General features: G+C 49.9%; 2 protein-coding genes across 7 annotated transcripts; one reads left to right on the top strand and one right to left on the bottom strand.

The window, feature by feature from the left end:
- Positions 1-17,005: 17,005 nt before the first annotated feature.
- TDP1 (tyrosyl-DNA phosphodiesterase 1) lies at positions 17,006-57,428 on the bottom strand. Of its 2 annotated transcripts, XR_011359625.1 has the most exons (17): positions 56,964-57,428; positions 50,269-50,771; positions 49,472-49,515; positions 49,099-49,154; positions 48,842-48,938; positions 45,147-45,181; positions 42,544-42,636; positions 39,071-39,241; positions 38,899-38,977; positions 38,631-38,816; positions 38,153-38,201; positions 37,939-38,005; positions 37,610-37,717; positions 30,942-31,044; positions 20,419-20,533; positions 17,273-17,435; positions 17,006-17,023 (listed from the first exon to the last, which is right to left on the bottom strand). XR_011359625.1 is itself a non-coding variant. In XM_069951214.1 (16 exons), exons 1-16 carry the CDS (start codon positions 56,969-56,971, stop codon positions 17,362-17,364), a joined length of 1,788 nt encoding a protein of 595 aa, XP_069807315.1. In that variant the 5' UTR covers positions 56,972-57,428; the 3' UTR covers positions 17,213-17,361. The 2 variants fall into 2 exon arrangements, 1 of the variants encoding a protein (XP_069807315.1); XM_069951214.1 differs by lacking the exon at positions 17,006-17,023 and having other exon boundaries at positions 17,213-17,435.
- Positions 57,429-57,616: 188 nt separating this feature from the next.
- Positions 57,617-103,070, top strand: EFCAB11 (EF-hand calcium binding domain 11). Of its 5 annotated transcripts, none has more exons than XM_069951224.1 (7): positions 57,617-57,749; positions 63,380-63,475; positions 65,396-65,438; positions 66,435-66,536; positions 67,750-67,840; positions 83,444-83,566; positions 102,982-103,070. In XM_069951224.1, exons 1-6 carry the CDS (start codon positions 57,621-57,623, stop codon positions 83,532-83,534), a joined length of 552 nt encoding a protein of 183 aa, XP_069807325.1. In that variant the 5' UTR covers positions 57,617-57,620; the 3' UTR covers positions 83,535-83,566; positions 102,982-103,070. The 5 variants fall into 5 exon arrangements, with proteins under 5 accessions (XP_069807325.1, XP_069807326.1, XP_069807324.1 ...); XM_069951225.1 differs by lacking the exon at positions 102,982-103,070 and adding an exon at positions 98,863-99,062; XM_069951223.1 differs by lacking the exon at positions 102,982-103,070 and adding an exon at positions 94,586-94,689.
- Positions 103,071-103,601: the final 531 nt, after the last annotated feature.

Below are 103,601 nucleotides of genomic sequence, written 5' to 3'. Positions count from 1 at the left end.
TGCAGATGCTGGATAGGCTATGCTGGGTGGCAGGCTAGCCTCTTTGCAGTTGTCCTCTGTGATAGCCTATTCCCTGTGCAGGCTTTTGTTTGTGTTGCTGTGTTATGTGTAGGATAAACTCAGTGGCAGGCTAACCTCTGTGCTGGCTATCCTCAGTGGCAGGCTAACCTCTGTGCTGGCTATCCTCAGTGCTGGCTATCCTCAGTGGCAGGCTAACCTCTGTGCAGCCTATCCCCTGTCTGTCTGGTTATCCTCAATGTGGCTATCTTTAGTGGCAGGCTATTCTCTGTGCTGGATATACTTAGTGGCAGGTTGTGCTCTGTGCTGACTAACCTCTGTGTGGCTGGCTATGTTCTGTGCTGGCTATCCTCACTCACAGGTTATTCTCAGTGGTAGGCTATCATCAGTGGCAGGCTATTATATGTGCTGGCTGTTATCAATGGCAGGCTATCCTCTGTGCTGGCTGTCAGTGACAGGCTATCCTCTGTGCTGGCTGTCAGTGGTAGGCATCCTTAGTGGCAGGGTATGCTCTATGCTGCTTATCAGTGTCAGGCTATCCTCTGGGCCGGCTGTCAGTGGCAGGCATCCTTAATGGTAGACTATGCTCTGTGCTGGCCATCAGTGTCAGGCTATCTTCTGGGCTAGCTGTCAGTGGCAGGCTATCCTCTGTTCCGGCTGTCAGTGGCAGGCTATCCTCTGTGCTGGCTGTCAGTGGCAGGCTATCCTCTGTGCCGGCTGTCAGTGGCAGGCTATCCTCTGTGTCGGCTGTCAGTGGCAGGCATCCTTAGTGGCAGGCTATCATCTGTGCCGGCTGTCAGTGGCAGGCATCCCTAGTGGCAGGCTATCCTCTGTGCCGGCTGTCAGTGACAGGCTATCCTCTGTGCTGGCTGTCAGTGGCAGGCTATGCTCTGTGACGGCTGTCAGTGACAGGCTATCCTCTGTGCCGGCTGTCAGTGGCAGGCTATCCTCTGTGCCGGCATTGTCAGTGGCAGGATATCCTCTGTGCCGGCTGTCAGTGGCAGGCTATCCTCTGTGCCGGCTGTCAGTGGCAGGCATCCCTAGTGGCAGGCTATCCTCTGTGCCGGCTGTCAGTGACAGGCTATCCTCTGTGCTGGCTGTCAGTGGCAGGCTATGCTCTGTGACGGCTGTCAGTGACAGGCTATTCTCTGTGCCGGCTGTCAGTGGCAGGCATCCCTAGTGGCAGGCTATCCTCTGTGCCGGCTGTCAGTGGCAGGCTATCCTCTGTGCCGGCTGTCAGTGGCAGGCTATCCTCTGTGCCGGCTGTCAGCGACAGGCTATCCTCTGTGCCGGCTGTCAGTGACAGGATATCCTCTGTGCCGGCTATCAGTGGCAGGCATCCCTAGTGGCAGGCTATCCTCTGTGCCGGCTGTCAGTGGCAGGATATCCTTTGTGCCGGCTATCAGTGGCAGGCTATGCTCTGTGCCGGCTGTCAGTGGCAGGCTTCCCTAGTGGCAGGCTATCCTAGGTCCGTCTATCCTCTCCAGGACCCGTTCACACCTTTGAGTCAGAACTTTGAGCGGTGAAACTTGCCGGCTGCGTCTTGTATGCGGCTGTGCAGACTTTCCGCTCGGTGACCGTCTCTCTAGGCGGTTACGGATGTGCTGAGGAGACGGGCAGAAGACGGAGCGCTTTCCTGAGGGTTGTGCCCGTGGTGTCCCGGTGTGTGTGGGCTGCAGCTCCGGTGCAGTGATCGGTAGTGTCCCCTCCAGCCCCCGGTGCAGCCCCCCGCTCCCCCGGGCTCCCCGCCTGATGCTCGGCAGCTGCTCCTCTCCCTAGAAATGCCGTCTGCTTCCCGAGCCTGATGCCGGCGCCCCGTGCGGTGATCGGGGGAAGTGCAGCCCGCCAGCCGCTGTGTATGGAGCTGGGAGTGCCAGCCTGGCATGGGGGATGCCCCCTGCGCTTAGAGCCCGGTGTGAACACGGACACAAGGGGTAGAGCTGCTCTCCGGGGCTCAAGGGGTTAAATCTACCGGGAAAAGTCCCCTCCTCGCGTGCCGAGTCCTCCCCGCCCACAATCCCGGTTATTTATAGCACCGGAGACTTCAAAGGAGTCAAAAGGTTTGATGTGTCCTGTCCCTGCACCAGGAGGGAGGGATGCCCGGGGGCTCCCACCCAAAGGAGGAGGGGTGCAACCAGTACAGGACCTGCCTATAGTGCTGGAACCATTACAGGACCTGCCCACCCTACTGGGACCAGTACAAGACCTGCCTATAGTGCTGGAACCAGTACAGGACCTGCCCATAGTGCCGGAACCAGTACAGGACCTGCCCATAGTGCCGGAACCAGTACAGGACCTGCCCATAGTGCCGGAACCAGTACAGGACCTGCCTATAGTGCTGGAACCAGTACATGACCTGCCTATAGTGCTGGAACCAGTACAGGACCTGCCCACCCTACTGGGACCAGTACAGGACCTGCCTATAGTGCTGGAACCAGTACATGACCTGCCTATAGTGCTGGGACCAGTACAGGACCTGCCCACCCTACTGGAACCAGTACATGACCTGCCTATAGTGCTGGGACCAGTATAGGACCTGCCCACCTTACTGGGACCAGTACATGACCTGCCTACAGTGCTGGAACCAGTACAGGACCTGCCTATAGTGCTGGAACCAGTACAGGACCTGCCCATAGTGCTGGAACCAGTACATGACCTGCCCACCCTACTGGAACCAGTACATGACCTGCCTACAGTGCTGGAACCAGTACAGGACCTGCCTATAGTGCTGGAACCAGTACAGGACCTGCCTATAGTGCTGGAACCAGTACAGGACCTGCCCATAGTGCTGGAACCAGTACATGACCTGCCCACCCTACTGGGACCAGTACAGGACCTGCCTACAGTGCTGGAACCAGTACATGACCTGCCTACAGTGCTGGAACCAGTACAGGACCTGCCTATAGTGCTGGAACCAGTACAGGACCTGCCCATAGTGCTGGAACCAGTACATGACCTGCCCACCCTACTGGGACCAGTACAGGACCTGCCTATAGTGCTGGAACCATTACAGGACCTGCCCACCCTACTGGGACCAGTACAAGACCTGCCTATAGTGCTGGAACCAGTACAGGACCTGCCCATAGTGCCGGAACCAGTACAGGACCTGCCCATAGTGCCGGAACCAGTACAGGACCTGCCTATAGTGCTGGAACCAGTACATGACCTGCCTATAGTGCTGGAACCAGTACAGGACCTGCCCACCCTACTGGGACCAGTACAGGACCTGCCTATAGTGCTGGAACCAGTACATGACCTGCCTATAGTGCTGGGACCAGTACAGGACCTGCCCACCCTACTGGAACCAGTACATGACCTGCCTATAGTGCTGGGACCAGTATAGGACCTGCCCACCTTACTGGGACCAGTACATGACCTGCCTACAGTGCTGGAACCAGTACAGGACCTGCCTATAGTGCTGGAACCAGTACAGGACCTGCCCATAGTGCTGGAACCAGTACATGACCTGCCCACCCTACTGGAACCAGTACATGACCTGCCTACAGTGCTGGAACCAGTACAGGACCTGCCTATAGTGCTGGAACCAGTACAGGACCTGCCTATAGTGCTGGAACCAGTACAGGACCTGCCCATAGTGCTGGAACCAGTACATGACCTGCCCACCCTACTGGGACCAGTACAGGACCTGCCTACAGTGCTGGAACCAGTACATGACCTGCCTACAGTGCTGGAACCAGTACAGGACCTGCCTATAGTGCTGGAACCAGTACAGGACCTGCCCATAGTGCTGGAACCAGTACATGACCTGCCCACCCTACTGGGACCAGTACAGGACCTGCCTATAGTGCTGGAACCAGTACATGACCTGCCTATAGTGCTGGAACCAGTACAGGACCTGCCCATAGTGCTGGAACCAGTACATGACCTGCCCACCCTACTGGGACCAGTACATGACCTGCCTATAGTGCCGGAACCAGTACATGACCTGCCTATAGTGCTGGAACCAGTACAGGACCTGCCTATAGTGCTGGGACCAGTACAGGACCTGCCCACCTTACTGGGACCAGTACATGACCTGCCTATAGTGCTGGAACCAGTACAGGAACTGCCCATAGTGCTGGGACCAGTACAGGACCTGCCCACCTTACTGGGACCAGTACATGACCTGCCTATAGTGCTGGAACCAGTACATGACCTGCCTATAGTGCTGGAACCAGTACATGACCTGCCTATAGTGCTGGGACCAGTACAGGACCTGCCCACCTTACTGGGACCAGTACATGACCTGCCTATAGTGCTGGAACCAGTACAGGACCTGCCCACCCTACTGGAACCAGTACAGGACCTGCCTATAGTGCTGGAACCAGTACAGGACCTGCCCACCCTACTGGGACCAGTACAGGACCTGCCTATAGTGCTGGAACCAGTACAGGACCTGCCCATAGTGCTGGAACCAGTACAGGACCTGCCCACCCTACTGGAACCAGTACATGACCTGCCTATAGTGCTGGAACCAGTACATGACCTGCCCACCCTACTGGGACCAGTACATGACCTGCCTATAGTGCCGGAACCAGTACAGGACCTGCCCATAGTGCTGGAACCAGTACAGGACCTGCCCACCCTACTGGAACCAGTACATGACCTGCCTATAGGGCTGGAACCAGTACAGGACCTGCCCACCCTACTGGGACCAGTACAGAACCTGCCTATAGTGCTGGAACCAGTACAGGACCTGCCTATAGTGCTGGAACCAGTACAGGACCTGCCCACCCTACTGGGACCAGTACAGGACCTGCCTATAGTGCTGGAACCAGTACAGGACCTGCCCATAGTGCCGGAACCAGAACAGGACCTGCCTATAGTGCTGAAACCAGTACAGGACCTGCCTAAAGTGCTGGAACCAGTACAGGACCTGCCTATAGTGCCGGAACCAGTACAGGACCTGCCTATAGTGCTGGAACCAGTACAGGACCTGCCTATAGTGCTGGCCTGCCCACCATACTGGGACCAGTACATGACCTGCCTATAGTACTGGAACCAGTACAGGACCTGCCCACCCTACTGGAACCAGTACATGACCTGCCTATAGTGCTGGGACCAGTACATGTCCTGCCCACCCTACTGGGACCAGTACATGACCTGCCTATAGTGCTGGAACAAGTACAGGACCTGCCTATAGTGCTGGGACCAGTACAGGACCTGCCCACCTTACTGGGACCAGTACATGACCTGCCTATAGTGCTGGAACCAGTACAGGACCTGCCCACCCTACTGGAACCAGTACATGACCTGCCTATAGTGCTGGGACCAGTACATGACCTGCCCACCCTACTGGGACCAGTACATGACCTGCCTATAGTGCTGGAACCAGTACAGGACCTGCCCATAGTGCTGGAACCAGTACATGACCTGCCTATAGTGCTGGAACCAGTATGGGACCTGCCCATAGTGCTGGAACCAGTACAGGAAACACCCACCCTACTGGAACCAGTACAGGACCTGCTCATAGTGCTGGAACCAGTACAAGACCTGCTCATAGTACTGGAACCAGTACAGGACCTGCCAACCCTACTGGAACCAGTACAGGACCTGTCCTTGCTGCGGCTGGAACCAGTATAAGACCGATCTATGATACTGGAACCAATATGGAATATGACTATTGTGCTGGAACCAGGATCGGATTCTAGAACTGGTATAGGATATGCCAATCAGGCGGGAACTAAATATAAGACCCAGCAATGGTGATGGAACCAGTATAAGAACTATCCATAGTGCTGAAGCCAGTATAAGACCTATCCATAGTGCTGGAACCAGTATAAGACCAATCCATGGTGCTGGAACCAGTATAAGACCCATCCATAGTGCTGGAACCAGTATAAAACCCATCCATAGTGCTGGAACCAGTTTAAGACCCATCCATAGTGCTAAAACCAGTATAAGACCCATCCATAGTGCTGGAACCAGTTTAAGACCAATCCATGGTGCTGGAACCAGTATAAGACCCAGCCATGGTGCTGGAACTAGTATAAGACCCAGCCATGGTGCTGGAACAAGTAAAGGACTTAACTATGATGATGGAACCAGTATATTCTTTACCAATAATTCTGGAACCAGTACAGGACCTATTTCTTGTGCTGGAACCAGTAAAATAGCTGTCCTTGGTGCTGGCACCAGTATAGGCTATGCCATTGATTCTTGAAACAGTATTAGACCTATATATTGTACTGAGACCAATATAGGATATGCTGATTGTTCTAGAACCAGTATAGGATGTCTCATATTCTAGAACCAGTACAGGACCTGCCCATAGTGCTGGAACCAGTATAAAACCCGTCTATGCTGCTGGAACCAGTATTAGACCCATATATGGTGCTGGAACCAGTACAGGACCTGCCTATAGTGCTGGGACCAGTACAGGACCTGCCCACCTTACTGGGACCAGTACATGACCTGCCTATAGTGCTGGAACCAGTACAGGACCTGCCCATCCTACTGGAACCAGTACATGACCTGCCTATAGTGCTGGGACCAGTACATGACCTGCCTATAGTGCCGGAACCAGTACAGGACCTGCCTATAGTGCCGGAACCAGTACAGGACCTGCCCATAGTGCTGGAACCAGTACAGGACCTGCCTATAGTGCCGGAACCAGTACAGGACCTGCCTATAGTGCTGGAACCGGTACAGGACCTGCTCATAGTGCTGGAACCAGTACATGACCTGCCTATAGTGCTGGAACCAGTATGGGACCTGCCTATAGTGCTGGAACCAGTACAGGACCCACCCACCCTACTGGAACCAGTACAGGCCCTATCCTACATAGACCAACTATATAAATAGGGCTATCTCAAACAGTAAAAAATTCCTACAAAACTGATAGCTCACAGCAAAATGTAATGAACAATATATACTTTATTGATGATTCAAATGAAGTTCATAAAAACACATATAAAAATTACAAAATAACAATACAAACAGATTTGAACAGATGACATAGGTGAGCCACAGAGATCACCCGGACAGAGTTAAACAGTAAGGGGAAGCATGGTACATTTAATCAAGGGCCCAACCAACAGAAAGAATTTTTACAAAGTGCACAGTGCAAGGGACCTAGTATCCAATGAATATGTATAGCAGCAATGAGAGCATATATTAAAGTGCAAAATGCTGTAAGAATATTGTATAGGAAATCTCTCACATATGAGCGACTAGTGACTACATAAACACACCGTTGGAGCAACAATGCCTAACCAGCTTCCAAAGTAAATCACAAACTAGTGCAAGATATACCTCAAGTCCGGGGACTGCGTGGTCCTCCTCCTCCCCCAACGCACGTTTCGCGTTCGCTTGATCACGGGGCGTGGCTAAACTCTCTACCCTCCCGGTTTATATACCCCTCGCCTCCTCCTTCCATCTACGGGCGCTTCCGTCATGCGTCCCGCGTCATCACGCCACTGACGTAGCGCCGCTCCGTCCGTCCGCCCACCCCCCAGTGACGTAGTCACCGAGGGCGGAACAGACCGACATCAAGGCGACGCGTTGCCATGGTGCGACGCACGCTAGACGCATTGAGTTCAGCGTCCAATGCAAGGACGGCTCAATAATCCTATCCAGGTACATAGCTCATAGTAAATAAGAAAGCTGGCTGCCATTGTCAAACCATATGCGGTACTCAGTATATCATACATATTATGGGGTTAGGAAATGGGCATAAACATCACAAATACATATTATAATCCACTGTAAAGTGCAAAACAGACCAATATTCAATATTAAATATGCAATATAACTATATGTATAGATTTAATCCTAGTGAAAAAACCAAAAACATAGAAATATATGTAAAAAAATACAAAGAATATATAAATACAATGTAAAAAAAATATATAATAAAAATGTATAAATATAATATAAAAAAATATATATATAAATATATGTATACACCTCTAAATTCATTTCTATAGCCAACCAAAAGTGTAAACGTGTAAAAACACCTGTGTGTATAAGTGAAGAGCTAATATCCAAATCTAATAACAATAAACGACAAATAATTACTTCCATGTGCCAAATGTGACTACAAATATGTTGAAAAAGTGTTATTCATGTAAAAAAAGTGGGACAAATGCCCCTGTGACTTAATTTATGTGGGACTTACTTCACGACAATTGAAGATCCGTGTGAGAGAACATGTTCACGATATTGTGAGAGCCAGAGAAGAGGATGACCTGACTACATTGAAACCTATACCGAGGCACTTTAAGATAGCACATCAATGTGATCCAAGTGGACTGAAGATCCGTGGAATTGATAAGATATACATAGGAAACCGAGGAGGAGATTGGAAGAAGCGATTGGCCCAACTGGAAACCCGATGGATTACAAAGATTGACTGTATACGCCCAAAAGGCCTAAATGAAGTCCTGAGTTTTGCTCCCTTCCTGTAGATCATAGGTAGTCCATATGAAGTTGGTACTACTCTTGTAGTTGTTTTTATATTCATGATTTTAATATATTATTTTTTCATTTTTTTTAGATTGTCGATGCTCTCTCTGCCCTTACCTGTCTTTTGCCCGCTCTAGTGAATGAGAAGCAGACGTCCTGAATACAGAAGAAAATTAAATCATATAGTATTGGGTTGCCCGATTATGTGGCTTTATGTGTAAGATTTTGAGTAGTGCAGATATTTGAGTTACTTATAGTTAGGGTAGGAATTCTATAAGGGATCACTGAACATGGGTTTTTGCTTTTGAATAGAGGGTGATATAGTGCAGGTGTGTGTGTTGTGGGGGGGTGGGGGGGGGATTTGGGGTGGGGGGTGTGTGTGTGTGGGGGGGGGTTATATTTTCAAATATTTGAGTTTTTAGCACTTGACATAGGTAGGGGGTCACTTTCTCTTTGTTCACTTTTTTTACATGAATAACACTTTTTCAACATATTTGTAGTCACATTTGGCACATGGAAGTAATTATTTGTCGTTTATTGTTATTAGATTTGGATATTAGCTCTTCACTTATACACACAGGTGTTTTTACACGTTTACACTTTTGGTTGGCTATAGAAATGAATTTAGAGGTGTATACATATATTTATATATATATTTTTTATATTATATTTATACATTTTTATTATATATTTTTTTTACATTGTATTTATATATTCTTTGTATTTTTTTACATATATTTCTATGTTTTTGGTTTTTTCACTAGGATTAAATCTATACATATAGTTATATTGCATATTTAATATTGAATATTGGTCTGTTTTGCACTTTACAGTGGATTATAATATGTATTTGTGATGTTTATGCCCATTTCCTAACCCCATAATATGTATGATATACTGAGTACCGCATATGGTTTGACAATGGCAGCCAGCTTTCTTATTTACTATGAGCTATGTACCTGGATAGGATTATTGAGCCGTCCTTGCATTGGACGCTGAACTCAATGCATCTAGCGTGCGTCGCACCATGGCAACGCGTCGCCTTGATGTCGGTCTGTTCCGCCCTCGGTGACTACGTCACTGGGGGGTGGGCGGACGGACGGAGCGGCGCTACGTCAGTGGCGTGATGACGCGGGACGCATGACGGAAGCGCCCGTAGATGGAAGGAGGAGGCGAGGGGTATATAAACCGGGAGGGTAGAGAGTTTAGCCACGCCCCGTGATCAAGCGAACGCGAAACGTGCGTTGGGGGAGGAGGAGGACCACGCAGTCCCCGGACTTGAGGTATATCTTGCACTAGTTTGTGATTTACTTTGGAAGCTGGTTAGGCATTGTTGCTCCAACGGTGTGTTTATGTAGTCACTAGTCGCTCATATGTGAGAGATTTCCTATACAATATTCTTACAGCATTTTGCACTTTAATATATGCTCTCATTGCTGCTATACATATTCATTGGATACTAGGTCCCTTGCACTGTGCACTTTGTAAAAATTCTTTCTGTTGGTTGGGCCCTTGATTAAATGTACCATGCTTCCCCTTACTGTTTAACTCTGTCTGGGTGATCTCTGTGGCTCACCTATGTCATCTGTTCAAATCTGTTTGTATTGTTATTTTGTAATTTTTATATGTGTTTTTATGAACTTCATTTGAATCATCAATAAAGTATATATTGTTCATTACATTTTGCTGTGAGCTATCAGTTTTGTAGGAATTTTTTTTTTTTTTTTTTGGAACCAGTACAGGACCTGCTCATAGTGCTGGAACCAGTACAAGACCTGCTCATAGTGCTGGAACCAGTACAGGACCTGCCCACCCTACTGGAACCAGTACAGGACCTGTCCTTGCTGCGGCTGGAACCAGTATAAGACCGATCTATGATACTGGAACCAATATGGAATATGACTATTGTGCTGGAACCAGGATCGGATTCTAGAACTGGTATAGGATATGCCAATCAGGCGGGAACTAAGTATAAGACCCAGCAATGGTGATGGAACCAGTATAAGAACTATCCATAGTGCTGAAGCCAGTATAAGACCTATCCATAGTGCTGGAACCAGTATAAGACCAATCCATGGTGCTGGAACCAGTATAAGACCCATCCATAGTGCTGGAACCAGTATAAGACCCATCCATAGTGCTGGAACCAGTTTAAGACCAATCCATGGTGCTGGAACCAGTATAAGACCCAGCCATGGTGCTGGAACCAGTATAAGACCCAGCCATGGTGCTGGAACCAGTATAAGACCCAGCCATGGTGCTGGAACCAGTATAAGACCCAGCCATGGTGCTGGAACAAGTAATGGACTTAACTATGATGATGGAACCAGTATATTCTTTACCAATAATTCTGGAACCAGTACAGGACCTATTTCTTATGCTGGAACCAGTAAAATAGCTGTCCATGGTGCTGGCACCAGTATAGGCTATGCCATTGATTCTTGAAACAGTATTAGACCTATATATTGTACTGAGACCATTATAGGATATGCTGATTGTGCTAGAACCAGTATAGGATGTCTCATATTCTAGAACCAGTACAGGACCTGCCCATAGTGCTGGAACCAGTATAAAACCCGTCTATGCTGCTGGAACCAGTATTAGACCCATATATGGTGCTGGAACCAGTACAGGACCTGCCCACCCTACTGGGACCAGTAAATGACCTGCCTATAGTGCTGGAACCAGTACAGGACCTGCCTGTAGTGCTGGGACCAGTACAGGACCTGCCCACCTTACTGGGACCAGTACATGACCTGCCTATAGTGCTGGAACCAGTACAGGACCTGCCAACCCTACTGGAACCAGTACATGACCTGCCTATAGTGCTGGGACCAGTACATGACCTGCCCACCCTACTGGGACCAGTACATGACCTGCCTATAGTGCTGGAACCAGTACAGGACCTGCCTATAGTGCCGGAACCAGTACAGGACCTGCCTATAGTGCTGGAACCGGTACAGGACCTGCCCATAGTGCTGGAACCAGTACATGACCTGCCTATAGTGCTGGAACCAGTATGGGACCTGCCCATAGTGCTGGAATCAGTACGGGACCCGCCCACCCTACTGGAACCAGTACATGACCTGCCTATAGTGCTGGAACCAGTATGGGACCTGCCCATAGTGCTGGAAACAGTACAAGACCTACCCACCCTACTGGAACCAGTACAGGACCTGCTCATAGTGCTGGAACCAGTAAAAGACCTGCTCATAGTGCTGGAACCAGTACAGGACCTGCCCACCCTACTGGAACCAGTACAGGACCTGTCCTTGCTGCGGCTGGAACCAGTATAAGACCGATCTATGATACTGGAACCAGTATTAGACCCATATATGGTGCTGGAACCAGTATAGGACCTGTCTATGGTGCTGGAGCTACTATAGGAACTGTGTATGGTACTGAAACTGGTATAAAGACGTGTCTATGGTGCTGGAACCAGTATAAGACCTGTCTATGAAGCTGGAACCTGTATAGGACCTGCTATTGTGATGGAACCAGTATAGGACCTGTCTATGGTGCTGGAACCAGTATTAGACCCATCTATGGTGCTGGAGCTACTATAGGAACTGTCTATGGTACTTAAACTGGTATAAAGACATGTATATGAAGCTGGAACCAGTATAGGACCTGTCTATGAAGCTTGAACCAGTATAGGACCTGTCTATGAAGCTGGAACCAGTATAGGACCTTTCTATGAAGCTGGAACCAGTATAAGTCCTGTCTATGAAGCTGGAACCAGTATAGGACCTGTCTATGGTGCTGGAACCAGTATAAGACCTGTCTATTGTGATGGAACCAGTATAAGACCTGTCTATGAAGCTGGAACCAGTATAGGACCTGTCTATGAAGCTGGAACCAGTATAGGACCTGTCTATGGTGCTGGAACCAGTATAAGACCTGTTAATGGTTCTGTAACAAGTATATGAGTGTTGGAACCAGTATTGGACCTGTCCTGTTGATACCAGTGTAAGAGCTGCCTATGGTACTGTAACCAGTATAGGAGTGGTATTCGGTGCTAGAACCAGTATAATAGCTGTGCATGGTGCTGGAACCAGTATAGGATTTGTCTATTCTGCTGATACCAGCATAGGTCCTGTCTATGGTGCTGGAACCAGTATAATAGCTGCCTATGGTACTGTAACCAGTATAGGAGTGGTATTTGGTGCTAGAACCAGTATAACAGCTGTGTATGGTGCTGGAACCAGTTTAGGATCTGCCCATGGTGCTGGAACCAGTATAGGTCCTGTCTATGGTGTTGGAACCAGTATTGGACCTGTCTGTTCTGTTGATACCAGTATAAGAGCTGCCTATGGTACTGTAACCAGTATAAGTCCTGTCTATGGTGCTGGGACCAGTATTGGGTCTGTCTATTCTGTTGATACCAGTATAATAGCTGCCTATGGTACTGTAACCAGTATAGGAGTGGTATTTGGTGCTAGAACCAGTATAACAGCTGTGCATGATGCTGGAACCAGTATAGGATTTGTCTATTCTGCTGATACCAGCATAGGTCCTGTCTGTGGTGCTGGAACCAGTATAATAGCTGCCTATGGTACTGTAACCAGTATAGGAGTGGTATTTGGTGCTAGAACCAGTATAACAGCTGTGTATGGTGCTGGAACCAGTAGCCGCCCCTCTCTCTCCTATCCATTAGTCTGACTATCTGTGAAAAGTTACAGGGGATTATCCAGGATTAGATAAAACACAGAACAGCGCCACCCTGTCCTCAGGTTGTGTGTGGTATTACTCTTCATCTCTATTCACTTCTATAGAACGCACCAAAACCGAGGACAGGGGAGGCGCTGTTTCTGGAAGAGAGTGGCTTGGATGACCCCTATAGGGTCTGCACAGGGTGACACAGCGCCCCCTATCTCACATACAGCAGCTACAGCTTTCCTTTCTGCTTCTCCATTCCCAGCGTTCTATCTGCCCTGTGTGCACCGGCCTGAAGGGAAGACCCCCGACCCGAGGACCAGGACGTGATCCTCCAGATGTATCTAAGGAATCTGGTGAATGCTCTGTGATCCATCTTAGCTGTGACGCTCCCGTCCTGGAGACACGGTGCGGGGGGACGTTGCGGCCGAGTTACACGGCATCACAGCTGTTTTCCCTCATTGCACATGGAACATCCATCTTGAAGTTTAGAGACGTAAAGCAGCAGATGGTTCCGCTGATAAAACCGAGGGCGACAATCAGAGCCCCTCTGGGCATCAATGGGGCCTCCGCCATGGCTTAATTGGGAATTAGTTCTGCCAGAGAAGGTAGAGAGTCCTGGGATCCGGTGCAGCGAGGCGCCCCCCCCCACCAGCCGCGTCTCATCCCGCGCTGCTACACTGTAACGTCTCCTGATGATTGTGCTAATTGCTTTATCTTACAGCTCTATTTATATACAGATCCTCAGACAAAGCGCCCGAGGCTGCAAGAAACCGGGCCCGAAATAGCGGACGTGGCCTGGTCCTGCGAGCGGAGTTGCAGAGCACAGACCACAGCGAAGACAGCGCCAGAAACCGACAAACCTGCTGCAAAATCAACAGCCATATAGGAGATGTAAATCCCATGCCATGGCTTCAGCCACCACTAGGGGGCACTTACTGAGGATGCAATTCAATCGCAGCTGTAAAATCCCTCTGCTGTGAGCTCCCCCTAGTGGGGGCTGTAGACAGACAGAGTTTTATCATGTAACTCTATGGCTCTGTGAAGGAGAACAGGAGGTTTGGATCCGTGTACCCGAACCCTTATAAATATATAAGATTAATCATCAGAGATCAGACTGATGTTGCTGATCCTCAGAGCGTGATCACAGCAGCTGTATACAATGTCTACATGTCACATACACCGGATAGATGAGGCTCCGCACACATGCTCTGGTCACATTGCAGTCACCCGTTTGGCCGTTCTTCCCGGGATGTTACTGGCGAGAACTCCTGGCGAGGCGGCACACCACAACAGATGGCTTCTATTTACAGCCATAAAACACTTGTCAATGTTTAGATCCTTCTGTGTTATCTTCAAAACATTCATCTGATGCCAAGATATGAAGCCTGACGCCAGAGAAACCTGTGGGCCGCAGGTAGGAAGCATCCGAAAAACACGGGGGGTCTGTGATCACAAAGGGGAGAAGCCGCAGGATGTGGAAAATGGCCAAGACCCCACCCCCCACCCCCTCCCTGCAGCCGACAAGGGCCAAGACCCCCTCCCTGCAGCCGACAAGGGCCGAGACCCCCCTCCCTGCAGCCGACAAGGGCCGAGACCCCCCTCCCTGCAGCCGACAAGGGCCGAGACCCCCCTCCCTGCAGCCGACAAGGGCCGAGACCCCCCTCCCTGCAGCCGACAAGGGCCGAGACCCCCCTCCCTGCAGCCGACAAGGGCCGAGACCCCCCTCCCTGCAGCCGACAAGGGCCGAGACCCCCCTCCCTGCAGCCGACAAGGGCCAAGACCCCCTCCCTGCAGCCGACAAGGGCCAAGACCCCCCTCCCTGCAGCCGACAAGCGCCAAGACCCCCTCCCTGCAGCCGACAAGGGCCAAGACCCCCTCCCTGCAGCCGACAAGGGCCAAGACCCCCTCCCTGCAGCCGACAAGGGCCAAGACCCCCCTCCCTGCAGCCGACAAGGGCCAAGACCCCCTCCCTGCAGCCGACAAGGGCCGAGACCCCCCTCCCTGCAGCCGACAAGGGCTGATGAAGCCGCAGTGCACCCCAAACATCTTGCACTCTACAAGTGAGTCCATTGGCATCTTTGTTCTGACAGAAGAATCTTTAGTAATCTGCGGTGGATCCCGATCAATCATCTGCAATCAGCGGAGCTGCGGTAGTGATCAGGCAGTGTATAAAGCTGTTACACGTGCTGTGCCTCCAGGATGACCCCCCCAGGTGAGCGTGCATCCCTCCCATCCATGTGCAGCACTTCTCACCCCTTACAGGCCCTGGGCTCCTGCTATTCTCCATATCTTCCTCTATAATCCGACTATATGACCCCGTCTGCCGACTCTCTGCACTAAGGCTACATTCACACGTCTGTTGTTCTGAACATAGAACCAATGGTATAGAATGGCCCTGTTCACACCTCCGTACGTGTGTATGGGGCTGCGATTCGAGCCGCAAAAAAAAGGACATGTAATGCGGACTGCATTTTGTGGCACGGAACGCTATGGTAATGAAGCGGTAGTGTAGAGCTCAGTGAAGCACATGTGTAGTGCGGGCTATGGCCGCGGGTCCGCCATCACAGGCTGCACTACGGATGTGTGAATGTAGCCTAACTGTGTCACACAGGCGGCTAAGGCTCCAGAACAGTATAAAAGTCAGATGTACCACTGTATCTAATCCTATCATTAGACTACTGAGCTTGTGTATCTAATCCTCTCCTCTAATGTTTACAGTTACACAGTACATCGGATACAATACGTTATCGCTGTGTGATTGCGGCTCCAAATACTCATTCTCTATCCATCCCCCGACACACCTTCAGGATAGAGCACGAAGATGACGCAGGATCATAAAGACTGATGTATGGAGACCAATATAAGCCCCACCCACTATATTTAGCCCCACCCACTATCATTACACCCCCAACCACTATGATCAGCCCCGCCCACTATCTGCAAATTTCTACAGACCTCAAGTATATGGTTAATAAATGCAGTAAAGTGTAACGCTGTGATAACTCACCTGTAATACCAATGACTATAAAATGACTCAATGCCAGATGGCTGCTGTAAAGGCCAGATGTATCCAATCTCCTCTGACAACACCCCCTCCCCCTCCAGATAATCACATTGTAGGATTTATAAAGAATTATTCACCATGTTATAACATGAAATAAGGATCTGTACAATAGAAGGAGAAAAGTTCCTATTTGGTGCAGAAACCTTTGTTTGCAGTTACAGAGGTCGGACGTTTCCCGGAGATCCTGACCAGCAGGATTGTGTCCCCCTCCCCCATACACATCTTCTCCACAGCTTCCAGGTTTCGGGACAGTCGCTGGGGGCAACATTGAGTTTCAGCTTCTATTCCTATTGGGTTCAGGTGTGGAGACTGGCAGCCGCTCCAGCACCATGAAATGCTTCTTACTGAGCTCCTCCTTAGTTGTCCCGGCTGGGGGTCTCCTCCTTAGTTGTCCCGGCTGGGGGTCTCCTCCTTAGTTGTCCCGGCTGGGGGTCTCCTCCTTAGTTGTCCCGGCTGGGGGTCTCCTCCTTAGTTGTCCCGGCTGGGGGTCTCCTCCTTAGTTGTCCCGGCTGGGGGTCTCCTCCTTAGTTGTCCCGGCTGGGGGTCTCCTCCTTAGTTGTCCCGGCTGGGGGTCTCCTCCTTTGTTGTCCCGGCTGGGGGTCTCCTCCTTTGTTGTCCCGGCTGGGGGTCTCCTCCTTTGTTGTCCCGGCTGGGGGTCTCCTCCTTTGTTGTCCCGGCTGGGGGTCTCCTCCTTTGTTGTCCCGGCTGGGGGTCTCCTCCTTAGTTGTCCCGGCTGGGGGTCTCCCCCTTAGTTGTCATATTAGTTATTATACAGGTGCAGGTAATCCAGAGGAGGAGGAGCTTCTTATAGAGACACTGACAGCTCTGTGAGCGGCAGAATTCCTGCTGGTCGGTCGGTGACTAAATCCTTATTTCCTGGAATAAAATGATGAATAATTCTTTATAAATCCTACAATGTGATTCTATAGAACATACCAGATATTCTGTCTCTCACAGGTGACGTTACAGACCAGAAATATTCCCCCCTCCCCCCTCCATTCTGGGTAGGTGGTCGGCAGTAAATTATATGTAAAAACCCGGGAAATATTCAGGATAGAAATCACAACATTTTATTATTTTTCTTCATTTCCTTATTTTTGTGAAAAAACGTATAAAATAATCTACATGATGGGTGAGGGGCGCCAGTGCCCCGGGGTTCAGCATTGGTCCTGTATCCCGTTTAAGATAGTGCCATGAGGGGGGGGGGGTCTGTCCTATTTGGGACACCAGATATTCCCATGGGAGTCCGGGGCGTTGACATAGGGAATGTTCCAGATCCAGGGTCTATCTGAAAGAGAAGACAGTAGAGGTGAGCAGGGGGGGGGGGGGGGCTGTCTATATGTGGGGAAGGGGGGTTAGGTTGCTGCTGGCCCTGTCTGTAAGGGTGGTGGGGGGGGGTGTTAGGTTGCTGCTGGCCCTGTCTGTGAGGGGGGGGGGTAGGTTGCTGCTGGCCCTGTTTGTGAGGGGGGGGGGGGGGGGGGGAGGTTGCGGCTGGCCCTGTGTGTGTGTGTGTGTGTGTGTGGGGGGGGGGGGGGGGTAGGTTGCTGCTGGCCCTGTTTGTGGGGGGGGGGGGGGGTTAGGTCGCTGCTGGCCCTGTCTGTCTGGGGGGGTTAGGTCACTGCTGGCCCTGTCTGTGGGGGGTGGGGGGGGTTGCTGCTGGCCCTGTGTGTGTGTGTGTGTGGGGTTTGTTAGGTCGCTGCTGGCCCTGTCTATGTGTGTGTGTGTGTGTGTGTGGGTTGTTAGGTCACTGATGGCCCTGTCTGTGGGGGGGGGGGGGGGGGGGGGGGTTGTTAGGTCGCTGCTGGCCCTGCCTGGGGGGGGGGTAAGGTCGTTGGTGACAGTGTTCAGCCTGCAGCTGTGAGAACAGGAACTGAAGAGGAAAGATGGCTGCCAGGGCTGATACACTGTGACGAACCTGCAGCTGTGAGAACAGGAACTGGGGGGGGGGGGGGGGGGGGGGGGGGGGTAAGATGGCGACCAGAGCTGATACACTGTGATGAACCTGCAGTTGCGAGAACAGGAACTTGGGGGGGAAGTAAGATGGCTGCCAGAGCTGATACACTGTGACAAACCTGTAGCTGTAAAAACAGGAACTAGGGGGGGCAAGATGTCTGCCGGAGCTGATACACTGTGACAAACCTGCAGCTGTGAGAACAGGAACTGGGGGGCAAGATGGCTGGCAGCCATGAGTACTATTAGGGGAGGGTGTGACCCGGCTGCCCCCTGGTGACCTATGCTGCTGCCGGCTTTGACGGGTGAGGAGTCTGAGAGATACCATTCTGGAACAATGTAGAATAACGCAGCGGTGGCGGTGGCGGTAACGTCTCCGGACGGGCTGATGGGAATCTTATTCTCACCTCCGCGCAGGAGAAGTGACAGTAATGCATCGTGTGACACAATCACAAAGCTGAGACATAATGAATTCTCCCGGAGACAATTTCCTCCAGACGCTCGCAGGATTGGCGCCTCCGCTTATACAGAACGTGGCGGCACGGCGAGGTGGTACAGACCCCGGGCAGCGGGCGCCATGCTCTGTGCCAGACTCCTCATTTCTTCTCTCTTATAGAATTACAAGAAGGGACAAAACGCAATCTACAATAACCAGCGGGGGGCGCTAAGGATTAACCCCCTCACTGCTGCACTCATCCGCAGCTTAAAGGGGAACTCCGGAGAAAACCCTTTTTTTTTTTTTTTCAAATCTACTGGTGTCAGAAAGTTACACAGATTTACCTCTATATAATAATCTCCAGTCTTCCAGTAATGATTAGCTGCTGTATGTCCTGCAGCAAGTGGTGTATTCACTCCAGTCTTCCAGTACTAATCAGCTGCTGTATGTCCTGCAGGAAGTGGTGTATTCTCTCCAGCCTTCCAGTACTAATCAGCTGCCGTATGTCCTGCAGCAAGTGGCGTATTCTCTCCAGTCTTCCAGTACTAATCAGCTGCTGTATGGCCTGCAGGAAGTGGTGGATTCTCTCCAGTTTTCCAGTACTAATCAGCTGCTGTATGACCTGCAGGAAGTGGTGGATTCTCTCCATCTTTCAGTATTAATCAGCTGCCATCCATGGTAATGAAATGCTCCACCACCTTACAAGCTTTCTCGGATCTCTGTCTGCTGTCAATGAATGGAAACCTTCTCATCCATAATTCATATACAGTGATTACTCCTTACAGCTGAGGGTTTGTTATAAGCACAGAACATTGTCCACACTGGATACAATGTTACAGGATCGATACATGAACGAAATAGGACAGGAGAGAGGTCTATCCTGCACTGACACACTGTTACAAATCCTCAGTCCTTGGTTCAGTAGTTACAGCCAACAGGTACTACAGAAGAGACCTCTGGGGTCCTCTGCACCAGTATATTGGGTCTGGGGCTCACACTTTATATTAGCAGCAGACAGGTGACCCCTATATGCTGTATGGTCGGAGGCCCCTAATGTATATAGGAAGCAGTCAGATGACCCCTATATCCTGTATGGTTGGGGCCCCTAATGTGTATGGGAAGAAGTCAGGTGACCCCTATATCCAGTATGGTCGGAGGCCCCCAATGTATATGGGAAGAAGACAGGTGACCCCTATATCCTGTATGGTCGGAGGCCCCCAATGTATATGGGAAGCAGTCAGGTGATCCCTATATCCTATATGGTCGGAGGCCCACAATGTATATGGGAAGAAGACAGGTGACCCCTATATCCTGTATGGTCGGGGGCCACCAATGTATATGGAAAGCAGACAGGTGACCCCTATTATTCTGTAAGGTCGGAGTCCCTCAATGTATATGGGAAGCAGTCAGGTGACCCCTATACCCTGTACGGTCAGGGGCCCCCAATGTATATGGGAAGAAGTCAGGTGACCCCTATATCCAGTATGGTCGGAGGCCCCCAATGTATATGGGAAGAAGACAGGTGACCCCTATATCCTGTATGGTCGGAGGCCCCCAATGTATATGGAAAGCAGTCATGTGACCCCTATATCCTGTATGGTGGTGGGCCCCCAATGTATATGGGAAGCAGTCAGGTGACCCCTATACCCCGTACGGTCGGGGGCCCCCAATGTATATGGGAAGCAGTCAGGTAACCCTATATCTTGTATGGTGGCGGGCCCCCAATGTATATGGGAAGCAGTCAGGTGACCCCTATATCTGTATGGTTGGGGGCCCCTAATGTATATGGAAAGCAGTCAGGTAACCCTATATCTTGTATGGTGGCGGGCCCCCAATGTATATGGAAAGCAGTCATGTGACCCCTTTATGGTCGGGGGTCTCTTACCTTTTCCAGTGTATCGCTCAGGAGGTAAATCAAAGGGAACTGGGAAGGATCCTGCAGAATCTTCCTTATTGCTGTAGATATTCGGCTTCACAGGGAAGGTCCCACTGGGGAGATCCTGCACAGGAGAACAGAGGATTTCAGGAATGAAAGTAAAGTAACAAATATAGAAGGAAATGTCTGCAGCTTCCTGATACACTTGTGTCCACTGCCAAGATCCCCGGCACGCTACATCTGCAGGCAGTCATCATAGTGCTCTCTGTTATCAGCCACCCAGGCCGACTGTAAGACACAGAGGATTACTCAGCCGGACCTGCCAATAATCCACAGATAAAATATCTCACGTCTGTGACCGGTGCCGGGAGAGACAATGACACAAAGTGCCACTATATCCTGCAGGGGAGAGCACATCACAGTGTACCGCCATCTCCGCTATCACTCACTAAGCTGCTTATCAGAGAACACATTACACGTCCCACACGTATCCGCACCGTCCAACCTCATACCGAGCAGTCACATCACTGAGGACTATAGCAGCAGTATTATAGTAGTATATTCCTGTATATAGGAGCAGTATTATAGTAGTATATTCCTGTATATAGGAGCAGTATTATAGTAGTTATATTCCTGTATATAGGGGGCAGTATTATAGTAGTTATATCCCTGTATATAGGGAGCAGTATTATAGTAGTTATATTCCTGTATATAGGAGCAGTATTATAGTAGTTATATTCTTGTATATAGGGGCAGTATTATAGTAGTTATATTCCTGTATATAGGAGCAGTATTATAGTAGTTATATTCCTGTATATAGGAGCAGTATTATAGTAGTTATATTCTTGTATATAGGAGCAGTATTATAGTAGTTATATTCTTGTATATAGGGGGCAGTATTATAGTAGTTATATTCCTGTATATAGGAGCAGTATTATAGTAGTTATATTCCTGTATATAGGAGCAGTATTATAGTAGTTATATCCCTGTATATAGGGGGCAGTATTATAGTAGTTATATTCCTGTATATAGGAGCAGTATTATAGTAGTATATTCCTGTATATAGGGGGCAGTATTATAGTAGTTATATTCCTGTATATGGGAGCAGTATTATAGTAGTTATATTCCTGTATATAGGGAGCAGTATTATAGTAGTTATATCCCTGTATATAGGGAGCAGTATTATAGTAGTTATATCCCTGTATATAGGAGAAGTATTATAGTAGTTATATCCCTGTACATAAGGGGCAGTATTATATTAGTTATATCCCTGTATATAGGGAGCAGTATTATAGTAGTTATATCCCTGTATATAGGGAGCAGTATTATAGTAGTTATATTCCTGTATATAGGAGCAGTATTATAGTAGTTATATTCCTGTATATAGGAGCAGTATTATAGTAGTTATATTCTTGTATATAGGGGCAGTATTATATTAGTTATATTCCTGTATATAGGAGCAGTATTATAGTAGTTATGCGGTTCACGGAAGAAAAAGAGCGCTGCACCTCACACCTATGGCTGATACTAGTGCCCCTAGGCTAAATAAAAAACACATCAGAATTTTGTGTATGAATTGATCAAGCCATACTGCCCCATGTACCATCGTGCAGGTATCTGATACACATGGGTCCCTACACTAAGTCCACACACCGTGCCAGTCAGTGGCCACCAACCCCGCAGGCGCGCACAGTCAGGGAACGGGGGCCATGGGACGGCCCTGCGACCCCCATGCCACAGGACCAGACCCAAAAACACCACACCAGAACCCGGCCAGCACCGCCGGCGGAGAAGGTCGCCCCCAAACAGCACAAGTCTGGATGAGGTATTGCGCTCACCATAGCTGCTGCAGACAGAATGGGAAAAGACAGGAGGGATTAAAACCATGTGCACTCAGGTGTCTCCTGCTAATTGCGGTCATGTGGGTCTCACCAGGAGGAGTGCAAAACACTGGGAAAAGAGAGAAACAAAATGCGGTTCACGGAAGAAAAAGAGCGCTGCACCTCACACCTATGGCTGATACTAGTGCCCCTAGGCTAAATAAAAAACACATCAGAATTTTGTGTATGAATTGATCAAGCCATACTGCCCCATGTACCATCGTGCAGGTATCTGATACACATGGGTCCCTACACTAAGTCCACACACCGTGCCAGTCAGTGGCCACCAACCCCGCAGGCGCGCACAGTCAGGGAACGGGGGCCATGGGACGGCCCTGCGACCCCCATGCCACAGGACCAGACCCAAAAACACCACACCAGAACCCGGCCAGCACCGCCCGCGGAGAAGGTCGCCCCCAAACAGCACAAGTCTGGATGAGGTATTGCGCTCACCATAGCTGCTGCAGACAGAATGGGAAAAGACAGGAGGGATTAAAACCATGTGCACTCAGGTGTCTCCTGCTAATTGCGGTCATGTGGGTCTCACCAGGAGGAGTGCAAAACACTGGGAAAAGAGAGAAACAAAATGCGGTTCACGGAAGAAAAAGAGCGCTGCACCTCACACCTATGGCTGATACTAGTGCCCCTAGGCTAAATAAAAAACACATCAGAATTTTGTGTATGAATTGATCAAGCCATACTGCCCCATGTACCATCGTGCAGGTATCTGATACACATGGGTCCCTACACTAAGTCCACACACCGTGCCAGTCAGTGGCCACCAACCCCGCAGGCGCGCACAGTCAGGGAACGGGGGCCATGGGACGGCCCTGCGACCCCCATGCCACAGGACCAGACCCAAAAACACCACACCAGAACCCGGCCAGCACCGCCGGCGTAGAAGGTCGCCCCCAAACAGCACAAGTCTGGATGAGGTATTGCGCTCACCATAGCTGCTGCAGACAGAATGGGAAAAGACAGGAGGGATTAAAACCATGTGCACTCAGGTGTCTCCTGCTAATTGCGGTCATGTGGGTCTCACCAGGAGGAGTGCAAAACACTGGGAAAAGAGAGAAACAAAATGCGGTTCACGGAAGAAAAAGAGCGCTGCACCTCACACCTATGGCTGATACTAGTGCCCCTAGGCTAAATAAAAAACACATCAGAATTTTGTGTATGAATTGATCAAGCCATACTGCCCCATGTACCATCGTGCAGGTATCTGATACACATGGGTCCCTACACTAAGTCCACACACCGTGCCAGTCAGTGGCCACCAACCCCGCAGGCGCGCACAGTCAGGGAACGGGGGCCATGGGACGGCCCTGCGACCCCCATGCCACAGGACCAGACCCAAAAACACCACACCAGAACCCGGCCAGCACCGCCGGCGGAGAAGGTCGCCCCCAAACAGCACAAGTCTGGATGAGGTATTGCGCTCACCATAGCTGCTGCAGACAGAATGGGAAAAGACAGGAGGGATTAAAACCATGTGCACTCAGGTGTCTCCTGCTAATTGCGGTCATGTGGGTCTCACCAGGAGGAGTGCAAAACACTGGGAAAAGAGAGAAACAAAATGCGGTTCACGGAAGAAAAAGAGCGCTGCACCTCACACCTATGGCTGATACTAGTGCCCCTAGGCTAAATAAAAAACACATCAGAATTTTGTGTATGAATTGATCAAGCCATACTGCCCCATGTACCATCGTGCAGGTATCTGATACACATGAGTCCCTACACTAAGTCCACACACCGTGCCAGTCAGTGGCCACCAACCCCGCAGGCGCGCACAGTCAGGGAACGGGGGCCATGGGACGGCCCTGCGACCCCCATGCCACAGGACCAGACCCAAAAACACCACACCAGAACCCGGCCAGCACCGCCGGCGGAGAAGGTCGCCCCCAAACAGCACAAGTCTGGATGAGGTATTGCGCTCACCATAGCTGCTGCAGACAGAATGGGAAAAGACAGGAGGGATTAAAACCATGTGCACTCAGGTGTCTCCTGCTAATTGCGGTCATGTGGGTCTCACCAGGAGGAGTGCAAAACACTGGGAAAAGAGAGAAACAAAATGCGGTTCACGGAAGAAAAAGAGCGCTGCACCTCACACCTATGGCTGATACTAGTGCCCCTAGGCTAAATAAAAAACACATCAGAATTTTGTGTATGAATTGATCAAGCCATACTGCCCCATGTACCATCGTGCAGGTATCTGATACACATGGGTCCCTACACTAAGTCCACACACCGTGCCAGTCAGTGGCCACCAACCCCGCAGGCGCGCACAGTCAGGGAACGGGGGCCATGGGACGGCCCTGCGACCCCCATGCCACAGGACCAGACCCAAAAACACCACACCAGAACCCGGCCAGCACCGCCGGCGGAGAAGGTCGCCCCCAAACAGCACAAGTCTGGATGAGGTATTGCGCTCACCATAGCTGCTGCAGACAGAATGGGAAAAGACAGGAGGGATTAAAACCATGTGCACTCAGGTGTCTCCTGCTAATTGCGGTCATGTGGGTCTCACCAGGAGGAGTGCAAAACACTGGGAAAAGAGAGAAACAAAATGCGGTTCACGGAAGAAAAAGAGCGCTGCACCTCACACCTATGGCTGATACTAGTGCCCCTAGGCTAAATAAAAAACACATCAGAATTTTGTGTATGAATTGATCAAGCCATACTGCCCCATGTACCATCGTGCAGGTATCTGATACACATGGGTCCCTACACTAAGTCCACACACCGTGCCAGTCAGTGGCCACCAACCCCGCAGGCGCGCACAGTCAGGGAACGGGGGCCATGGGACGGCCCTGCGACCCCCATGCCACAGGACCAGACCCAAAAACACCACACCAGAACCCGGCCAGCACCGCCGGCGGAGAAGGTCGCCCCCAAACAGCACAAGTCTGGATGAGGTATTGCGCTCACCATAGCTGCTGCAGACAGAATGGGAAAAGACAGGAGGGATTAAAACCATGTGCACTCAGGTGTCTCCTGCTAATTGCGGTCATGTGGGTCTCACCAGGAGGAGTGCAAAACACTGGGAAAAGAGAGAAACAAAATGCGGTTCACGGAAGAAAAAGAGCACTGCACCTCACACCTATGGCTGATACTAGTGCCCCTAGGCTAATATATAGCTAATTATAGTAGTTATATTCCTGTATATAGGAGCAGTATTATAGTAGTTATATTCCTGTATATAGGAGCAGTATTATAGTAGTTATATTCTTGTATATAGGGAGCAGTATTATAGTAGTTATATTCTTGTATATAGGAGCAGTATTATAGTAGTATATTCCTGTATATAGGGGGCAGTATTATAGTAGTTATATTCCTGTATATAGGAGCAGTATTATAGTAGTTATATTCCTGTATATAGGAGCAGTATTATAGTAGTTCTATTCCTGTATATAGGAGCAGTATTATAGTAGTTATATCCCTGTATATAGGAGCAGTATTATAGTAGTTATACTCCTGTATATAGGAGCAGTATTATAGTAGTTATATTCCTGTATATAGGGGCAGTATTATAGTAGTTATATTCCTTTATATAGGAGCAGTATTATAGTAGTTATATTCCTGTATATAGGAGCAGTATTATAGTAGTTATATTCTTGTATATAGGAGCAGTTTTATAGTAGTTATATTCCTGTATATAGGAGCAGTATTATAGTAGTTATATTCTTGTATATAGGAGCAGTATTATAGTAGTTATATCCCTGTATATAGGAGCAGTATTATAGTAGTTATATTCTTGTATATAGGGAGCAGTATTATAGTAGGTATATTCTTGTATATAGGAGCAGTATTATAGTAGTTATATCCCTGTATATAGGGGCAGTATTATAGTAGTTATATTCCTGTATATAGGGGCAGTATTATAGTAGTTATATTCCTGTATATAGGAGCAGTATTATAGTGGTTATATTCTTGTATATAAGAGCATTATTATAGTAGTTATATTCTTGTATATAGGAGCAGTATTATAGTAGTTTTGCAATACAGGAGAGAAAAGAGTGCTGCACCTCACACCTATGGCTGATACTAGTGCCTCTCGGCTACATAAAAAACATCAGAATTTTGTGTATGAATTGATCAAGCCATACTGCCCCATGTACCGCGTGCAGGTATCTGATACACATGGGTCCCTACACTAAGTCCACACTGTGCCGGTCAGTGACCACCACCCTCGCAGGCGCGCACAGTCAGGGAAGGGAGGCCATAAAACTGCCCTGCGACCCACATATCACAGGACCAGACCCAAAAATGCCACGCCAGAACCTGGCCAGCACCGCCGGCGAAGAAGGTCGCCCCCATACAGCACGAGCATTTTTTTCTTCTCCCTTTCTGAGTCCCATGCCTGGAGGGCCTCTTTTGGCCCAGTACATTGTAGCAGTGCAGTTTCACCTTTATCCATAGGTACTGCAGTTTGTTTCCCCTTTCACGGGGATTTTAGATGTTTTTATTTGTTTGTTCAACTGGTACTTAATAAAGTTTATTCTTTTTCTTAATTATTTTGGTGTGCGCTTGATTTAGTTACCCTAGTTTCCTTCTGTCCCTCTCTCCTTTTTACATTGTATTGTACCTAGGGTAGTGAGCTGCACCCAGCTTTACATATTTTTCTACCTGGTGGTGTCCACCCTGTCCCCTCTAGCACACCCATACAGCACGAGTCTGGATGAGGTATTGCGCTCACCATTGCTACTGCAGATAGAATGGGACAAACAGGAGGGATTAAAACCATGTGCACTCAGGTGTCTCCTGCTGATTGCGGTCATGTGGGTCTCACCAGGAGGAGTGCAAAAACACTGAGAAAGAAAGAAAGAAAGCAAAATGCAATACATTAGAGAAAAGAGCGCTGCACCTGTGTATCAGATACCTGCACGCGGTACATGGGGCAGTATGGCTTGATCAATTCATACACAAAATTCTGATGTGTTTTTTATTTGGCCTAGGGGCACTAGTATCAGCCATAGGTGTGAGGTGCAGCACTCTTTCTTCCCTGAACCGTATTTTGTTTCTCTCTTTTCTCAGTGTTTTGCACTCCTCCTGGAAGACCCACATGACCACAATTAGCAGGAGACACCTGAGTGCATGTGCTTTTATCCCTCCTGTTTGTCCCATTCTATCTGCAGTAGCAATGGTGAGCGCAATACCTTATCCAGACTTGTGCTGTTTGGGGGAGGCTTCCTCCGCCGGTGGTGCTGGCTGGGAGTTTTTTGGGGGGGCATTTTGGGTCTGGTCCTGTGGCATGGGGGTTGCAGGGCCATTCCATGGCCCCCCTTCCCTGCCAATGCACACCTGCGGGGGTGGTGGTCACTGACCGGCACAGTGTGCACATGTGTATCAGATACCTGCACACGGTACATGGGGCAGTGTGGCTTGATCAATTCATACACAAAATTCTCATGTCTTTTATGCAGCCGAGAGGCACTAGTGTCAGCCATAGGTGTGAGGTGCAGCGCTTTTTTTGTTCCCTGAACCGTATTATAGTAGTTATATTCTTGTATACAGGAGCAGTATTATAGTGCATAAAGTGTTTGCTTTAGGTTACAAACCCACTTGCCGGATATGCAGCGAGTCTCCTTGCTGCGTTTTTGCAGGGAGACTCGCTGCAGATCCTGGCCCTATACTTTCAATAGCAGAGAAACTCGCAGCAGGGATGTACATCCCTGCTGCGATTTTGTCTGCAGCCCGCCCCATTAACCCCCCGGCCGCCGGACATTATACATTACCGGGTCCCCGTTCCTGCTTGCTTCGGGGCTCCCGATGTCTTCACGGCCCGCCCGGCCAATCAGTGCGCTGCGGCGGGGCAGCGCACTGATTGGCCGGGCGGAACGTGCCGGGAGCCGCCGAAGCAAGCAGGAGCGGGGAACTGGTAATGTATATCCTGCCCGCCCCCCTGCAGCCCCGATCGCCCCGCAGCCCCCGGCCGCACGATCACCTGCAGCCCCCCAGCCCCCGGCCGCACGATCGCCCGCAGCTCCGCAGCCCCCGGCCGCATGATCGCCCGCAGCCCCCGGCCGGGGGCTGCGATGCTGGGGGCGATCGTGAGGTCGGGGGCTGCAGGGCTGGGGGCGATCGTGCGGCCGGGGGCTGCGGGCGATGGTGTAGTCGGGGGCTGCGGGCGATCGTGCGGCCGGGGGCTGGGGGCTATACATTACCTGATCCCGGCTCCTGCTTGCTTCAGCGGCTCCCGGCACGGCCCGCCCGGCCAATCAGTGCGCTGCCCCGCCGCAGCGCACTGATTGGCCGGGCGGGCCGTGAAGACACCGGGAGCCCCGAAGCAAGCAGGAACGGGGACCCGGTAATGTATAATGTCCGGCGGCCGGGGAGTTAATGGGGCGGGCTGCAGACAAAATCTTTTCTGCTATTGAAAGTTTCTCTGCTATTGAAAGTATAGGGCCAGGATCTGCAGCGAGTCTCGCTGCAAAAACGCAGCAAGGAGACTCACTGCAGATCCGGCAAGTGGGTTTGTAACCTTAATAAGATATATTACAAAGTTTCTTATGCATCTGCTCATTTGTGTAGAGGTTTATAATCAGACACTTTAGTGTTCTCCTGTGTTACGCCCCCTGCTGTTGAGGCCTGTAAGTGCACAAAGCATCTATGTACGTAAACAACATAATAAGCCTTGCACTTCGGCTATTTGAGAATTCCTCGCCCCATTACCAGGCAGGGGTCTCGGCTGGCAGCTCTGTGTATTCATACAGCAGGGTAAGAATTATAGGGCATTATGATATAACATAGTATCATTTTCTTAGTATGAGGCTGTAATTCTCCTGTATACAGATGCTGAGTGGATAATGCAGCCGGTGAGTAAAGGCTCTCGGGAGGCAGGTAATGAGGACAGGAGTACTTACTGAGTCAATGCCATGTAATGATACCTAGAAGGCTTTAACCCATGATGACCTTGTAGGCTGATGCGCTGTACACTGTCTATATAACATTCACTAAGCCTGATCTGAGGCCGCCGCATAAAACAAGCTAAAGCGACCACTTATGTCTTCAGTAATCCTATATAGTATGGAAATTACACCCATCTTGGGAAGATACTGGGGAGAAAGTGGCAGAAATAGCAAATACTAGAGCAAGCCTGATCTCACTAGAGATCAGCGGTGACATCACTGAGAATACAGCCTATCCATCACTAGAGATCAGCGGTGACATCACTGAGAATACAGCCTATCCATCACTAGAGATCAGCGGTGACATCACTGAGAATACAGCCTATCCATCACTAGAGATCAGCAGTGACATCACTGAGAATACAGCCTATCCATCACTAGAGATCAGCGGTGACATCACTGAGAACACAGCCTATCCATCACTAGAGATCAGCGGTGACATCACTGAGAATACAGCCTATCCATCACTAGAGATCAGCGGTGACATCACTGAGAATACAGCCTATCCACTAGAGATCAGCAGTGACATCACTGAGAATACAGCCTATCCATCACTAGAGATCAGCGGTGACATCACTGAGAATACAGCCTATCCATCACTAGAGATCAGCGGTGACATCACTGAGAATACAGCCTATCCATCACTAGAGATCGGCAGTGACATCACTGAGAATACAGCCTATCCATCACAAGAGATCAGTGACATCACTGAGAATACAGCCTATCCATCACTAGAGATCAGCGGTGACATCACTGAGAATACAGCCTATCCATCACTAGAGATCAGCGGTGACATCACTGAGAATACAGCCTATCCATCACTAGAGATCAGCGGTGACATCACTGAGAATACAGCCTATCCATCACTAGAGATCAGTGACATCACTGAGAATACAGCCTATCCATTACTAGAGATCAGCGGTGACATCACTGAGAATACAGCCTATCCATCACTAGAGATCAGTGACATCACTGAGAATACAGCCTATCCATCACTAGAGATCAGCGGTGACATCACTGAGAATACAGCCTATCCATCACTAGAGATCAGCAGTGACATCACTGAGAATACAGCCTATCCATCACTAGAGATCAGCGGTGACATCACTGAGAATACAGCCTATCCATCACCAGAGATCAGCGACATCACTGAGAATACAGCCTATCCATCACTAGAGATCAGTGACATCACTGAGAATACAGCCTATCCATCACTAGAGATCAGTGACATCACTGAGAATACAGCCTATCCATCACTAGAGATCAGCGACATCACTGAGAATACCGCCTATCCATCACTAGAGATCAGCAGTGACATCACTGAGAATACAGCCTATCCATCACTAGAGATCAGCAGTGACATCACTGAGAATACAGCCTATCCATCACTAGAGATCAGCAGTGACATCACTGAGAATACAGCCTATCCATCACTAGAGATCAGCAGTTACATCACTGAGAATACAGCCTATCCATCACTAGAGATCAGCGGTGACATCACTGAGAATACAGCCTATCCATCACTAGAGATCAGCGGTGACATCACTGAGAATACAGCCTATCCATCACTAGAGATCAGTGGTGACATCACTGAGAATACAGCCTATCCATCACTAGAGATCAGCGGTGACATCTCAGCGCGGTTGTGTTATATTCTATGTTAGTGACTCTCCTAAACGCTGATCTCTCCCATATGGATTCAGTAACAATAGAGATGACACATCTGCTCCAGATCTGGACTCACAAAGGCAGATGGCAGGAATAAGACCCCCAGTTCATAGGACCGGATAAACAGCTGGGTCCCGCTCTTCTCCAGAGACCCCCACGCAGCTTTGGAGAGGTTTGCGCTAAAAGAAAGGAAACAAATAATACAATGAGATGAATATCAGCGATGGGAATAATAGCATAAACCAGCGGAAGTTATAATATAACGTCTTCCTCATGGTGCAGAGCCTGCGCGCCATGCGATACCTCGCTAAGGAATCAGTACTGGTCATGTGACCCGCTTGCCCTGTCACTACCCGCAGTCGCTGTATTGTTTTAGCGCAGAAAGGTCAGGCGCATTACATCTGGTCGATGCACAACACGACGTTCTGTCAGGCACAATGTAACGCCATGAAATGCGTCGGGCTTCTGTTCCAATCACTGTAAAAGCCAGAGTAAGACTTCTCTGCGATACAGCACGTCCCCGGCAGCCACCCCACCGCGCCAGCTCAGATAATAATCTTGTCCTACGCTAGACCCCGTATGAGCACGCGGCGACCCCTCAGCGCACTGAATTCCCAGTCGCCTATGACGCTGCGGCCCTGAGGACAGAGCACTGCCGTCTGCCTCCGCCTGGATCAGCACTTTATCCCATATTGTTCCTGCAGCAGATCAGCGGGTGACGTCAGGCGCGGCGGGGAATTATGTACATCGTACCCCCAGTCTGAGAGACACTGCACAGCTGAGATCTCCGGACTGATGTAGCAGAGCTGAGATTGCTATCATAACTCGCAATGCAAGAGACAGGCGTATAGGGGAGTACTTTAGTGTCGTTATACATCAAGTCACAATGAACAGAAGGGAAACTCATTCACATACTGACTTCTCACAGCTGAGGGTTTGCTACAGTTGCATCCAGTCTAGACAATGCCCTGTGAGCTAAACAGACTGAGAGAGTCACTGCCGTTAATCTTTTTTTTTGCAGAAATCAATAGTCCAGGCATTTTAAGAAACTTTGTAATTGGGTTTATTAGGCAATTATGCCATTATCTGCATTCAAAAAGCCTTTTCCCAGGCCCCCCCTCCTCTCCTTTCTGTCATCCACTGCTCAATCAGGAAATCTCGACTTTTTTTTATCATTCGGATCCTGTCTGTGCTATGGAGAGGGGAGGAGGGAGATTAGTCGCCAGCAGAGAGCAGGGAACAAAGGATTACATAGCGGGGGAGCTATTCAGAGGTCAGTGGTGACTGTGAGAGGAGAGAGCCTGGTGAGGTAGCTGTAAATTAACTCTTTGTTGTCCTGTTTTGGTGTCTCATTTCCTTCTCTCCATAGGAAAACCATGAAGACAGGGGGACAGCTTCAAACTGCTTTTTCATGATAAAAATTCAATTTTTGGCTAATACACCCAATTACAAAGTTTCTTAAAATTGTCTGTACTATTGATTTCTGCAAAAAAAAAAATTTAATGACCGTGACACTTTAAGTAAACAGAGACATACTCCTTTTTATAGCAGTGGACTGGGCTGCTGTTTCTCTGCTTACACAACACCCAGTGCATCAGTAACCCCTTTCCTACCATCTACAGTGCACTGTGTAATCCCCCCCAACATAGTGCCCCCTGTTCAGTGCTTGCTGTGATGCTGCTGACTAGGGATGGTCCGAACATTGTTCGTTTCGGGTTCGTACGAACCCGAACTCTCGGTAATGATTCCCGCTGTCTGCCCGCTATGTGGAGAGGGTGGATACAGCAGGAGGACCGCCTGGAAAACTGGGATACAGCCATAGCCATAAGCTGCATCCCAGTTTTCCAGGCGGTCCTCCCGCTGTACCCGCCCACTCCACGGAGCGGGGAGACAGCGGGAATCTGATGCTAAGCGTTCGGGTTCACACGAACCCGAACCTCGGCAGTTTCGGACCATCCCTACTGCTGACGCTTGTTGCATTTCTGTTCACTTTGCTCAGTGCATCAGTAACCTCTTCTATCCATCATCTATAATAGATTACTGTATAAGTATCAACTGCCTGACCGTTACACAGCAGAGAGGAGAGAGTATGTGATAGGGATGTTTGGCTGTGTTCACATTGCAAAAAACGGATAAAAAAACAAAATGTTTACTTGTGTGCATCCATTTATCCAGTGACTTCTCTTAAAAAAAAAAAAAAAAAAAAAAAGATATTGCATAAAAAGTGTGATCCCAGCCTAAACTACAACTCCCAGCATGCCCTGACAGCCTTCAGCATGATGGGAGTTGTAGTGCTGCACAGCCACAGGCTGGGAAACCCTCCTAGAACGATCCACATTTTCCATATGTATGGGGGTGGGGTGCGTTGTGCGGTCACTAGGTCGCACCGTTGTCCCTTTAAGAGGCTGGCGTGACGTCTTCTGCCATTTACTGAAAAAATCTGCAGCTGCCAGACATCAAAGCGAACGCAAGATCCGCAGGTGAGGAACGCGTCTACCGGCCACAACAAGTGCTAGTGGTAATGGAGAGCGGCGGGGAGGGAGGGGGAGCGAGACCTAGCGCCGTAATCAGACACGGTTACCAGGATACATGATCGGTGAATACTCAGGACTCGCGCCTCAAGGATCTCAAGACTATTATAGTGGAATATTTTAAAGAACAACAAATGGTGGTTACCGTGGCAACAAAACGCAGAGTGCTCAGAAGGAAAATCGCTTAAAGGGCAACTCCTGGTCCTCAAGTCATCTGTAGCCTTGGAGTAGGCCTGGTCTTATAGACATAGCAATGGTGGATGAAACCAGGGGCCACACACACTGCCAGGGCATGCTGAGAGTTGTAGTTCTGTCATAGGTTGGGAAACACTAAAATGTAAAGTCTGTGAGGCCCATAGAGGCCGACGGAGGCTCCATCACACCCTCCACCAGTTACCAGAACCTTCAGATAAACAGCGGCTTGTTGCTAGGATACCGGCACAGCGTACCCTGTGCTGTCACCAATAGAGGAGTCCTGAGGGGGGGAGAGAGAGGAGTCCGGAGGAGGAGGGAGAGACAGAGGAGTCCAGAGGAGGAGGAGGGAGAGAGAGAGGAATCCAGAGGAGGAGGAAGGAGAGAGAGAGGAATCCAGAGGAGGATGAGGAGGAGGAGGAAGAGACAGAGGAATCCAGAGGAGGAGGAAGAGACAGAGAAGTCCAGAGAAGAAGGAGGAGGGAGAGACAGAGGAGGAGACAGAGGAGAATGAGGAGGAAGAGAGACACAGGACTCCAGAGGAGGAGGGAGAAACAGAGGAATCCAGAGGAGGAGGAGACGACAGAGGAGTCTAGAGAAGGAGGAGGAGGGAGAGACAGAGGAACCCGGAGGAGGAGGAGGAGGAAGAGACAGAGGAATCCAGAGAAGAAGGAGGAGGGAGAGACAGAGGAATCTGGAGGAGTAAGAGACACAGGAGTCCAGAGGAGGGAGAGAAAGAAGAATTCAAAAGGAGGAAAAGAGGAGTCCAGGAAGAGGAGGGAGATACAGGAGTCCAGAGGAGGAAAAGAAGAGTCCAGAGGAGGAAACAGAGAAGTCCAGTAGAGGCGGAGTCCAGAGAAGGCGGGAAAGACAAAGGAGTCCAGGAGGAGGAGGGAGTGACAGGATGAGAGAAAGAGTACCGGGAAGAGAGAAGAGTTTTAGAAAGGGGGAAAGGAATTTGGAGAAGGAGGACAAAAGGATTAAAGAGGAGGAACAACTGAGTGTAAAAAGTGTGAGGAGGAAAAGCACAGTCCCTAAAGGACAAGTCCAGCGAAAATTTTTATTTAAGGAATATATTGTCCTCCAAAAGTTATACAAATCCCCAATATACACTTATTACGGGAAATGCACATAACGTACTTTTTTTCCCTGCACTTACTACTGCATCAAGGCTTCACTTCCTGGATAACATGGCAATGTCACTTCCTGGATAACATGGTGATGTCACTTCCTCGATAGCATGGTGATGTCACTTCCTGGATAACACGGTGATGACACTTTCTGGATAACATAGTGATGTCACGACCCGACTCCCAGAGCTGTGTGGGCTATGGCTGCTGGAGAGGATGATGGCAGGGGGATGCTCAGTGTCCCTCCAGTGCCCTATGTCCCTCAGTGTCCCCCTGCCATCATCCTCTCCAGCAGCCACAGCCCGCACAGCTCTGGGAGACGGGTCATGACATCACCGTGTTATCCGGGAAGTGACATCACCATGTTATCCAGGAAGTGACATCACCGTGTTATTCGGGAAGTGACATCACCGTGTTATCCGGGAAGTGACATCATCGTGTTATCCGGGAAGTGACATCACTGTGTTATCCAGGAAGTGACATCACCGTGTTATCCGGGAAGTGACATCACCATGTTTTCCAGGAAGTGACATCACCGTGTTATCCAGGAAGTGACATCACCGTGTTATCCATGTTGGGGGACAATACAATACTTTGATAAAAAATTTTGCCAGACTTCTTTTAGAGAGGCAACAGAGGAGGCTCAAAGGTAAGGACAGAGGAGGCTGGAGGAGGATCATAAAGGAGTCCATAGGAAAAGAAAAGGAGCAGAAAAGGAGAAGAGGAATAAAGGAGTCTGGAGGAGGGGGGGCAGAGGAGCTTCGAGGGGGACAGAGGAGTTTGCAGGAGGGGACAGAGGGGTCTGGAGGAGCGGGAATAAAAAAATCTACAAGGAACAGGGGAGTCTAGAAGAAAAGGGACAGAGGCGGCCTAAGGGGTCTGAAGGAGAAAGGGAACAAGAGTGGAGGGTGACAGAGGAGTCTGGAAGCAGCGGCTCTGGTAGTTGCTTACACCCCTCTTCCTCGGGCTCTGAAGAGCTGCATGGGGGGGGGGGGGGGGGTCAGGAGGGATATCTCCCTGCCCTTGCATCTCGGTGGAGTGCGGCCGCCTGGTTCCTGGCAATAAATAGTCATCTATTCCCGTCCCACCCACCAGGTACTTGTCCCCATGCAGATGATAGCATTACATAGTACCTTAGGCCTCCCACTCCTAGCACCCCCCCCCCCCCAATTCTAAGGGTTAATGGCGTTGCTCTCCGACTATTGCTCAGGGTGTCACTTTGCTTTATTCTCTTAATTCATACAACTACAAATAAAAGAAAACTAAACAGAGGCATCAATGGCAGATGGCAGGAGATCTCGCTGCCATCTCTATGGAAACTTGGGATAAGAGGAGCGCTACAGACATGAGGAGCACCGAGCCACACTCCAGCTGAGATGGACTGAAGCCTCCGCATGCAACAAGCCTCTACAGAACATGCAGCACTTAAAGGAACAGCAACCTATAAAAAAAGAGCTCAGAGACAGGATCGTGTGGAGGAGGAGGAAAGAGCTGCCTGTAGAGCTCAGAGACAGGACTGTATGGAGGAGGAAAGATCTGCCTGTAGAGCTCAGAGACAGGATCGTGTGGAGGAGGAGGAAAGATCTGCCTGTAGAGCTCAGAGACAGGACTGTATGGAGGAGAGAAGAGCTGCCTGTAGAGCTCAGAGACAGGAATGTGTGGAGGAGGAAAGAGCTGCCTGTAGAGCTCAGAGACAGGATCGTGTGGAGGAGGAGGAAAGATCTGCCTGTAGAGCTCAGAGACAGGACTGTATGGAGGAGAGAAGAGCTGCCTGTAGGGCTCAGAGACAGGAATGTGTGGAGGAGGAGGAAAGAGCTGCCTGTAGAGCTCAGAGACAGGACTGTGTGGAGGAGGAGGAAAGAGCTGCCTGTAGAGCTCAGAGACAGGAATGTGTGGATGAGGAGGAAAGGACTGCCCGTAAAGCTCAGAGACTGGACTGTGTGGAGGAGGAGGAGGAGGAAGGGGGGGGAGGGCTGACTATTGAGCTCAGAGACAGGAGTGTGTGGAGGAGGAATGAGCTGCCTGTAGAGCTCAGAGACAGGACAAAGTAATAGGAGTAAATGGGCGTTGGTAAGAGTGGAGACAAGAAACCCAATAGTTACCGTGGCGGAGCTCCACAGATGCTGTGTACAGCTGGGAGAAGCTTCTAGAAGGTCATCACCATCTCCGCAGGAGTATTTACTAGAATGGTGCGGCCATAATACGGTCACAGTCTCTCCGGCTATGACATGGCGGCTGACAGCGGACAGAATGTTTGGAGCCGGGCCGGCACAGTCTGGGTAAGAAGCAGCGGATGTGTTAAATTACAGAGACTTCAACAAGAGCGCGGCGGGATGTCCAGGGCGATCAGCGGATACAGGAAATTATTGGCGATTTTCAGCTGCGAGCGCCGAGATTTATTGTCTTTCTTCTATTTATTTGCAACGTGAAACAAGCAAATCAATCAATTCCCGAGTAGAGCAGAGCCGGCACGGTTACCGCTGCACAGCCGGATAGTGGAGCTTACATAATGACGTATAGATCTGTGGAGACGCTGTGTGTCAGGACAATGAGAGCCGCAAATACAGGGGGCCACGCTACAGGGGAGATCAATACAAGGAGGGTCATGTGACCAGCAGGATTCCAATAGTACGGCACCTGCCAGACCAGGGGAGTAATGGATCTCCTCAACAACCAACAGTGAGAATCACTGTGTTATCTGTGGTGTTACATAGGACTGCAGGTGACTACTACATTATCCGTACTCAGAGATATCACTGTGTTATCTGTGCTGTTACATAGGACTGCAGGTGACATCTACTACATTATCTGTACTCAGAGATATCACTGTGTTATCTGTGGTGTTACATAGGACTGCAGGACTGTAGTGTATACCACCCCCCCCCTTGTACCTTGTAACTAAGAACCATGCCAGCTGCCGGCAGTCCGGTGACAGCCGCATGTACGTCTTGATGTGGGGCATGGCTCTACTACGACCTGAAGTTTCTGCTTTCCACCTGCTGTAAAGAGAAGGACAGGCGCTTATAGTGCAGGGATTACCACAGGTTACATGAGTATAGGTCAGACTACTTGCAGAGTTCTCTTTTCATACACTGGTACAATATAAACATACTGGTTGCTAAAATTGACATCCCCTTTAAGGTTTATTTGCATGAGCCTTTATAGCTCCTTTAAATCATGCAGGGAATGATAATTGCCTCTATGGCAGAGTGTTACCTACTGGAAGTATGTGTGAAGCCAGGGCTGCTTCTGAGCTGTCTGGATCCCGTACGGCAGGGAACCCCCCGCTGCAAAACACAAAGAGCGAAACAAGGCGGAACTGAGAATCCCGCAAAATATAAAGAAATAATGCAGGGACATTGGCTGCTATACTGGGGTCATACTGCTCTATAGGCATCCCTATAATGGAGCAGACAGGGCTGCAGTCTCCTCACCAGGATATCCCTCCAGGCTGGTCCTCACATTGTCCACAGATGGGTAGATCTGCAAAGAGAAAACATCACAGATGTCCCATTACCGCCATCGCATAACAACATGGCGGATAAGAGAAAGAGAGGTGTGATCTATGTACAGTGACCCCACCAGCAGAATAGTGAGTGCAGCTCTGGGGAATAATACAGGATGTAACTCAGGATCAGTACAGGATCAATAATGTATGTACACAGTGACCCCACCAGCAGAATAGTGAGTGCAGCTCTGGAGTATAATACAGGATGTAACTTAGGATCAGTAATGTAATGTATGTACATAGTGACCTCACCAGCAGAATAGTGAGTGCAGCTCTGGAGTATAATACAAAATGTAACTCAGGATCAGTACAGGATCATGTAATGTATGAGCACAGGGACTTATGTAGTGAACAGATGAGTGGGGACTGGAAACATGTACAGGGGATATCACTCAGGACATTACCAATTGCAGGGGGTTTTCGGAGTGCGGCAGCGTTTTCACCCCCTTCCCCAGGGTCTTCATGCTTTCACTGAATTCAGAGTGCAGCCACTTGCTTTGGTCGGCCCCCATTGAGCCTATGCTGGAAAACTGACCAATCACAGGCCAAGATTCTACGCCAGCGATGGGGCTGCACTTCTCCCTTAAAATCTACAAAGTGAAGAAAGACAAAGATGATAGATGATCAGGACGCATCAGGTAAGTATTATGGCTGGTTCTGGAGCTTACTCACCTTTCTTAGGCGGAAGTGCCCCCATTTGTCTTTTTCGTATCCCTGGAACCTCCCGGGTGTGGATCCCACCAGATACACCCTGTAATACAATCACCATAAGAACAATGTATCAGCGTCTCCTCTATCATGTTCCATCATGTGTCACTACACGGAGCCCCCATCACATACTGACCTGGTCTCGGACAGATCGTGCTGCTTAATGATATCTGTCCATTCCCTGAGGCTCGGCGAGTTGTAGGCGCTCAGATAAGCCACCAAGTCAGCCCTGAAGTTGGTGACTGACTCTCCGGCTAATGATGAAGACCCCTCGGGCAGTCTGGGATACAGAGGACTCAGCCAGATCCTGACACGAAGCCAAGAAGAGAAGATAATAAGATGTGAAGGGGATGGATTCTGCAGTAATACACTCAGGGAGGAAGAGCACTGAAGCCCCTATTCCACAGGCCGACAGTGAGGAGCTATCAGCGCTTATTTGCTCCTCGTTCCCCTGTATTCTCAGTGCTGACATCACTGAGAATACAGCCTATCCATCACTAGAGATCAGCGGTGACATCACTGAGAATACAGCCTATCCATCACTAGAGATCAGCGGTGACATCACTGAGAATACAGCCTATCCATCACTAGAGATCGGTGACATCACTGAGAATACAGCCTATCCATCACTAGAGATCAGCGGTGACATCACTGAGAATACAGCCTATCCATCACTAGAGATCAGTGACATCACTGAGAATACAGCCTATCCATCACTAGAGATCAGCGGTGACATCACTGAGAATACAGCCTATCCATCACTAGAGATCAGTGACATCACTGAGAATACAGCCTATCCATCACTAGAGATCAGCGGTGACATCACTGAGAATACAGCCTATACATCACTAGAGATCAGTGGTGACATCACTGAGAATACAGCCTATCCATCACTAGAGATCAGCGGTGACATCACTGAGAATACAGCCTATCCATCACTAGAGATCAGCGGTGAGATCACTGAGAATACAGCCTATCCATCACTAGAGATCAGCAGGGACATCACTGAGAATACAGCCTATCCATCACTAGAGATCAGCGGTGACATCACTGAGAATACAGCCTATCCATCACTAGAGATCAGCGGTGACATCACTGAGAATACAGCCTATCCATCACTAGAGATCAGTGACATCACTGAGAATACAGCCTATCCATCACTAGAGATCAGCGGTGACATCACTGAGAATACAGCCTATCCATCACTAGAGATCAGCAGTGACATCACTGAGAATACAGCCTATCCATCACTAGAGATCAGCAGTGACATCACTGAGAATACAGCCTATCCATCACTAGAGATCAGCGGTGACATCACTGAGAATACAGCCTATCCATCACTAGAGATCAGTGACATCACTGAGAATACAGCCTATCCATCACTAGAGATCAGCGGTGACATCACTGAGAATACAGCCTATCCATCACTAGAGATCAGCGGTGACATCACTGAGAATACAGCCTATCCATCAGTAGAGATCAGCGGTGACATCACTGAGAATACAGCCTATCCATCACTAGAGATCAGCGGTGACATCACTGAGAATACAGCCTATCCATCACTAGAGATCAGCGGTGACATCACTGAGAATACAGCCTATCCATCACTAGAGATCAGCTGTGACATCACTGAGAATACAGCCTATCCATCACTAGAGATCAGCGGTGACATCACTGAGAATACAGCCTATCCAGTGATGTCAGTCCGCCCTCAGTCAGTGATTGGCTGAGCAGGCTGTTGCTTCCAGACGGGATTGCTCGGCTGGGGACTGAGGACGACAGAGGAGAAGGCGGGGGTAGGAATAGGCTGCCTGTTATGTTCTGCCTCTCAGTAGCAACATATTCAAAGCAGAATACCCCTTTAAGCATGTCCTGTCCTTAAGTTGCAGAACAGAACAGACAGCGGCCCTCACTGTTCAGGGTCTTGCAGACAGCATCCAGTCCTCTCCATCACATGGCAGGTAAACAACGTCTGCATTATAGACCGCCGTGTAGGATGTACAACAATACGCAGAGCGGCTGCCATCAGGAAGCCGGAGACAAAGGAACAAAGAGACAGAAGTAATGTCTTTGAAGATGGCGCTGAGTACGGCCGCTCAGGAAGCGGGCACGAAAGGAAAAGGCTTTTATATGTAATGTAACTGAGTTACCTCTAGAGAGAACAATGGTGGAAGGAGGTCGGGGGCGCTGGGGAGAGAACACAGGATCTAACCGAGCGCTCTCATCTATAGCGTCACACACTGAGCTACAGGGGATATACTACATCCTCATACTACACAATAGTGTCCTACCACAAGATCAGCAATACAGGTGATCAGACACCAGATCCACACACAGCCCCGCCCCCTGCATATAATTTGTATAGGGAGGTAGTCACAGCCCCGCCCCCTGTACATCATGTGTATAGAGGTAGTCACAGCCCCGCCCCCTGTATATCATGTGTATAGAGAGGTAGTCACAGCCCCGCCCCCTGTATACCATGTGTAGAGATGTAGTCACAGCCCCGCCCCCTGTATACCATGGGTAGAGATGTAGTCACAGCCCCGCCCCCTGTATATGTGTATAGAGGTAGTCACAGGCCCTCCCCCTGTATATTGTGTAGAGAGGTAGTCACAGCCCCGCCCCCTGTATATCATGTGTATAGAGAGGTAGTCACAGCCCCGCCCCCTGTATATCATGTGTATAGAGGTAGTCACAGCCCCGCCCCCTGTATATCATGTGTATAGAGGTAGTCACAGCCCCGCCCCCTGTATATCATGTGTATAGAGGTAGTCACAGCCCCGCCCCCTGTATATCATGTGTATAGAGGTAGTCACAGCCCCGCCCCCTGTATATCATGTGTATAGAGGTAGTCACAGCCCTGCCCCCTGTACATCATGTGTATAGAGGTAGTCACAGCCCCGCCCCTGTGTATCATGTGTATAGAGGTAGTCACAGCCCTGCCCCCTGTATATCATGTGTATAGAGGTAGTCACAGCCCCGCCCCCTGTATACCATGTGTAGAGATGTAGTCACAGCCCCGCCCCCTGTATACTATGTGTATAGAGATGTAGTCACAGCCCCGCCCCCTGTATATGTGTATAGAGGTAGTCACAGGCCCTCCCCCTGTATATTGTGTATAGAGAGGTAGTCACAGCCCCGCCCCCTGTATATCATGTGTATAGAGAGGTAGTCACAGCCCGTCCCCTGTATATCCTGTGTATAGAGATAGTCACAGCCCCGCCCCCTGTATATCCTGTGTATAGAGAGGTAGTCACAGCCCCGCCCCCTGTATATCCTGTGTATAGAGAGGTAGTCACAGCCCCGCCCCCTGTATATCATGTGTATAGAGGTAGTCACAGCCCCGCCCCCTGTATATCTTGTCTATAGAGAGGTAGTCACAGCCCCGCCCTCTGTATATCATGTGTATAGAGATGTAGTCACAGCCCCGCCCTCTGTATATGTGTATATAGAGGTAGTCACAGCCTTGATCCCTGGATAACATCACTGAACATAGAATAGTTGGGAGACAGATTTTCAAACTTTCTGGATTATTGGATGATCATAAAAGTATACACATTGATTATGATAAAAGATGGATGGTTTCAGGGCATTATGGGTGATACATACCCCTGGGTCTTCTGGTGCCAGTCATCGCGGATGAGGTTACTGGTGTGGATGACGACTCGCAGACCTTCCTCGTATAATAGCAGCATCATTTTCCTTTAAGAGACGGCTCTGATTATTGCCGAGATAACAACAGTAGGAGAAATTACCAGCCCTGGGTATGTGAAGCCCCCCAGCGATGTGCCGAGCCCCCTCCCCCACCTGTACAATCCATGTGTTCCTATACATCTTGTACCAGAGTGGAGGAGGCTGAATGCAGATGGATTACACATAATGAATAGCAATGGATTGTACATACAGAACCTGCGATGAGGGGGAGATTACTCCCTCGGGGGCTCGCTCTCTATTCTCACCTTCACAGGAAAGAACACAGTGATCTGAGCCGGAACAGAGTCTCTATGGGCGATCCTGCTTACTGCTGCAGGACTACAACTCTCAGAATGCCCAACCACAACCTCCGCACCCCAGGGTTCCCCAACTTGTGGCAGCCATAGGCTTTTAGGGCATGATGGGAGTTGTAGTTTTGCAACAGCTGTTGGGCCACAAGTTGGGGAAAACTACTATACAGAGTGGAGTGAATGGTATCATGAGAGTAGTAGTTTTGGAACGTTGCTGTATGGAGAGCAAGGATTCTTGCCTCCTCTTACAGACAGCATTTAGGGGGAGGGAGCCGCCCTGCTGGTCAAATGAGGGTAGTGAGGTGCCACCAGGAGTGCAGTGCTGAGGATTATGATATTATAATGGATGATATCATGCGAATAATAAGGGTAACCCTGAAGACCCGGGGAGGGGTCAGCCGCAGGCTACACTCCTATCCCCTGCCATAGACCGGCTGTCCTCTGGGTGAGGGGTCAGCCGCAGGCTACACTCCTATCCCCTGCCATACACTGATTGTCCTCTGGGTGAGGCGTCAGCCGCAGGCTACACTCCTATCCCCTGCCATAGACTGGCAGGCCTCCGGGCGAGGGGTCAGGTTACACTCCTATGCCCTGCCATAGACCGGCTGTCCTCTGGGTGAGGCGTTAGCCGCAGGCTACACTCCTATCCCCTGCCATAGACCGGCTGTCCTCTGGGTGAGGGGTCAGCCGCAGGCTACACTCCTATCCCCTGCCATACACTGATTGTCCTCTGGGTGAGGCGTCAGCCGCAGGCTACACTCCTATCCCCTGCCATAGACTGGCAGGCCTCCGGGCGAGGGGTCAGGTTACACTCCTATGCCCTGCCATAGACCGGCTGTCCTCTGGGTGAGGCGTTAGCCGCAGGCTACACTCCTATCCCCTGCCATAGACCGGCTGTCCTCTGGGTGAGGCGTCAGCCGCAGGCTACACTCCTATCCCCTGCCATATACTGGTTGGCCTCCGGGCGAGGGGTCAGCAGCAGGCTACACTCCTATCCCCAGCTATAGACGATCTGACCTCTGGGCGAGGGGTCAGCCGAAAACTACACTCCTATCCCCTGCCATAGACTGGCTGTCCTGCGGGCGAGGGGTAAGGTTACACTCCTATCCCCTGCCATATACTGGTTGTCCTCCGGGCGAGGGGTCAGCCGCAGACTACACTCCTATCCCCTGCCACAGACTGTCTGTCCCCCCCAGGACTAATCTCTGCTGGATTCATAAAGTGCAGAGGGATAAGAGCGGTGCACAATGCCAGGCTGCTCCTCTCCTTCTGGCCGGTTGCTTGGAAACTGCTACTAGAGAGTGAAATGAAGAGAACACAGAGCGATCCCATCATGTGCCGCCTCCCATCACACAGGGACGCCAAAACCTCAACAGGTCTCCTGGGGGACATGGCCAGACCCCACAGCGGAGTTCTATGTAGCTGCTGTAAGACTACAACTCCCAGGAGGCCCTGCCAGTCTGCAGGGATTCTAGAGTCTACCTACGTCTCCTGGGGGACAGGATCAGACCCTCCAACCATGACCTCCAACCTCTAGATATTGCAAAACTACAACTCCCAGCATGCCCTGACTGTCTACACCTAAATACATCGACTAGGGGACAGGACAAGGTCCCACAGCATGTTGCAGAACTACAACTCCCAGTATGTTCTTGCAGGGACCCCAAACACTTGATTAAAGGGGAACTCCAATGAAGATGTTATACTTTCAAATCAAATAGTGTAAGAAAGTTGTACAGATTTGTAATTTACTTGTAAGTAATCATTTCCAGTCTTCCAGTACTTATCAGCTGCTGTATGTCCTGCAGGAAGTGGTGTCTTCTCTCCAGTCTGACACAGTACTCTCTGCTGCCACCTCTGTCCATGTCAGGAACTGTCCAGAGCAGGAGAGGTTTTCTATGGGGATTTGCTGCTGCTCTGGACAGTTCCTGACATGGACAGAGATGGCAGCAGAGAGCACTGTGTCAGACTGGAGAGAATACACCACTTCTGCAGGACATACAGTAGCTGATAAGTACCGGAAGACTGGAGATTTTTTATATAAAAGTAAATTCCATATCTATGTAACTTTCTAACAACTGATGATTTAAAAAAAAAAAAAAAAAAAAAAAAAAAAAAAAAAGCTGATGAAAATCTACAGTGATGTCTTCTAATAAGTCCTGACAGTGACGCCAAAATCTGTCTACATCTCTGGATTTGTGGACTTACGTATGGTGCGTCCCGAACGCCTGATCCAGCCGCGCCTACAGAACAAAGACACCGGTTATAGCAGAAGAAAACCCAACAGCCATAGAAAGTGATGTAAAGGCAATCAATGCTGAAACGTCCAAAACGTGTTATGGGTGGTCAGGGTGGGGGCCACATACTGTCTGCAGGGTCACACCTTATAGGACACGACGTATAGAAAAAGAACCGGAGAGAAAGACGTTCCCCGGAGTGAAGCAGAGGGGAGTGGCCATTAGTGATGGTGCGATGCCCTCTAGTGTTCATAAGCAGAACTGATACACATCCTCCTCATGTACAGGAGAGGAGGGAGATTCATGGACGTTATCAGGGATTTCTCTTCTATTGGGGAAAATGTTTCAGTGACCGGACAGAAGTGGTTACAATATAAAGACTCACAGCAGAACTAGCAGGATGCAGGTCACCATGTCCTCCTCCTCCTCCGCCTGCACCCACAGCCGCCTCCGCCTCCTCCGACCCTCCGCCTGCACTCACAGCCGCCTCCGCCTCCTCCGACCCTCCGCCTGCACTCACAGTCGCCTCCTCCTTCCCTGTGGCGCTCATAGCCGCCGCCTGCTTCTCCCCTCTGGCGCTCACAGCCGCCTCCTCCTCCTCCCCCTCTCTGGCGCTCACAGCCCCCTCTTCCCCCTCCCCCACTCAGGCACTCACAGCCGCCTCCTCCTCCTCCCCTCTGGCACTCACTGCCGCCTCCTCCTCCTCCCCTCTGGCGCTCACAGCCGCCTCCTCCTCCTCCCCTCTGGCGCTCACAGCCGCCTCCTCCTCCTCCCCTCTGGCGCTCACAGCCGCCTCCTCCTCCTCCCCTCTGGCGCTCACAGCCGCCTCCTCCCCTCTGGCGCTCACAGCCGCCTCCTCCTCCTCCCCTCTGGCGCTCACAGCCGCCTCCTCCTCCCCTCTGGCGCTCACAGCCGCCTCCTCCTCCCCTCTAGCTCTCAGCCGCCTCCTCTCCTCCCCCCCCCCTCTGGCGCTCACAGCCGCCTCCTCCTCCTCCCCCCCCCCCCTGGCGCTCACAGCCGCCTCCTCCTCCTCCTTCTCCCCCCCCCCTCTGTCGCTCACAGCCGCCTCCCCCCCCTCTGGCGCTCACAGCAGCCTCCCCCCCCCCTCTGGCGCTCACAGCCGCCTCCTCCTCCTCCTCCCCCCCCTGGCGCTCACAGCCGCCTCCTCCTCCTTCCCCCCTCTGGCACTCACAGCCAGCTCTTCCCCCTCCCTCACTCAGGCACTCACAGCCGCCTCCTCCCCTCTGGCACTCACTGCCGTCTCCTCCTCCCCTCTGGCACTCACAGCCACCTCCTCCCCTCTGGCACTCACAGCTGCCTCCTCCTCCCTCTGCTGGCACTCACAGCCGCCTCCTCCTCCCCCTCCTGGCACTCACAGCTGCCTCCTCCTCCCTCTCCTGGCACTCACAGCGGCATCCTCCTCCCCCTCCTGGCACTCACAGCCGCCGCCTCCTCCTCCCCCGCCGGGCACTCACAGCCGCCGCCTCCTCCTCCCCCTCCTGGCACACACAGCCGCCGCCTCCACCTCCTCCTCCCCCTCCTGGCACTCACAGCCGCCTCCTCCTTCTCTCAGGCACTCACAGCCGCCTCCTCCCCTCTGGCACTCACAGCCGCCTCCTCCTCCTCTCAGGCACTCACAGCTGCCTCCCCCTCCCCCTCCTGGCGCTCACAGCCGCCTCCTCCTCCCCCCCCCCCCCCCCTGGCGCTCACAGCCGCCTCCTCCTCCTTCTCCCCCCCCCCCCCTCTGTCGCTCACAGCCGCCTCCCCCCCCCCTCTGGCGCTCACAGCAGCCTCCCCCCCCCCCTCTGGCGCTCACAGCCGCCTCCTCCTCCTCCTCCTCCCCCCCCTGGCGCTCACAGCCGCCTCCTCCTCCTTCCCCCCTCTGGCACTCACAGCCAGCTCTTCCCCCTCCCTCACTCAGGCACTCACAGCCGCCTCCTCCCCTCTGGCACTCACTGCCGTCTCCTCCTCCCCTCTGGCACTCACAGCCGCCTCCTCCCCTCTGGCACTCACAGCCGCCTCCTCCTCCTTCCCCCCTCTGGCACTCACAGCCAGCTCTTCCCCCTCCCTCACTCAGGCACTCACAGCCGCCTCCTCCCCTCTGGCACTCACTGCCGTCTCCTCCTCCCCTCTGGCACTCACAGCCACCTCCTCCTACTCCTCCTCCCCTCTGGCACTCACAGCTGCCTCCTCCTACCTCTGCTGGCACTCACAGCCGCCTCCTCCTCCCCCTCCTGGCACTCACAGCTGCCTCCTCCTCCCTCTCCTGGCACTCACAGCGGCATCCTCCTCCCCCTCCTGGCACTCACAGCCGCCGCCTCCTCCTCCCCCTCCTGGCACTCACAGCCGCCGCCTCCTCCTCCCCCTCCTGGCACACACAGCCGCCGCCTCCACCTCCTCCTCCCCCTCCTGGCACTCACAGCCGCCTCCTCCTTCTCTCAGGCACTCACAGCCGCCTCCTCCCCTCTGGCACTCACAGCCGCCTCCTCCTCCTCTCAGGCACTCACAGCTGCCTCCCCCCTCCCCCTCCTGGCGCTCACAGCCGCCTCCTCCCCCCCCCCCCCCCCCCCCCCTGGCGCTCACAGCCGCCTCCTCCTCCTTCTCCCCCCCCCCCCTCTGTCGCTCACAGCCGCCTCCCCCCCCCCTCTGGCGCTCACAGCAGCCTCCCCCCCCCCCCTCTGGCGCTCACAGCCGCCTCCTCCTCCTCCTCCTCCCCCCCCTGGCGCTCACAGCCGCCTCCTCCTCCTTCCCCCCTCTGGCACTCACAGCCAGCTCTTCCCCCTCCCTCACTCAGGCACTCACAGCCGCCTCCTCCCCTCTGGCACTCACTGCCGTCTCCTCCTCCCCTCTGGCACTCACAGCCGCCTCCTCCCCTCTGGCACTCACAGCCGCCTCCTCCTCCTTCCCCCCTCTGGCACTCACAGCCAGCTCTTCCCCCTCCCTTACTCAGGCACTCACAGCCGCCTCCTCCCCTCTGGCACTCACTGCCGTCTCCTCCTCCCCTCTGGCACTCACAGCCACCTCCTCCTACTCCTCCTCCCCTCTGGCACTCACAGCTGCCTCCTCCTACCTCTGCTGGCACTCACAGCCGCCTCCTCCTCCCCCTCCTGGCACTCACAGCTGCCTCCTCCTCCCTCTCCTGGCACTCACAGCGGCATCCTCCTCCCCCTCCTGGCACTCACAGCCGCCGCCTCCTCCTCCCCCTCCTGGCACTCACAGCCGCCGCCTCCTCCTCCCCCTCCTGGCACTCACAGCCGCCGCCTCCACCTCCTCCTCCCCCTCCTGGCACTCACAGCCGCCTCCTCCTTCTCTCAGGCACTCACAGCCGCCTCCTCCCCTCTGGCACTCACAGCCGCCTCCTCCTCCTCTCAGGCACTCACAGCTGCCTCCCCCTCCCCCTCCTGGCACTCACAGCCGCCGCCTCCTCCTCCTGGCACTCACAGCCTCCTCCCCCTCCTCGCACTCACAGCCGCCTCCTCCACCACTCTGGCACTCACAGCCGCCTCCTCCTAACCCTCCTGGCACTCACAGCCGCCTCCTCCTCCTCCCCTCTGACACTCACAGTCGCCTCCACCTCCCCCCCTCTGACACTCACAGCCGCCTCTTCCTCCCCTCTGGCACTAACAGCCGCCTGCTCCGGTAGGATGCCGCATAGGACATGAATACCTGGCACAGCCGGACGTTCTCATAGGGATGAGCATCTTCATGGAGCCGAGCTTTGGATTCCTGCTTCTCCCCATGGACGATAAGCAATGGTTTATCCCTGGTTACATAACAGAAGAGAGTGAAGAGTATTATAATGGCTCTGCGTACTGTCAGGGAATAGAACCATTGTAGTCTACCTCACAGACCTAATACATCTCCAGCTGAGGGTCTGTTACAATGTCATATCATAGAATATAAGCCATGTCCATGCGACTCACCGGAACTCCTGCGGGTATTGCTTCACCAGCCAGGCAACATCTATGCAATAGTTAAACTGCAAAGAACCATACAAGCAGTATATGAGGCATGTTATACAGTGTTATAGAGGATTATATAGGATTATTGAGCGTTATACAGGATCATATATATAGCTGTTCACTCTGCAGTCCCCAAAAATCTACTGCAGTAATAGAGAGAGACAGAAGGGGAGAAGGGGGATGCAGCTGCAGCTTATGTCTATGTGATAAGGGAGAGGACATGTCATGTGAGCATGTGTTCCCAGAGAGAAGGAGACTACCTGGAACATGCACAACACATAATACACACCGATAGCTGCAGCATATGGAAACGCTACCTGACGGCAAGACGTACCTGAACGGAAGACACCAACGTCCCAAAGAGAGGAGACAGAATATCTGCCAATACAGAGAAACATGGCGATCAGAATGGGGTACAACAGATCTAGTCACCTACTAGATCTGTTCTCGTAAGAGAGGACCCCCCCCCACCACTACTACCAGACAGAGAGACCCCGACACCACCAAAGGGGAGAGAGACCCCCCCCTCCCGTGACACCACCAGAGAGAGACCCCCCACGACACCACCAGAGGAGAGACACCCACCCCCGACACCACCAGAGGAGAGAGACCCCGACAACATCAAAGGGGAGAGAGACCCCCTCCCGCAACACCACCAAAGGAGAGAGACCCCCCACGACACCACCAGAGGAGAGACACCCACCCCCGACACCACCAGAGGAGAGAGACCCCGACAACACCAAAGGGGAGAGACACCCCCCTCCCGTGACACCACCAGAGGAGAGAGACCCCCCACGACACCACCAGAGGAGAGACACCCACCCCCGACACCACCAAAGGAGAGACGACCCCCCTCCCCCCCGACACCACTGAGAGACCCCGCCCCCTTGCTACTGGGCAGAGGACTCCCCAGCCTGGCACCCACTGTAGGGAGAGGACCCCCGGCACATGCACACAGTAGAGAGAGGACCGCAGGCACATGCTGTCAGAGGGGTGAGACCCCGTCTCTTTTCTACTGAACAGAGGACACTCTTCACCCCCCGGCACACGCACAGCCCTAACAGCCATTGTAGAAGAAGTAACACAGTTATTGGGGGTGGGACGGGCGCTCCCCACCTTGCTGTACCTCACCTTTAATGTGGAGCGCTCCTGTGTTATACTTGGGCTTGATTCCTGTGACTTTGGTCAAATAAAAGCGGAACGGCTCCCCGGCCTGGAGTACATCCCAGGGGTCCTGAGCATCACTGGGGGTCCGGTACTTCTCCTGGGTGTCGGGGCTACGTCTGCTTTCCTTCTGCAGCTTCCCCTTAGAGGACGTCTCCTCTTTCTCTGACTTTCCAGGCTTTTCCGACTTTTGCTCATCCTCGCTGCTAGACAGACACCAACCAGAATCCTCCCTGTCTGTTTTTGGCTTCTTGGCTGGTGATGGCTCCTTACCGGGGAGCTCCTCAAACTTCAGAGGATGTGACTTCCTCTTGTAGGACTCCTTCCTGGCGTCAGAGCAGTGGTACTGAGGAGGGGGGCTGCTGCTGGGCTTCACCTTACCTGTAGAAGACGCCTCCTGGTCCTCACACTCATCTTCACTGCTGGACAGAGTCCACTTGCCGTAACTCCCCTGCTGGGAACCAGTGCCCCTGCAGATACAGAGAGCATCAATATGGCGGCACGGCGGTCACCGCTATACACAATGCCGCATCGACACATTCAATTATCAGCGAGATTCAGAGAGAGAAGTTTCTGCGTAGAGATGAGCAAATCGCCCATCTAAAAGAAGCTCCACCCCGGGTGCCAGGGAAAAGCTGGATCCAATCCTGGGAATCTGGGTGAAGTTGCCCAGGATTGGATCCAGCTTTTCCCGGCATCCCGGGAGGAGCGGCAGGGAGCAGAGCAGCACTGACAGGCGGGCGGCTTGATGAGCCAAGTGCTGATCAAACAAAGCGCTTCGCTCATCTCTAATTCTCAGCCCTCAAGTAAGTGTTATATCCCCCATAGTGCTGGATTCCCAGCTTACACTGCTCAGTGCTTCTCTATAATGTGCTGTAAGCTCCCCATAGAAGTGGAAGGAGATTGGAGAGGGAGGAATGAGCTGTAAAATGAGACAGAGAAGTTGCTGTACCCTCTATTAAGTGTTATATTTCCCCTAGTGCTGGTGTTACAGCTTACACTGCCCAGTACAGGTATATAATGTCCTTCATGCTGTCCATATAGGTTTATAGAGAGGCGTATGAGGGAAAGCTGCTGAGCGCTCTACTAGAAGTGGTTGGCGTCCCCATGGAATGTGCATGGGATGGCATCTGCGGTGGCCACACAGGTGATCCAATCACACCGGGGGGTCCCTGTTCTCAAGATCGATGGGGATCCCCAGTTATCAGCTTACTATCCCCTCTTCCAGGTTATTCCTCTGTAATGACAGATTATAACTCAGAGAATATTGGTAGGGAAGACGCTGCATTATTACAGCCGCGCACCCGGCAGCCGCCTGACATTATTAATAAACAACATCTGCTGCCGCCGAAACCCCCCCCCCGGTGAGCGAACAATCCCGGGCGGCTTCATCCTGGGCCCCAGACGTGGCGGTTAAAGAACATGGAGGCTGAATTCTGTCATTGCCATCTGCTGCCGAGCCGCACAGAGAAGATCCAGGCGCTGCCGATCACTCTACCGAAGATGCCGCTTATCCCCACAGGCCGGGAGCAATCGCTGTAACTAAGGCCGGTGCGGGGGATGGGAGCGATCCCTGTAACTGAGAACGATGCGGGGGATGGGCTGTAACTGGGAACGGTGCGGGGGATGGGCTGTAACTGAGGCCGGTGCGGGGGATGGGAGCGATCCCTGTAACTGAGACCGCTGCGGGGGATGAGAGCGATCCCTGTAACTGAGACCGATGCGGGGGATGGAAGCGATCCCTGTAACTGAGACCGGTGCGGGGGAGGGGAGCGATCCCTGTAACTGAGACCGGTGCGGGGGAGGGGAGCGATCCCTGTAACTGAGACCGGTGCGGGGGAGGGGAGCGATCCCTGTAACTGAGACCGATGCGGGGGAGGGGAGCGATCCCTGTAACTGAGACCGGTGCGAGGGAGGGGAGCGATCCCTGTAACTGAGACCGATGCGGGGGAGGGGAGCGATCCCTGTAACTGAGACCGGTGCGGGGAAAGGGAGCGATCCCTGTAACTGAGGCCGGTGCGGGGGAGGGGAGCGATCCCTGTAACTGAGGCCGGTGCGGGGGAGGGGAGCGATCCCTGTAACTGAGGCCGGTGCGGGGGAAGGGAGCGATCCCTGTAACTGAGGCCGGTGCGGGGGAGGGGAGCGATCCCTGTAACTGAGACCGGTGCGGGGAAAGGGAGCGATCCCTGTAACTGAGACCGGTGCGGGGAAAGGGAGCGATCCCTGTAACTGAGGCCGGTGCGGGGGAGGGGAGCGATCCCTGTAACTGAGACCGGTGCGGGGGAAGGGAGCGATCCCTGTAACTGAGGCCGGTGCGGGGGAAGGGAGCGATCCCTGTAACTGAGGCCGGTGCGGGGGAAGGGAGCGATCCCTGTAACTGAGGCCGGTGCGGGGGAGGGGAGCGATCCCTGTAACTGAGACCGGTGCGGGGGAGGGGAGCGATCCCTGTAACTGAGACCGATGCGGGGGAGGGGAGCGATCCCTGTAACTGAGACCGGTGCGAGGGAGGGGAGCGATCCCTGTAACTGAGACCGATGCGGGGGAGGGGAGCGATCCCTGTAACTGAGACCGGTGCGGGGGAAGGGAGCGATCCCTGTAACTGAGGCCGGTGCGGGGGAGGGGAGCGATCCCTGTAACTGAGGCCGGTGCGGGGGAGGGGAGCGATCCCTGTAACTGAGGCCGGTGCGGGGGAAGGGAGCGATCCCTGTAACTGAGGCCGGTGCGGGGGAGGGGAGCGATCCCTGTAACTGAGACCGGTGCGGGGAAAGGGAGCGATCCCTGTAACTGAGACCGGTGCGGGGAAAGGGAGCGATCCCTGTAACTGAGGCCGGTGCGGGGGAGGGGAGCGATCCCTGTAACTGAGACCGGTGCGGGGGAAGGGAGCGATCCCTGTAACTGAGGCCGGTGCGGGGGAAGGGAGCGATCCCTGTAACTGAGGCCGGTGCGGGGGAAGGGAGCGATCCCTGTAACTGAGGCCGGTGCGGGGGAGGGGAGCGATCCCTGTAACTGAGGCCGGTGCGGGGGAGGGGAGCGATCCCTGTAACTGAGGCCGGTGCGGGGGAAGGGGGCGGTCCCTGTAACTGAGGTCGGTGAGGGGGAAGGGGGCGGTCCCTGTAACTGAGGTCGGTGCGGGGGAAGGGGGCGGTCCCTGTAACTCAGAAGGGAGCGATCCCTGTTAGAGTGCGTGCACACTACGGATTCCGTCACTCGTACCCGCATGTGGCGGCACGCATCTCCGCCCGAGCCATACACACTATTCTCTGCACGGGAGGACTCTGCATGCCGCTGAAAGAAGTGACATGTCAATTCTTTCGTCGGAATGCGGAATCCGCCGTGCAGAGAGCGGTAAAGGGGGAAGGGAGCAGGAAAACACTGAGCACATGTACAAAAGGATAAGGGAAGCAGAAAGGACTCACCTGTCCTCACCCCCCCGCACTACTCCCCCCACCATCACCTGTCCTCACCCCCCCGCACTACTCCCCCCACCATCACCTGTCCTCACCCCCCCGCACTACTCCCCCCACCATCACCTGTCCTCACCCCCCCGCACTACTCCCCCCACCATCACCTGTCCTCACCCCCCCGCACTACTGCCCCCACCATCACCTGTCCTCACCCCCCCGCACTACTGCCCCCACCATCACCTGTCCTCACCCCCCCCCGCACTATTGCCCCCACCATCACCTGTCCTCACCCCCCCGCACTACTGCCCCCACCATCACCTGTCCTCACCCCCCCCCCCGCACTATTGCCCCCACCATCACCTGTCCTCACCCCCCCCCCGCACTATTGCCCCCACCATCACCTGTCCTCACCCCCCCCCGCACTACTCCCCCCACCATCACCTGTCCTCCCCCCACCATCACCTGTCCTCACCCCCCCGCACTACTCCCCCCACCATCACCTGTCCTCACCCCCCGCACTACTCCCCCCACCATCACCTGTCCTCACCCCCCCGCACTACTCCCCCCCACCATCACCTGTCCTCATCCCCCAGCACTACTCCCCCCACCATCACCTGTCCTCACCCCCCCGCACTACTCCCCCCACCATCACCTGTCCTTCCCCCGCACTACTCCCCCCACCATCACCTGTCCTCACCCCCCCCAGCACTACTCCCCCCACCATCACCTGTCCTCACCCCCCCCGCACTACTCCCCCCACCATCACCTGTCCTCACCCCCCCCGCACTACTCCCCCCACCATCACCTGTCCTCACCCCCACTACTCCCACCATCACCTGTCCTCACCCCCCCGCACTACTCCCCCCACCATCACCTGTCCTCCCCCCGCACTACTCCCCCCACCATCACCTGTCCTCCCCCCGCACTACTCCCCCCACCATCACCTGTCCCCCCCCCCGCACTACTCCCCCCACCATCACCTGTCCTCCCCCCGCACTACTCCCCCCACATCACCTGCCCTTCCCCCGCACTACTCCCCCCACCATCACCTGCCCTTCCCCCGCACTACTCCCCCCACCATCACCTGCCCTTCCCCCGCACTACTCCCCCCACCATCACCTGCCCTTCCCCCGCACTACTCCCCCCACCATCACCTGTCCTCACCCCCCGCACTACTCCCCCCACCATCACCTGTCCTCCCCCCGCACTACTCCCCCCACCATCACCTGTCCTCCCCCCGCACTACTCCCCCCACCATCACCTGTCCTCCCCCCGCACTACTCCCCCCACCATCACCTGTCCTCCCCCCACCATCACCTGTCCTCCCCCCGCACTACTCCCCCCACCATCACCTGTCCTCCCCCCACCATCACCTGTCCTCTCCCCACCATCACCTGTCCTCCCCCCACCATCACCTGTCCTCCCCCCGCACTACTCCCCCCACCATCACCTGTCCTCACCCCCCCGCACTACTCCCCCCACCATCACCTGTCCTCACCCCCCGCACTACTCCCCCCACCATCACCTGTCCTCCCCCCGCACTACTCCCCCCACCATCACCTGTCCTCCCCCGCACTACTCCCCCCACCATCACCTGTCCTCCCCCCGCACTACTCCCCCCACCATCCTCCTGCAGCCCCTCCCCCCGCACTACTCCCCCCACCATCACCTGTCCTCCCCCCGCACTACTCCCCCCACCATCCTCCTGCAGCCCCTCCCCCCGCACTACTCCCCCCACCATCCTCCTGCAGCCCCTCCCCTCGCACTACTCCCCCCACCATCACCTGTCCTCCCCCCGCACTACTCCCCCCACCATCACCTGTCCTCCCCCCGCACTACTCCCCCCACCATCACCTGTCCTTCCCCCGCACTACTCCCCCCACCATCACCTGTCCTTCCCCCGCACTACTCCCCCCACCATCACCTGTCCTTCCCCCGCACTACTCCCCCCACCATCACCTGTCCTCCCCCCGCACTACTCCCCCCACCATCACCTGTCCTTCCCCCGCACTACTCCCCCCACCATCACCTGTCCTCCCCCCGCACTACTCCCCCCACCATCACCTGTCCTCCCCCCACTATCACCTGTCCTCCCCCCGCACTACTCCCCCCACCATCACCTGTCCTCCCCCCGCACTACTCCCCCCACCATCACCTGTCCTCCCCCCGCACTACTCCCCCCACCATCACCTGTCCTCACCCCCCCGCACTACTCCCCCCACCATCACCTGTCCTCACCCCCCGCACTACTCCCCCCACCATCACCTGTCCTCCCCCCGCACTACTCCCCCCACCATCACCTGTCCTCCCCCCGCACTACTCCCCCCACCAACACCTGTCCTCCCCCCGCACTACTCCCCCCACCATCCTCCTGCAGCCCCTCCCCCCGCACTACTCCCCCCACCATCACCTGTCCTCCCCCCGCACTACTCCCCCCACCATCCTCCTGCAGCCCCTCCCCCCGCACTACTCCCCCCACCATCCTCCTGCAGCCCCTCCCCTCGCACTACTCCCCCCACCATCACCTGTCCTCCCCCCGCACTACTCCCCCCACCATCACCTGTCCTCACCCCCCCGCACTACTCCCCCCACCATCACCTGTCCTCCCCCCGCACTACTCCCCCCACCATCACCTGTCCTCCCCCCGCACTACTCCCCCCACCATCACCTGTCCTTCCCCCGCACTACTCCCCCCACCATCACCTGTCCTCCCCCCGCACTACTCCCCCCACCATCACCTGTCCTTCCCCCGCACTACTCCCCCCACCATCACCTGTCCTTCCCCCGCACTACTCCCCCCACCATCACCTGTCCTCCCCCCGCACTACTCCCCCCACCATCACCTGTCCTTCCCCCGCACTACTCCCCCCACCATCACCTGTCCTCCCCCCGCACTACTCCCCCCACCATCACCTGTCCTTCCCCCGCACTACTCCCCCCACCATCACCTGTCCTCCCCCCGCACTACTCCCCCCACCATCACCTGTCCTCCCCCCACCATCACCTGTCCTCCCCCCACCATCACCTGTCCTCCCCCCGCACTACTCCCCCCACCATCACCTGTCCTCCCCCCGCACTACTCCCCCCACCATCACCTGTCCTCCCCCCGCACTACTCCCCCCACCATCACCTGTCCTCCCCCCGCACTACTCCCCCCACCATCACCTGTCCTCCCCCCGCACTACTCCCCCCACCATCCTCCTGCAGCCCCTCCCCTCGCTGACCCCGCCCCGTGTCACTTTCTGTCCCTGCTGTTACCTGCTCATCCTGCGGCTCGGCTCCACATGTGTCGCTGTTTGATGACGTCACCAGCTGCGCGCGCACAAATAGACGTCAGAGTCCGAATAATGAGAGGGATTCCCCGTGTTCTCCGGTCATAGGTGATCTGTGACTGCTGCCCTCTACCGGCCGCAAGTGTCACCACATTAACCCCTCACTCTCCTGTATACACATCTACACTGACCTATCACCTGTGTTCACACACTGCAGTTACTGTCGCGATATTGCAGAACCATGTCAGTACCGCATAGAAATCTCATGTGTGAACCCAGCCTTACAGAGAGAAGTAACTAGGACTTGCTGAATGAATATGTCCAGGAGGCGACCACCAGGGGGCAGTGATGTCCTTCTAGTGATAGACACCTCATTGAGGACTCATAATATTTAGTCACAACCATCACTGACAGACTCGGGATTACTCCCAGCATCCTTTGTCAGTCTATGGTATTATACGGCTCCTGATAGGTTTGCTGGGAGTTGTAGTTCAGACTGTAACTAATAATGGTAATCACCCTACAGGATTCAAAGGACCTTCGGGGATGAGCCAATAGGCGCCTTGTTTACTATGACGTCATTAAAATTGACCAATCGGGTGTTGATTTAGTTTTAGGCGGCCGTTTTGGATCCTGGGTTGCCATGGAGACGCGGCCTGCGCTGCTGAAGGTTGGAAGAGTTTCAGGCTCCGGTTCTCGGCCGGTTCAGGAGGCGGACATGTTTGCTCCGGCGCGGGGTGTGAGTGACTCCGATAGGAGGAGGTTTCTGCAGGTAACACCGTGATACAGAACCTGCCGAGGCCCGGGAAAGCTGGGTGACAGTATGGCGGCTGTCATTGCTACATCTGCCTCCATATACAAAACCATAGACCTGCAGGATTCTGGGAAAGCTGGGTGACAGAATGGCGGCTGTCATTGCTACATCTGCCTCCATATACAAAACCATAGACCTGCAGGATTCTGAGAAAGCTGGGTGACAGTATGGCGGCTGTCATTGCTACACCTGCCTCCATATACAAAACCATAGACCTGCAGGATTCTGGGAAAGCTGGGTGACAGTATGGCGGCTGTCTCTGTTACACCTGCCTCCTAATACAAAACCATAGACCTGCAGGATTCTGGGAAAGCTGGGTGACAGAATGGCGGCTGTCATTGCTACACCTGCCTTCATATACAAAACCATAGACCTGCAGGATTCTGGGAAAGCTGGGTGACAGAATGGCGGCTGTCATTGCTACACCTTCCTCCTAATACAAAACCATAGACCTGCAGGATTCTGGGAAAGCTGGGTGACAGTATGGTCGCTGTCCCTGCTACATCTGCGTCCTTATACAAAACCATATAATGGTATTCTGGGCTGTATATATATATATATATATATATATATATATATATATATATATATATATATACTACCGTTCAAAAGTTTAGGGTCACCCAAACAATTGTGTTTTCCATGAAAAGTCACACTTCTTCACCACCGCACGTTGTGAAATGAATAGTAAATAGAGACAAGACATTGACAAGGTTAGAAATACTGATTTGTATGTGAAATAACATTGTTCTTCCATCACACTTTGCTTCCGTCCCAGAATCCTCCTTGTGCAGCAATTCCAGCATTGCCCACCTTTGGCATTCTAGCTATTAATCTGTTGGGGTAAGCTGGAGAAATTGCCCCCCACGCTTCTAGAAGCAGCTCCCACAAGTTGGATTGGTTGGATGGGCACTTCTGGTGGTGATCTGGTGACTGCGCTGGCCACTCCATTCCCTATGATAGAATACCAGCTGCTGCTTCTGCTGGAAATAGTTCTTGCACAATTTGGAGGTGTTTAGGGTCATTGTCCTGTTGTAGGATGAAATTGGCTCCAACCAAGCGCTGCCCACTGGGTATGGCATGGCGGTGCAGAGTGATAGCCTTCCTTATTCACAATCCCTTTTACCCTGTACAAATCTCCCACCTTACCAGCACCAACCCCAGACCATCACATGACCTCCACCATGTATAACAGATGGCGTCAGGCATTCTTCCAGCATCTTCTCATTTCTTCTGCGTCTCACAAACATTCTTCTTTGTCATCCAAACACCTCAAACTTGGATTCATCCGTCCACAACACTTTTTTCCAGTCTTCCTCTGTCCAATGTCTGTGTTCTTTTGCCCATCTTAATCTTTTCTTTTATTGGCCAGTCTCAGATATGGCTTTTTCTTTGCCACTCTGCCCTGAAGCCCAAAATCCGGCAGCCGCCTCTTCACTGCAGATGGTGACACTGGTGTTTTGCGGGTACTATTTAATGAAGATGCCAGTTGGGGACCTGTGAGGCGTCTGTTTCTCAAACTAGAGACTCTAATGTGCTTATCTTCTTGCTTAGTTGTGCAACGCGGCCTCCCACTTCTTTTTCTACTCTGGTTAGAGCCTGTTTGTGCTGTCCTCTGAAGGGAGTAGTACACACCGTTGTAGGAAATCTTCAATTTCTTAGCAATTTCTGGCATGGAATAGCCTTCATTTCTAAGAACAAGAATAGACTGTCCAGTTTCAGATGAAAGTTCTCTTTTTTCTGGCCATTTTGAGCGTTTAATTGACCCCACAAATGTGATGCTCCAGAAACACAGTCTGCTCAAAGGAAGGTCAGTTTTGTAGCTTCTGTAACTAGCTAGACTGTTTTCAGATGTGTGAACATGATTGCACAAGGGTTTTGTAATCATTAATTAGCCGAGCTGCGAGTGGGGGGCCGGGTGTGCGGGCAGGCTGGGCTGCGGGCGCGTGATCGCAAAACGATTTTTCCGTACGATATATCGTACCGTATAAACGCTGATCGTTATGAAAAAAAATTGTTACTCCGACATCGTTAATCATACGATCGGGCCAATTATCGTTTCGTGTAAACGCACCAGAAGAGTCTCCTCTTTTGCTAAGTTTACACGGAGCGATAATTGGCACGATTAACGATTTGGAAGTAACTATTTCTTTTTTTATAACGATCAGCGTTTAGACGGTACGATATATCGTACAGAAAAATCGTTTTGCGATCACGCGCCCACTAGCCTGGCCTACCCGCAGCCCGGCCCCCTGCTCATCCGCAGCCCGGCCCCACGGTCAACCGCAGCCCCCTGCGCCGCCCCGATCGCCACCCCTGCTGCTCCGATCGCCACCCCTGCCGCCCCGATCGCCACCCCCCCCCCGCCACCGCTCCGATCGCGCCCCCGCCGGCCCAGCCATAAGCATACGTTACCTGCTCCACGTAGCAGGACTTCGACATCCCCGAGGGGAGCCGGGAATTTCAAACGGCTCCTCTTCAGCCAATCAGTGCTCCTCTTCAGCCAATCAATGCAAGGCAGCAGGGGGCTGTGGATGAGCGGGGGGTCGGACTGCAAGCGGGGGGCCGGGCAGAGGCCGGCCGGACTATCGCGCGACGACTGTTTACACGGACCGATCGGCGAATTTTTTGCGAACGACGATTTGAGAACAAGTTAAAAGATCAAAATTAACGATTTCTCGCTCGTCGTGCGATCGTTCGCTGCGTTTACACGCACGATTATCGTTCGAATTTGATCGTTATCGTGCAAATTCGCACGATAATCGTTCTGTGTGAACCCAGCATTTCCTCCACTCATTACCTGTAGTAATGGCACCTGTTTAAACTTATCAGTATAAAAAGACACCTGTGCACACCCTCAAACAGTCAGACTCCAAACTTCACTATGGTGAAGACCAAAGAGCTGTCAAAGGACACCAGAAAGAAAATTGTAGCCCTGCACCAGGCTGGGAAGACTGAATCTGCAATAGGCAACCAGCTTGGAGTGAAGAAATCAACTGTGGGAGCAATAATTAGAAAATGGAAGACATACAAGACCACTGATAGTCTCCCTCGATCTGGGGCTCCACGCACAATCTCACCCCGTGGGGTCAAAATGATCACAAGAACGATGAGCAAAAATCCCAGAACCCCGCGGGGGAACCTAGTGAATGAACTGCAGAGAGCTGGGACCAATGTAACAAAGCCTACCATCAGTAACACACTACACCGCCAGGGACTCTGCCGTGCCAGACGTGTCCCACTGCTTAAGCCAGTACATGTCCGGGCCCGTCTGAAGTTTGCTAGAGAGCATTTGGATGATCCAGAAGAGTATTGGGAGAATGTCCTATGGTCTGATGAAACCAAAGTGGAACTGTTTGCTAGAAACACAACTTGTCGTGTTTGGAGGAAAAAGAATACTGAGTTGCATCCATCAAACACCCTAGCTACTGTAAAGCATGGGGGTAGAGACATCAGGCTTTGGGGCTGTTTCTCTGCAAAGGGGCAAGGACGACTGATCCGGGTACATGAAAGAATGAATGGGGCCATGTATCGGGAGATTTTGAGTGCAAACCTCCTTCCATCAGCAAGGGCATTAAAGATGAAACGTGGCTGGGTCTTTCAACATGACAATGATCCAAAGCACACCGCCAGGGCAACCAAGGAGTGGCATCGTAAGAAGCATTTTAAGGTCCTGGAGTGGCCTAGCCTGTCTCCAGATCTCAACCCTATAGAAAACCTTTGGAGGGAGTTGAAAGTCCGTGTTGTCAAGCGACAGCCCCAAAACATCACTGCTCTAGAGGAGATCTGCATGGAGGAATGGGCCAACATACCAACAACAGTGTGTGCCAACCTTGTGAGAACTTACAGAAAACGTCTGACCTCTGTCATTGCCAACAAAGGATATAGAACAAAGTATTGAGATCAAATTTTGTTACTGACCAAATACTTATTTTCCGCCATAATTTGCAAATAAATTCTTACAAAATCAGACAATGTGATTTGCGGGATTTGTTTTCTCTTTTTGTCTCCCATAGTTGAGGTCTAATATGGTGTCAATTACAGACGCCTCTCATCTTTTTAATGGTATCCTGGGCTCTATATATATAATGGTAATATTATATATATATATATATATTGTAGGGATCTTCCCGGGGGATGGTGTGTTTGGACACAGTTCACAGCAGACTTGGACTTGTAAAACAACAGCTTGGCGTTTATTTGCAGCATAAACCGTCCATCAAACAAAATACAGCAGCACCGTGCTTTAAGAATAAAACAAACAAAAAGGTCTTGCCCGTCTGGGCGCTTACTAACAGGTTAGCTCACCTATCTAACACTTATCATAGTGCGTCTTTCACCTGGATACCGCAGGGTATATATATATATATATGCTCCAGCAGAGGCTTTATTCCCAGGTTGCTCCCAAACAGACACCCAGGCTGATCACTCCTGGCTGAGAGCAAACACTGGATCCTCTGCAGGGCTTTTACATTGTCAGGCTGATTAGGGTCAGAAACACCTGACCCCAAAACCTGACCTGGATCGGGGGGAGGGAATGGCAAGTCCCACTACCAAAAACCTACCTGCCATTCCATGTAAGTCCAGGCCCGGCAATAATAAATAATAGCTCAGCAGCATAACACTGCTGAGCACAGATGCCTCCTGGACTCACCATCTCACGCTATGTATTAACCTGGGTGAGATGTACATCCCCTCGAGCACTTTACCAGTGACCTGTCCACAATATATATATATATATATATATATATATATCTGCATTATATAGTGTGAGCACAGCCTGACTATCTGCATTATATAGTGTGAGCACAGCCTGACTCTCTGCATTATATAGTGTGAGCACAGCCTGACTCTCTGCATTATATAGTGTGAGCACAGCCTGACTCTCTGCATTATATAGTGTGAGCACAGCCTGACTCTCTGCATTATATAGTGTGAGCACAGCCTGACTCTCTGCATTATATAGTGTGAGCACAGCCTGACTCTCTGCATTATATAGTGTGAGCACAGCCTGACTCTCTGCATTATATAGTGTGTATATAGTGTGAGCACAGCCTGACTCTCTGCATTATATAGTGTGAGCACAGCCTGACTATCTGCATTATATAGTGTGAGCACAGCCTGACTATCTGCATTATATAGTGTGAGCACAGCCTGACTATCTGCATTATATAGTGTGAGCACAGCCTATCTGCATTATATAGTGTGAGCACAGCCTGACTCTCTGCATTATATAGTGTGAGCACAGCCTGACTATCTGCATTATATAGTGTGAGCACAGCCTGACTATCTGCATTATATAGTGTGAGCACAGCCTGACTCTCTGCATTATATAGTGTGAGCACAGCCTGACTCTCTGCATTATATAGTGTGAGCACAGCCTGACTATCTGCATTATATAGTGTGAGCACAGTCTGACTCTCTGCATTATATAGTGTGAGCACAGCCTATCTGCATTATATAGTGTGAGCACAGTCTGACTCTCTGCATTATATAGTGTGAGCACAGCCTGACTCTCTGCATTATATAGTGTGAGCACAGCCTGACTCTCTGCATTATTACCAGTCACTTTTCCTGTGTTTTTTCAGGTTTTCCAGGCCTGTGATGAAGGCAAGAAAGGCTTCCTGAGCAGGGAGGACCTGAAGGTGGCCGTTGTTATGTTATTTGGGTATAAACCCTCTAAGGTAATGTATTTGGCGCTGTATACACCCTCTTATCGTGTATCTTTATGGAGATAATGTAGAAGCATTTCCTGCACCCTGGGCCCTGTGTTTCTGCCGCTGTCCAGCAGATGTCAGCAGAGGATCACTGCTAGTGGCTGCAAGGTTATCAATACCTGTGGCTCGTCTGCCATGTCTGCAGTCAGCTTACTTTATACTGTTCACTTTATGTCCCAACATGTGCATAGCCGCTAGGGATCACAGTGCACGAACTATGGTGGGATGTGCCTGGCAGCTTCCACAAGAACTAAGCACCCGGATAAGTAACTGTGTATACTGTTTATATGGCATTTACATTCATATATACGGCTACACCTGAAAGCTGCAAGGCCTGAATAATTGCATTTCCTCGGGGCACAATTTATAACCAGAGCGCTCTGACACACTGTAACAAATAACGCACCCCTGTCAGCTAAGTACAGAAAACCTCTCCAAAAGACTAACCCCTGGACCTTGTGTGATAGAGTCCACTGTACAATATGCATAGTGGCATTTCCCTTTAAAGAATTTTTTTTTTTTTTTTTGCAGAAATCAATAGTCTAGGCAATTTTAGGAAACTTTGTCATTGGGTTTATTAGCCAAAAAATGCATTTTTATCATGAAAAAGCAGTTTGAAGCTCTCCCCCTGTCTTCATTCAGAGCTAAATAAAAGACCAAAACAGGACAACAGAGGGTGAGGTATTTGTAGATTAACTCTTTATCTACCCTCTCTCAGCTCTGATTACAGCTGTCACCCAGCTCCCCTGCCTGCAATCCTCTGTTATCTGCTTTCTGGTGTCAACTCCCTCCTCCCTCCTCCCCCCTCCCCTCTCCCTAGAAAAGACTGGGGACGTCTGATGCAACAAGTCACAATTTTCAGATTTTTTGCAGTGGATGGAAAAGAGGAGGGAGGTGGGACCTGGGAAAAGGCTTTTTAAATGCAGATAATGGCAGATTTGGCTAATAAACCCAATTACAAAGTTTCTTAAAATTGCCTGGACTATTGATTTCTGCAAAAAAAAAAAAAAAAAGTACGGCAGTGACTCTTTAAGAAGACCACCCACAAAGGGCCACTATTTCATGTAATTTTTGGTGGTCTTCTCATGGAGGTGACACTGTGCTGTACTAAATCGTGTACTGAGTCTCAGGGTTGTCTTCTCCATTCGCCTCCAGAGCTGCGTTTAAAATTCTGCTAGTCACCCTTGAAAGGAAACAGTACCTAAGCTCGGTCCCTTCTATGAGTCTGTGATCTGAGCCCCCACAATGCTCTGCCATGCTGGATTTAGCTTTTGACTCGATTAGATAAGAAGACATGATGTTTGCCGCTCGGTTCCTTATGTATCTCTTTGTGTACGTGAGGCTTTTCTTCAGCTGTTTTCCTGCTTTGTTATTATAAGGGTGCAAACACACAGGACGTATATGCAGCGAGTTTCTCGCTGCGTAAACGCAGTGAAACTCGCTGCATATCCACTCCCTGTGTAGTCAATGGCAGGCAAAATCACAGCAGGGATGAACATCCCTGCTGCGAGTTTGTCTGCAGCCCGCCCTTTTAACCCCCCGGCCGCCGGAGCGTATACTTTACCTGATTCCGGCTCCAGCAGTTCCCGGAGTGGGGACAAGGTAAAGTATATGCTCCAGCCAGCCACCGCCCGCAGCCTCCTTAACACATCCGGCAGCCCCGATTGTCCCCACATGTGCTTGATCGCCCCGATGTTCATCCCTGCTGTGATTTTGCCTGCCATTGACTACACAGGGACGGGATATGCAGCGAGTTTCACTGCGTTTACGCAGCGAGAAACTCGCTGCATATACGTCCTGTGTGTTTGCACCCTTAAAGCGATGACTAGTTACCTGTTGTGCTGATATCTTTGATGTTCTTGATTGTGATTTGTTCTCTTCTTACAGATGGAAGTGGATACAAAAGTGCCGGACCTGTCAAAGACTGGAGGTAACTGGGAAGGGTCTGCAGAGGAGGAGATCTTTCACTTTGTAAAGGGCGGCTCTATGTTTCGTTGGTTGGTCTGAAGTGTGTGTAATGGGCCTATTACACCGGTCGTTTAGAGGAGCAAACGAGCGCTCTCATCGCTAGTTTGCTCCTCGCTCCCCGCTCGCTGCTGCCGCTATTCAGCGCGGCTGCAGCGAGCGGGAGGGGGCGGCGGGGACCTGCGGGGGGGCTGCCCGGGGGATCGCTGATTGTCCGGGCAGCCCATAGGATATAGCAGCGTCTGCTGCCGATGCTCCTATTCAACGGAGCGACGGCAGCAGATCGCTGCTATATCAGTCGCTTGTTTTTCAACATGTTGAAAAACAAGCGACTGCAACGATCAGCCGACATGAACGATGTTGGGCTGTTAAGGTGCCCAGGTACCTCATACTGTCGAATGAACCCTCCGCTAGCAGCGGGTTCGGCCGAGTTTAGTATAAAGTGTATAGGCACCTTAACCGTTCCCAAGTGTGTAGCTGGTATCAGAATTTCTCCTCTTCCATGTAGTTGTTATGAAGGGTTTCCCCCCATTAGTCGCTGATCTCCTTTCTCTCTGATGTCGACTGTTATATGACCAGCTGCCTATAAGCCTGGTGTCTCCTTCCAGCCTTCATAGTCGTACTGCAGGGGCCATTTATCCATTTATCAGTGCATCCCAGGGGGGTGGTGACCCCAAGGGCTGTCCAGCCATGTAACATTTGTGTAAAGTGTTTTCTTCTGGTATAGTATGAGAGAAGCAGAGCTGTTCATCTGGAGCAATGAAATCCACATTCATTCTGCACTGACCACCACATCCCAAGCAGAGCAGCTACATGGAGGTTGAGGCTGCTGCATTATGACTGACATCTCTGGTCCCTAGTGTTATATAGCCTAGTGTATGTATGGCTGCGTACACAGGCAGGAGAAGACATGGTACACACACGCACTAAAAGAAAGTAACGTCATCTTCTTACCCCATAGGAGTGAGGTCTGATGAATTTGTAAAGCTGATGGCCCTGAAGAAAAGTGCACAGCAGAGCTTCGGAGACCACAGACAGATCTTCTCGGTGTTTGATACGCACTGTGAGTATTAGTATTGGCCTCTAGGTGTCATGGTCGCTGTATAGCTGAAAGGACTGACAAGCAACTTCTGTGTTAATGTGCAACTTTTCCTTCAGTTGTATAATCCTAGCGTCATATAACCGGATCTCCCTGCCGCCGAAACCTTACCCTTAATGCAGAGTTCTCTTACTACACATTACTTGACACAAGTAATGTGTAGTAAGGGAACTCTGCATAAAGGGTAAGGTTTCGGCTGCAGGGAGATCCTGCTCTTTATCATGGGCTCTTCTTCACGTAGAGACATCCACGGCTCTGTCTCCATCCTCACCTCACTCGGTGATCAGTGCAGAGAGGGGAGAAGGATTGCCTAAAATAACTAGTGCAATGAGCTTATATCCCAGGATGTCACAGGAATGGAAAGTTATATTTTTTACGCGTGGGCGTTCATGAGCCGCCATATAGCTATGCATTATATGTTATAAAATCAAAGGGGCACTCCGGCAAAAGTTTTTTTTATTCTTTTACATTAACTAGTGTCAGAAAATTATATAGATTTGTAATTTACTGCTATTTGAAAGCGAATGTACCACCGGTGCATCATTTTTTTGTTTTGAAGCGTGAAGCACTGGAGGTAGCCTGACGGCCCCTGGTGTGACGATCTTTCCTCTGTGACACGGCTCCATTAGAATCAATGAAGCCGTGTCACACGGGGGAGGGACCGGCACCGGTCTAGTCATGTGAAAAACAAAAAAGCGATGTACCGATGGTCAATTTACTTTAAAAATCTCCACTACTACCTGCAGCCTAGCTGCCCTGCTAGATCCTGATGCCAAAAATCTCCAGTACTTATCAGCTGCTGGATGTCCTGCAGGAAGTGTTGTATTCTCTTAGTCTGACACCATATTCTCTGCTGCTGCCATGTCAGGAACTGTCTAAAGCAGTATGAAATCCCCATAGAAAGCCGCTCCTGCTCTTGACAGTTCCGGACATGGTGGCAGCAGAGAGCACTGTGTCAGACTGGAGAGAATACACCACTTCCTGCAGGACATATAGCAGAAGTACTGGAAGACTGGGAGATTTTTAAATACAAGTAAATTACAAATCTATGTAACTTTTTGACACCAGTTTATTTGAAAAAAATAAATAAAAAAAATAAATAGAATAACAGGAGTACCCCTTTAATAAATGTTGTTTGAGGTTGGCTCTCTTATGCTGTGTCTGTTTTTGTCGACAGGCCGCGGATTTTTAAACTTGGGCGACTTTAAGCGCGCATTCAGTCGAGTGGCTCCACATCTATCTGAGCAGACAGTTATCGAGGCTTTCAGGTGAGAAGGTTATGTTGTCAAGGATGTAAAATATTCTTTATTGTTTATAGGGCCTGTCCACACCGAGAATCCAGCCTCTGAATCCACAGCTTAAATTCACACGATTAGAAGTGGCTTTTGAGGCTGGTGCAGTGTGGATTTTAAGGCTCCTATTCATTTTAGTGGGAAACTTTTCCCATGGAAATGTACAGAAAAGTATCAGGTCTGCCGTTGAGTTAATGGCAGGGGGTGGGGCTTAACGGCAAAGAAGCTCCGCCTCATGAAACTGTTGTGGCTGCCCCTGTGACTGTCATCTGTGCATTCACAGGTAACTGTTAACTATACCCATCAAACGTTTGTTAAGTTTGGGGACTGGGTGCTCATACCTCACTGATGGTTGGATCAAGCAGCGAGAAGCGATTCTCTCCCCATCTCTCTCTCTCTTTCATCGCAGCAGGAGACAGATTCTAAAAAAAAGTCAATGGAGCCCATCTAACGTAGCAATGGGAGAGAAGCACCAAACAAAACTTTAGACAGATCTGTGTGATATTTACTAAATGATAGTAAGGGGCCTGTCAGCAGAAACACAGGACAGTAAATAAGCCCTAGAGAGGGCTAGTCATCAGGATTCCAGGAGTAGCCCCTCTATCCCCATAGTCATTTCCAGCACTGAGATATAAGCATGCTTGTTATTATGTAAATGAGGTTCAAGAGCCCATGAGGTGTTCCCCAACTATGCAAGAGCCCATGAGGTGTTCCCCAACTATGCATGAGCCCATGAAGTGTTATCCAACTATGCATGAGCCCATGAGGTGTTCCCCAACTATGCAAGAGCCCATGAGGTGTTCCCCAAATATGCAAGTGCCCAGGGGTTGTTCCCCAGCTCGGCAAGTGCCCAGGGGTTGTTCCCCAGCTCGGCAAGTGCCCAGGGGTTGTTCCCCAGCTCGGCAAGTGCCCAGGGGTTGTTCCCCAGCTCGGCAAGTGCCCAGGGGTTGTTCCCCAGCTCGGCAAGTGCCCAGGGGTTGTTCCCCAGCTCGGCAAGTGCCCAGGGGTTGTTCCCCAGCTCGGCAAGTGCCCAGGGGTTGTTCCCCAGCTCGGCAAGTGCCCAGGGGTTGTTCCCCAGCTCGGCAAGTGCCCAGGGGTTGTTCCCCAGCTCGGCAAGTGCCCAGGGGTTGTTCCCCAGCTCGGCAAGTGCCCAGGGTTAGGTGTGCCTCTCCTCTTATTTATCACCTCCAAGTGACAGCCACCAGCGTGTACAAAGACAATGAATAAGATGGGGGGTGCCTATCCCCCGGCTCTTGCTGTGTTCCTCGGCACTTGAGCCTCATTTACATGTTAATGTATACCTGGGTGTTTGAGGGGGCTGTGGAGATAATAAAGGCACGCCCGGTATCCCGATGACCCATTAGGTATGGCGTTATTTACCCCCATTTCCTGCTGACTGGTCAGCTCCACATGGGGGTGTTTTAATGTAAGATTCAGTAGAATTCCTAATACAAAGCTTAGAGTGTGGCCATATTCTGACCCAGAGTAATCGGCCTTAGGGTGATCCTGATGTGGCTTTTTTTTTTTTTTCCAGATCAGCTGCACTAGAAATATTTTGCGTATTGGTGGTGAGATTTTTAGGGCCCACATGTACCGATTCCATTGGAAGCTAAAGGGGAGCTGCAGCGAAATTTTTTTTCTTTTAAATTAACTGACAGTTTTGTAATTTACTTCTATATCAAAATCTCCAGTACTTAACAGCTGCTGTATGTTCTGCAAGAAGCTGTGTAATCAACTTTCTGTCACTAATTGAGTTGAAAGATTTTTTTTCTCTCTGTAGTACCCCTTTAAAAATTGATGGAAAATGTGTAAACCAATGCAACCACTTATGTTTTTTTCTGCATGTTGCTCTTAAGTGCAGTTTTGTGCCGCATGTTTGGAAGGTTCTGCTGACCTGACCTAGAACCCAATGTGGATCGCTCCCTGTATATGTCTGACGGATACTCTTGACTGAAGAAATTGAGAACTGACACCATATCTTGTATGTTAGGAAATACAGTGGTGCCTTGTATTAGGAGCACAATTCTTTCCGGGATGGCACTTGTAATCCAAATCCACTCTCAAACCAAAGCAAATTTTCCCATAAGAAATTATATTAATGCAGACAATTGGTTCCACACCCCAAATATAATGATTTATTATTCTGAATACGATGTAACACAGATGAAACAAACATTCAGAAACAGCAGAATCTGTGATATATAAGTTACTGTACAGTAATGGAGAGGATGGGAAACACAAGGGCTGACAGAGACTGCAGGGAGCATGAAGGAATGAGCAGGGCAGATGTGGGCACATACATGCAGCACTCTCTGTCCGGGGAGAGAGGGGTTACAGCTATGCAGAGATTACCTCCACAGTCCTGTCCCCTGATGTAAGCCCCAGTCTGAAGTGGATCTGCTATGATTTGGAAGGTGAGGAAGACTTCCTGGGTCAGAGTACAGGGCTGTATACCCCGCTATGTAGACCATGCCCCTCCCCCACTCCCCCTCCCACCCAGTACAGGGAGCTCTTACACCAAAGCAATGCTCTTAAACCAAGTAATAATTTTGAAATCCTGTGAGCTCTTAAACCAAAACGCTCTTAAACCAAGTTACTCTTAAACCAAGGTACCACTGTAGTTCCAAAGCATTTATGCTGCCACCTGTAAACTGTAGGCTTATCATGAGGGGGTCCAGGAGTCGTCTGTTACCGCTGGAGGATGACGCTGCTGCTGAGTGTTCCTTGCCCTCCAAAGGACACATTAGGCGTCTCCCACTGCTCCTGGCCCTGGACCCCCCTCTGTTACCTGTTATAGATATACATGCATAATGTTTCTGTAATGGGGAGGTAATATTTCCTATCCGCCCAGGCTCCCTGTATATAGCTGCAGCTCTGACAATGAGAATAGCATTAGGACTGATTTATTGAGTAAGATAGCGTCGCCTCCGTCCTACACAGCGACATCTGTAGCGACAATCTCTTTAACATTCCACTCTGTCCTCTCCCGTTCATCACTTGTAACTTGCAGCCGAAATTCCAGCCAGACGATTATACCAGTTGCTGCGGAATTATGAACCCAGACAGACAAGTCAGGAGGTGGTCGGGGGCGTTCAGAGCCAAAGTGCGCACATTATAGAGACAACCCTGAGGTAATGATTGCACCGGCCACTTTGAGTGCGCACAGACACGGCCCGTACAACGCAGGACCTAATAAACGCCACTCGCCAAACTGGAAATGGGGCTTTTTTATTACGCGTTGATTAGCATGCTTGGAAGGCTGCGTGCGTTGCGTTTTACTGCACTGTTATAGCCTTCTATTATCTCCTGGCGGTCCATCCCAGCGGCTCCTGCACCACGTTAGATAAACACGGGGGTCAGATGCCAGGTGCACCTCCGATTATTTCACTTCATTGTCCGCTAATAACGACCTCATTGTTTCGCAGCGCTCGGCTGTAATTAGAAGCAGAAGCCAAACGACGCGCGGCTCACAACAATGGAGGCGCGCCGATACCGCGCTCCTTCTGCAAGTTAGATTTATGAACCTGTACTACAGAGCGGAATGAATCTCCTGCGTTCGTCTCCCAACGCCGGTTACCATGGAAACCAGATACACAGAGCAGCGTCGTTTCACCTCTGGTGATTCCGTCAGACGATTTTCTTTTCTCCCTTTGTTGCTGCAGCTTTAGCAGCTGTCTTCCCGGCCTTTCATCAGCAGACAATTAATCATTGGCGCAGGTTCTCCGTTCTTCCATGCATCTTCCTCATACAACATTTATAAACGTCTTTGTTGTGCTGCAAAAGAGAAGAAAATAAACTGAAGAGCGGCGACCGAGTAACAGGCTGCCATTTATAGCGTATATATATCTCTTACACCTAGGTAGATGCCACCACTGAGGCGTCTGTGAGGACCGAGGGGCCGTGCGGGGTTCAGAGCTTTTATTTAGCCTCTATACAACTAGTCGCCCTCCATCTTTGATCTTGGGAATTACGCCGTGTCCATCTTTACCATGGATAGGAATTCCTTAAGTTAGATTATTTTTACAGAATATGGGTGAACCAATATGGCTGCCATCTTGTTGGTTCACCCATATGCTGGGGAGGGGGGATGCTATTCCACAAAAACAATTTCCCTCTTTCCGTCAGTGCTTGTGTCCTGTTGCACCCTGCCAGCACCATATTTATACGTCTCACTATACACTGCTGATTCCCCCCCCCCCTCTGTATACATCTCACTGTACACTGCTGATCCCCCGGTGTACCCGATGGACTCCATAAAGCTTGTATACATCTCACTATACACTGCTGATCCCCCGCTGTACCTGGCGGACGCCATAGAGCCTGTATACACCTTACTATACACTGCTGATCCCCCGCTGTACCTGGCGGACGCCATAGAGCCTGTATACACCTTACTATACACTGCTGATCCCCCGGTGTACCTGGCGGACACCATAGAGCCTGTATACACCTTACTATACACTGCTGATCCCCCGGTGTACCTGGCGGACCCCATAGAGCCTGTATACACCTTACTATACACTGCTGATCCCCCGGTGTACCTGGCGGACACCATAGAGCCTGTATACACCTTACTATACACTGCTGATCCCCTGGTGTACCTGGCGGACACCATAGAGCCTGTATGCATCTCACTACACACTGCTGATCTGGCCCGCACAGGACCCACCAGGCTGCCGCCAGGCGCACGTTGCTTTTCGCCGCTTCTCACTGCCTCTTATTGAGTGAACACAATTTGATGTGGTGAAACTTCCCTGAAGTTCCCTGCCGTCTCTGTTTGATAGAAACACAATTCAGGCATCTCGCAACGATAACTGCAACCCGCTGCCCGTGTTCTAGCTGTTCTATCTGTGACCTTCCTCTCCGTCTTGTCATTCAGGCTGCAAATGGCTCTCCGCCGTCTCAGCTGGTAGGATCATATGGTATAATTATTATTCCAGGTGGTGTTATATTATATCATGGGCTATTATACTCTTATTTCCTGTAATGTACTATTGACTAATATACTCCATTCTGTTTTATTATGTGGTGTTATATTATATCATGGGCTATTATACTAATATATGCTGTAATGCTCTATTGGCTATTATACTTTATTCTTTTCTGTGGTGTTATAGCTAATTATGTTGTATTATGGTGATTTATATTATAGATTATGTCCTATTACAATATTATACAATGTGATATTATCCTGTGTATTATATTATAGAGTACATATCAATACAATTGTCAGATGATGTCACTAGATAAAGTATTATATAATATCCGACTATATTATAATGGTTGGTCGTAGGCCGGCATTGCATGGTAACGCCGCCCCCTCTGGTTATAATAACCTAGTGAGTCCCTGTCTCCTGCCATGTAGGAAGGATCAGTGGCTGTCATTCCCCCCCCCCCCCCCCCTGGTTATTATAACCTGGTCAGTCGCTGTCTCCTGCCATGTAGGAAGGATCTGTGGCTGCCACGTGGCTGTCATGCACCCACCCCCCCTGGTTATTATAACCTGGTGCGTCGCTTTCTCCTGCCATGTAGGAAGGATCTGTGGCTGCTCCTGAACAGTTCATCTTTCCATCGATCTCCAATCTGTAACCTTCCTCTCTTTTGGTGGGTGTCCCTGGCCAGTCCCTCACCGTCCACTCCGAGCTGCCAGTGTGGCACTGTAGAGAGACACACCCCCTACCATAAAGGGAGTAGTAGCGCCCAGTTGTCAGTTTATTTCCAGGAGGAATAACAGAGTAATGCACAAAGCTAAAGAGTTAAAAGGGAAACAAATTCTCCAGAATTGTTACTTCCTGGGGAATCCAGATATTTATTATAATGGACAGGAGAGGCGACAGCCCACCCTCCTTACTAGAGGCTAGAACGTCTCCTGAAATCTGTAGATGAGGGGTTAATCGGGGGTAGTACAATGTTTGCAGGTGACGGCCCGGGCCCTGCTGCTGTGGCGTTACGTCCCCTTTTGGCAGTCGCACTGTTATTTTGTTTAGCTTCCCCCCTCAGTAGGGATCATGGAGTCATCCGCCGCTAACGTGTGAAGCAATAAACGGCAACACTTCATATTCTCAGCTTTCTGACAACCAAAATATGATCCGAAGAAAAAAAATTATCTCCGCCATATGGCTCGAGAAATGTGTCAGCGGACGGACTGCGCAAAAGCCTCCAAGGCACAATCTCTCACGTGCCGAGTGTGTGCGGCAAATCTGCTGAGGAGGAAGCGGAGGCCAAAATACTGCACGTGAGTGCAGCTCTGGAGTATAATACAGGATCAATAATGTAATGTATGTACACGGTGACCCCACCAGCAGAATAGTGAGTGCAGCTCTGGAGTATAATACAGGATCAGTAATGCAATGTATGTACACAGTGACCCCACCAGCAGAATAGTGAGTGCAGCTCTGCAGTATAATACAGGATGTAACTCAGGATCAGTAATGTAATGTAAGTACACAGTGACCCCCACCAGCAGAATAGTGAGTGCAGCTCTGGAGTATAATACAGGATATAACTCGGGATCAGTAATGTAATGTATGTACACAGTGACCCCACCAGCAGAACCGTGAGTGCAGCTCTGGGGTATAATACAGGATCAGTAATGTATTTACACAGTGACCCCACCAGCAGAACCGTGAGTGCAGCTCTGAAGTATAATACAGGATGTAACTCAGGACCAGTACAGAAAAAGTAGTAAACTATATGTATCCGGTCTCTGGTTATCATGTGGATCTCAGACTCCATTAGACATTGGGCAGCTATAGCACCTTGTACTGATTGAGTACTGCTGCAGTGTAAAGAACATAGGGAAACATCGCATTCATTCAGTGTGGCAGGTGATCTCCCATATACTGTACTTAGTGTACTGTCCGGTTACCTCCCTAGCAGGGAAGTTGTTAATTTCCGCCTGATTATTCTCCGTTCTCCCTCCTGATATATAATTGGTCCCTGGGAGAGAAGTCAATTACTTAATGTGTGCGGCTTGTGATGGCGGCAGTGTCAGGCGGTCTTATCCATACGAGATACAGCGCCTCTTGTATTCACTAACAGAAACAAACAGAATGAGCTGTGTAATTAATCTGAGTCGCCGAACGCTGGGAAACAATGGCGCGTGGTGGAGCGATAGCCTGCGGGAGATTCCCCACAGGAGGTGCCTGAAGCCTGCGCGGCCACTGTACAGGAGCGAGCGGCTAATGTCACCGTCCTCCCGGGGTTTACATTCAGGCAGCCCAAGGATTGACCAGACCATGGAACCACCACTGAGGCCATCGCAACGCAAAGTGAACTCTTCAATGAGTAATACTGGTAATAGGTGAAAACATGAAGGGTAGACGTCCAGGAGTAGCAGAAGTGTAAACCTGAAGCCATGGGAGCTCTCAGTGCTGATAGCGCACCACCTCCGTGAGGGATTGGGGTCAGCATGCTCAATGCCAGACGTATGCTGTAAAGTAGTATAAGGCCCAGTACTGGAGTCTGCAGAGCCGCGAAAAATGCAGCAACAACAATCGGGAACATTCCCTGAGATGCACAGCTACTTGACGTGTTCAGTATGCTGTCCATGGTGCTGAACACAGAGCTGAATGCTGGGTACAATCATTTCTGGATTATTTTTGCCACTTTCTGTGTCGATAACTTTAGAACCACAAGAGAAATTGCAAATCTGATGGCAACAATTGATCTCTACAACTCCGGTCTTTTCTGATAGGTCACATGACTGCCTTCCCATTTGAAAAATGTGGTCCAAGATGGTGGCCATGTTTCAGATATAGCCTAAAACACAGGCCCTCTCCCCCATTACATGCTGTAGTATCAGATATGTCATTTTCCTGAGGGTCCTAAGACTTTTTACCCCCCTGTATAAAAACTACAGCAGAAGCAATGTGGGAGCCTCTTGTGATCCGCCATGCTGACTGCTGCCATCGGGGATTGGATCCTAGCGGCTTGTGAGACACAATAAATGTATAGCAGATGTCTTTCCAGGACGTTCCCAGACTGACAGACAGACCTGAACATCCTCACACATCTCTTCCATCTGTGCCCCCTACATCACAGGCATTTCTGTTACTGTGTAGCAGGACAGATGGGCCCATGCAGGGTGACATTATATACTTCACACCCTCTGCTCGGTTTCCTCATATTGTCAAGTGCTGTCCAAGAGCTGAGGAGCCGCCATGGCACTTCTCCCTACAGGGAATGCTGGGGGAGCGTGCCTGGAGCTGTAATGGTGCACATCCTGGTCACATCGCTTTCCCATAGAGTATAATTCACCTGCATGTCCTGTCTGCCCAGTGCTTAAAGCAGGGAACCTGGAACCTTCTGCCTTTCAGCTGCTGCAAAACTAAAGCTTCAGCTGTCCAGGTTTGATGGGAGTTGTAGTTTTTCAACAGCTGGAGCACCACAGGTTCCCCATCCCTGGCTTAAAGGTATAGTGCGGCGTTTAACATTTATTCACTAAATAACACACATTACAAAGTTATACAACTTTGTAATGTGTCTTATTTAAGTGAATGGCCCCCTTCCCCGTGTTTCCACCACCCTGGAAGTGTTGGTGCATTATACTTACTCCATTGCTGTTGCCCCGGCTGCAATGTTGCTCCAGCCGTCCCTCATGCCAGCCCCCCTCTGTTGCGTCATCAGCTGCTTAGCCCCGATTGGCTGAGCACAGTTATGCTCAGCCAATCGCAGCTGAGCAGCTGATGATGTGGAAGAGGGGGGCCGGCTGGAGCGGTCCCCCCGGCCTCCCTCCCGAAGATGACGTTGTTGACCCAAGATGGTGGCCGGGGTCGGTGAGTATAATGCACCACTCTTCCGGGGTGGGGGGAGCAATGACAAGGGGGCCATTCACTTAAATAACACACATTACAAAGTTGTATAACTTTGTAATGTGTGTTATTTTGTGAATAAATGTTAAACGCCGCACTACCCCTTTACAGGGAACCATCACCATATAATACAATCTATTCCACTGCCATCATAATACAGATGGGGAGGAGCTAAGCACACTGATAGATATTCAGCAGTACATGTTAAGGCCCGCCCACTGGACTCTTATCAGTGAATGGTGGATGTCTTTGAATGTAAACTCATACAGGAAAGCCTGTCAGTCACTTACAGGCCCGCCCAATGGACTCACGAGCCTATGAGGAGCCATAAAGGGCAAGTAGTGTGGAGTCCAGCAACATTCTCCAAACCTGAGCGCTCTGCATTTGACTCCAGATGTCTGGTGAAGTAGGATTCTGCCGTATGGAGTCCTATAAAACATATCCATGTTTTTCTGGCAGCCTCAGGGCAGCCACCAACTTCTTCAGACATTGGCAGTCGAATGACTAGTGTTCGGGTTCAGAGTGTTGCCGCACCCAAACAGTTCGGAAACTCTGCTCCACACTACGTGCCCTTTATGGCTCCTCATAGGCTCGGGAGTCCATTGGGCGGGCCTGTTAGTGACTGACAGGCTTTCCTCTATGAGTTTACATTCAAAGACATCTGCCATTCGCTGATAGAGTCCAGTGGGCGGGCCTTAACATGTACTGCTCAATCTGCCTTATTCCACAGAGCGACGGCAGCAGATCGCTGCTATTACAGTGTTTTGTTTTTCAACATGGTTGAAAGACAAACAACTGCAACAATCAGCCCACATGAATGATGTCGGCTGATCGTTGCCTTCTATTCCACGGGACGATTATCGGCCGAATACGGCCATGATTGTTCCGTAGAATAGGGCCTTAAGGCAAAGTTATACTGAATGTCACCCTTAGGGCATGTTTATACAGAACGGTCACAATCTGCAGCCACCTGGGCCTGATGTGAAGGGATCTGGTCGTCTCGTCCTAGCACGGTTCCTATCCTTGCGTCTCTGTAGTAGAGTCTAGTTGTATTATATGTAGGGTCTTGTAGTGGCGGCCATGGAGTGTGCAGAGTACAGACCCCTGGAATTGCCCCTTGATTGTAGTCAGGAATCTCCGGATAACTCTCCTGGTCTGTGACGGCACGCCGGGCTCAGATCTTCAGGATCGCACTTCTTAAAGGATTAAATGATTAGCCTCTCCGGCCTATTATCTCCAGCATATAATCACTTTAAGATGCTTCTAGATACTTACCTGCTGGAGTGCTCGGAGATGATTTGATCCCCTCTCGCAGCATTATGTGGATGGCACTTGTGCACCTGGTCCCTACATTCGGGGGTTCCTCCGCCGCCTGGTTTTAAAAAGTGGAGAGATACTTCAGCCTGTAATTGTTCTTCACCGCCGCTCGGCCTTCTTACTGGTTTACAAGGGAGGCGATTTGTAACCAGAGCAGCGCCATAAGATGGAAGCCGCCTGCAAGTGAACAGCAGCGAATACAGCTGCAGGGACAGACCTCAGCACTTACCTAATCGCTGCATTTAAAGGGGTTATCCAGTATTAGGAAAAGCCCAGCTACTTAATGTAATGTATCAGTCTGGGGTCCAGGCTGTAGAGCTCACCGAGCATTGTCTACACTGGATACAGATGAAAGCAGGACTAGCTATGTACAATGTATCAGTCTGGAGCTCACAGAGCATTGTCTACACTGGATACAGATGAAAGCAGGACTAGCTATGTACAATGTATCAGTCTGGAGATCACAGAGCATTGTCTACACTGGATACAGCTGAGAGCAGGAGTAGCTATGTACAATGTATTAGTCTGGAGCTCACAGAGCATTGTCTACACTGGATACAGAGCAGGACTAACTATGTACAATGTATCAGTCTGGAGATCACAGAGCATTGTCTACACTGGATACAGCTGAGAGCAGGACTAGCTATGTACAATGTATCAGTCTGCAGAGCTCACAGAGCATTGTCTACACTGGATAGTGGTGAGAGCAGGACTAGCTATGTACAATATATCAGTCTGGGGCTCACAGAGCATTGTCTACACTGGATACAGAGCAGGACTAGCTATGCACAATGTATCAGTCTGGGGCTCACAAAGCATTGTCTACACATGATACAGCTGGGAGCAGGACTAGCTATGTACAATTTATCAGTCTGGAGCTCACAGAGCATTGTCTACACTGGATACAGCTGAAAGCAGGACTAGCTATGTACAATTTATCAGTCTGGAGCTCACAGAGCATTGTCTACACTGGATACAGCTGAAAGCAGGACTAGCTATGTACAATTTATCAGTCTGGAGCTCACAGAGCATTGTCTACACTGGATACAGCTGAGAGCAGGACCAGCTATAAATGTGAACAAGCAGCAATGAGCCAGAAAGACATTTGGAAAAGTGGTTCCTGCAAAAATGGCTTCCAACTGAGCGATATGTGAGTGTGCCTCTAATCCTGCTTTATATTTATAAGTTCTAGAGCAATGTGAGGAGAGAACAGAGACCCCCAGCTGAGACTGCCACCCCCAACAATAGGAAGGCCGCACTGGTTTCATACACTTAGCAGATGCAGCTGGATTCAGGGGGGCAGCACTGTATAGGGGGGATCGGCGCTGTTACTTTAAGGCTCTACTGGTTATACCGCGCACCACAGGACCCTGTCCACACAAGTCAGAGAAAAACTGTACACAGTCTGTGCCGAAACGAAACCATGGTGCAGGCTTGAGCCATCCAGCGACCACTCATGCGGCAGTTCTCATTTTCCCCATTCATTTCAATGTATAATTTTTCATTATTGCAGATATTGCAACTTTTGCAGAAATGTTCCAGTATTATATGTTGCGTAAATTTTTTGGCCCATACCTGGATTGTTGCGGAAATACTGGTTCTGCATCATTGTGGAGAATCAGCAGCGTTTCCATCCCATGGGAATATCCTGGCCACACGTGGTACATTTACTGCCGATCGGATAGATCTTCTAGTGACATTTTCTGGGCCACTCATCCATGTGGTGGCGCTGTCAGCCTGTCTGGGTATGAATCCATCCCTGCAGATAACATACACCCCTACACGCTTACTGTCTTCCCTGGGGTGGTCAGAAATTTTGGAAATTGGTTGGAAGAGCATGACCATGGCTTCCCAGTACTACCCAACCCCTGAACCTCATTGCTCATCTGTGAGACCTCAATGTTGGCTCTCTGCAGCTATGGGATTGAGTCAGGATGATTTCAGATACCTGTGATACCTACCATATGGCTGCAGCCTTATCGCCCTATGAGATGTGGGGATGCTCACTGTAGATCAGTGCCGATCTTGTAGATCCTATTGCAAGGCTGGAGCACTGAGTGTGTATGACCACACCATTGATGGCTGGATTGTTCATGCTGCCCCTTTTCTGCCATTTCTCGTCCACCACTGATCCCTTATTACACAGCCGATGAAACATGATGTTTGGCTGGATCATATGGACCCGATCAGCCGGATGAAGCAGCCTTAACACAGGACGATGTTGGCCTGATCGGCTAATAATCGCTCGGTGTAATAGGGCCCTAAGGACTCCAATAAAAAGGACAAGGGTTGGGTACATCTCAGCACAGAGAAGAAAAAGTAACGTTGGCAGCCCGCTGAGAGGCGAAAAGCGAGAGGATGAAGACGTGACCATGTGCAGCGGGGGAGCGCGGCTTCACACAATTCATTAGAGATCCCCCGTAGACTGGAATTAAACACATCAACTCATTACCAAGTACAGATGTCTCCAATAAACCACAACATCTGACCGGGAAAACACGCTGCCGCCGCTCATCACTCGCCACCGCCAGCGCCGTCTAGATTAAGAAGAATCAAACAGTGACAACAAGCTCGGAGAATTAACCGCGCGTCTGTGCGGCTGGACGGCCAGGCGCGCTTCCTCGCGTTTACATCCACCGCAAACACATTTGGCAAAATAATTTCACGGCGAAAAATGAACATTTATCGCAGGAGATGAACATTAGAGGGAACGGCGCCCGCGACGCCTAATCTGTTTTACTTCATTGCAGAATTGTTGTGGGGAGGAAAAAAATAGCAAACTCGTCTCTGCAATTCTTTCTGGAAAAACAGATTAATTTTTAATCCGTCTCAAGGGAATTGATTGTAACAAACTACATCAGACTGATAGCGTTCCTGTAGTTACGGGAGCACCCGGCGTCCTGACTGTCCTAATTATAAGCGGTTTCCAGCCGCTACGCCTTTTCTGCCCCATTTAGGGGAAATAGAGTTTCTGCATGAAGATTGTAATGCCCCTAATGGCTGCGGCCGCTGGAGTGTTGCCTATAGTGAATGGGACGTCACAATTGTCCTCCCTCATCCCCACCTCTTGGACTACTCCATCCCCTCCAGGCCTCCGCTGTCCATTCCTCCATCTGTCCTTCCCCTGCCCCTCCTCCAGGCTTCCGCTGTTTCCTCCTCTGTCCATCCCCTGTCCGCTCCTCTGTCCCCTCCTCCGTCCCTCCCCTGTCCGCTCCTCTCTCCCTCCCCGTCTCCTCCTCCGTCCCTCCCCTGTTCACTTCTCCGTCCCTCCCCTGTCCTCTACTCCGTCCCTCCCCTGTCCGTTTCTCTGTCCCTCACCTGTCCGCTTTTCCGTCCCTCCCCTGTCCCTCCTCTCTCCCTCCCCGTCTCCTCCTCCGTCCCTGCCCTGTTCACTTCTCCGTCCCTCCCCTGTCCTCTACTCCGTCCCTCCCCTGTCCGCTTCTCCGTCCCTCCCCTGTCCGCTTCTCCGTCCCTCCCCTGTCCGCTTCTCCGTCCCTCCCCTGTCCTCTTCTCCGTCTCTCCCCGGTCCTCTTCTCCGTCCCTCCTTTGTCCTCTTCTCCGTCCCTCCTTTGTCCTCTTCTCCGTCCCTCCTTTATCCTCTTCTCCGTCCCTCCCTTGTCCGCTCCTCCGTCCCTCCCCTGTCCGCTTCTCCGTCACTCCCCTGTCCTCTTCTCCGTCCCTCCCTTGTCCTCTTCTCCGTCCCTCCCTTGTCCGCTCCTCCGTCCCTCCCCTGTCCGCTCCTCCGTCCCTCCCCATCTCCTCCTCCATTCCTCCCCTGTCCACTGTCCTCTAGCCACAGGTTGGCGTTCAGTGGTGGTAACTATAGACCAGAATTGATCACTCTGGGAATATGATGACTATATAAGTGTCTCCTTTTCACACTTGGCAGTGACTTGGATACAGGTATCCCCATCTATTCCCTACCAGCGGCCACGGAGCCCGGGTGATCCACAAGCCCACACCACTCCCCTCCGCCAGGACAATCAGTTGGATATGGATCCTTCACGTTATTGTGGAGGTGTCAGGAGACACCAGGCCTATACTCGCTGGATCTTACAACTATTTTTGCTCCTCTGCTCATCATGGATATTGATTTATTGGTAATTGCTGATGTTAAAGTGACGCTCTCTCCACCTCCAGTATCATCCAGTCAGCATCTTGTAATCTATGTCCTGGGATTCCCTTATTCTTCAGCTTTCATCATGGATTTTTCTACTATGATCATTTTGTATTTCAATATCTCGGCTTACTGTCAGTGAATGCAGGAAACCTGTCCGTCCCTTATACGTGCACAGTGTATTACAGGACATCACAACTCTATATCAGCAATATCAGGGCCGGATGAATCCCATTACAATTGGCCAAGACTGTTCCCTTCTCCTTCCCCTCTTCCAAGACTCCCCTGTCCCCTCCCCTGGGACCCCTCTGTACCCTCCCCTGTCCACACCTCTGGTACTCCCCTGTCCCCTCCCCTGGGACCCCTCTGTACCCTCCCCTGTCCACACCTCTGGTACTCCCCTGTCTCCTCCTCTGGGACCCCTCTGTCTGTTCCCCTGTCCACCCCTCTAGGACTCCCCTCTCCCCTCCTCTGTCCCTCCCTTGTCCCCTGTCCCCATCTCTATCCCTCCCTTGTCCACTCCTCCGTCACCCCTCCAGCCCTTCCTCTCGAGCTCCTCTCCCCCCACCTCTGTCCTTCCCCTCTCCCTTCCTCCGTCCCTCCCCTTTCCACTGCTCTGTCCCTTCCCTGTCCACTGCTCCATTCCTCCCCTGTCCACTGCTCCTTCCCTCCCCTGTCCCCTCCTCTGTCCCTCTCCTCTCCCTTCTTCCGTCCCTCCCCTGCCCACTGCTCCGTCCCTCCCCTGCCCACTGCTCCGTCCCTTCCTTGGCCACTGCTCCGTCCTTCCCCTGTCCCCTACTCAGTAGCTCGGCTTGCTGTCAGTGAATGCAGGAAACCTGTCCGTCCCTTATACGTGCACAGTGTATTACAGGACATCACAGCTCTATATCAGCAATACCAGGGCCGGATGAATCACATTACAGCTGACGGAGACAGTGCGATAACATTTCACCACACTTCATGTATTTGACAATGTAATGTTCAGGGGAGAACGGAAAAGAGGCGAAATCAATAAAAATAGTGCACGGTTTGCATCCACCAGAGAAGAATAGGTTGTGGATACTGCTTTATAGAGATCTGCTGGTGCGGTTGCATCTAGGCCAGGGAAAACTACTGCAAAACTACAATCCCCACCATCCCTGGAGAGCCAAAGCTTTTATGCATCTATATAGGCATGTGTCCAATGTGTATGTGCAGTGAGCTCTATACTGGGACCACTACAATGTAATAGAAGATAGAAGTTGCACATTGTATAGGGGAAATGTCGGGTGTATTATGGTCCTCTAGAATGGTGGGAGATCTCTACTAACATTTCCTCTGTTTCTTCTGCAGGGAGGTGGATGGAGACTCTGACGGACTCGTCTGCTATAAAGACTTTGAGTTTGTGATGAGTTACGGTGAGGATGAAGAGCAGATCCATTAAGCGGTCACACGACAACTTTATAGTCACCTAAGGTGAGGAACATTTCCCCTAAGACTGCAAATATCCCCAGTAAACGAAAGCAGTTGTCACCCAGCTTTCCCAGACTCCCAAATGATAAAGCTGCAGCTATGTGTATAGGACATGATGACCCCGGTCATAGCCATCACATCAGTCATTATGCAGCTTTACTGGTGATTTTGCTACTGGGTAAATGCCCTTTAAGGCCCAGGTCGTCACACAAACCGCAAAGAACACAAGAAGGGGTCGCCCCATCCCCGCTCAATATCAGAATCGTCAATGCAGGCATCGTGAATGTGGAAAGCGAGCTGAACCCTGCAGAAAGAAGGAAATTCAAGAAGGTTTAGCGAAGGTTGCTAGGCAGCACAGCGTACACACGCTCTCCCGTACAAGCGCTGACCTTGCTACTGTAGTCAAGCAAAATCTCTGGAGCCCCACTCAGGAAAACTGGAGCAGGTGCTGAAGTGTCATCTGAGGTTACCAGCGCCGGGGGTGTCATCCCCATCAAACACATCAGAGGTTCTCTCAAATCTCCCACATGTCCTTACACCGTCTCTTCCCGGTCTGCAGGCGGAAAGAAAATAAAAGGAGATCCATAAAGAGCATTAGCTTGTCTTGATATTTACACAAGGGCGTAAAGTACCAAGGAAAGGGCCATTCCAGGCCGGCGCCAGGCCTTTAGATTTAGGGATGAAACTGGAGCAGCAAATCACCCAGGCCGGCCGAGCTGGAGGGGGGATTTATTCTTATTGATGCTTTCTATTCACTTAGAGGAAATCTATCTGCTCTCTATCATGCTCACGGCTACAGCCATAAAGCCAATGATGCCTGTCATAGCTGAGGCCGGCTGAGCTGGAGCATGCACACCTCCCTGCCCTGCATCTGTTCTGGAAAACAAGCAGGGTATAGATGGGAAGGGAGGAGACTGCTGCTCAGTGTCACCTTTATGCTTTCTAACCTTAGGGTGGGTTCACACTGAGGAATCCGCACAGAGAAGTTCCAGTGGATTCTGTTGCTCATCCCCGCTCGCGCCGCGCCGCCCGTCCCATACACTCCATTCTATGGTTGGGCGAATTCCACTGTCCGCTGAAAGAATTGACATGTTAGTTCTTTCAGCAGCGTCGGAATCCGTCTGTGCATAGAATGGAGTGTATGGCACAGGCGGAGATGTGCTCAGCCACAATTAGGGACAAGTGATGGAAACCACCAGAACTTCTCTGCACGATTTCCTCGGTATGGACCCACCCTTAGAAGGAAAACAAGACATTATATAACTTGTTTCATCTCCTTGCCCATGTCTGCAGCCTGATGGGAAGCTCTGACAGTCTTTGATGCATCCAACCCATACGACCTGATCCCTCAACCTGTGGCTCTCCAGTTGCTGCAAAGCTGCCACTCCCATTGCCCGACAGCTTTCAGTCCATCTCACTGGTGCATCCTGTTCCCCAAACTGAGACTAACCAGCTGTGGCAGAACTACAAGTCCCATAGTGTCTTGACAGCCAGGGACTTCCAGGGTATGGTTGGAGTTTTGGAACAGCTGGACAGCCATAGGTTGGGTATCTCTACCTTTCAAGTAAATCTGAAATATTCCTTAAAGGGGTAATCCGCCTCATCTTACTTGCTTAGCTGCTCTGCTGCCGAAAGTGTGACGTCACGGCACTCTGCGTTCTAGTGATGCCATTCTGTGCTGTGCCAGCAGCTGCAGTGGGCGTCTCTTGCTCGGTGTGCCGCCCTCATCTTAACACGCTTGTGTGCCGTACTCTTGCACCATACTTTTGCAATAAGCGAGAATACGGCTCACAAGCGCTTGCAGCTGATGGCACGGCACAGATTGGTGGCCCTGGTGACGTCAGACTTCAGGTGGCAGAGCTGCTCAGACAGTAAGATAGGCCGAAGCACACCTTTAACTGTGCCATACAACTCTGTTAAAGGGGTACTCCAAAAACTAATTTTTTTGTGTTAATATGTTTCTTTAAAAAATGAATGTGTAGTATTATATTTACCTCTCAGGCAGCAGCCCCCTCCGCTGCGACCAACATTTGTGTCTGGAACTGCAGGGCTGTCAAAGCCCTGATCCCGGCTTCTCTGCTCTGATCAGATGCTGCTGCCAGAGAAAAATCTATATATTTCTTCTCATGAAGTTACAAAACAAAGTAATCTAACTTTTTAGTAAATCAACGAATTAATTAAAAACAAATGATCAGCTCTGGAGTTCCCTTTTAGGGTACAAACACACACGACATATACGCTGCGTATTTACTGCTGCGATACGCAGCAGATACGCAGCAGATTAGATCTAAATAACTGAACACAGCATCAAATCTGCTGCGTATCTGCTGTGTGTGTGTTTGTACCCTAAATCAGAGTTTAGATCCAACTGGGCGGAGCCATTTCCTGTCAATTATCTGCTCTCAGCCAATCAGCAAGACTGGAAGTGTTCTTTATATTACTCCAGATAGATGCTGAGCAGAATGTACAGAACCGAACACTGGGACCCTCGTATAAACCGTCCTGGCTTTATAATAAGTGTAGCCTACAGGCTAGCCTGGAAATAAACAGCTTTGTGATTACAGCTCTGGATAATAGGACATGTAAGTTAAGCAGCAGATCAGTAAAGGTCGCTCCCCAGCTGTATACATACACTAGATGTAAACCACGAAACGCTGTTTACAACATCCCCAGTCTGGATACAGAGAATTTAGATTAGTGTTTATGGAGGTGGGCCCAGCGCCCGCCCCCCCGCTGTGATGCTTCACACGTCTGATCTATTCCGCATGGCGGCTCTGGGGCAGATCCACATATTACAGGCACGGTCCCATCTACACAGTAAAGTTTCTGTTAACACATCTGTCAGTGACAGTATACAGTATATACAGAGCAGGTATAGTCAGTCCTCCCCCCCGCCGGCCAGCAAGACCCTCTCCTAGAGTATTCAGCTAATGGAAAATTACTTAGCAGACATTGTAGCTGAAATAATCAGGCCCATAAATCAGAGACGACAGAACCAGTGGCGACAGCTTTATATATCCGCAAACTCCTAACATCCAGCCAGGAACGGATCCTGAGTGTGAACCACAAGTCACAGCATGACCTGTCACAGGGGCAGAGGATCAGGACCATCAAACAAGGCAGCTACAGATGCAGCGTTCATATAGATCAGCATAACCATGTCCATCCTGCTCCTCCTGGTTCATGAAGAGCATGCTAGGACTCCAGGGCTGCAATGCAGTGAAGGGTGATGTGTAGAGATGAGAGAACCTGGAGCAGCTGGAGTCCATCCGAACCCGAACGTTCGGCATTTGATTAGCTGGGGCTGCTGAACTTGGATAAAGCTCTAAGGTTGTCTGGAAAACATGGATACAGCCAATGACTATATCCATGATTTCCACATAGCCTTAGGGCTTTATCCAAGTTCAGCAGCCGCCGCTAATCAAATGCCGAACGCTCGGGTTCGGATGGACTCCAGCATGCTCCAGGTTCGCTCATCTCTAGTGATGTGCAGTCATGATGGCTGAATAGACAAACACCTTACCTACTAATAATTCAACAGTCTTAAAGTCTTCGTAATTAACTTTTATATAAAAATCTCCATTATTCCAGTACTTATCAGCTGCTGTATGTCCTGCAGGAAGTGGTGTATTCCCTCAAGTCTGACACAGTGCTCTTTGCTGTATAAGAAAGATGGATGACAGCGTCCAATCATGCAAACGTTTCTTTTATTCCTCCATAAACAGACAATGTAGTACTACGTTGTCTGTTTATGGAGGAATAAAAGAAACGTTTGCATGATTGGACGCTGTCATCCATCTTTCTTATACTGCATTCATTGGGCCGATTGGGATCCACGACCCGGGTGAAATCTGCGTCCAGAGGGAGGCCAGGTTGGGCCCCTGTGGTTATTGGAGTGCTACTGAGGACTTTGCTCTTTTTGCTACAGTGCTCTCTGCTGTCACTTCTGTCCATGTCAGGAACTGTCCAGAGCAGGAGAGGTTTTCTATGGGGATTTGCTGCTGCTCTGGACAGTTCCTGACATGGACAGAGGTGGCAGCAGAGAGCTCTGTGTCACACTGGAGAGAATACACCACTTCCTGTAGGATATACAGCAGCTGATAAGTACTGGAAGACAGGGGATTTTATATAGAAGTAAATTACAAATCTGTATAACTTTCCCATACCTGTTGATTTAAAAATATTTTTTCCTCTGGAGTGCCCCCTTAACATTGTATATAGCATTAGATGGCATCCTCTAATAGCCGCCATTATATAATAATAATAAGAAGAATAATTAATAATTTTTATTTATAAAGCGCCAACAGATTCCGCAGCGATTTACAATTATATACGCCCAGAATGTTATATACCTTACATTTCCCATATATTAATATGTCTCTTTAATTTTGATATGATTTTTTAGCTGCCCCTTATGAACCAGGAGGATCAGGATGAACATTCATGTATAACAATGCTGCATCCATAGGGTCCTTGTCCCCCCTGGTAAACTAAATATTTGCGCTATCCGGTTATCATGTTATGCTGTCACTTGTAGTTCTCCAGAGTCAGTCAGAGATAACCATCCATTCTTAACCATCAGTACTAGAGATGAGTGAACCTGGAGCAGCTGGAGTCCATTCGAATCCGATCGTTCGGCATGTGATTAGCGGTGGCTGCTGAAGTTGGATAAAGCCCTATGGCTATGTGGAAAACATGGATATAGTCATTGGCTGTATCCATGTTTTACAGACAACCTTAGAGCTTTATCCAAGTTCAGCAGCCGCCGCTAATCACATGCCGAACGTTCGGGTTCGGATGGACTCCAGCTGCTCGAGCTTCGCTCATCTCTAATCAGTACTCTATGGCAGAACTCTTCTGATCAGAGCAGAGATCAGCTGAACGTCCCAGGCCCGATCTCCGCAGGTCTCCTCCATAATCAGGGCCGAGATAAACTGCAGCCGAGAAGTAAATTGTATCTGACTGGCAAATCCTATTGGCTGATGTGATTTAGTAACATTCAATATGGGAATGGATCGAGCCAGAGGCTCATCCCAATATCACTAATACACTGCGTACTGAGGGAGGCCGCCCCGCCGAACACTCCTGCCTCTTGCCTTACTCCATCCAGAAATCCTTCTTATTCTCATCCTTGCCGGGACCAGGGAACTGCAAGAGTATTAGAGACACAGCCCTCCCCCATGCCTAGAAATAAACAGGGACCTCACCAGCAGAATAGTGAGTGCAGCTCTGAAGTATAATACAGGATCAGTAATGTATGTACACAGTGACCCCACCAGCAGAATAGTGAGTGCAGCTCTGGAGTATCATACAGGATGTAACTCAGGATCAGTAATGTAATGTATGTACACAGTGACCCCACCAGCAGAATAATGATTGCAGCTCTGGGGTATAATACAGGATGTAACTCAGGATCAGTAATGTAATGTATGTACACACTGACCCCACCAGCAGAATAGTGATTGCAGCTCTGGAGTATAATACAGGATGTAACTAAGGATCAGTAATGTAATGTATGTACACACTGACCCCACCAGCAGAATAGTGATTGCAGCTCTGGGGTATAATACAGGATGTAACTCAGGATCAGTAATGTATATACACAGTGACCCCACCAGCAGAATAGTGAGTGCAGCTCTGGAGTATAATACAGGATGTAACTCAGGATCAGTAATGTATGTACACAGTGACCCCAGCAGCAGAATAGTGAGTGCAGCTCTGGAGTATAAGACAGGATGTAACTCAGGATCAGTACAGGATCAGTAATGTATGTACATAGTGACCCCACCAGCAAAATAGTGATTGCAGCTCTGGAGTATAGATGTATTTACAGATTATAGCTGTAAACTGAATTGAGATTGAATGAGCGCTGGAATTGTCCTGTGAGCTCAGGAATGGCTGCGGAGAACGTGACAGGACAAGCCATTACTAGGAAAGTCAGGAAGGCTTGAAATTGCTTTATCTCCACCAGTGCGTATCCTACAGGGGAAGAACCATAACCAGAGCCCTGATAATATATACATTCAGGGTCCATTCAGTGCGTCCTGTGTGTACACAGGGATCTGGATGACTCTACATGTCCTGACTATTGGGGACATGTGTAATCTGCCTGGGTGGTGAGCCAGGCCATGCGTATATATAGCGTATATATAGCACCATGATGGAGGAAGGAGCTAGCTGCTAGTATACAGGGATCTCAGTGAATGATAGGGATAGAAGAGGCATCAGGTTACCCCTCTATGTTTTAGCAACATTTTGTTTCTTCTTTTTCTTAATGGGATTTTAGTTTCTTGTATTTCCTAATATGCAAGGAGAATAGCTGATCAATAACTCGTCAGTAGACGATAGAAGCCAGAGGTGATGAAGTGAATGATGATCAGGGATGAAGGAGATGACTAGACCGTCCCTAACTGTCCCTTCAAGTGTCCCTAAGGAAGCCAGGACAAGCTGTATAGCAGAAACCACAGAGAAGGCAGAGAAATACAGGATGACCCAGAGAACAGGGACAAGACCCAAAGAACTAGAGAGATACAGGAAATGCAGGTATATTATAGTGTCAGGTCAGGTGTATTATAGTCAGTGTCAGTATATCAGTGTTAGGTCAGGTGTATTATAGTCAGTGTCAGTATATCAGTGTCAGGTCAGGTATATTATAGTCACTGTCAGTATATCAGTGTGTTGCAGGTATATTATAGTCAGTGTCAGTATATCAGTGTCAGGCGGGTACTGTATATTATAGTCAATGTCAGTATATCATTGTCAGGCGGGTATATTATAGTCAGTGTCAGTGTATCAGTGTCAGGCCAGTTATATTATAGTCAGTGTCAGTATATCAGTGTCAGGCAGGATATATTATAGTCATTGTCAGGCTGGGTATACAGTATTATAGTCAGTGTCAGTATATCTGTGTCAGGCCGGGTATATGATAGTCAGTGTCAGTATATCAGTGTCAGTGTCAGGCGGGATATATTATAGTCAGTGTCAGTATATCAGTGTCAGGTGGATATATTATAGTCAGTGTCAGGCGGGTATATTATAGTCAGTGTCAGTAAATCAGTGTCAGGCGGGTATATTATAGTCAGTGTCAGTATATCAGTGTCAGGCGGGTATATTATAGTCAGTGTCAGTATATCAGTGTCAGGCGGGTATATTATAGTCAGTGTCAGTATATCAGTGTCAGGCGGGTATATTATAGTCAGTGTCAGTATATCAGTGTCAGGCGGGTATATTATAGTCAGTGTCAGTATATCAGTGTCAGGCGGGTATATTATAGTCAGTGTCAGTATATCAGTGTCAGGCGGGTATATTATAGTCAGTGTCAGTATATCAGTGTCAGGCGGGATATATTATAGTCAGTGTCAGTATATCAGTGTCAGGCGGGTATATTATAGTCAGTATCAGTAAATCGGTGTCAGGTGGGATATATTATAGTCAGTGTCAGTATATCAGTGTCAGGCGGGATATATTATAGTCTGTCAGTATATCAGTGTCAGGCGGGTATATTATAGTCAGTGTCAGTAAATCAGTGTCAGGTCAGGTATATTATAGTCACTGTCAGTATATCAGTGTGTTGCAGGTATATTATAGTCAGTGTCAGTATATCAGTGTCAGGCGGGTACTGTATATTATAGTCAATGTCAGTATATCATTGTCAGGCGGGTATATTATTGTCAGTATATCAGTGTCAGGCGGGTATATTATAGTCAGTGTCAGTGTATCAGTGTCAGGCCAGTTATATTATAGTCAGTGCAGTATATCAGTGTCAGACAGGATATATTATAGTCATTGTCAGGCTGGGTATACAGTATTATAGTCAGTGTCAGTATATCTGTGTCAGGCCGGGTATATTATAGTCAGTGTCAGTATATCAGTGTCAGGCGGGATATATTATAGTCAGTGTCAGTATATCAGTGTCAGGTGGATATATTATAGTCAGTGTCAGGTGGGTATATTATAGTCAGTGTCAGTATATCAGTGTCAGGCGGGATATATTATAGTCAGTGTCAGTATATCGGTGTCAGGCGGGTATATTATAGTCAGTATCAGTAAATCGGTGTCAGGCGGGATATATTATAGTCAGTGTCAGTATATCAGTGTCAGGCGGGATATATTATAGTCAGTGTCAGTATATCAGTGTCAGGCGGGTATATTATAGTCAGTGTCAGTATATCAGTGTCAGGCGGGATATATTATAGTCAGTGTCAGTATATCAGTGTCAGGCGGGTATATTATAGTCAGTGTCAGTAAATCAGTGTCAGGCGGGTATATTATAGTCAGTGTCAGTAAATCAGTGTCAGGCGGGTATATTATAGTCAGTGTCAGTATATCAGTGTCAGGCGGGTATATTATAGTCAGTGTCAGTATATCAGTGTCAGGCGGGTATATTATAGTCAGTGTCAGTATATCAGTGTCAGGCGGGTATATTATAGTCAGTGTCAGTATATCAGTGTCAGGCGGGTATATTATAGTCAGTGTCAGTATATCAGTGTCAGGCGGGATATATTATAGTCAGTGTCAGTATATCAGTGTCAGGCGGGTATATTATAGTCAGTGTCAGTAAATCAGTGTCAGGCGGGTATATTATAGTCAGTGTCAGTATATCAGTGTCAGGCGGGTATATTATAGTCATTGTCAGTATATCAGTGTCAGGCGGGTATATTATAGTCAGTGTCAGTATATCAGTGTCAGGTGGGTATATTATAGTCAGTAAATCAGTGTCAGGCGGAATATATTATAGTCAGTGTCAGTTTATCAGTGTTAGGCCAGGGAGGTGTATATTATAGTCAGTATCTAAGGCTTCCTGTCTTCTTTATAGCCTGGTATCACTGGAGGGGCCCGTGTCTTGCTGCCCCCTGTATTCCCCGGTAGGACCCCCCCTCCCCGTTAGCTGCAGACATTGCTTCGTTGCGGTTGCAGCGCGTTGCTCGTCTTTGCTTGTATTTGTTTTCGTGCAGTGTTTGCGCAGCACTCGGGGACCTCCGCCAGCTGGCACATCTCTTCCCCACACAGACACTTCGCTGCCACCAGCACCAGCTCTGATGTGCTGCAAGACGAGAAGGAACAATTATAACTCCAGAAGGGCTCGGGGAGCCGAGGAATCCTGGGAATCACACGCCGCACCTATCACAACAGTCTGACTGCAAGAGCATTTGTCAAAACATTTTTAACTGATAATTACTTTTCTGTGCTAAAAATGTTAAAAATCATGTTGAGCTCTGCTCGATGTGGAGAGATACAGCCAAAGCTGACGCCGGGCCTGAGACCTGTACTGACACTGACGCCGGGCCTGAGACCTGTACTGACACTGACGCCGGGCCTGAGACCTGTACTGACACTGACGCCGGGCCTGAGACCTGTACTGACACTGACGCCGGGCCTGAGACCTGTACTGACACTGACGCCGGGCCTGAGACCTGTACTGACACTGACTCCGGGCCTGAGACCCGTACTGACACTGACGCCGGGCCTGAGACCTGTACTGACACTGACGCTGGGCCTGAGACCCGTACTGACACTGACGCCGGGCCTGAGACCCGTACTGACACTGACGCCGGGCCTGAGACCCGTACTGACACTGACGCCGGGCCTGAGACCCGTACTGACACTGATGCCCGCCTGAGACCTGTACTGACACTGATGCCGGGCCTTAGAGCCGTACCGACACTGATGCCAGTCTAAGACTTGCAGACAGGATGTCCTGTACCAATGTGTCTCTATGTACTGTGGATAGACCTGGGAACAGAGACCTCGGGGTAGCTCCTTACCAGGGTCAGCAGAGACGCAGGGGTAGCTCCCCACTAGGGTCAGCAGAGACGCAGGGGTAGCTCCCCACTAGGGTCAGCAGAGACGCAGGGGTAGCTCCCTACTAGGGTCAGCAGAGACGCAGGGGTAGCTCCCCACTAGGGTCAGCAGAGACGCAGGGGTAGCTCCCCACTAGGGTCAGCAGAGACGCAGAGGTAGCTTCTCAGTAGGGTCAGGAGAGGTGCAGGGGTTGCTCCCTACTAGAGTCAGCAGAGACGCAGAGATAGCTTCTCACTAGGGTCAGCAGAGATGCTGGGGTCGCTCCCTACTAGGGTCAGCAGAGACGCAGGGGTAGCTCCCCACTAGGGTCAGCAGAGACGCAGAGGTAGCTTCTCACTAGGGTCAGCAGAGACGCTGGGATCGCTCCCCACTAGGGTCAGCAGAGACGCAGGGGTTGCTCCCTACTAGGGTCAGCAGAGACGCAGAGGTAGCTTCTCACTAGGGTCAGCAGAGATGCAGGGGTTGCTCCCTACTAGGGTCAGCAGAGACGCAGGGGTAGCTCCCCACTAGGGTCAGCAGAGACGCAGGGGTAGCTCCCCACTAGGGTCAGCAGAGACGCAGAGGTAGCTTCTCAGTAGGGTCAGGAGAGGTGCAGGGGTTGCTCCCTACTAGAGTCAGCAGAGACGCAGAGATAGCTTCTCACTAGGGTCAGCAGAGATGCTGGGGTCGCTCCCTACTAGGGTCAGCAGAGACGCAGGGGTAGCTCCCCACTAGGGTCAGCAGAGACGCAGAGGTAGCTTCTCACTAGGGTCAGCAGAGACGCTGGGATCGCTCCCCACTAGGGTCAGCAGAGACGCAGGGGTTGCTCCCTACTAGGGTCAGCAGAGACGCAGAGGTAGCTTCTCACTAGGGTCAGCAGAGATGCAGGGGTTGCTCCCTACTAGGGTCAGCAGAGACGCAGAGGTAGCTCCCTACTAGGGTCAGCAGAGACGCAGGGGTAAATAAAGGGTTAGGACAGAAGCACTGCTAGAATGGGTTGTGACAAAGGCAGAGTTCCAATGGAAGGTTTAGGGTTAGATGCATTCGGCAGGAACAGACAGGAAAGTTGCAGGGTTAGCAGCCGCTAAAGTGTAACAACACTCGCCGGACACTACAGAGCTAGATTATACTTGTAGCAGTTTCCTTTCCTTGGTTCTGTGTTTCTCAGGACCCCAAATCACATGACAAGCAGGTATTCACTAGAAAAAATATACTGTACATATAAAATGTATATTATTATAGAAAGAGAAGAAGAATGAGATCAGCAACTCCCCAGAACCAGAGATGATGCAGGTGAATGATGATGATGACAGCCACAAGGATGAAACAGAAGACCACAAAACAGAGTCACTGCCTGATCTTTCCCTAAACTAAGACTAGACAAGTAAACTTTCTTCCCACCACCACAGCCTTGTGATCGCTTTGGACTATCAGAAACAATAAGCTGGATTAAAGACCCAACGAAAAAGAACTGCAAGACTGAAAAATAGTAAAACCTCCCATAAAACAAACTAAGCAAAATAACAAAGTACAAATAACAAGACCCCAATCCAGAAATTCCTGAAGGATCAGGGATCAGAACTAGAGAGATGCAGGAACAGACTAACGTAGCCTAAACTATCGTCCAGAGAAAGGCACAGGCTGGGCGGCTGTTATAGAGGCTAAGTAATGGAAAACTGTACAGATTAAGTTTGTCTGTTCCAAGAGAGCACAGCTAAGAGTCTAATAGGGTAAGAGAGCACAGCTAAGAGTCTAATAGGGTAAGAGAGCACAGCTAAGAAACTAATAGGGTAAGAGAGCACAGCTAAGAGTCTAATAGGGTAAGAGAGCACAGCTAAGAGTCTAATAGGGTAAGAGAGCACAGCTTAGAAACTAATAGGGTAAGAGAGCACAGCTAAGAGTCTAATAGGGTAAGAGAGCACAGCTTAGAAACTAATAGGGTAAGAGAGCACAGCTAAGAGTCTAATAGGGTAAGAGAGCACAGCTAAGAGTCTAATAGGGTAAGAGAGCACAGCTAAGAAACTAATAGGGTAAGAGAGCACAGCTAAGAAACTAATAGGGTAAGAGAGCACAGCTAAGAAACTAATAGGGTAAGAGAGCACAGCTAAGAGTCTAATAGGGTAAGAGAGCACAGCTTAGAAACTAATAGGGTAAGAGAGCACAGCTAAGAGTCTAATAGGGTAAGAGAGCACAGCTAAGAAACTAATAGGGTAAGAGAGCACAGCTTAGAAACTAATAGGGTAAGAGAGCACAGCTAAGAAACTAATAGGGTAAGAGAGCACAGCTAAGAGTCTAATAGGGTAAGAGAGCACAGCTAAGAAACTAATAGGGTAAGAGAGCACAGCTAAGAAACTAATAGGGTAAGAGAGCACAGCTAAGAAACTAATAGGGTAAGAGAGCACAGCTAAGAAACTAATAGGGTAAGAGAGCACAGCTAAGAAACTAATAGGGTAAGAGAGCACAGCTAAGAAACTAATAGGGTAAGAGAGCACAGCTTAGAAACTAATAGGGTAAGAGAGCACAGCTTAGAAACTAATAGGGTAAGAGAGCACAGCTAAGAAACTAATAGGGTACTAATAGGGTAAGAGAGCACAGCTAAGAGTCTAATAGGGTAAGAGAGCACAGCTAAGAGTTTAATAGGGTAAGAGAGCACAGCTAAGAAACTAATAGGGTAAGAGAGCACAGCTTAGAAACTAATAGGGTAAGAGAGCACAGCTAAGAAACTAATAGGGTAAGAGAGCACAGCTAAGAGTCTAATAGGGTAAGAGAGCACAGCTAAGAGTCTAATAGGGTAAGAGGGCACAGCTAAGAGTCTTATAGGGTAAGAAGGCACAGCTAAGAGTCTAATAGGGTAAGAGAGCACAGCTAAGAGTCTAATAGGGTAAGAGAGCACAGCTAAGAGTCTAATAGGGTAAGAGAGCACAGCTAAGAAACTAATAGGGTAAGAGAGCACAGCTAAGAGTCTAATAGGGTAAGAGAGCACAGCTAAGAGTCTAATAGGGTAAGAGAGCACAGCTAAGAGTCTTATAGGGAGAGAGCACAGCTAAGAGTATAATAGGGTAAGAGAGCACAGCTAAGAGTCTTATAGGGAGAGAGCACAGCTAAGAGTCTTATAGGGTAAGAAAGCACAGCTAAGAGTCTTATAGGGAGAGAGCACAGCTAAGAGTCTAATAGGGTAAGAAAGCACAGCTAAGAGTCTAATGGGGTAAGAAAGCACAGCTAAGAGTCTAATAGGGTAAGAAAGCACAGCTAAGAGTCTAATAGGGTAAGAAAGCACAGCTAAGAGTCTAATAGGGTAAGAAAGCACAGCTAAGAGTCTTATAGGGAGAGAGCACGGCTAAGAGTCTTATAGGGAGAGAGCACAGCTAAGAGTCTAATAGGGAGAGAGCATAGCTAAGAGTCTAATAGGGAGAGAGCACAGCTAAGAGTCTAATAGGGAGAGAGCATAGCTAAGAGTCTAATAGAGTAAGAGAGCACAGCTAAGAGTCTTATAGGGTAAGAGAGCACAGCTAAGAGTCTTATAGGGTAAGAAGGCACAGCTAAGAGTCTTAAAGAATAAGAGAGCACAGCCAAGAGTCTAGTAGGACAAGAGAGCGTAGCTAAGAGTCTAATAGGGAGAGCATAGTTAAGAGTCTTATAGGCTAAGAGAGCGCAGCCAAGTGTCTAATAGGGTAAGAGAGGGTAGCCAAGAGTCTAGTAGGGTGAGAGAGCACAGCTAAGAGTCTAATAGGGTAAGAGAGCGCAGCTAAGAGTCTTATAGGGTAAGAGAGCACAGCTAAGAGTCTAATAGGGTAAGAGAGCACAGCTAAGAGTCTTATAGGGTAAGAGAGCACAGCTAAGAGTCTTATAGGGTAAGAGAGCACAGCTAAGAGTCTAATAGGGAGAGAGCATAGCTAAGAGTCGTATAGGGAGAGAGCACAGCTAAGAGTCTAATAGAGTAAGAGAGCACAGCTAAGAGTCTAATAGGGAGAGAGCATAGCTAAGAGTCTAAAAGAGTAAGAGAGCACAGCTAAGAGTCTTATAGGGTAAGAGAGCACAGCTAAGAGTCTTATAGGGTAAGAAGGCACAGCTAAGAGTCTAATAGGGAGAGAGCACAGCTAAGAGTCTAATAGGGAGAGAGCACAGCTAAGAGTCTAATAGGGTAAGAGAGCACAGCTAAGAGTCTAATAGGGTAAGAGAGCACAGCTAAGAGTCTAATAGGGTAAGAGAGCACAGCTAAGAGTCTAATAGGGTAAGAGAGCACAGCTAACAGTCTTCTAGGGAGAGAGCATAGCTAAGAGTCTTATAGGGAGAGAGCACAGCTAAGAGTCTAATAGGGTAAGAGAGCACAGCTAAGAGTCTTATAGGGAGAGAGCACAGCTAAGAGTATAATAGGGTAAGAGAGCACAGCTAAGAGTCTAATAGGGTAAGAGAGCACAGCTAAGAGTCTAATGGGGTAAGAAAGCACAGCTAAGAGTCTTATAGGGAGAGAGCACAGCTAAGAGTATAATAGGGTAAGAGAGCACAGCTAAGAGTCTTATAGGGAGAGAGCACAGCTAAGAGTCATATAGGGAGAGAGCACAGCTAAGAGTCATATAGGGAGAGAGCACAGCTAAGAGTCTAATAGGGTAAGAGAGCACAGCTAAGAGTCATATAGGGAGAGAGCACAGCTAAGAGTCTAATAGGGTAAGAGAGCACAGCTAAGAGTCTTATAGGGAGAGAGCACAGCTAAGAGTCTTATAGGGAGAGAGCACAGCTAAGAGTCTTATAGGGAGAGAGCACAGCTAAGTGTCTAATAGGGTAAGAGAGGGTAGCCAAGAGTCTAGTAGGGTGAGAGAGCACAGCTAAGAGTCTAATAGGGAGAGAGAGCACAGCTAACAGTCTAATAGGGCGAGAGAGCACAGCTAACAGTCTAACAGGGCAAAGGAAATTGGTGGGAAAATTCCTGCTATTAGTAACATAAAAGCATAGACATCAATAATAAACTTTTGTCTGCCTGTAGCTGCCACAAGGGGGAGCTTTTTTTTTTTTAAATAAAGGTATACAGAGAGTGGCTGCAGGTAAACAGAATTGTATCCTCTATCTTAGACTATACATGAAGGGGTCTGTAATCTGTATATAATGATAAATGTATTATTCTATGCAAAATATGAGAAATTCAGCAAATTAGAGACTTGAAAAAATGGCCCCTTAAAAAATGTCCGCCCAACAAACTGTGAGCGCCCCGTCCCCGCTGCGGAGGTGTCGCAGTAACATGCAGCAGGTTGCACAGTTTCATCACCATCTGGTATAATCTGAGTATTGATCCAGCATAGAGGCGACTTCGGGCCCCTGCAGCAGTAATTCTACATTGACCTCTGTGGCGGTATATTAACCGATCTCCCTGCATTTCCCACACAATGAACATTAAGATAATCACTTTGCTGCTGCTGGCGCTCCTGACATGCCAGACAAAGGAGCAAGTTACTCATTTCCATAGTGACGGCGCACTGAATGGCAACACATTATTTTCTTTTGCCTTAAATTATTATTTTCCATAGCGGTGGAGGCACGCCGGCGAGAGGCACGAGCGAGTGAGACATACCGCCAGGAGGAGAGAGTACGGCAGCACGCCCGCTATGTACAGATGGAGAAACCCTACACACCACCCCGAAAGTACACTTTCGGGGTGAAATACGGCGAGAATGCCTGCTGTATGTGGACATCTGTATGTAATACAGTACAACCGCTACTCTGGTGATGGGGAATATTCATGGTCTTGGATCACTCCGAGTTATCCCTGAAAACAACATTTATTTATGTAAATATATGAAAATTGATAATTCAATCAACTGGATGTGATATTCACGCTAATGGCGGGGGAAAATAATCCGTCACATATTGACAGCTTTATTAGGTTACTATTAAAATGCCGCTCGGTAAGTGACTATACAGAAAAGAAGCAGGCGGCCGCAGTGGTTTTTCTTATACATAGGAGCAGTATTATAATAGTTATATCCCTGTATATAGGGGGCAGTATTATAGTAGTTATATCCCTGTATATAGGAGCAGTATTATAGAAGTTATATTCTTGTATATAGGGGGCAGTATTATAGTAGTTATATTCCTGTATATAGGGGGCAGTAATATGGTAGTTATATCCCTGTATATAGGAGCAGTATTATAGTAGTTATATTCCTGTATATAGGGGGCAGTATTATAGTAGTTATATTCCTGTATATAGGAGCAGTATTATAGTAGTTATATTCCTGTATATAGGAGCAGTATTATAGTAGTTATATTCCTGTATATAGGGGGCAGTATTATAGTAGTTATATCCCTGTATATAGGAGCAGTATTATAGTAGTTATATTCCTGTATATAGGAGCAGTATTATAGTAGTTATATTCCTGTATATAGGAGCAGTATTATAGTAGTTATATTCCTGTATATGGGAGCAGTATTATAGTAGTTATATTCCTGTATATAAGAGCAGTATTATAGTAGTTATATCCCTGTATATAGGAGCAGTATTATAGTAGTTATATTCCTGTATATAGGGAGCAGTATTATAGTAGTTATATTCCTGTATATAGGAGCAGTATTATAGTAGTATATTCCTGTATATAGGAGCAGTATTATAGTAGTTATATTCCTGTATATAGGGGGCAGTATTATAGTAGTTATATTACTGTATATAGGGGGCAGTATTATAGTACTTATATTCTATATAGGAGCAGTATTATAGTAGTTATATGCACAAGCCAAAAAGACAGAAATGGCTGCACATCGCACCCATGGCTGACACGAAAGCTTATTCAGTTACATTTAAAACCAACATCAGAAGTTAGTATATAATTTGGCCAAACTATATTGCCTCATGTACCACGTGCAGGTCTTCTGATACACGAGTCTCTAACCAAAAAACATTACTGTGCCGGTCAGCGACCACAATCCCCGCAAAACGTGCGCAAGCATAGAAGGGGAGCCATGGAATGGCCCTGCAACCCCATTGTCACAGGACCAGACCCTAAAAGGGCCCCCCGGACCCCGCAGGCGGAAAAAGTGGTCGCCAAGCAACACAAGTGTGAACAAGCTCTTACCTCTCTCCATTCCTCTGCAGATAGAATGGGAGAATACTAGGAGATCCTCCCCTTATGTACACAGGTGCTTCCTGCTAATTTGGATCACATGGGTCTTACAAAGCACGAGTGCTAGCCACAATGAAAAAAGGGACAAAATACATAAAATATGCACAAGCCAAAAAGACAGAAATGGCTGCACATCGCACCCATGGCTGACACGAAAGCTTATACAGCTACATTTAAAACCAACATCAGTAGTTAGTATATAATTTTGCCAAACCATATTGCCTCATGTACCAACGTGCAAGTCTTCTGATACACATGAGTCCCTAACCAAAAAACATTAGTGTGCCGGTCAGCGACCACAATTCCCTGCCCTGGGGGGGCCTTTTAGGGTCTGGTCCTGTGACAATGGGGTTGCAGGGCCATTCCGAGGCCCCCTTCTCTGCTTGCGCACGTTTTGCGGGGATTGTGGTCGCTGACCGGAACAGTGATGTTTTTTGGTTAGGGACTCATGTGTATCAGAGACCTGCACGTGGTACATGAGGCAATATAGTTTGGCCAAATTTTATACTTACTTCTGATGTTGGTTTTAAATGTAGCTGTATAAGCTTTCCTGTCAGTCATGGGTGCGATGTGCAGCCATTTCTGTCTTTTTGGCTTGTGCATATTATAGTAGTGTATTCCTGTATATAGGGGCAGTATTATAGTAGTTATATTCCTGTATATAGGAGCAGTATTATAGTAGTATATTCCTGTGTATAGGAACTGTATTATAGTAGTTATATCCCTGTATATAGGAGCAGTATTATAGTAGTATATTCCTGTATATAGGAGCAGTATTATAGTAGTTATATCCCTGTATATAGGAGCAGTATTATTGTAGTTATATTCCTATATATAGGAGCAGTATTATAGTATGCAAAAAAGGGGTCCGTGGAGCCTCAGTTACAAGTCTCAAAACACGGGAATAGCCAGATATCCCTCTCTCCAGAGAAGGAAGCCCATTGCCAAGGGGCGCCTCCTAGTGGGGAGAGCACCAAACCACCCTGATACGTAGTCCCTCAGGTCCTCACTCTGTTACGAGCTTTGGGACCTAAATAGGGAAACACCAGGGTGGCCCCTGTAAGTCAAAGTCTAACTCTGTGGCGAGTGTAACGACAGTATTATAGCAGTTATATTCCTGTATATAGGGGCAGTATTATAGTAGTTATATCCCTGTATATAGGAGCAGTATTATAGTAGTTATATTCTTGTATATAGGAGCAGTATTATAGTAGTTATATTCCTGTATATAGGAGCAGTATTATAGTAGTTATATTGCTGTATATAGGGAGCAGTATTATAGTAGTTATATCCCTGTATATAAGGAGCAGTATTATAGTAGTTATATCCCTGTATATAGGGAGCAGTATTATAGTAGTTATATTCCTGTATATAGGAGCAGTATTATAGGAGTTATATCCCTGTATATAGGGGGCAGTATTATAGTAGTTATATTCCTGTATATAGGAGCATTATTATAGTAGTTATATCCCTGTATATAGGAGCAGTATTATAGTAGTATATCCCTGTATATAGGAGCAGTATTATAGTAGTTATATTCCTGTATATAGGAGCAGTATTATAGTAGTTATATTCCTGTATATAGGGGGCAGTATTATAGTAGTTATATTCCTGTATATAGGAGCAGTATTATAGTAGTTATATCCCTGTATATAGGAGCAGTATTATAGTAGTTATATTAATGTATATAGGGGCCAGTATTATAGTAGTTATATTTTTGTATATAGGGGGCAGTATTATAGTAGTTATATTCCTGTATATAGGAGTAGTATTATAGTAGTTATATCCCTGTATATAGGAGCTGTATTATAGTAGTTATATTAATGTATATAGGGGCCAGTATTATAGTAGTTATATTCTTGTATATAGCGTATAGAGTAGTTATTTTTAACCCTCTGTCCTCCTCTCTGGTTCATTTATGGTGTTATAGTAATCTGAGCACACAGGACACTTGATGGAATAGACGATACAGATCTGCACCTTGCTATTTGTCAGTCTGCTCGCTGTAGTGATGATGATAGCCCCCTGTCTGTATTTTACACCTGTCCTCCTGTCAGCTGTCAGGTCGGCTCTGTGATGTACCGCTATTGAGGGCACACAGGCGGTATACACACCAGCACTGCTGCTCATTCATTGCTGTGGTCCTCTCTCCTCATCGCCAGTCACAGTACATCAGCCTCGGCCCCAGCCTTGTGGTCCTCTAAAAACCTTCAATTCAATTATCCCCCAGTCATTTACTGCACACATGCATCTGTCTAAATATAGAGCGCAGTTCTCATCTATAGAACACCGGGCGGCTCTGATACTCTCTGCTCTCCTTAGATTCATCTTGACAAGGTCAGTTTATATGGATTCAGGGAGGTTTTTTTTTTTCCGTCTTAAAGATTCCTTCTAGGACCCCCTCCCCTGGCTTGCTTTCCATAGATCTCACACGCTCAGCATTGTGTCCGACTATAGTCTATTCTTCCCATGTATTTACTTCCTCATTTATAATTGTATGTCACTCTGTGTCTTGCTTAATTTTTCTAGCTGTGACTGTCCAGTGTTCATTCTGAGCCTCCTGATTCATGAACTACATTCACAGGATGAACTTACTATCAATCATCCAGGTGTGTCTTGTTTCCTTCTTTTATTTGTTTCTATGACTTTTATCTAAGTGGTCACATGGACGCCGGACTCCCCCCCGCACTGGTAGGAGGATGCCGGCAGTGATACTAGTCCTCCAGGCCTGCACCTCCAGGGTCCCTCTCATCCCAACACTTTATAACTTGTTTCAGTATGCAGCTCCCTGGCAGACTCATAGGGGTCTGGAGAAGGGGAGAAAGGAGTCTGTAGATTACCCAAAAATAATTCAAATCAACTTGTGTCAGAGATTTGTAATTTACTTCTATTAAATAAATCTAAAGTCTTCCGGTACTTATCAGCTGCTATATGCCCTGCAGAATGTGGTATGCTTTCCAGTCTGGAGAGCAGGAGAGGTTTTCTATGGGGATTTGCTGCGGCTCTGGACAGTTCCTGACATGGACAGAGGTGGCAGCAGAGAGCACTGTGTGAGACTGGAGAGAATACACCACTTCCTGCAGGACATACAGTAGCTGATAAGTACTGGAAGAGGAGAAGTTTGTTGGGAGGAAAACAGAAGTATGGAG

Source organism: Dendropsophus ebraccatus, chromosome 13, assembly GCF_027789765.1.
Source record: "Dendropsophus ebraccatus isolate aDenEbr1 chromosome 13, aDenEbr1.pat, whole genome shotgun sequence".
Taxonomy (NCBI): Eukaryota; Metazoa; Chordata; class Amphibia; order Anura; family Hylidae; genus Dendropsophus; species Dendropsophus ebraccatus.
The sequence above is the reverse complement of the archived record's forward strand: the minus strand, read 5'-3'. Positions and strand labels throughout refer to the sequence as shown.

Bases quoted from the DNA above. Each gene is read 5' to 3' on its own strand.
- TDP1 (XM_069951214.1), bottom strand. The intron at 49,155-49,471 runs GTACGTCTTGCC...GGTTCTTTGCAG, and splicing joins CGTTGGTGTCTTCCGTTCAG to TTTAACTATTGCATAGATGT. The intron at 38,817-38,898 runs GTGAGTAAGCTC...TTCACTTTGTAG, and splicing joins GGCACTTCCGCCTAAGAAAG to ATTTTAAGGGAGAAGTGCAG.
- EFCAB11 (XM_069951224.1), top strand. From the start codon at position 57,621: ATGGAGACGCGGCCTGCGCTGCTGAAGGTTGGAAGAGTTTCAGGCTCC. The intron at 57,750-63,379 runs GTAACACCGTGA...GTGTTTTTTCAG, and splicing joins ATAGGAGGAGGTTTCTGCAG to GTTTTCCAGGCCTGTGATGA. The intron at 66,537-67,749 runs GTGAGTATTAGT...TTTTGTCGACAG, and splicing joins CTCGGTGTTTGATACGCACT to GCCGCGGATTTTTAAACTTG.